Source organism: Genypterus blacodes, unplaced genomic scaffold (assembly GCF_046128005.1).
Source record: "Genypterus blacodes isolate CSIRO-AG114 ecotype Tasmania unplaced genomic scaffold, CSIRO-AGI_Gbla_v1 ptg000032l_1, whole genome shotgun sequence".
In the NCBI taxonomy this organism is placed as follows: Eukaryota; Metazoa; Chordata; class Actinopteri; order Ophidiiformes; family Ophidiidae; genus Genypterus; species Genypterus blacodes.
In genome coordinates this window covers 1,550,899-1,672,794 of record NW_027466845.1, presented here as the reverse complement: position 1 = coordinate 1,672,794, position 121,896 = coordinate 1,550,899, and the positions used below count along the sequence as shown (strand labels likewise).

Genomic DNA, 121,896 nt, shown 5'->3' with positions numbered 1-121,896 from the left:
CAGCTGTGTTGTTTACATTGTCACACACTCATACAGCAGAAAGTCTAACACACACACACAAACTCTGAGGTAAATCAATTAAAGGTCCATGACCACTTGTTGTCGTCTGTTCTTGTGTGTGTGTATGTGTGTGTTGTCCTTATGTGGGACCTCAGCACGCATGTCCCCCCCCCCCCCCCCCCCCCCCCCCTCCCCCGCCCCGGCCCCCCTCGGGACCCCCGGGCCACACCGCCTGTACCTTTAAACACTCTTGTCCCAATTAAAGCCAAGCTCCGCCCCTGGAAGCAGACGGCCCCATGAGTCATAAAGTTTGATGTCCTGCCCAAAGTTTAGACTCGCGGAACGCTCAACTTTTTTTTTTCCTCCTCCAAAGTGAGTTGCGGAGATTTGTGCGCTGCGCGATGAAAGTTCGCGGTGAGCGGATCCGTTAACGGGCCGAACTTTGGCGCTAAAAGCCGAACGGTGGACTTTTCCAGCCGATCGCTTGTGGGCTTTTTAGCGTTTTTTTTGTGGCTGCGTCTGCGTTTTTTTTCTTTTTGGAAAGTTGGGGCCGGACTACAACACAGATTCCAGTGTGGAGTAGATATGCGCTTTGTTACATTCATAAGTATGCCAGCAAGAAACTACAGGAAAACTCCGTCTCCGGCCGCTGATTTCGACAGCTAACACACTTTGGAAGCGACTGAAGTGTCCCGATCTCAAACTTTAGAATGACTCGGGAAAACTTTTACTGATTTGACGTCGAGATATCCAGATTTCCTGCTGCGTAAAAACTTCGGGATCGGGCTTTCAAATCCCAACATTTTTGCGCGTCTCACTTTACGCGACATTTTCGGGTTGAAGTTTGCAAGACTCTGTAACCGGCCCAATGGATCCGAGCCAGCACAACCCTCCTGCCGGACACCAGATCGTCCATGTACGGGGCGACTCGGAGACGGACCTGGAGGCGCTTTTCAACGCCGTGATGAACCCGAAAAACACCATCGTGCCCCCCTGCGTACCCATGAGGATGAGGAAGCTGCCAGACTCCTTCTTCAAACCCCCAGAACCAAAGTCCCACTCCAGACAAGTAAGCCCGTCCTGTCTCCACGAACCTCCGCCGAGCTGAAGGCCCGTTCCTGCTGGGACTCGGGCCTTCTGTGCGTAACTGCACAGGGGGCTTATGGAGACTCTCTCCTACTTTCAAAACAACTACTTACTTCTACGATATAAGTAACGTTCAACACTATTTGGCTCAGTTCTGTCGACCCATAAGCATGTCACTGTTCAGTATCATGTATTTAATAAGAGCTTTCCCAGGAGTTCTAGTGGGAGTAAAGCAGTAAACATGAGCTTGTGCGTAAAAGTAAATAAGAGTCCAAAAAAAAACCACAACCACAATGTTTGTGTTCGGCCCCGGTCGTGCTGCGTTCATGTTCATCACAACAATCACAAAAGATGATGATGATGATTAGAGCGAAGAAGAGTTGTCATAGAAGAAAACAACAACTTCTGACTGAACTCATATCTGTGTGTGTTTGTGTTTAGTTCGACTTAAATTCACTTTTATTCACATTGTAGTCCAACTTAGTGTGTGATCTTTGTTTCATCAGTAAGTTTTGTGTGTCAGAAAGCTTTGAAATCAGAGAATCATATGATGGCTGAATTCATCAACCCCCCCTCCCCTCCCCCCTCCTCGCCCCTCACAACTGTTGCTTGTGGTCTCTCGCTCTCCCTCTCGGGGAGTTTTGCCATTACTGAGCATGCGCAGTGTTGGTCAGCGGCAGAAAGTGACTGAGTCTGCGCCCCGGGACCCCCACACCCCCACCCACCCAAACCACGACTGCATATATACACATAATACGCTTATTATGAGGTCATTGAACTCATAAATAGTATTATAAAATATTCCACATTATGTATTCTTAATTCTTTGAACTAATTAGGCCTTGTGTTGTGTTTTCCATGACATAAACAAAATCCTCTAATAGTACTTTATCCTCTTAGTGTGAGTTCTGTACTGATTTCAATCCTTCAGTGTAACTCATTAGTGTGTTTATTGTGACTTTACTTACTATGTATTGGTGATTAAATCTCCAGTAGTGTTTCTGGTTTTGTTAAAGCTTGTAGTTTTTGACGTTTGTTTGCGTCATTTCAGAGCAAATAAGCGTTCTTGTAGTATAATAACTCAACTGAGTTACAGATTTATGAGGTAAACAATCCAGTACAGCAACACTGAGGTGACTCCTGCCTCAGTGAAGTTCACTCTGTTGTCAGTGAGGAGTTCATTCAGGCTGGGCTCTATGTTGATGTTTTTGAGCTTTGAGCTCTATTAATAATTGTTTTTAATGTTTTATCCACACCTGCTTACACATATCTAGGGGGCATGACAATGAAAAACTAAAGCCTGAGAAATTTCAATAGACTCCAAAGTTTAGCCATGGTGGGACATGATGTATTGTGATGTATTGGAATGCAGTGGATTCCCATGAACACACTGGTGACTCCATTTGTTCACGAGAGACACTTGAACAAATTTAACTCAACTCAGCCGGAGAACAATTTCTATTGTGTCGGCAGGTTCAATTAAAAGACCTCCTTGCTGTTTTTGAATTGCATTCCCGCCGCCAGTCTGACATCTCCTCTCTGTCTTCCGCCCACATCACAGGCCAGCACTGACGCCGGGACCGGCGGAACCCTCACCCCCCATCACGTCCGCGCACACTCGTCCCCGGCCTCCCTGCAGTTGGGAGCCGTGTCCCCGGGCTCCCTGTCTGGCATGGCCTCAGCAGGTGCCTCCCCTCAGCACCTCCGTCAGTCCTCTTATGAGATCCCTGACGACGTGCCCCTGCCCCCCGGGTGGGAAATGGCCAAAACCACCTCCGGTCAGCGATACTTTCTCAAGTAAGTGTCAGCACTGTTTCCATACATCAATGAAAGTTTACCTAAAATGAATTGATGATTGTTTTGAATTTGCGTCCTAAAGACAACCACATTCTACTTTTCAATTCCTTTTCTGACTTTATAAGATCAGAGTAAATGTAAAAAGTTGTTCAAGGATTGTGGTAATGTTTCGTAAGTCCTATTCTTTCACCAAATTTAACCAATTTGAATCTCAGTTACTTTTTGTTATCGCGTAGTTTGTAACCAAGAGAAGATACATTGTATTACCAGTGACAGGAGGTTCACAGGGGTTCATACCTACATGGTTACGACCAGGAACAAGGACAAACCTGGCAACAAACCGCATACAGTGCTCCCAAAAGTCAAACCTCTCACTGTGTGTCTGTGTGTGTGTGCTGTTGTGACAGATCTATTGACAGAACTTTGAGAAGCTCACACACACTTCAATACATGGGGAGTTAATTGAAGTTTGTTGATGGAAAGTGAAATGTTGAGTCAACATCTCATAATGACCAAGACCAGGTCCAGTCCAGTACAGCAGAGAGAGAGAGAGGGGGAGAGAGAGAGAGAGAGAGAGAGGGTGGTGGTCTGGAGGCTGCATGTAAATACTCCGGCCCTGTTCAGTGTGTATCTTTATGCTGACAATCATTATGCATATCTGCTACAGTGCACAATGGCGGCCAGTGTGCTCCAAAACAAGACAATTGCAATACTTAAATTGTAGGTTATTAAATTTGGTGGCCCCTGCAAACAAGAGGACTCTTTTGAGGGACTGCTGCTGTATTTAGTGTTCCTTTTTCTTGGGCTCAGGTTTCAGTAGAGACAATGAAGCTCTGTAGCTGCCCCAGACTGCAAAGGACATACAGCTCTGCAAAACTCATCTCCTGAGCGGCAGATCTCTTCCACGCCACTGATTCACAGTCAACTTTTCAAATAGCAGGTAGCGGGTCCGCCGGAGACCATCTGGGCCGATTACCGGGGGTTGCGCTTGTCTCTGCGGCGAGCAAAAGTTTGGTTTTAATACTTTGTTCTTACGTGTTAGCGGCTTGTTCAATGCTTTCAGTCTCTGCACTTCTGGGAAGAGATGGGCATTTGTTCTCGCAGCTCTTTGAATTATTCATAAAAAGTGACGCGCTCGTCAACAATTTATGTGAAGATAATCCGCTCTTTATGAAACGTTCCAAAGTTTATGAAATGTGCCGGCGGTTCGTTTCCAGCAAAAAACCTTCATTCCTGCGCCTTCACCAAAACAAAACGCAGGCTGAAGTGCGTCTCGCTGACCGCTGCGGGCCGAGCAGACACCATAGCACTCCAACCGGCTGCCATTAAAAGAAAGAGCTTTTCGGCACCAGATGTTTGAAGGTCTCACATCTGGAGAACATCTGGTCCATTTTGAGGAGGTTCTTCTGAAATCGTACAAAGGACAAGAGGAGGGGGGGGGCAGGAGATTGAGAGCAAAGCTATTCTCAAAGGCTCTCTCAGGATCACTGCAATTGTTTAGAAACACACTGATCTCATGTCCTTCCAGACAATGAGGCAATCCTGTCAACAAAATAAAAAGTTTGAAAAAGTTTGGGAAACACGGATCAATCTTGTTGACTGTCAAGTTACTACTCACTTTGCTGTTTGTAGCTATAGTGTGTTTCTGACCAGTTATATATAGATTGAGCAGTTGCCATGAGCTTTTCTCTGTTACAACCAAACAAGACAGCAGGGAGGGAATGACCACACGGATACACACAGATTACACACACATTACACACAGATACACCAGAGCGTTACAGCGGAGGGAAACTTCGAGGAAACATCCGTAGGCCGCAGATCAAAGTTAGGAGTCATTGGATCTGAAATAAAGGCAGCTTCTGCAGAGCTGCTGGAAAAGACACTCCCCTATTTATAAACAGGGGTAGGCTGACACAGAAGTGCTGCACAGGGAGAGAGTGTGTGTGTGTGTGGGTGGGGGTGGGGTGTCAGTCACCGGCCAACAGCGCCGAGACAAAGCTCACATTTCACTCAGGTGACCGCCGTCGTCCTTTCTTAGATATATTAACCCAGGGCGAGCGAGAGCTTTGCACAGTCCCCCTCTCTCTCTCTCTCTCCCCCTCCTCCGCTGTTGCTTAGTACGCGATTATAACATTCGCACGGCGCCGACCAGAACAGCCTGAGTGAGTCACGGCAGCTCCAGCGGATGCCAGCGTCCCTCTCCCTTTAAAGCAAGGCTCCGTTTTTAGGAATGAATGGAGCCGTGGCGCTGGGATGGTGCCTCTTTTGTGTCAATGGAGTTAAATGGCAGCCATGTGGAGATGACTAGAAGAGGGGCCAAAAGAAACTCCGGCCCTCCCTTTGTCCCCGCAGTGAAACAGTGATCTTTATGCAGACCACGGGCCTGTTGAGACTCATGTGAGCCTTCCAAAAATAGACAAATGGCTGAGATGAAGTTTAAAGATGGTGGTCAGCGAGGGCCATGGCTCTCTTTCAAGTATCACCCTGTTCTTTGCACCTTTTTTTTTAAATGTTCAACTTTTGTCTCGGACGTGGGCGCAGATTCTCATTAATCATTGACCCGAGTATCAGCGAGGCAGCGGTGATGGCTGTGAAATGGGAGATAGAAGTCAGATACGAGCCTGATCCTGCCTCCTGCCGCATTTAAAAACAAAAACCTTAAGCCCGGCAGAAGAACCGGGAGAATGTCAACAAAGTCTGTTGATCTTTCCTCCTCTTTCTTCCAGCAGTTTGCCGTGGCCTTTGATTTATGACCAGAGGGGCAGGGAGGTTGGGTCACCTTGCTTGGTGCAGGGATGGGGGGCAGGGCCGGGTCTCTCTCTCTGGGCTGGGTCATAAACTAATGAAGGTTTCTAATTTAGACACACCAGTGAACTAGGAGGGGTAATCACCGTTTCCGGGCGCTTATTAAATGCAGCTTTGAATGAGCTTTTAGTCCGTGGGAAGTCGGGCCTAAGCTGAGAAAGCTTTGGGGGGGGCGGGTGGGGGGCGGCTATTGTCTGCCCCCAGGGCCAGGTAGGGACATTTGATGATGGACACTTTTGTCTTTTCTCGATTGGTTTTTAAACTGTTTGGATGAGTTTGGTTTCCCACAAGCAGAGCGGCACAACGACAGACCGGAATGATTCATCTTTCATGGCGTTTGTATCCGTTGGGACCTAATTTGACTTCCATTCCTCTTGTTTCACACCATGCTATGTATTCCTCCTCTGTTTTCTCTGTGCAGTGATTCCATAAAGTTGCGCCCCCATGGTAACCACCAGCTCTAAACACAGATAACTAGCCTAGCCTGGGTTATACATTATACGCGGCTTCCTGAACATCTGTTGCACCAAATATAAGTGAAAGAGACCCCTTATTAGAACAGAAACCATCCGGGCGGGAGCTTGGATCTCTGCCTGTGTGCAGTCAGACATGTGCACTGTGCTGATTTGGACTCTGATTTTGTTTAGATTGCTGGTATAGGATTGTACCTTAGTAAGATTAGTCCATGTAAACAGACACATCAAGTATCTCTACTGGCTTAAATCCATTGCTGTGATCTTCCGATATATTTACTCAAAGTAGTGTTGCGCCCGTCGTCAATGTTGAATCTTCGGTAAACATTGCATTTGTTAATTCGCTGTAAAAATAAGAGGGAAGCACCGTGCGTCCCCTTTACACCGCAGCAGGTCGGTCACAAATGGTGCTGGGAAGACAGCAGTGCAGTAAGTCTGTGTGAAGCCCTCATTTGGAGCAACTTTGTGTTTGACAAACTTTTGGTTTATTGACCACACACAGACAAGAGCCTTCCTGTTCAACTGGGGCCTGTCAGCTCAGTACACAAATGGGACTGTGAGAAAGTCAGGCTGGTGTTTACCAAAGCCTTGATGTAACACCTCTGTCCCAGACATCAATGCCTCCACTGTCACTGGGGGCATCTCCACAGAGATGTAGTATCTGTCTTCATTCAGTGCCGGACCCTCTCAGGTGGGGTCCAGACTTTCCAGAACTGCTCAACTCCTACGGATCCATGGCAGCTAAACATTGGATTGTCTCTGGCAACTTATTTAAGGGTATTACGACTTAAAACAATGATTATGTTGCTGCAACAGTTCTGCAAATGTCCTCAAATCCGTTTTCACATCTAAGTGGAGGTTATCTCCACCTTAAAGCTTTGGGAGCTGAGTGAGAACAAAGCACTCTCAAAATGGCACCAGCTTTTGAAAAGGAGCGGCGGTCAAGCTAAACCTCGTGAGTAACACCGACGCTTTGTGAATTAGTTGCTTCGTTAGGAAAATGCGGCGATACAAACCCTCCTTCAAAGGGAAACCTAAACCCACAATAGGGTCAGAAGGTTGGCCCGGTAATCTCTCTTGATGATGTCCTGCTGATAGAGGGGCAGCCAGGCATCCCCGGTGGACCAGAGCAGAGGTGGTCACCCTTATCTTGGGAGCCTGATTAGATCTGGCCTCCCTCGGTGCTTGGTGCGTGCACTCTGCAGTCAGCCGCCCTCAGCCACCTCCCATGCGTACACTCCCTGGGTGGAGCCGCTGTGGCCCGAGGATCCCATTTTTAACATTTGACAACTCAGCTGTGAGGCGTGTTTCATCATAGCTGCACTCCGCATACTTCCACTCCTCTTTTTCTTTTTCTTTTTTTTTTACTCCTCAGCTCTTGACATCTGGCTTTGGAGCGAGATCGATAAACGCTCAACCTGGACTCCGATCTCGCTTTGATCCTCCGGGTTTGGCACGGATCGCAGCCGAACTTGGAGACATTGATACCAGAACTGACCTATTTATGGCTGGAACATTCTGCTCAAAGCCAGATGTGAATGCCACAGGTTTCACTAGTGTAAACAGGGCCTGTGTACGTGTGTGTGTACGTGTGTGTGTCGGGAAGTTTGTCATTGTGCTGTAATTTGTGAAACAACAAGTGACTCATTGGGATTTCTTCACTTCGGTCCCTTTCAGTCTTTGCTGAGATGTTCTTTTCTCTCTGTGGCAGGAGTTTCAATGAAACCTGCACCCAGCCGCTGATGGACGACTCCGTTTCCTTAGAATAAAAACAAGGGAGCAGTTCCCATGATCAGCTGTGTGTCTGTGTGCCGGTGTGTGTGTGTGTGTGTGTGTGTGGCGAATCATTTCTGTGAAGTCATAGCCCTTACGCGAAGAGCCTGCCTCCCTCTCCCTCGGTGAGAGACATTATAAATAACACAGACACAATAAACGCCACCTTGATAATTGGGCCATCAGTCAAGGAGATGTTGAAGTGCCTGTGTGGAAAAAGAGTCCCACTCTGTGCTTCGCCTAAGCCACAGGCGGGCCGTAATGACAGCCTGAGCAGAAAACCAGCTCGCCCAGGCCCCGCAGGCGTGACGCTCCGTCCTGGGTCGCGTTTGAGCCGCAGCTTTCCCAACACGGACACTTATCCTATAGGGGGTAATGATGAGGTTGTAGTCTCTCAGGGTGATAACATATCTGCAATCATGGTGCTAAATCTGAAAATGGGGGCTTTTGTTCATACTAAGCTACCAAAATATGTCAGCAGACATTATGAGAGGAAGTCTAACTATGTTTTCATGTTTCATACTTTGCTTCATATTTGTAGAAATGGTAAAAAAGGAGTAAACATGGGAACCGAAGAGTCCTCAACTCTTCCGGCGTGTCACAGCTCAACACAAGAAACGCTCCGAAAAAACCAGCCTGAACACTTTCAGCGCACTAAACCACGTACAAATCTCCAAACTGCATTAGTGCGGCCGCGGGTTGAGCCACAGCCGGTTTTCTGAGCATCCGCTGCTCTGCCCCCGGGGGGAAAAGGGCTTCGGGGGAGGGAGGGAGGGAGGGAGGGCGAGGGGGCGGCGGTGGTTGGGGAGCGGCCGCCCTGCTGAGCTTGCCCTAGTGTGACAGACATGTAAAGACAACACCGAGCAGTTGTGACTGTGGAGGTCGCAGATCATCAGCAATTCCTGACAGCAACTGGTGGCCTCCAGCCGCCCCAACAGTTGCCGTGACATTGTTTTGTTTTATGTCGGGCCCGCAGGAAGCGCTGTATCGCTTTGAGCCATATAGGGCTCAGGGCTCCGGTTTGGTCGGGTTGAATGGATTATCGTTTAGTTTTCAAACGCGGTGATGAGTTACAGCCGCCTGGTGACTCATTTACCCGCTCACATAGAGGCTCTTAATTGTCAACGTTGAAGAATAGTGCAGCTCTGAGTTTGGGCTTTCACAATGTGTGGATCTTATCTGTGTTCTCTCCTCTCAGGCTCTGGTTTTCATTTATCAGGGTCACTAAAGGTAGAAGAAGCCAATAGAGGAATCCAATATTTGTATTTTCATCTGTACTAAAAACAAACTGTGACCTACTGGAACTGCGATCCGCTCGGGCGTGACGTGAATATTAAAGTTCTGCGAGTTCTGTCCTCATAATAAGTCTAATTTGGACATACTTGTACTTCCATTAGGAGTGACTACGCACTTGTGTTCCACTTCTCATCTTCAGTGACTCGTTGCGTTGCAGATAAACAGATCCTAAGATTTTGGCGTTATCAGATAAAAGGCTGGTATCTCTGCGTTGTTTTGGCTTGATGAGACAGTGTGATGCAGTTTGGTTATCTGAGGAGTTTGATGGAAGTAAACCCAAATCACTTCACTCCCAAAAAGACTTTATGGTTTCTACTTCATCCCTAAAGTGGATCAACTAAGTTTCCCCCCATGTTGTTGAGTATAAATCAGTATTTTTTTTACATTGCGGCCGTCCTGGTTGTACTTAAGTCACAGATTTGCAAAGCTCCTCTGCCGCCGTGTAATGGCAGCGTGTCTCTGCTCTGCATTGGTGTACCAGGATGTGCAGGCCTCTCATTTACGATAAGCCCTCCTCCCTGATCCCGGAGCGCTGCCTCCTCCCCTGTTCTTCCTTCCCCTCTATAATAAATGTCATAGTTTCCAGAGTGGGAAAAGAGGCAGCAGAGAGAGGAGGGGGGGGCTTTTTTGGGGGGGGGCAGGGCGCTCGCAGTGTAACAGGACCACAGCAACTCACGCAGCCAATGGAATTCCGAGGAATTGCTTCCGTAGTTGTTTTTTTTCCCCTCTTTCACTCCTCTTTTTTTCTTTTTTTTTCTCTCTCTTTTCTTTTGCTCGTCTCACCCCACTCCCTGTGACCCCTCTTTCTGAAGGGGCCCCTCCAGTCTGAGCAGTTACAGCTATTTTGCTGGGGTTTGTGGTGTGTGTGTGTGTGTGTGTGTGTGTGTGTGTGTGTGTGTGTGTGTGTGTGTGTGTGTGTGTGTGTGTGTGTGTGTGTGTGTGTGAGGGCTGGGGGAGGGTTTGGTTGGGGATTTGGCAGCTCCTTTGATCAGTAAAGCATAAACAAGAGGGGGCTTCAAAATGGGTTGCATTGTGAGGGGGGTGGGGGTGTTGGTGGTGGGGTTGTGTGGGGCGGGGTAGAGGGGGTGGAGGGGGGGACTGCTGAGTCAGGCCCTCTCGCTCTCTGGCCTGGGATAGAGAGCAGAGCAGACAGGCAGGCTGGGATTACCGCAGAGGCCAAGAGAAACGCTCTGTGTCGCTCTCTCTCTCCCTCTCCCTATCTCTCTCTCCTCACCCAGCTGTTCCAAAATCTGAGCTAATGGCGCCCCGGGATCGAATTAACGGCAAATTGTAAAGGATACCAGCGGGCGGAGTGGTCAGGACGTGATTATTATAGGCCAGAGTGGAGAGACGGCTGCCGGCCGCCGCCTGCTCAGGGTCAAAACAAGCTCCACTTCTGATTTGTCAAATTTCATGGCCGTGTGCGAAGGATTGAGATGTAAATGCAAAAGTCGTGTGTTTTCCGTAAACAAGCTGCTGCAGTTTGGTGCTTGTTTGTATGAAGTGAAGGGGGGGGGGGGGGGGGTGTCTCTCTCAAATGGAATGGTTAAAAAAAAAAAGAACAAGTGAATAGTGGGGTTTTAGGTCGTAGCTCAGTCTGTGCCTTTGTCAAGCAGGTGAAAGCTTTGTAAATGTGGCGCCAGATTGTTAAAGCCCCTGACACTCCACAGTGTCCGAGCTGCTTCCAGGAAAAAGGACCCCCTGCGTTGAGCCCTGGGACTGACCCTCCCTCAATAGAGAGGGTCCTGCTCGGGAGAGGAGGGCTTCCTGTATTAGCTTTCCATCTTAATCAAGCAACAAGTACCAACAAAGCACTAATTATCAATGCCTTCACAGAATGCAGCACAATGTCCCCTCCCCTCCCCTCCCCCCACACACACCCCACACACACACACTCACACACACACACACACACACACTCACTCCTGTCCTGGCAGAGACAAGCCATAAAATAGATGGAGCAACATTGTTTGACGTTACAATAGTTGTTTTGCAAGCCAACCACAGGCGGAGTGAGAGCAAGCTGCTGAGCTCTACACCTGAACGCACATGTTGCTTTATTTTCATTACTTTGATTTCATTCAAGCACCAAATCTTTGAAGCTTTGCTGTTTATGTTTCGCTGCGTGCAAAAATATGGCATTTGTTGTCCTGAATCCTGAAATCTTTCCTGGTTCCTAAATCAAAACAAAGAAGAGCCTTTAGTTGAGTTTCACTTTGTTGAAACAGACCACAGAGAACGTTGCAACAGGAATGAAAAGTTGAGTTTTCTTAACAGGAATACAGTGCAGCGGATTGTGATGATGTTTGCAAAGTGAAACATCCTGATTGAGAGGAGCTGCTGGTCCTGCTTAATAACCTGTATGATGTTATTAAAGGAGTGAGAAGCTGCTGGTCCTGCTTTAGATCCTGTATGATGTTATTAAAGGAGTGAGACTGCGATGATTGTGTCCTCATCCGTCCTCCCTTTGATCGGAAACAAGCAGTGGAAAAACACCAACAGTCACGACCCAAAACCAAACGTTACACACTCGCAAATACAGGATTTATTCCATGGCGTGTGTTATATGTTACAGGTGTTTGTGGTCAATGTGTGTATATTGAACTGTGGGTTCAAACCGGCTCCAAATAGACAGAACTGAGCACTGCTTCCGCCGATAGTCATCGTTTACGGAAAGCCGGGCTCAGCTTCAGTGTTTTCACCCAAGAGCTTGTTGAATCTGCTGTGAGTCATCAGCTGGTGCATGTGACCGTCTCTCTCTTTCTCTCTCTCTTTCTCTCTCTCTCTCTTTCTCTCTCTCACACACACACTGACATGGCTCCTCCGCTGTCTTGGAAAGCGTTCTGTGCTGCATTTCCTTCGCATTCATTATGCACTGTCTGCTCTCTCCGCAGCCACCTCGATCAGACCACCACTTGGCAGGATCCTCGCAAGGCTCTGCTCCAGATGAACCAGGCCACCCCGCCCAGTACTGTGCCAGTCCAACAACAGAACCTAATGAACCCATCCAGTGGTGTGTATACAGTGAAAAACAACAACAGATCTGCAGCAGCATTCAAACTCCCCCCCCCCCTCCCCACCCCAACAAACCCCCCCAAAAAATGCACTGAAATTCTTCCCAGTTTGATATTGGATCCTCGATTTCTGACTTTCTCATAAAAGGCAGAAGTCAGGAGCAGCCTAGTCTAGTTCTTACATGTCGCCGATACTCAATGCTCCTCAGCTCTGTCCGCGCTGTTGGAATTCGCCCGAGGTGAAGTAAGAGTGAGGCAGAACGTGACAGGTCCTGTCTGACATGTTTGGGAGCTCCCTGACTCGCAGGTTGTAGAGTTGAGCCAGGAAGCTTTGTCGTATCAGATCAGCTCTGCTCCAGCTGGCAACCAGTCAAAAAAACTAAATCTCAAATTAAAGCCGATTTAATCAAGATTTTAGGGTTTTACTTACTGAAAGATGGCTTCTGTCATTGCTGCGCGTCTATCAGAGGCACTTAAACACTCAGATTGCGTCATTTTCAAAAACCCTAACTACAAATCAAAGCTTTGTTTACTGCTACATAACTCCACAATAAACCTCAATTATAAAAACGAGTCAGTCCCTCTTTACAACCGTATGTCTGTCTGCCTGTCCTCACTCAGGTCCTATCCCTGAGGGCTGGGAACAAGCCATTACAGCAGAAGGGGAAATTTACTACATTAACCACAAAAACAAGACCACCTCCTGGCTGGACCCACGACTTGACCCACGCTATGGTGAGTTTTTGCTTTAAGAAGAGATTTTTACTTACATGACAAAACCTATACTCTAAATTTCTACTTCCTTACAAACTGGGTCTTACGTTCGTGGTTTCCCCTTAATCCTGATTGGTCTCTGTAACATCTTAACTCACCAACCTATTTGCTGCTTTCTGGCCATAACGATGACATCACTAAAACTCAAACTAAACCAGAGTGCAGAATCACAGACAGACAGACAACAAACGCGTCTTAATCGTTCTTCTTTGTTTCTACCTTTTACAAATGTCGATACTAAACGTTTTTAATCCTAAAAACGGGACAAACGGCACAAACTTAAACTTCAGCAGAGTGGAGAGCTTGTTGAGTGGAAATCTGTGTGTTTTGAGTGTGTTTGTGGGGATATTAACAGGTATCACAGTTTCAGTTTCACTTCTCATTTTGTTGTTGATTAACTTGGGTTAATCAGTAAAAGTGTGTGAAGCAGTCCCACTACATTGTTTTGGAGGTAGTGTTCATATTGTCGTTGACCCCCCCTCCCCTCACACACACACACACCCACACACACCCTAGGGTCAGTGGGTGGTGTGGGTGTCGGGGAAAAAAAACAACACCTCATCTTTTGTCAGCCATTTTGGTGTTTTCAACAACAGCTGAGTCGGCCGTTAACTCCAGAGGCCCGAGCCAAAGTCGGAGACAGTTTGGGAGCGAATTGACACATCCAGGTAGACGCGGTGAGACTTTCTCCGGCCACGGGAATGAGCTAATCCTCCCTGGAAGACTTCCAGAGACGGAGGTGCTCGCTTATGTCACTCTGACTCATTTACACTGGAAGTGCCGTCCCCTCCATCACAACACCGCCCTCAGCCCCCCTGAGTTCGCCCGGTTACATGTGTAAACAAGTGCGTGGGTCTTTTATCTTGTTTAATTTTAGTGTTATTGTTATCCAGCCGAGGTACTTATAGGGCAGGTTCTCTGTAGCCGCGGCCAGGAAAGCGCAAAACAGAGTTGTAAGGGGAGCGAGCAGGCAGCTGGGAAGAGACGGCGGCGGCTCTTTGAAGATTTATAAGTCTTGAACACACAGGCCTGCTGGGCCTCTGAGAGCGGGCGATGGAGGGGGAGAGAGAGAGAGAGAGAGAGAACAAGTTAACTCATTACGTCCCCTCACACCATCATTCTGTCATTTTTGGCTCTACTTGTTGCTCACATTTGTAGCCTTTTCTTCTCCCCTCCTCTTCCTCTGCCATGTTTATAAAGGTGTCGGCGCTCTCGTCTTGGAACGGCAGAAAGCGTCACGCGATTCTCCCGAGCCGTTTGGTTAATTTCTCCCACATTTATCGGGATGAACTCATCTGCTTTGGGAACCTTAAACGCCGCTGCTATGTAGGTCTCCAAGCATAAGCCAGCTGCTTTGATAATGGAGGCTAATTTGAGCTTTGAGAAGAAAAGCAGCAGCGCCTTCAGCTGAGGGCTGCTGCCGGCTGCCTCGCCCCCCCTGGCCCCCTCCCTCTCTCTCTCCCTCCCCCCCTGCGTGAGGCCCAGAGCAGGCGCAGCCCCATTCTGCTCCTAGCTCCAGACAGACTTGAATCTCTGCCAGGCCTCTTTATTCTGCGGTCCAACTCTTAATCTGTTCCAGACCTTTTCAGTCAAAGAACTCCAATGTGAGAGAGGGGAAGGTGGAGGGGGGGGGGGGAGAGAGGAGAGGAGAGGAGAGGCGAGAGCAGGGGCGAACGGAGGAACAGAGGGAAAATGCCGACAGGATAAGCATGCGTGCGTTTCCCCCCTTTAAGATCCGAGGAGGTGCTGGGTTCAGAGAGGGGTTGGCCGACGTGGATGTGTTGTTTTCCGTACATGCTGCGGGGGGCGGCGAGGAGGAGGAGGTGGAGGAGGAAACGCACTCTGAGGTGTCTCACAGGCTCCTAAACGCTCCTCCCCGTCCTCTGGTTATGTGACGTCATCCCTATAAAACCTTCATGTAAGGCAATTTGTCACATCATCTGTCAGGTGATGTTTTTCTCCCTCCGTTGTCGTGACGATTCACCAGAAAACGTTGGCGAGTGCTTCTTGTAGTGACTCTGCAGCAGTGTGGCAGCTTCCAAGTGGGTTTCAGAGGAGTTATTGAAATGGAAAACCCATTTCTGTGTCTATATTTGTGCCGCACGAATGGAAAGGGAAATCGGGAATATAGTGCACAGAATTCCCAACTGGGCTCCCGTGCGCTGGTTTTTTCCCACCTCCCTCCCCTGCAGAGCCTGGTCAGCCTGGAGACTTAACCCAAACCTCGCAGGAGTACAACACCACAAAACAATGTTTGTATTGTATCCAGACTCTTTTCTCCAGCAGCTTATCGCCGCGGCACAAACACAACACCTTCTTCTTCTGTCCGACCCGTTTAATGGAGAGCAGGTAAATATTGACTGGGCGAGCCTTCAAAGGTGCTGTGCCCTGGCCACATACAGGACTTCCCACAGCTGGCACGCCCTGGCCTCTAGCTCCGCCCCCTCTACCTGCCCCGGGTCATCTCCTGCTGTAACGCGCCTGCAGCTGATGGACCTGATAAGGTTTTGTGTCGCAGTGTTGCAGGACTGCGTGAAGAAGACAAAAGGCAGACGGCATTAACTTGTCCCTTATCTCCTGGGCCCACCACCTATCAACACCCGTATACGCTGATTTCACCCCCCCATTCCTACACACACACACACACTGAGCCTTCCCCTTCCTGCTGGCTCCTCAGCCTGGTCTCGTCTGGTTTCATGCTATCGCTCTGGCCCTGAACTGAACCTGTCCTTCCCTCCTATCTCCCCCCCACAGATGTAATTCCCGTGTCTCCGATACGCTCGGCTCATTGTTTGTGCATATTTCCCACCCGTAACGCCAGCTTGATTGCTTGCCGTTAGCTGTATGGTCAGCGAGTGAGGCCTTGACTCTGCGGTCCGGTCCGTAACGTGTGGATCTCTGTCCACATGCGTCCTCTTCCTCGCTTTGATTGCGTCAGATGGAGTCGCTGACATGGCCTTAGCGCAGCACCTCTCTGCCTTGGGAACAGCTAATGGTGCTGCTGATCCAGCCACAAAGGCCCAGTATCTCACAGAGATAAGACCCAACACACTCTCCTAAGGCTCCGGCTGATGTGTGTGGGAGAGAAGAGGCGGCTCCCCTGCCTGTGTGTGTGTGTTTGTTTGCGTGTGTGTGTGTGTTGAGTGGGGTAGACTTTAGGCAGGGCAGGGCGGGGCCTGCAGAGCTTCCCAGGGAGAGCCCTGAGCCGCAGCTCATTCAGCTACTGAGATAGTGTAAACAGACAGTGATTGAATGGTGATGAGAAAGGTGCCGGGGTGGGCAGAGAAAAGCACTCCTGCATGAAAATCCCAGCCCTGTCAAGTCTTTGTGTGGGTCGCCGCCTGAATCACATAAGTAAACAAGCTCCACACTGACTCCCTGACTTTTCCGCCTCTTGTGGTCGAGCACATTTGCTTCTCTTTCTGTACAAACGTGTGACCTACTTTGCATGCATACATCGCTACAGTTAGCTGCTGCTGCTGCTTTCAGTTGTGTTTGTTAGATCCTCCCCCACTCCAGGGAAGAGCAGCAGTGATTTCCCCAGGGAGCACACAACACACACACACATGCACACACTAACGCACACATTTGTTTTGATATTGTAAATATGCAGTTAGCTATTGCTCAACACAAACACCGATGTTGTGTGAATGTACTTATAGGTGAAGTTAAAAGAGCCATAATGTTTACACGTTCCCTGCTTTGTTGGACGTAATGGCTTCCACCTATTTGAATCGAGGGCCTGGGAAGTGCACGCAATGTTCATAATGCAAGAACAAAACTGAAGTGGAAACATCAGGCCGGGGTAAGGCAGCCAGTCTGGAGGGATAATCTGTGATTTGTTTAGCAGGAAACAAAATGCACAATGAGGATCAGTCACGACTGATGCAATGTACCAAACTAACAAAGCCTGTCTTAGTCAGAGAGTGGGAGGGGATCAGGTCTTACAGGAATAGTGGTTGTTTCGGCCTTGCTGGAAACCTTGTTTTGGGACTTCCCTTGCCCTACACAACCTGCTGCACTGGCTCCACTCTTACACTCAATAGTTGCCAGTCTTGTTGCACACTCAGAAAAGTGAAATGTGTGTGTGTGTGTGTGTGTGTGTGTGTGTGTACTGGAAATCCAAAGTGCTGCAGCGTTTATACAGATGTTTGTGTAAAAGCACTAAATCTCAGTTTGAAACTAGAAATCAGTCGCTGACTGTGGATGTTTTTCAACCCACAGTCAAGGACACACACTGCAAAACAACACACACACTGTCTTGTAGGAAGCAGCAGGCCGGGGGAAGCCGAGGCCCTGGACCGCGTCTGTGTGTTCGAGAACAACTTTGACATTTAGAGCCGCAGTGTGCAAAGTTTCTCACACGGCTTCAAATGTATTCCCACTTTGTACGGTTGAATTTAAACAGACTTTCCTCTCTCTTCTCTCTCCCTCTTGTAGGCCTGAACCAGCAGAGGATCACCCAGAGCGCCCCGGTGAAGGGGCTCCCTCCCAGCCCCCACGTTGGAGTCCTGGGGGGCAACAACCAGATGAGACTGCAGCAGATAGAGAAGGAACGACTGAGACTGAAGCAACAGGAGCTGCTCCGACAGAGGCCCCAGGTCAGGACTCATCAAGACTTACAGACAGTACAGTAAAAATGATAAAGTGTTGCCAAAGCAAGATACGACAGGTGTAACCTCTCTCGCCGTTTAAATGCCGCGCAGCAAATCGGCCGTGTTGTAAAACGTAATGTCAAACCCTGCACTGGCCCCTGCGTGTGTGAGTCAGGGCTCGTAGGTACAGTGGTGGATCTTAACGGCCCTTTGATGCTGCCTTTATTGTCACCATACCCTGCAATGAAGCCGCGTGAGTCATCTGTGGTCATTTTATCACTTCCTGACGGCTGATGTGTCACGGCGCCGCCCACGCAGGGAGGTGCAGCCAAGTTCAGTAGTTTACTCAAGGCTGTGTCATAACAGTAGAAACTGAGCTTTATGGTTATGAATGAGTGTGCTGGGCTGACTTTTTTTACTGTGCCATTCATGTGCTCATAGTAGAGGAAGTGACCGTGTGTGTGTGTGTACACGTAGGGATGGGATGGGATGTGAACTGTCCTCATGTGGGTTAGGAGACTCTACATTCTAAACACATTCCAGCATGAAGTCAAAGCTCTTGCTGATAGCAGATGTTTGGATTAAAAGGGGCTTCAGTCTATTTACAGAAAATTGGTAAAGCATGAGTGCGAACGTTACGCTCGCAGTGGAAGTTCAACTCGGGGGCAAAAACCCCCGCCACGCCCCAGAGGGGTCCCGCTCGGTGAGGAACGGGTCGCAGCGCGCCCGGTGGCGGTCGGGATCAGTCACGCACAACTAGAGCCGTAAAAAAACCCATCAAAGTTGTTTACAGCGTGGAGCCCTCACAGTCCCTCTTTAATCACAAGCAGCTTGTTTACATACAGCATGTGCACGGGACGCTGGGATCGGCCTTGTTGGAAACACCTCAGAGTACCGCGGCCAATACATCCGAAGCATAAATAAAAGGAAAGGGAAAAATGGCCTAATGAAGTGTTTTATTCCTCTTTTCATCCTGGGAGAACATAGTGTCCATTTCTCCTTCAACCGCAACCAATAAAGGCCAAATACTAACCAGCCAGAGTGTTTTGCAGTCGTTTTCGCATTCCTCCCACAAAACGTCACATCCCATCAGCTTCCTCTCTGGGGCCCTCAAACCAGTGACACCAGTCGAGCCTTTCAGCCCTCGCTCGCTGTTCAAGGACTCGCGAGGAAGGAGGTGAAAAAGACAAACATGACATCACATCCTCCTCGGCCTTATCTGATGCAGCATGTGTAGAAAACAATTGTCTCTGTCGACTGTAGTCCGTCTCTCCTGTAACTTGATACTCCTGGTTTTGGGAGGAGGAGGGGGGGAGAATCGGAGGGGATCCACATTGGGAGCTGCTGTGATTCCCCTGACTGAACACTTTATGCAGTGACCAGGTGTCGGACGCAGAGAAGCGTTCTGACACGTTTATCACGAAGCCTCTGCTGTGTATAATTAGCTTGTGGGGTCAAAGGGGCGTGGTTCATTGTGTTGCTCATGGGTTCTATGCTTTGTCCTCCCCCAGGAGCTCGCTCTGAGGAATCAGCTTCCTATCAGTATGGAGCAGGATGGCGGCGTCCCAAATCCTGTGTCCTCCCCTATGGCCCAGGACGCCCGGACCATGACAGCCAACAGCTCCGACCCATTCCTGAACAGGTCGGTTGAGATCCGTTGCAGCTCAAGTGCAGGAAACGCTGCCGTGCCGTGCGGCGGCGGCGGTTGACGTCAGCGCACGTGCCGAGGGTTCCCAGTCTGGTTCAGCTCGTCAGACAGACATAGTGCTTCCTGTTCCACCAAACCTCTGCTTGTGCTCGGGCGCTGGTACGAGCTCCCTGAGTTACTCAAGTAGTGAAAACAGTAGGCCGCTCTCAGGGCTTAACCCTCTTCACATGGCAGTGACTCATTCTCACCAGCTGCTCTCTGCACAATGTTGACCCCTAGTGGTCAACAGCTGTAATACAGGACATCACAATCCAAATCAAACTTTAAAGTCATGCGTAAAACCACAAACTTCTTTTCTGGGTCATCTACTGAAATCTCACACAACCCGAGTAGATAAAGAGACGAGATGTGACACCCTGATGTTTCCTGTTAAAGGCAGCGGTCGGGGTATTTACACAAAAGCTTGAAGGGAATTCTGGGAAATGATTTGTAGCAGCAGCAGCAGCGAGAACTCCAGTTTTACTGCGAGCGAGCAGAGGAATTGAGGAAAGAGCTGAATAGCAAGCAGGCCATGAGAACATGTGGTCCAGTCAGTAGACAGGCCAACCTAATCTCCCCTCCTCCCCCCCGCTCCCTCCGCTCCACTGCTCTCACAATAGCCTCATTCATCCCGTCTCCACCATACTCTGCCTACATATTTTTCCTCTGCTAATTAGTATAGGCTTGTCAAATGTCTCCTCTCGCCCTCTTTGTCTGTCCGTTGCCCCTTTTCATCGTTGCTCTTTTTTCTTTCTCCTGCTGTATTCCACAAACCCGGAGGCAAAGTTGCAGCGAAGCTCAGTTTCAGTTTGTGTCGCGTTGATTTGTCGTCTCAGTTATTAAAAGTGACACATAAGGGCGGGCGAATGTAGGAATTAACACACAGGAGGAAGTAAAGCCTCAATATTCTTCGGTTCTTGCGCTTCTACTCGTCTACGCTGATTTCATTTGAAGTTTTGACGCTGGAGCTGTTCTGTAATGTCAGCAAACAGCCTAGAACGTGTTTCCATACTGCTGTTCAATGGAAACTCAGACATTTAAATCTGATCCACTGACCAGAACAAGTGGGAACAAATGTGCCGCACGCCTCCTGTAGCTTCTTGTGGATCTGCGGTGACAATCTCCTAACGTGAAGCAGCAGCAGCACATGTGAGGCTACATTTAGAAATGCATGTAATCGCGATTGGGCACAGCGCGGCTTAAACGTGCTATAGGAAGGAAGAAGGCCGCCTGTGTGCTTTGCTGCGTCAGATCGTCCAATTAGATCCTCTGCTTGAAAGGGAAAGTTCCGTGGAGTCGTCTGAAGCTCTGCTGCTGAGACCAAAGGTGGAGATGTTAATCCTGATTTCTGTCTTGTCTCTCGTGTGTCCTCAGCGGGACCTACCACTCCAGGGACGAGAGCACAGACAGCGGCTTGAGTATGAGCAGCTACAGCGTCCCTCGCACTCCAGATGACTTCCTCAACAGCGTGGATGAGATGGACACAGGTGAGACAAGTCAGATCTCAACTGAATTAAAGTTTTTTTGGGTTAAATGTCAAATGTAATGACACTGACTCATGTCTTTTGCTGTTTCCCTCCCAGGCGACTCGCTTCCAACCTCCATGGCAACCCAGCCCAGCCGCTTCCCCGATTACCTGGACGCCATCCCTGGGACGGACGTGGACCTGGGCACCCTGGAGGGCGAGAGCATGGCGGTGGAGGGCGAGGAGCTGATGCCCAGCCTGCAGGAGGCCCTGAGCTCCGACATCCTCAACGACATGGAATCGGTGCTGGCAGCTACCAAGATCGACAAGGAGAGCTTCCTGACATGGTTATAGAGCGGCCAGGGGCCGGGGCGGGGCCGAGCGCCTCACTCCCCTCCCCCTGTCCTCCCCCTCCCCCCTCTGGACTGCTGCCTGCTCCAATCTGTGAAGGATGCGTAGATGCTTTTTTTACAAAGACATTTCAGCGAGGCCTTTCTGGACGTCTGTCTCTGGACGTCGGTCTCTAGACGTCTGTCCCTGTCTCGGCGCACGAGTCCACACGCTCCTGAGGCAGTTACTGTTCTGCTCTGTTCCTTTACCTGGTGTGTTATCTCCTTTTATTTTGTCTGTGTCTTCAAGGCTGGCCCGTGAACAGACAATTACGCAAAGGGTCCCCCCCTCCTGCCCCGCCCCCCCATCTTCCACAGGCCCGTGCCCGTGAATCCAGGGCGTCTTTTAACCTTGGAGAGCGAGGGGTGGGGAGGGGGCCGCTCCTTCTTCTTCTTCCCCTGGTCTCCCCCTCTGAGCTGAGCTTTGAAAAAGGACTCCGCCATCATCAATCATTACCTGGAGTCTCTGGTGCCTCTTTTTTGTTTTTGAATTTGTTGTTTTTGCAACATAGCGTGAAGCGGCAACTTGCTTAACCGCGTTTGTGACTGTTGCTACCAGCTTTGCCTTATACTCGCCTTTTTTTTTTTTTTTGGTATGTTTTTCCATTTTATTTTTGATTTCTTTCTTTGAGCCTGAAAAACCAAAAATGATGTATTTGAAGCGATAAAGAACAATACTGATTTGGAGTAAAGGTGATGTGAGACCCAGTTTGGACATGTTGGCTTTGGTGAGGAGGGGGATGGGGGGTGGGGGGGCGGTTGGAGCCTGGGGACCTACTTCATTGCTGCTTGGCTGTGCCAGCAAGTCTAAGTTAAACCTTTTTGTCAGATCAAGTGCCTTCAGTTGTATTTTTTTTCTTTTTTTTTAAAGAGACGAGCAACGCAAACAATTACCACGTTTCTGTAATGCAGCGCTAAGCAGTACAAAGCTGCATTCATGAACGTCTGCCACATTCTATCTTATGTTCAATAATCAAAAGTGTATTTTCTGTTTTATAAACACGTTATAACGGGATTTAGGGATTTTATTTTGTTTTATTTTTTTTAACCCTAGCATCTTTATATTTCAGTCTTATCAAAGCCTAATTCACAAATGCATTCTTGGTTTTATCTTTTTAGTATTCTTTTATTTTAGAATATTACAAACTGTATGTATTATAGCTTAGATCAAATGGCATTTTCTGCTTTTGTTTGTTTGTTTTTTTGTTTTTTTTTCTTCATCCATGAATTAACACCTTCCTAACAGGGTCGACTGTCAGTACATCACTCAACCAGAACGACACAAACCGTCTCAGTTTTTGGCATTTTAACCATTTATCTGATTTTATCCATGTCTCCAATTTTACATATGAGTGTTATTGTGTGTTTGTTGATCACATGCAGCTTTTTACCGTCTTCCCTCCATGTTCAGATATTCCTAAATATTAACCAAAAAAAAAGGCAAAATCTCGAGGCTATTAAAGAAGCAACTTGCTCTTTGGTGACAAAAACCTCACGAGTTCAGTCTAAACGTAGAAAGGATGTGATGTGTGAAACGGAGGGAGAACCGAGCTCGAGGCCTCGGGTGGGGCGACGCCGCGCTGACACCAGGGGCGTCTACGACTCCAGCTGGGACGTGTTGAAGCAGGTTAAGAGGGGGGAAGAGGGAGGGGGCAGCGTAAGAAGGCCAGGGTTTGACTGATAGCGATGAGTTACGCAGATTGTAGAGTTTCTCGTGGAAAAATAAAGAAAACAATCAGTTATTATCTCAGTCAGGAATTGTCGCGGCAGATTCCAAAGATGTTTTTGTAATGAACACTAACGTGGATTTTTCTCTTTTTTTTTTTTTTTTACTCCAGAAGCGGGATGATGTGTAAATCAGCCTCTGTATGAACAAACTGTATAAGCTAATGAGAAAACGATGTAGGTTTTGTGTGTTAACAGATATAACCCAGAGATTCTTCTTTTCCTTTTTTGTTTGTTTGTTTTTGTTTGTTTTCTAGGCGAGACGGCGAGTTTTGAGTGACTAACCCTGTGATTTAAGGATGAGATTTTTTAGAAAAGAGAAGCAAGTGATTTTCCTTTTTTTTCTTTTTTCTATAGCGCTCACATGTTTACATTCTCTGGAAAGAACAAGAACTGTGGTGGAGACGATACACTGACAATGCTCGCTCACAATCACACGCAGACTTCGACATCTGTACGTTTACATCACGGCCCACACGCTTTTCGCATTACGACAGTGACCTTGGAACACTCGGACCGCCGTGCGCGCCCTTGGCTGAGGAAGCCTGGCAGTATGTCACACTGATTATATATCACCAACCAATGCGCAAAAATTGGTAGTATTAACTTGATGGAACAATATTGCTTAGATCAGAGAATATGAACACATTTTTTTATTGTGTGAGAAACCTTGTGTTTTGATTTTTATTGATCATTAAATGGTGTTTGATGATGGATTTAAGATGGATAAACAGTGTTGGTGAGAACAATGCAACTAAAATGACTTTAAAAGAGAGTGGTACACTACAGTGCTTGTATTGCACGGCTACAGAGTTTTGACGTTATGATGCATTTTGTCACGGAAGCATGATTTGATGCTTACTTAGTGTGTAACTGTCAGAGCGTATTAGCTGTTGACTGTCATTGTAGCAGTAGAACTAATCACACAAGTTAAAGGATTTTTGTATTTAGAGTTTTTCTAAATGCACATGAAATGAGTTTATATTCAATAATGATCTGTTCATTTTTTTTTATAGATATGTGCATGTGTTTTAGAACAATAAATTCTGTTACATTATATCTCTCTTCATATGATACTTTGAAATTGGCCTGAAATAAAGTATATACTTTCTGATACATTTGTTTTGTGTCTGGTCATGATGTCATTTTCATTTATTTCAATGTTTTTGTCTTTTCAAATCTCCTACTAAGAACTGCATGTAACATAGGATTTATATGTTTTTAAATAAAACCCGTGTTTATCCTTTGGATCAGGATCCACATGCAGGCCTTCCTTCACTCCCTGTGTTAGGGGAGTCCAATCCAATCCGGCCAGGTTTTCTATCCCGCCTTGTCTTTAATTGCTTTCACCTGGTGTCCCAAGTTGCTCTTTGGAACCTGAGATCCAAGGTAAAAGCTCCTTATTATACATTATTCTTTCATTATTTTAGGGAAAACTGCGCTTGCAGAATGCTGAATAAGTATTCTTCTTTATTCAGCACTCTGCAAAAGCAAAGAGTGTCTGTGTTCAGTGAAAACCACGCTTAGTTTTCAGATAAGCTGAATATTTACACATTTATTTATAAGATGAATATTTACAAACTCTGATATAGGTTGAAAACAACTGCCACCTCTCCTGTTCGTCGTTCACTGGTGCCTTGCAGTGAGCAGACATGTTTAATGTGGACTGAAAATTTAAAATATCTAAAAGAACGGACTCCCAGCAACCAGAAGGGGGAGACAAACATAAAGAGAGGTGTTTTAGAGACAATACCTCATCTTTACAGCTTCAAAACGCTAAGAAAGCAACACTAGATTACTGGACATCATCGTAAGAGACGGGACACACACATAATGTTTTAAATACAAATGTGTTGATTTTACAGCTAATTTTAGATGAAGAGGCTTCAAACATGGGCGGCCTAGATTTCACAATAAGACAGAAGTGGTGAATAATAAGTGCCTACCTGCTGGCAGCTCCTCCAATCACTTGATTAGACACTTAATAGTTCATACATAAATGCAGCCCACTCGTGATTGTGTTTACATTCACCATAACAAGACGCCATTAGGGATGTACAGGCTTTATTCCTTGATTTGAACCATTATGTCATGCAGTTGCAGAGTGATGTGCTGCCCTCTTGTAGGCTCTTAGAGATGATTGCTGTTGTTGCTTCACATTGCAAACCAATGCGGGTATTATGGATAAGAGAAGAACCAACAAAATCAACAATTTATTCAAATCATGTTTATTAATTACATGTATTATAATGTCTCATTACTATCCCAATATTTATTAAATATCACATGGTAAAATTAAATGATTACATTATTTCAATGGCATCAAATAGCTACCACAGATGGAAAAGCTGGAGGAATAAGTAAGGAAACGTTTTGTCGTGGCCGGTTTGAGTGTGGATGGAGAAAATCTGAAGGTAAATACCAAATCTCATGCTAAATAGTGGATACAGATCTGAGAACTTAACTTGGAATACCATGATGGAGCGATGGCTTCTTTTCAGTGTGGATGTGCGATTGTTTTTATATTGGTCGGCACGGCAACATGAGCAGGACAGACGCACCACAAACACAGTGACTGCAAAGGTTTCTTAGTCAACATAGCAGAAATAGAACAACCGAGGACAGAACATACATTCCTTTCACAGTAAATACAATACAAAACAATACAATATACTTGAATAACAAATAATGAGTTTATAAAATTCATTTTTTAACATTATATACACGTTACCTCTTTTTTTTTTTGCAATCTGTGACCCAAATTCAAGAGTGACTACCCAGAATCTCATCCAAATTAATATCTTTCATCCAGTCGTCATTCCCAGAGCCAGACTTGAGCAGAGAGTCTATGAAATCAGAGTCTGTATTGATCCCCGGAACTGTGTTGTCTCCTTCGGGAAGGAAGTCAAAGGTCACGCGGTTGGCCCGGTTACTCTGGTAGCTGCTCGAGCCGGGGCCAGGATCTGCAAAGTTTCCCGCCGGTACCCTCTGCTCAGGGGACGCTTGGTTCAAGCCGCCCAACCCGGACGGAGACGCCATGATGGGCTGGCCGGGTCTGGGGTTGAGCGGGAGCATCCCCATGTCTGGCGCTACCTGGTTGGGAGGTCCGATGTGCCTCTGCGGGTAGGGATGGTTGGTCATGTCCCTCTGTGCGCCCTGAGACTGAAGCGAGTTGGGTAGCCTCCTAACTCCCAGTCCGGTTGCCACCTGCTTGTTGGCTGAAGCCCACGCCATGTTGACATTACTCATCAGGCCTCCGAGCCCCGGACCTGCGGCCCCCGGGGAGTGCAGGTCCGCTGCTGTTCTCGGGTGCTGGATGCTGGATACATTGTTCATGCCAAATGAATTTCCCTGCGTGTTTGGCCCCAAGAACCTGGGTTTGTTTTGATTTAGTCCGATTCTGTTGGGATTGTTGTGTTGCTGGAATTGGCCGAGACAAGCGGCCGGGTGACAGTCGGTTCTGATACCAAACCTCCGGTCTGATGGTAAAGGATTCATCTTGGATCCCGTGGAGAGCTGACAGGACATGGACTGGAGGTCATTTTCAGGACTGGTGCCTGTAGGCTGGGATGAACTTTGACCTAAAGAGATCACAAAAAGAGGATTAAGGTTTATCGTCGATTCAATCAAATCATAAAAATCACATTCAGGCTGAACAGTTAACGCCAAAAAGCTTCTACTGGGATAGAATCACCACGACCTTCTTTCTGACATGTTTGAATACCTGTGAACAGATTTCCTTGCTGGACTCCCACCATACTTCTGGACTGCTTGTAATCAGGCGGCGGTCTTGTGAGATGGCGACTGAACTGATCGTGTGCGTCTTTGTCCTGCAGAAACAGAGAGCAGAAAAATTAGAATTAGGGATTAACTTTCCAAATACAACACATTCCTCTTTTGTCACATAAGTATCTTTTGCTCACTGCGTTGTTGATGGCGATGGCGTGCGGTTGCTGGTTGAGCCTCTGCATGGCTTGAGCTTTGGCTGAGCCTTTCTGCTGGTTGTTGGGTACCGGCGAAGGTCGCGGCTGTGACTGGGCCGGCATGACTCCCATGTTCCCATTGGTGGGCAACCTTGGACCGGGAGGAATAACCTGAAAAGAAGAGACACGAGGCGGCGTTACAATTTAAAATTCAGCGTTGTGAAGTGAGGATTTAATTACAGACCAAAGCAAAACAAATGCAACAACCAGCATTGGCCACTAGAGGGCAAGACTGCACAAGATATGTTGGGTTTGTGTCAAAGATGCTATTCAACCTCCATAATGTGGTCAAGGCTACTCCCTCTGCAGATGAAAAAGGGAGACTTGGAAAAAAGAGGCTTTTTTTGGAAGGGGGAGTGTGAGTTCTCCTCAAGGCTGCTGCTCCCTTGATAATTGTGTCTAAAGAGAGTGGAAAGAATCCCTGAGACAGCAGGAAATGTGTGCCGATGGGGAGTTAAGTGCAAGTAGCGTGACTACCTCTTTTTAATAAGCTCCTCTTCCCTGATCTATGTGTTGATTAAAATCTTATAGTAGACTGAGACATCCAGACCAGATTCTTCTTTCAAAAAAATCTTGTTATCTCCCTAATTTATTCATGTACAGATGAGTTTTCCCACGATCACCAGAGGGTGAGATGTTACATACATGCATATATACATACATGTGTCAGCTTTGTGTCTGCAGCCACGCTACTCGCCAAAGTGTTCAGAGCTAAACCTGTATTTCTTGTGAACATAAGGACGCCGCTCACTGTGCACACTGTGCCTTTAGCAAGCGCAAGCATTTGTCATCAGGGGGGATAATATGCACCAAATCCAAGTCAACACACAGTGTGTGTTCACTGTCAGTCAATGTGTTGATTTAAAATGTTTCCCAGGGTGAAATGGATTAGAAATCCAGCAGCACATGGAGCAGAAGCTATTACTTAGAGGGCAGATTCTTTATGGAGGATGTGTCTCTAAAGGGTGGCGACTCTGTGGTGCCCAAGAGGGAGAAAAAAAACAGCCAAGAGAGCGCGAGAGAAGTGTGTGTATATGTGTGTGTCTGCATGATAATGAAGTGAAATTCAGAGAATTACTGAGACGGGATTATAGAATGAGTGAAACTGAATCTCGTCAGAAGCCACAAGCCATTTCACATGAGCTAATGTTCGCCTTCCCCGCCTGTGTTCAACCCACACAGCAAACCATGCATGGCAATGAGGTTACACAGGGACTAAAACATCCAAACAGTGGTTTCTCCTGTTACGCTAAGAGGAGTCACCGGCTTTGATTCACTGTATCCAGTGTGTGAGAAATTGTGACGATGGCAGACATTTTCCCTGAAGAAGAAGAAGAAGAAGAAGAAGCGGCGGCGCAGTGCGGAGGGCTCGCTCCACATTGGCTGAGAGAAAAGCAGCCTGATGAGGAGGGTTTTGTTAGCATGTACAACTGAGTAATCCTCTGTCATCCTGACGTGTCATAAAGCTGTTTTCCATGTCCCCCCCCCTCCCCTTCATTCTTCACAAGCTTGTCGTAAATGAATACCACATGTGGCCCGGGCCTTTCGGAGAAGAAGCCCAGTGATTTAGCCTCCCGTCCTGCAGCAGCGGTGCAGGCAGCTGACAGAGATCCAGGCTGCGGGGCTCAGGCCTCCTCGCCCTGCTCTCACACTGCACTTCCTCCTCCAGTCTGGACTCAGGACGCTGTCCCGGGGGAGCGCCTCGGCATCTGGACTTGGCCCAGGCTCCCTTTCCCAGGAAACAAGCACTCCCTTCACAAACTCACCAGAGTGACCCTCGCCCCCCCTCGCCCCCCCTCCCCACCGCGGCCCCCTCATATCCTCACACAGCAATGTGGTGCCACAACGTCAGCAAGGAAAAACTACAAGTCCTGCTGGTTTCTTTGGCTCATTTTATTTGCTTTATGGCGGCTTGTTGCTGTAATCTGCGTCCCTGCATCCTGTCTGCGTCCTCAGTAAGCAGAGGAGACGACTCCGCAGGGACAGAAGTACCAGCAGACTCTGTTGTGCTACTTAAATGGAAACTAGGAAGCTCCCAATGTTGACAAATGTTTGTTTAACGCTGTTGTCTTTATCATGATTGCCGAGCGGCGTCGTTAATCGCTGAATAAGATCGTCTGCCAAGTGTTGTAAGTAAATCTGAAAATGTGTAGAGATAAAAAAACAAACAAACACGGCGGCGACACACAAGACAACACAATGTGATTTGTGCGCTTTAATCAGGAATGAAAGCAAATATGGAAAAGGTAGAAAAAGCTGTTCATGGTCTGCAGACTCCTAATTATCTTCATCTGTGCCGTTTGCAGAGACACGACAGTGAGTAGAGTGTGTTTTAATTGAAGTCTTTAGAAATAGAAAATCACACAGCTCTGATTTCATAGAGCAGCAGTGTCTCCTCTCTCCGCCGCTCTGCGCTCTCTCAGATTGGACGCGTTCATACTTTAAGGCAGGGAGGTATTTTTATTTGACCTCATTGCTTAAGAGTAACAGAACGGTGGCTGCAGATCGGCTGATTATTAAAGGGGGGGGGGGTCGAGGAGCCGGGAGAGCGGTCTGCCAGTCTCTGTCGTTCCAAACGTCTCCAGTTTGGTCCCAAAGCAGGAGGAAGTCCCCTCTGTCCCCAGCGGACGGGGGGGGACACTCTTTCAGGACCTTTTTTTATTTCTAAAGCATTGCTAATTCAAATTCACTGTGGGAAGAGACTCTGCTCCTTTTCTCTCCTCTGTAAGCCGGCCTCTCCTCGGGAGCCACATGTTTAACCCCGTCCCTGCTGGCCACAAACCCCAGGATTATAATGAACTTCACTTTAAAACAACCTGACAAGTCCTAGATCGGTGTCTGCGTCGACATTTTGACACACAAACTATTGCACATTAACGTTTCCTGTATTTCTTATCAAAATGTGTCTTCATAGGACTGAGGCAGAAATCTGTAGGGGTCTGTTTGTCATTGTAGGTTTAGATTTTGGTTTAGTTTTATCCTTGATTGATTGATTGATTGAAGTGCAGGGCTGTGTTGTGGAAGAGCAAATGTAACGTAATGTAACCTAACCTATCTGATGAGCACATGTTGAAATGAAGTGGTTGAATGCTTGGATTCTACATTTTCTAATTGATATTTCAACCAGGAGAGCATAAATGATTGAAAATGCAAATGCAAATACAGCGTTTCTCTTTTAAAATGGATTAAAACTTAGTGAATCCATTTCTATTCTAGTCTCTTAAACATGCATACATGTTTATTTATTTATTCTCTATATTGTAATTATGCAACCTCATGTTAATTTGTTGCTTTATCCGCTCATAAAAAGCAAAGACGCTGCGGTTTGTTGCTTTTTCTCGACGCTCTCTTGGGCCAAAAGTGAAATCGCAATGATTCTTAGTTTCACTTCTCTTTAAAACCAAAGCAACGATTCAATGTTTGTCTTCTTTTCCGTATTAAACGCTGCTAATGCTGATGGCAGGACGTGTGTATCTGTCAATCTGTCAATCAGAGCTCGTTTAGTGGAAGCAGCTGCATCTGTTTTCAAATGGAGGCTTAGTGAGAACCAAACCGGCCAAAAGGTGAAATCTCTGTGGGGTTCTGAGCGAATCTCATATTACACAAGCATTTGATTGAAGATAACATGAGTAATATCACTTCATGCAGGTTTAAGAATATGCTGACGACATGTTCACCAGATTCAAACCTGCTTTCAGTCAGGATTTCCACTTACAACAAACTATTTTTCCGTTTGCAGATCTCCTCTTCTGCTTTTCCCGCCTGTCAGGAATCTAACGGTAAGAAACAACTCACACATCTGGTACTGACATAAATAGAAAGAGAAATCAAAACAATTTCTCCTTTATTCGATGTTACAAATGTGATTTCAATGATTTTTAACATTAAATCCCTTAAAGTTTGTGCACAATTGAGTTTAGGGTCGTGAGCTAAGTTGTAATCAGATTGAAGTCAAATCTACATGGAATGTTTAATGAAATATTGGGGCATGTTAGGTCATTTAGATAGATTACACTTGGACATCTGGAACTGTCTTTATCATCCATCTAAGTTCATATTTGTACTGATCGATTAGAGTCTAAGGCCTTAAAGAGCAGACGGAGAGTTTATAGGGGATTATAAGGGAATAAATTGAGTTTCCTTTGGGTCCCAATGTGACGCCTCTAGATGAAATCAGTGGCTTCAGCTGTGTGCTGTGATGGCTCAGTGGGATCAGCTGTGCTGAGGCTGGGCTGCACTTAGAAATGCTGCCTGAGCCGCCGGCCACTCGCACTAACAGCTCCCATCATGTGTGGGGACGGAACATACAAACTTTGAAGGCCTGAAAAGAATCATGCAAACCCGCAAACTCAAACTAAACCTGTTTTGTGTTTTTGCTGCTTTAAACAAAAGTGACTGGGATTTTGTTTTTACATTTCCCGGTGCTTTGGGAATGTCTGTCAATCATATCCAAGCAAAGATAACTGGGAAAATAGAAAATTCAGTGTTTGTGAAGAATATTTGAAAAGCCAAACTGAGTTATTTGGGGGAAATGAAAAGAATCCAGAAATGTTAGTTTGCTGCACAGAATGTCACGTTTGTGGGGCGGCTCTGTGCAGAGTTTGCACGTTGCACGCGTGTGTGTGTGTGTGTGTGTGTGTGTGTGTGTGTGTGTGTGTGTGTGTGTGTGTGTGTGTGTGTGTGTGTGTGTGTGTGTGTGTGTGTGTGTGTGTGTGTGTGTGTGTGTGTGTGTGTGTGTGTGTGTGTGTGTGTGTGTGTGTGTGGGCGGGTTTCCTCCCACTTCCAAATACATGCAGGTGAAGCAAAATGGAAAACTCTAACTCGCCTGTAGGTGTGTGAGAGTTTGTCTGTGATGGACCGCTGACCTGTCCAGGGTTTTCAGAAATCACTTTATATTTGAAGGATAATAAGTTTTGTTTTCCCCCTTGACTCGCATGTAAAAAAACATTTAGAAAAACAAAATTCACATGCCAAAATGCATTTCACACCTCAGTCCACCTCCTGCTACTAAACTACAAAAATCAAACTTTCTATTTACCAAACCCATTGTCGGAGTCCCAAGTCAGCGTCCTCACAGTAACACTTCACTGATTGATTAATTTCATGAAGCTTTCTAGATCAAAAATAAATTTCCTAACTGCAAAATTGATTTTACAATCCAGAGGGTTGGAGCTCATTTTTTTTAAAAGAGTATAATGGCTCACAAGTGTCTCATAACAAATGGCCTCCTCGTATAGCAGTCAAACAGGTTCTGTCTCACCCATGCGTGGTGAGGATTTGTCATCCTACCTTGTTTACTTCCATGTCTGTAAAACTCCCTCCCTCCCTCCTCCCCTCCTCCTCCCCTCCTCCCTCCCTCTCCAAGCCGTGCAGGCACTTCCCTTCATCTGCAGAGGTTACAAGAGCTCTCTTGTGTGGCTCACATTATAATTTCACACAAAGACGGCGACGGATACTGTTAGCGCAAAAAATGAAAGCGGGGGGGGGGTGGAGGAGGACGGGGAGGGGGACGGCCTAAATCTCCCCAATCATAACAAATCAGTGATTCAACCTCCGGCACCAGGCTAAGCAGATTACTGTCATTTTCCACCACTTGTCCCTTGTAGCTAACAACCTCCAATTAGCAAATCCCGCTGTGCATATCTGCGCCCTGACAGGGAGCCACCATGACAAGCGGAGAAATTAGAAGCCCTGCATGTTAATCTAGCGCGCTCTGGCAATCTGTGTCATCGTCAAAGTACTTTGAGGGGGGGATACATATTCACGAGCGTCACAACAGCCAAGACGCACAGACAGGCGGCGGCGGCTGCGGCGAGAACAATGCCGGTAAAGTCCCCAAAAACCTTACAGGGGTTGCATTGTATCCGGTGGTTCCCAGGGAAAGCAGGTTGACTGCCAGGGAGTGAAGTGAGGAAACGGATTGATGAGTAAGAGGAGAGTGAGCGGATTTGAGTCTGCTGGGCATCACGTTACCGCGCAGGCAGCAAGAAAACACAGACGGCTTATCTTCTTTCTTAATTTCAGTCAAACGCCGTAACAAAATACTCTATCAAGTCATTTAGTGCAGCGAGAAGAAGCCGATACAAAATAAATGTGGGTAATTGGAAGACATCATGAAAACGATTTAGGCCCAAAACAATAAGGAGGGAAGATGGTGTATTTATACAACGGGAACATAATGGATACTAAAGTACAGAAGGTCTGTGTTTGTGTATTTTGCTTTACTATCACACAGAATAGGAAGCTTATGAGGGCGTGTGCAGTATAACACTCATGCCAAAGCCTCCTAACTCCAAATGTGTTCCTTACAAAGCTATAAGATAAAACTCTGGGGGAAATTCTTGGGCTGATAAAAATCGTTGAAAACCTCTTGGAAATACCAATGTTTTCATCTGAGAGTGATTTGCGTGCATGAAGACATTTTGGAGTCTTACCTGTCTTGGTTGAGACATTTTGAAGGGCATCCCTGCTCCGTGTGGAGGGATGGGCTTGGGCTGCAGGCACAGACCTCCTGCCGTGGAGATCTGTTGGTTGGGGAAGTGCAGAGCGGAATGTGGCTGGTTCGGTCCGGCTGAGGGCGCCGGCTGCTGCTGCTGCTGGACTGCGGTCTTGTTGGCTGAGTTTGTCATGATGGGCATCGGCTGGTTAACAGAATGCGGCGCTTTGGGGCTGAAGTGCAACGTGGGCTTTGTGCTGAGAACCTTCATGTCCAGATGATGGGCGCCGTTGTGGCCGTTTGACTTGAACAGGCAGTTGTTGATCCCTTTGTTCTGGGAGCCGATCCTCTGCTGGCCCAACGGCGCCACGCTGGAGACCTTGTCCTGGGCAAAGGAGCTGGTGGAGGTGGAGTGGGCGCTCATGGCGGGAGCCCAGCTGGTCAAACCTGCGGTTGATCCCTGGTGGTGGTGATGGAGCAGAGAGCTGGGCTGCTGCTGGTTCGCTGCCATCTGCTTGAGCTGCTCTGCGTGGGATATCTCTGGCCAGCAGGGGATGTTCCTGGGGTGGCCTGCCTGACCGCTGGTTTTCAGAACGGCGGAGGAAGAGGAGGTGGCCAGCGTGAACGACGGCCCCGCGGAGGCCGGCCGGAGCTGCGGCGAACCGCAGTGAACCTGGCCGAAATCCGGGGAGTGCTCCGTCTTTATGGGCTTGTCCAACGGACAGAGCCCGGCCGCCGCTCCGGCTGAGCTCGGCCGCCCCAGATCCAAACCGAACGTGTCGTCCTGCTTCAGCATCTTTTCCAACTCCAGGTCGTTCAGCGAGGGGACGGTCTTTGTCAGCTCGTCAAACAGATCCTGGAGCTCCGGGTCGATCTGATTGCCACCTTCATCTTTGAAGTCAAAAATGCTCTCTGGGTTGGACTGGCCACAGGACTGGACCTCAATGGGCTCCTTCTTCATCTCCTTCAGGGTCATATTAAAGATGTCCGAGCCCACACCATGGGGCATCATGTAACTCTTCCTCTGCATCCCCATGGCCGAGGACCCTTGCAGAGAATGAGCCTGGGTTAAGTTATGATTACAGGCCCCGTGTCCCAGGCCGCTGTTGTCCACGCGGATTCGCTTGAAGTCCGGTCCAGAGAAACCACAGGAGAGGCCGTTCTGCTTTGGGGCGTGTCCCGGTGTGTGTCCCTCGATCTTCCTCCGCAAAGACCCCTGGAGCTGTGGAAACACAACAACTCGGTTTAGAACAGATCAGTGCATGGATACACACATGTAAGAGGCTGACCTCTGCTTCAATTACTTACGGCGCTTTAAAATTAGTTGGATCGCAAATTTCAATTTGAGAGCGACCCTGAAGAAAAGTGCCGGATGGCGAAGACCCTCCGTGTTTAATTACTGCAGCAGCCTTTCAAGCTGAGAGCCAATTTAAGTTATGATGGTTGAGTATCCGCATGCAAATGACTTCACTCTCTGAATTTGCTCCCAGGCCTGTTAACGTACACTTAACCACAATCTGACGGCTTCTTTCTGAGGACTTACTTTCATTAAAGTGAATATTTAACATGGCTGATGAGGTCAAAAGTATTCAAATACTTTGTTAAGCTTTTTAGATTTGTATTTTGTATCTCCAGTACCTGCACAGAAACACTTGCCATGCAGGGAACCCCTGTAGCAGCATTTGGAAAACATTTGGATGAGCTGAGGAGATGGTGGGGAATCTGATACAAACGGCAGAGAGAAGAATAGAGTCTTTGTCTGTTTCCCTCATTTGCATACATTATATTTCCCTCCATTGTGCTTCCTTTGATGGCAGAGTTTCTCCTTTGTGGCTGAGATTCTGCTTAACACGGCGGTGCAGATATCAGACTTCCCTTTTTGTCCTATCTTGCCGTCTTCATTTAGGGGTAATAAGCCGGTGGCGATGACTCACACCTCTTAACACTACATAAAACTCAAGCATACACTCCATTTTAAAAATCCTCACGCTCCCATAGCGACGCTTTGATTATTTATGTTTTCACCTATAGATATCGTCATCACATTTTCCTCACACGAGGGACGAACGGGCGAGGAAATCCAGCGGCGCTGCAGGAACGGGCGATCGCTGTCTTAAAGATGAGGGATTATCTGATCATGGATTAAAGTGGCTGCAATTGTAAAAAATCCCGAGCATAAGGGGGAAAAGTGTCGTTGCATTGCAGATTTTCACCGTGGGGATATTTTTGAGTCATTTCCACCTGCTGGCACATATTACATTAGATGATTCATAGCCAGAGGGTTTGGACTGATTGCTGCAGTTCAGCACAGTCCTCCGCTCCGATCTGAAGTGCGGCTGCCAGTGCACTTAACAGGAGTTGTCCTCGAATTTAAATCAAGGCACAAATATCTGCGACTCATCAAACGTTTATCAGAGCAAATGGCGGTGTGTGTGTGTGTGAGTGAGTAATGTAGTAGTGCATTAAACTGGAGGGTAGTTAGCACAGCGGCAGTTCTGCATTTTCTTAGACCATTTAACAAGACGGCCATTTCCACAAACACACCAGCGACTCATTCTAGACTGATTTTTCCCAAACCTCTCAGCAGCCATTAGTTACAATGAATCCAACCTGATAATCCATCTCTGAACAACTGAACATGCATATTATCAAAGATGGTCAAAGGTGATTGTGTGTTAAAGGTGAAAAGGTTTAAGTTACAAACCTTTTCATTCAGTTTATTTTTATATTCATAAGAGTTACAAGTGCATCTCAAGTCCCAGGAAGGTCACAAGCCAGAACCTGAGTTGTGTAACTTGCTTTGGCCACAACACGACTTAACTGAAAGTAATGAGAGGATTTCATAAGAAAGCACATTCGGGCTTTGGAGCAAAAACGCTTTGCCACCAAACTCAAATATGGAGGAGAAAACAGCACAACAGTGAACAAGTGCATAAAGAAATCTTAAATGTGGGATGATGTAATGACTGAGACACACGCAGGGACACGTGATTTGGACTTGGACGTGTTCCCTGGGTTCATGCACAATGTCTCCTTCACCATCTTGTCATCTCCGCTAAGAACCAGACTATTAAAAAATGACTCTCCACATATTACTCCACATCTGCTTTCCTCCGTGTGCGGAGGAAAACAAGCCTTCTAGTGTTTTGCGGGCTCATACACACTTTGTCTGGTTCCGCGCGGCTCTTTCTGGAGTGCCAGAAGACAGACAGGAGTGCTTCTCATGGCTCAGGCCACTGTCTGAGAAAACACATCATGAATAATGGAAAGGAGAGTGGATGTGTTGCAAAAAAGCCACTGTGAGACTCTGTTGCCTCACTGCTGCCTTAGAAAGGAGGATTAACAACATTTCTGCTTGAAAGTAGTCAAATCTTTCAGTATTTCTGCTGGAATTCAGACATTATCTCGCTAAATTCATCAGCAAACCCACCAAGATAACTCCTAATCTACATTTGATCCCATAAAGCGTGGTCCTGTCGGGGCTGTGGCCTCCTCGCTGGCCCCAAATCCTCATGACAGATCTCCAAGTGATCTGGAAATAGATTTTTTGATTAACATTTAATGAGCTTAGAAGCTCTGGATCACTTTGAATGTGACTCGGCTCCTGCTGCATGTTGGGCTCAATCACATGTATAATACACCAAAGCTCTCCGGGGGTTAAGTCTTGTTGCTCGTATCGAGACTCAAACAAAACGATTTCAGGTTTGACTGACCGATCACGTAGTCCTCCATTGTAAACATTTATTTTGAAATCTGGAGGTAACAACACGCATCAGTGTCCCTTCCTCATTGGTTCATTGTGGATTAGATCACAAAACCTAAATGTAGCATGATGTAAGTTTTTGATCTGAAATTATTACAATGTTTATAGTTATTTGGATATTCTGTATTTTAATTTGGCGGGTCGGAGAAATTGATTGATTTTAAGCCATAATTTAAGGCTATTTAATGCCTTTTACGTTCTTGAGCTCCTATAACTCTACAGGATCCTGAGCGACCCTCTCCTCTGCATCACCCAGCTCCTAGTTTGTAATGTTGCATCTGAACAAACCACCAGATTTCTAGATCAATGTCCTCTGGACAGACTAGATCAGTAGTGGAGACGTGGGTTTATAATGCATAAAGTCACGTTTGGCGAAGAAGCAAACGCAGCGTATCGCCACAAATCCCTCACACCGCCGCGCTCAGCCGAGTCGTCAGGGATGTGGGCTTTGATTTTCGCAGCCGCAGGAGCCGGACACCTCGCAGCCACCGAACGTCCGTGAGCTCCCGGTCGGATCAAAGCGTCCTTGAGACAGACGGCAAAACGCCAGTCAATGCAAATACCTTCCATGTTGGTTCAAACGTGTTTCAGATGTAAAGGACTCATCAAAACACCACGCAAGGCTCAGTGTGCAGGCAGCACTGCACTGAGATGCTGGTTACCCATGGATACCACAGATTTATTAGATGTATATTATTTTCCAAAGCAACCTGTGCAGCGGTGCTTGTTGACGCTCGCTGACCTCTGTGTGATGTGATGACCCTGACTGTGGCAATGTCAGCAGAGGTGACGTGTTCCTGCGGGGGGCCGAAGGGCCGGTGGAGTGTGTCTGGGCGCGGTGAACACTTGTGTGTCAAGCTGCACAGTCGTGGTGACGCTGAGCGTAGTGGATGGGGGCTCCGAGTGAGCCATCACAGGGACACAACACCAGACCTTCTGGTACCATCTGTCAGTCCAGTGGCACTGTCCTCTGAGGCACGCACGCTTCAAGGGTCTGGGCCTGACAGCGTTCCAAGGGTTTGTGTGCGTGCGTGCGTGTGCGTGTGTGTGAATAGGAGAGCGTGGCTAAACAAAAGAGCAAGCTCACAAGCCTTTAATCTATTCAGCAGAGCCCTGAAACATGTTGCAATCCGCTCCTGCGAGAGTCAGAAACCTTCCTCACGGCATTCTACATGGAAAAAAAACCCGTCCCAAAATAAAGGAATAAATACGACTATTGTGTTCCCAGGGAGACATAATATTTATGCGGTTCTGCAGGTTGCATACTATTGCAAGAGGGGGATTTCAGCTCATTTTTTGCCAGATAAGAAACAAGAGCCCTCAGACCAATGCCAACGATCAGCTGCCATACAAAATGCAGCTCTCTGTTTACTGAGAGACTGTGGAAGATTCGATTTAATTACAGGGTTTCCACTCGCTGCAGAGAGCTGCGAGGCTTGGCACTGCATCCACTCGAATTAAATAAACATAAAGGATAAGTTAACATGACAGTTTTAATTATTTAAGGGGAAGATAAAGAAGCCGAGGCTGAAACTGCTACCATACAACGTCTACTTTCACACGATCATCTATACGTCTCAGCGTTTTTTGGTGAAACCGGGCCGGCGCTGCTTTGGTGGTCGTTTTTAAAAAATGACTTCTTTAATCCCGTTGACGCCTAATTTTGCTCCAGCGTGCTGCGGAAACATTTGGTGTGTTTTGCCACCATAACACAAGCAGACGCTGCCGTGTTACAGCCTGGTGGGATCCAAACATGATCTGAGCCTCCGCACAAGAGAAAGTACTGATGCTGTTATATTTTTAGGTCCAATTCAAGCAAACAGTGGTTCTGGATCAAAGCCACGCATTGATTTTAATTTCAAAAAGAATGTTTGCATAGCATTTAGGGAGGGAAGCTCAAGGAAACGCTACACCTATGAAGGGTCTGTGGAAAGATTTCAACCAGGCGGCAAAACAAAACGTTACACTGAAGGCGACACAGATCCGCTGCAGTGTGTGTGTGTGTGTGTGTGTGTGTGTGTGTGTGTGTGTGTGTGCGTGTGTGCACGCGCGCTCAGATCGAACAGGAAATGCTGCGCTGCCATTCCATTGAAGTGATGTTCAATCCGAAGCGTGGGGTCTGAGCCAGCTGCTCGCACAAATATTAATATGAGACTATTTGGTGGATAAACACCTTTTTATAAAACCCAGATTTGCAGATGCATGTAAGGACACACACACACACACACACACACGCACACACGCCACCACCCAGGAACAGCTATTTCTATACGGCTTGTGCCATACGGTTGCACGGGGATGTGAGTGCGGGTTCACGGCGCGCTTCCCTAATCAGGCTTGTGCGTGTTGGGACGTAGCAGCACACTGCAGAGGTGGGCTACTTTTGGCTCATCAGCACTTTGCATCCCCACACTTCCTGACACAGTTGTATTAGATTGAGGCTGCCCTCCAGAGAGCAGGCGGGAGAGGAGGATGAGCAGCAGCAGGAAGAAAGGGAGAGAGAGAGAGAGAGGGAGAGAGAGAGGCAGCGCTGTGGCAGCCTCTGGGAAATGGGAAGAGATAAGAGCTCCTTTGAAGAGAAATCATCCATTATGTTTACTGAAGGCAGATTTTTTAAGTTACTCCAGCTCAGCCTCCACGTTCTGTAGAGAAACTAAAGCTATTTTAATAAAAGGTAGTGTGTGTGTGTGTGTGTGTCTGCGAGCTAAACATCTTGTCGGATCGCTGTGCAGATTAGAACTTTGCATGACTCCAAACAAAAGGCCTCGGCATAACAAGGCCTGATTGGAATGCTGACGCGTTTAAAGCGATATCCGTGAGGCTGAGGGAAGCGAGTATGGACCCCAGATGGAAACACGTGGGGCCCCGGAGAAGGAAGAGGAGAAGGAGAACAAAGTGACGCTAATGAATCCTTCCTCCAAACAAATGACAAAATCGACCCATCAATCTCTCTGCAGCGACTCGGTTTTGATCCCGGTGTCGACCTGAGCTGTCTCGTCTGGTCGGTCTATCTGGTTGGAGGACAATCTGGCTCGGCCTCAGCAGCAGCCAGGCCACGCCGCTGCAGACGTACCACAGGTCGCCGTCATCGCAGTGACAAGCCGTCACATCACATCACCCATGGTCATGTGGCTCACTGAGCTCCTGACGCCGCTGTCGCCTCACATCTCCACGTCACTCCCGACCGGGGAGACGGTGACCGAGGACGACTGGTGACATCCTGGACTCGGAAGTCCTCCGACGCAGCAAAACACTGAAGCTTTGTGCTCACTTTGCTTTGTGCGTTAAAGGGGCCGGATTGTGGCTTATTGCTTTATAGAACTGTAGCTCACTGTGACGTGTCTGTTTTCACTCAGTGTGAAGAGGTGCTGCTGCAAGGGAAAGAAGAAGCGGATTGTTGTTTTCTTTGCACACTCATGTATGTGTGTGTGACCTTTCTAATGCTGATGGGAGTGAATATTTAGATATGGAAACTAAACCTTGTTCTTGATATTCAGCTGTTTTGGTGCTGAATGTCACAACGTAACCTTCCTTTGTCATCACATTGAAAGAGAGAGAGGAGAAGAAGAAGAAGAAGAAGTGACGGACAGGATGACATCCCGCTGTTTGGACGAGCTCCGCGTCTTATTTACTCGCCTCCCCACAGCTTATAGCTTCACCGGTGCGTCGCTTCTTAAAGATCTCACCGACCCCACGCTCAGGAACGCCCTCCATCATCCTCATCCTCATCTAACGCGCTCAGAGCTGTGTACCAAAAAATGACGGCTTTGAATTGGCGCGCGTGTGTGTGTGCACCGTCTGCTTAATGGCAGGAGACAGGAGGGGAGAAACAACTTTCAGGCTGGGAAAGTGCTCCAGGGTGTGGGGGGGCCCGACATAAATTAAATCTTTTGAAGGCTTCTTTAAAAAGTAGATGGTTAGGAGTAAGAAATGAAAACGCCCGCAGACAGCAGAGGTCACTGCAAGCACCCAAAGCCTCCAGTTAAACAATTATGTGCACTGGTTATTTATTCTACTGGAGAGCAGTGCATTAGCTTAGAGTTCTGGTGTTTGTTAGCGTGTTTGATTGGTGGCAGATGAGCCGTAGGAAAGTCAATGAAACAACCGACACCATGCAACTCTAGGTGCTGTACAAATGTGTTCAGTTCAACCATGACTGACCACATCACCACACCTGTGATTTGATCCAATACTGAACAGGGACAAAGGTTCAACAACACTGAGCACATTTACACAAGGAAACACAAATCTGAGTGACTTAGGGTCCAGGATTTTCCATTTCCCTCTTTTTATTCCCTCCAATGTATCTGGAAGTTGTAATTCCCTTCACAAATTCCCATTTTCAGATGAACACAACTTCCATAATAGTGTTAAACTTGTAGTACACAACATTCCATCTTGGTATCGGTGCTTGAGTCCAACATCTGAGCACTTCCTCCCCTGGTCAGCGTGTCTAAAGCTCTCCTCCTGTGTGTGTGTGTGTGTTTATACCCTTACATGGCCGTTGCTATACACCCACAAGTACCTTTTTCCAGGCAACCGCCAAACACAAGGCCTACCTCCGGTCATGCCACAGGAAAAGGCCCATAAGCGGGGAACAAGTTCCCTTCCTGTTTTCAAAGACGATTCCTATGGCATGCGGAGTCGTTTCCTGCTCGCTGGGCTCATTTCACCATGTCAAACATCTGGCTGCTCTTCAGCATGCAGCTGCAGCTCTGTGAGAGCCAACAGTGCCACTGCAGAGTTGAGCAACACGGCCCTGAGCGTTCCTGTCGACTCTCTGGCCACCGTCTGCACAAATCCCCTCCTCTAGATTCATCTTATCAACACTTAGAAGCTGAATGATGCTCTTATATAACATTACAGTAACCATTCCCAATTACTCAACTATTTGCTTCCTGATTTCCTTCGTGCACGTCGTGTTTTCATCCAAGCACAGTGACTGCAGGTCCAAATCAGGAGACGATATTCATCAATATCTGATGGGATTGCAGCAGAGTGCTCTTTAACAGCACGACTGTGGCGATTTCCCACTGAAACAAGGATCCATTTTCTATCCCGTGGGAAACCTGGGCTGAGTGGTTAATGCTGTGCTAATGCTGCTTCACTCAGCCAGGGCCTGATAAGCCTCATGCTTTTATAGAGAGGAAACACATTTAGTGTTTTAAACCGCTCCAGTAGAGAAAGCTTGGAAAGATCCACAAGTTGAAAAGCAGTCGTGTACTTGTTGAGTTTTGTCGTCTCTCTCCCTCTGCCTTCAGGGACAACAGGAGGGGGGGGGGTGGGCGGGGGAGAGGGAGAGGGGCAAGGGATCAGTCGCGCTCGCATTCTGAGACCAAACCTCGGCTCGTCGGGGTTTTTTCGCTGCAGCTAGAGAGTAAGGAGAGAAAATAAACTAGTGGGAAGCTTTGTTTGACTCCCACTCCTATCGGCTCTGACATTCCAAATAAGGTCTGTGCGGTCCAGCGCTGGCAGAGATGGACACGCGGAAAACACTGCAGAGATCTACACGACTCCAGCCCGGGGGTTGGGGCAAGCGGGGGTAGAGTGAGTGAGTGAGTGAGTGAGGGGAGGGGGCGATCACGGGTCCGAAAATAATACGTGACCTCTGAAAATGTAGCAGCCTGACATTTCCCAGGATGACAAAATCGAAACACGACATGATGTATTCCTCCGACACTGTACCATCATCCACCAAGATAAACTACTCGTTAAATTTCCAAAGTGCTCGCCTCGATCCCGCCGGGTTTGTCGCTCTTCAGACTGGTGTCGTGTCTTTCTGGATGCAGAGAGAATGGAATTTATAAAACCCGTGGGAATCATCTGGTGGAGCAGTAAATTTTGCCAAAGCTCCACTAGACAACTTTGCACTCTGCTGGCTCCCCATGGCAACATGAGGTAAACGGTTTCGAGTGATCCGGACGCCAACGCCAAAGAAAGATGAGAGGTTCCGTCGGGTATCTGCACGCCGCGTATTTATTTTTACCGGCCTGGGGTCGAGTCTGACTTTGCCGCCGCTACGTTTCAAGAGACGAGAACCGGATAAGCAGTCGCCGTCGCCGTTTGGCTCTCTGCTCCTGCCCCCTTTTAACATTCAGGCCGATAAAACATGTTTCTGCATCCTCCTGCATGTGTAGGGGGGAAATATAAGCATTTCAGTGTCTGGTTGAGCTTTTCCACAGTTCCCTGGCTCGTAGCCTTTGAGCTCACTACTGTCTGGGTGAGCACAGTGGCTTTCACAGTTGCAGGGAGAGTTCAAGGTTGCTGCCGAGCCTCTGAGCAAGTCGCTGCATGCAGGCAGCTCCTCTGTGTGTGTGTGTGTGTGTGTGTGTGTATCACCGGGGCCTCCTCAACCAGCGCTTTAGGTCCTTCTCTTTACATGTCACAACTAGTGAGAAAGACACCGAGCTCTCAGGTAATCTGTCCAAAGTGGAACAAAGCAAACTTTCCCATGATGAGATCACCGGCAACAATTCAAAGCTTAAGGGAGGGACTGGAGCTCTGAGGTTTCAAAATGATTAAGTGGATTTGAACTGATCGGGACAAGGATGAAAAAAAGAATTCCTTTCTTAGCATCACATCAGATCCCAAAATAGCCCATATGATTGAAAAGCAAAGGCCGTCTGTATCCACAATGACATCTGCTCAAATAAATACTCTGTTGCTTAGGAATAGGAATTGCGTAGTTTTATCAGCAATCCAAATCCAGTTTCTAGTACCGTTCACTCTAACCCGACTCTGCAGCCGGTTACATTCCACACATTTCCACTTCAAAATGAATTAGTGGATATCTAATGAAATCAAATAGCTTTGTGTTATGCGAGTGAGCAAACAGCACCCACAAGAAAAAAACACCAAACAGCTCAAACAAGTCATCCGAAGCCATGTGGCTATTATCGCAGCATCTGCTAAAGGAGGAAGCGCAGGATCTAGCCAAGCTCCATGTGTGTGTGTGTGTGTGGAATGAGCTGCAGAACAACAATAAGCCAACAGGGCAGAGTCTGTCAGACGGCAGATAAACTGGCAGATTCACCGGCGATAGCACAAAGTTGGAGCAATGGGAGTCGGAAGTGAAAAATATAAGATCATCAATCTCTCACTTCCCAGTCTACGGTGCCAAGATAAGGAGGCCGGACAAATGTTGAACAGTTTGTTTCGCTGAGAGGTGTCCGACTCCACATCCGCCGCGGGAAGAATGTGAACCGTTTCGCTGTCGGATTTCTCGTCTGACATTTACAGGAATCTGCAGCGAGAAAGCTGGTTTGAAATGTTTGAAATCGCACCTGCTGGAGAGAGGAGAGAGGCTCTTAAAAACAAAAGGCGACATCTGGCTCCAGTGCCTATAACCTGACATTTGAGATATGAAAAACTAAACATTTGTCCCATTAAAGCTCCCCCCTGTTAGGTGGAGACTGTGCAGAGATGTGTGTGTGTGCCTTTGGGTGCTGCCATGTGATCTACGGTCTGAGTGAAACACGTTATCCTGCTTACTTGTGTAGATTTCACAGCTTAACTAAACAGGCTGACTTAACAGCCTTCCCTGACGAGGCAGCTGTTTTCCCCCCTCACTTTGACTACTGCAGGGCAAAACAGATGAGCCTGACGATTCAAACTGAGCCGAAGCAGCACAAGAGAATGAAGGCGCTGGGGGGGGAATAACCCTCTTACGTGGGAATGGGTTCACTGAAGAAGACGTTGAGGGGAAAGTACAGAGACCGGATTCAGATATTTAAGGACAGAAAGTTCACTGGTTGATCCTTACATGGTGTGTGAACGCACCAGATCCATCCCAGGTTAGAATGTCTTATTAAAGGAGACGCAGTGCCGGTGTAGTGTAACACAGTGAGACGTGTGTGTTGAGGAACGTAGTCAAAGTTGCAAAACATGACAGGGAAAAAGTAGAAGTACACTCTAAACACCTGGTTGCACACACACACACACACACACACACACACATGGCACAAGGCTGTACAGAGAGACGCCAACATCATGTTTAGCAACTCAGACACGATGCAGCTGGCCAATTAAAACAGAGTGGGCTTTAAAATGAGGCCCTAACATTGTCAGCATATACAACTGCCTGCTTTCACTCAGTGTGCACAGCAGCGCTACGGCAAGGGACAGTCGGTACGTCTACCAAGGAACAGACCTAGATTATGTTTTACATCTTAACCAGGATGTGACGCCTCAGACCTGCCTCATACTGAGACTACGCAACACCTCACATGTGCTCACAGATTGATTCCATTCACACTCACCGGCATGTAAACCTACCGACTGAAAGTGGAACAACGCAAAGCCCAGTGAGCAGAAAGCTAATTTACTCAACATAAACTGTGGAAACATCTCGTCTCTGGCTGATACTGAAACAGTGTCCTGTTGTGTAACACACCGCACACACACACACACACACACACACACACACACACACACACACACACGCACACCAACCTCATCTGGTGAATGCATCTGACATACTTTACTCTACACATTCTTTACATAGATGTGACATAAGATCACACACACACACACACACAGTTCATCTGAGTAAAACTACACACAGGCACACATGTTTAAAGACTAATCTATATTCATCTAAGGTGTGATTTATACAGATGTGTTTACCATGGATGGGCTACATATCAACAACAGGCTCTATAAATATCCTGATGTATCCCCAGATGTAGCATATTAGCCTCTCTGGTGTAACAGCTCACATATTCATGCCCAAATCGGATCTAAATTAGCCGATTAAGGAGGGAAAGTGAATAAACAAACCGAGGGGTCTCTCACTCGTCCGTACATCGCCTGCATCTGGTGTGTTAGAGAATATGATATTATATAAATACAGTATATTTATATCAGAATAGCAAATTCTACACGTGTCAAGTGCTGCGTAAACAACTGCTTCTGCCTTTCAAAGACGACACTCCAACCGACTATTAGACCGGAGCTACATAAAGCCGTAATGAAGGGATGACGGAAAAAGTGGCCCTCAATTAATTTCTGACATCATATGACCGTGCCGACAGCTCGCACCACAGAAGAGCGCGCTGTCGCATTATGGCATAAAAAGGGAGGCTTTGTTGCCGGATGTGGGAAAAACATCCAATAGACTCTAAAAAAAGCACAGGAAGGAAACTGGGGGTGGGGTGGCAGTGAGTAGCAATGGGGGTGTGGTGGTGAGAGAGTGGGAGTGAGAAAGGAATGTTCTCTTCACTCTCTCTTTCTCCTTCGTCTTCGTCTTATCGCGCACGCACGCACGCATAATAGCCCCACTTTTTTTGCGTTGGGAGCTATGAAAAGAATGCAGCATCACGCTTTTTTAAACGTAAGCAGGTGGGCAAGGATGCCAGCTCGATGATCAGCTGCCAGCCCTCACGTTGGAAGAAACCAAGCCAAAACATCTATTTACTCTCCTATTGTTGGAGAATCGTTTCCTATAACACAAAGAAATGATTTTGGTTTATTTACATTGGTCCATAACACACTGCTGTTCGTATCCTCATCCCAAACATCTGTGCTCACTCCTCCTCAGATCACCGACCTTGGAGAGGAATCGACTTATGAATTGAAAAAAGGATCAATAGGAGACGGCGCTTGACTGAAAATGCACTTCCTCTTAACGTTCCAAATATGGTCAAGCTGGCTAAATGTAACTAAACGCTTCAATGAAAATATTTCCCAAGATCTCGCTCTCTCACATCCTCATTTGTGTGTCTGTGTTTGGACTCGCTCCAGTCACCGGCTCCATTAAAGGCAGTTTGTGTAGGATTTGTCTCCCCTAATTGCTCAAAGACTTATTCTCATCTCCTGCAGGCAACTATGGCTTATTTGCTTTACTAGAGGGGTTGATGATGAATGAACAACAGTTGAAGAGAAATTATCTTTTTCTACAATCAGTAGGAGTCAGCAGCCTCCATACAACGGACAGATGAGGGGAGATTGGCTCTTCCTCATTTTTACTTCCTCCTTTCTTTCTTCTTTAAGCAAAATAAACAACTCTGGATGTTTCTGCCACATTAGTGTTTAAACAAAGCAGTTCTAACACCGTTGTTGCGTCGGGGTGAAGGTTGTGTTTAAGGAACTACCGCATTCTGGTTTCCGTGGCGTCCCCGCAGCACATGAGCGAGACGTGCTGGTTGGGTTCGTTGGTGCGTGTCGGGGCTGCTTTCACATGATAAGCTCTTTTTCTTGCGCCACGGAGAGCAATCTGCTCATCAATCACCTCGTTGCCTACACTTGTGACGCCCTGCACCTTGGTCAGTGCGCGGAACAAAGTGCCGACATTGCAACATGCATCATCAAGAAGCGCCCGGCGTAGATGCAGTCACATGTTGCGGTGATGGATTTGAGGCATGAGGCACTTCATCATATTCTACTCTGGAGACAAAAAAAAGCTAAAAATTGCACCATTGACTCGCCTCTGCTTGTGTCGCACGCCTCTATTGTCATTGGTTGCACGTTTTGCAAGGTCAAAGTTGAATGCGGTTGATCTTTAGAGTGCAGCGGCGGAGCAGAGGTACGCATCACTCAATGTGGCGTGCGGCGGCGGCGGGGTTGGGCAATCGCTACTCGGCTGCCGATGAACAATAGTGGTAGGCCCGGCTCAGCGCAGCGCTTACTGCTTAGCATGTGAAAGCAGCGTCAGCCCTGTGACGCACTCCACACCGCCTCTCTCCGGCTGAACACTGGGGGTCGGCTCACGACCCCTGTGACCCTGTATGGGTGGGATAAGCACGTATAGAGGGTCGGACAACAAGCTGACTGACACACGGTCCTGACTGTTATATTATGAGGTTTAATGTGTTGGCTAATAATTGGCTACCTGTCCATTTAGCAGACACAGAGCAACATTAACAATCCACTGTAGTTATGACAAGCCTGTTATTTACTCTTCTATTTGCTGAGGAATATATCTGGGCTTCCTGGTAGATGAGCCTTTTCTCAGCAGCTTGTCATTCATTTAGTCTGTTTCTGGTCCTGGACAGGTCGTGAACAGACCAGCTGCCGTCTGCTCCACAGATCAAGATTAAGACATTTCATGGTACAGTCTGAAATTTGACAGCAAACCCTCACTGCTTCCTGTTACAGCCAGATCCTGGATGATCTATCAGAGCAGTAAAAAGAGACCAGAGATCCTCTCCTGGTTTCACCTCCTGAGTGCTACAGATGCAACAGCAGTGTCTGTGTGCCTGTAGGCAAGGTAGAGAGCAAGCGAGCGAGCGAGCAGGCGCCAGAGCGTAGCTCGGCACTGTGACACCTCACCACAGCATAACACTAACACAAACATTCCAGCTGCCACTTCTTAGCCCTTTTGGCAGAGCTGAAGCAAGAAACAAGACCATCTATGTTCCTCTTCTAAACCCATATCTGATGCTGTAGACGGGCAAAATCCTACTGCCCCCCCCCCCCCCCCCCTCCCCTCTGCCCTTCCCCCTCCCCCGGAACAAAGTTTCAAGACTGAAATTTAAACCCTCACAGGCCTGTTGAACTCTACATTAAAACATACAGGATAGAGGCAAACAGGGAGACGTCCACAAAGAGCAGGGATGAAATCTTGAAGCCATGATGTCGCCAATAAAAGCAACGCACTCATCTTTAATATAGCACAGACAGCATTGACAGATGAGCCATACTTAGTGTAAAGACCAATATTGGCTCAGTGTTTCAGCAGTAATTCAGACGTGTTTAACACTGAGCAGCCTTCAGCTTGTGTTTTCATTTTCACAGCGGAGACAGAAACCAGGATATGAATATTGATCACCTTTTGTTTTCAGGAGGAAGAGGAGGATGTCAAGGACTCAAATAAATAGAGACATACACAGTAGTAACGTCTACTTGAGTTGCATTTTCCATTTGCTCCTGACATTCATTTCTAAAACGACGTCGCGGTCATCATTTCAGATGTGCGAGCGTTAACTGTGTCAACCGCTCGCTTTGTAACTTTAACCTTCAATATATATTTTCACATCTATAGTACTCCCAAAGGACAACTGTAGCAAAGAACAGAACATTACCATGATGCAAATGGGGTTGAACTCTGACTCAGACCCCAGAGCGGAGGAGCGGGAGGGAGAAAGGAGGAGAGAAAAAGTGAATGCTTGTGCCTCTTTTCAGCACTCTGCAACTCTGGAGCCTGGGAACCTCGGCAGCTTGGCCAGGCTCTGAGAAATATCCCGAGCTGTAATGTAAACATGACTGAACTCTGATCTAGCTCGGCCCTCCTCCTCCTCCTCCTCCCCCCCCCCCCCCCCCCCCTCAGTTTAACCCGGCATTCTGGTGAGGGGTTTGCCAGTGACATCAGGAGCCCACTTTCTCATTTCCTGAGCAGGGTAATGACCCTGGGGAGAATGGAGCGTTTGAAGTCCTGCAAATAAAGCTGCTTTGCTCTGAAACCCATTGTTCCTCCATAGCAGTGAGCGATGGCTGATTGCGTTTGGCCTTCGGATGGTTTTGTCTGGTAAATCTTGTTTTTGAGGCTGCAGCCATGTAGGTCTATAAAGATTGTGTAGTAAAGTGAAGGCAGAGACATTGTGTTGACACGGACACGAGCAGAGCTACGGCACAACTGGACATCCACACCCAGGTCTCCAGTGGCAACTGTGACGTTATATAATCAGATCTGTTTACAACAGCTACAACAGCAGCTCAGACATGTTCAGGAAACACTGACATATCAGGTGGCTGATTGTCAGATAAGTCTGAGAACAGCTATAGATAAGTTCCTGTTTATCTGTGCATCTCACAACTGTCGGCTCCACAACAGATCCTTCACAGCTGTCAACCTGCCGTGCCACACAGATGACAGAAATGACAGAGAGAGTCTCTTACTGGGCTCCACTTGTGTGCATCTCTCAGGGACTGCGGTAAACAAGGCAGTAGAGCAAATGTGTGTGAGTGTGTGTTTCAGTTCGTGTGCAATTTGTCTCCTCAAATCACCTTTCATGCTCTGCACATAAAATGCACCTGAACGCCGCTCGTTCCCACAAGGTTCCAGTTTCAGCAGTGGGTAGCAGAGCACTTGTGGAAAGACACTCCGAGGCACTACCACCCCCGCACCCACCCCTCTGCCTCCACCCCCCCTCTCCCCCCACCCCTTTTTTCCCTCGCACACAATCCCTCTCTTCAATTAAGTCAAGCAGGAAAAACCTGACAAACCTCAAAGAGCTCTCTCAGCAGAAGAAATCGCATCAGGCATGAACGGATAACTCCACCAGACCCTTCTTGAAGATATGTGAACATGTATATAAATACGGCCTGTTCTTGCTAAGTGGTCGCCCCGAGCTTCACTTACATTTTTTTTTATAGATGATGAAAAACCATGAAAACCACATTTCCTCCGTCAAAAGGATTTAATAAGTAAGATGCCGCTCTAATATATTAGTCCTTCTAAAAGACTCCGACGGCGACTGGAGCTCAAGATGAGATTTTCACTGTCTTTGGTCCACATAAAGCTGGAAATTCAAACAGTGTTGGCAACAATATGAAGCACGCTGAAAGCACAAATCAACAACAAAGGGATACAATGAGGACGCTAATCCAAACCTCTGGGGAACGGAGGTATTCCAACCAGGCAAAATGTTCACTTGGATGAAAACACACGCTGGATACTGGGGTGATTCATATTCACAACATGAAACGAGTATCCTGCATATTCCCAAATACTTTGCGGGGCCCTAATTTGCAGTTGGAGGCTCAACAAAAGAAATTTGAGTAATTATGCATAATATCTGGCGCTCACTCTGGCAGGCGTTAAGGTTTAGATGAACCTCTCAGATTGGAGATTTTGATGTCGAGATAAACAAAGCCTCCTGTAAGTGTACATACACACATCAGTGTTTGCTTGTTTAATGAACAATGCAAAATACATAAACATGAAGCGGTTATCCATTACCACCCTGAGTATAAATTAGCATACAGATTTGACACCAAAAAGCCCTGCAAAACAAAAGAGGGGATGTTGCAAGGTTGATGCTGATTGCGTGTTTTCCGCCCAATGTTAAGAAGGGACGCTGAAGGTAACTCGGTTACCTTGCGAGCTCCGCTAGAGGCCCTCGGACGGCAGCCAAGGACGGCAACCGGACTCTACGGAGGAAGGGGTGGGAGGTTTTTATTCTCTCCTGACAGAAGTGCAAGCTAAATACCCCACAGGCCAGCGTACACCCCGTCTACACCGGCCCACCTGGACCAGCACAGCCTGCGAGCGTGTACCCACTTAGGTTGTAGCATTCCTTGAAAAGCGAGGATGAGACGGCTCGACGACATAGTTTCAGCAGCACTCTTCAAAGACGGATACAGCCTTCCCATAGGCTGCTGAATAAAACATGAGGCGTGTGCAGCAGGGAAGCTTCTCTCCCTCTCTCTCTCTCTTTGTGTGTGAAGGGGGGTGGATTTCTTAAAACACCACTACTACAGATACAACAGATGATCCACAAATGCCTTTGACTTGACACACATCCACACTGCCCTGCCGGCTGTCTGGAAACTTCCCTCTTCGCTGATTAATATGCACTTTTGTCGTTTTTTTCCTCTTCCCTCTCCTCTCTCTGTGGTTTTTTTGGCAGCGTGGAACGTGTTAACCAAATCCAAATTAGTTCAGAAAAGAATGAAAGTGTGCTCATTTCAAGAGGAGACGGCGATGCGGCGCTCGCCAGGTACAGAGATGTCCCAGATTCGCTGAGCACTATTTCCAACACGCCGCCGCCGCCGCTGCTGCTGCTGTGTGTGACACCACATTTGCTGAGCCTCCTCTTTCTCAAGACAAATTATACTGGATTTGTCTTTTTTTCTTATTTATATATATAACGGAGATAATCTTAAAGGTGTCACCCAATCAAACTGAAACTATTCAGCCTGATGCAGTGACCTATAAAACGTCAAATGTGGTTTATTAGTTATCTAGCGTGGATTTGTCCCACTATGACCAGAAATCTTCCTACCTGTCAGTGATTAGAAGCCGTTTCTAAGGCGGGAGAATAAATGGAACACAACAAGTTTCACTGGGATGAAAAACGCTGACGGCGTCCAGCAGAGAGGGCGGCAGGAAGCAGATTCAGTACAAAGTGCTGCCTTTAATCTGCTTACAGGCCAGTTCACCTGTGACTCACATGATTCACAGTGAGACGTTTGTAAAAAAAAAAAAGCTCCTCAGGTCTTTGTCACGTCTTCAACTTCTGCTGTATAGATTTAAACTTTGTACTATGCAGCAAAAGAAAAAGCCCCTAAGTAAAAAAACAAAGACAAAGACATTTTCTTCTCCACCTGTTATTGACATAAGCTGCACCCAGGACCATTAAAGCCTTTAGACCAGTTTGGTTTGTGTTCTGGGAGGTACACAGGAAGTGATGCATGTTTCTGGCCTGGACTCATTCTGTTGAGACAAACGGCGAGCATGAGTATGACCGCTGTGCTAACCAGGACAGGACACTGTATCATAGCAACAGAGCCACAGATTGACCACCAAGTCCACATATAAACGACATAAATGCCTTTATAGTTACAATTCTTGATGGTACTTAATAATGTTTTGCCTCTCAGTTTCATCCATTGCCTCACATTGTTCGGCTCCAACTCTTTTCTTTCCATCTTAAAGGCCTGCACTGAATTCCTTAGTTGCATTAGCAGATATTAGAGACATATCAGACACAAAACTCTTGGAATTTGAGATTGAAATGCAGAAATACAGAACAGAATGTATTGTGTCACATGCTCACTATTCACATGGTCAGGATGTCCAAAGTGCCACACGTAAGCAAACAATTGGACTGTGGTTAAATGAATCTCATCCACTCTTCAGCCCGACCCTGACACAGCAGCTACTAACGAGGTCCAAACCAACACACTATCAAAACAAACGTCCTGCAGAGACAGAGGTTTCCTGGAAGCTGACAGGCCGCAGCTTAAGCGTTGCGTGTGACATGAAGCTCCCTCTTCCTTTTAAAGAGAAGCTGTGGAATGTCCAGAATATACCGAGCACAGTCAGAGCCAGGGGCGGCTCCAGCTCAATCTGTTACCAAACTAACTTCCATATCCTCAGAGTCAATGAATCTGATTTATGTGCGTCGGTAAAAAGCTGCGGGTACGATTTATCAGAATGATCAGAATGTAATGTTGATCACCTCTGTGGATGTTGTTTCAAGCGGAACACAAAACAGAAACGGATGTCTCTACAAATCCACTTTGAGAGGAAATCAGCCTGAAATTGCCATAAAAACTAAATTTATATGATCTATTAAATAAGCACATATCGTAAAATCTCACTTATTACATTAAGGTGCTTTGTGTTTATGTCAGAGCAGGTATCCTCCCTTTTTTTCACTCTGACGGATCCCAAATATCTGTGTGTGGACCCAAACTCTGCAGATTACCAAGACTTTCCACCCCCGTTTAGCCTTTGTGCTGAAGAAAAGAAGGAAAAAAAAGACGTGAAAAATGGAAAACTGAGTATTTGCAGCCAATCGGGGTCCAGTATTACGTCACGTGGACACAAACAAACCCTGTGTGTGCTTTTAAAACGACATATCTTCCCCTCTTCTCGCTGTTTTAAAAGCCAAAGGAGGAAACGGAGCCAGAATCCCAGGGAGCCGCTCCTCTGCGAACACTAAATGGTTTAAATCTTGTCTTGCAAAACCTCATTGTTCCTCTGAATAATATCTGATATCATGAAAGTGTCATAACATGAGAGCCTTTATTCCAAAACTCTCGGTGAATTTATTGAGGACACTTCCGTCCGCACAGATATGAGTAATTGGATTGACGTCTCTTAGTGTTGTTTGCCCTGCAGCTGTGGTTCAATCCCCAATAGGAGATTAACTGCAGTAAATGGCTTTACTATACGGAGGCATATTTCACTGTCTTTACATCTGAGCACTGTGCGATGGCTCTGTGTGTGTGTGTGTGTGTGTGTGTGTGTGTGTGTGTGTGAGGAGTCTGTCTACACACAATGGGACGCATGTAATCAAATCAGGCTTACAACGCGCATCCACTTCCTCCCTTTAAGAGACGAGCAGTGATGTGGTATCCAGTCTCACCACCGGTCTGCAACACTGAAGGGAAAACTTAAAGCTTTCATATGACAAGGTGGAGGCGAACGCTGCCTGTCTGTCTGCCTGTCTGCCTGCCTGCTGCATCCCCGAGCCGGGCCGGGGCGGCGCTGTGGGCCTCACTGTGGGTGGCCCCCGTGGACCCGGGCTAATTGTTTCACATCAGAACGGAGCAAAGCTGAGATCAGACCACTGGCAGGCTCTGATTCAGGCGGTTCAGGGTTTGCCAGGAAACACTTACACTGCACACACACACACACCCCCCACCCAGAACACACTCACTCACACATACATGCCCACACACACACACACCTCATCAGTCATACATGACCACCAGAAATTACAGGCATATCTTTCTTCTTTTCTCCACGGTGTTGGAGCTGGCTGTCATTCTCCCGCTTGGTGGGCATTAGCATTAGCATTCCTCTGATAATGTGGACGCTGTGGCGGCTCTACGGGTGAAAGTGTTCACACAGTTCGCTCATGAGAAAGGTATTCGGGCTCTTCAAGAATTTCGGGAACTTTTTCAGCAACCTCAACAAAATCCAGAGCAGTTGCCAAAGATGAAATGAGGAATTACTGCTTATTAATGAGTTCTTAACAAGTCAATGCCTGTTTATTAGATGATAAGTTGCATAAAAACAGACAGTTAGCTACTTAATGAGCCAGTGTGACACGAGATGCCAGATGGCTCATAACAACACGACAACAGTTACGTCTTATTCCTTATTCCTTTTTATGGACATATTACTTTAATCTGCTACTTTACTTAAGGGGACGCAACATAGTCACTTGGATGTTACTAGCAGTTAACCTTATCTGGTAATCCGGCGCCATTACTACTATGAACTACTGTACTTAAGCAAACACAACAGAGTGAGTAATGGTGTGTTGGAATAACAAATGATGATTAGTCATCAAATATCTGCTATTTGACACCTGATGCTGAATTAATGTGGAATGACTCATTAATCATCCCTAATTACTCCATACTGGGTCATTATGTTCCTCACTGACTGAACATTATCCTTCATTCTGCATTCACATTTGTTCAGTAACTCCATTTGTTTGTCACATTCTGGTCAAACTTCTTAGAAAGCCTTCATTTCTTTGTGAGGTCGTTTTGGAAAGTGACAGAGCGCGAGGGAGACGGAACACCGCAAAGGTCTCCGGCTCCGTCCCGACCTGTAATGTTTCCATTATGAGGCGTGCGTCTCAGACCGCGAGGCCGCCGGGACACCCCACACTTATGTCTCTTTAAAAAAACCTGCTGCTGCACGGCGGACTAGAGTGCAACACAGTGAGCAGTGAGTGGGCAAACACAGCAGGCAAACACGCCAGCACAAACACACATATACACACACTCTCCTGCTCCGGGGCCTGTGTAGTTCCCATATCTGTCACTGGAGCACGATTGGGGAAACAACAAAGTCCTCCCAGCGCACACAGGACTGCTAATCACCGGGCCGCTCTCCCCTACTGCATTTTCAAGGCCTGTTTAACTTAAAGTAAACACATCCAGGAAATGTATTCAGTGGCTCTAAACATTTATATGGAGGCCTTGTGCTTTAAACATTTCATGGCCAGGACATCTTTCAAGAAGGTGCTTAGTGAGTCATTTGTTAAAGCCACAATAATGTAGCGTGACAGTGCATGACATGCAGCGCACAGCCAGGCAATATCCCTGTCTGTTACACTCTTATTCTCTACACACAGCCACTATGTTGTGATCGTCATTTTCAGGGGGATCAGGCGTCTAACATTGTCTGTCGAGTATTTCCTAAGCTCCACTCTGACCTATTTCTCTGTTTTTTGAATGCAGGTACAAAGAGAGAGGGTGGAAAACGGATGAGAAAGAAGAATACACACACATCTAAAATGTAAGAAATCCAAAAGCTTCCAAATGGTTCCCGCAAGTATTATGGAAAAATAATTTCCTCTATGGTTGGGATAAGTAACGCTCTCATCTCTCCTCCTTTCCCCATTTCTCCAATTTCATCTAAAAGAATATCCTTTGTTAATCTGCTCTCAATGAGCACCGTTGTTAAGTGCTGCTCGGCTCTGCACTCCCAGCCGCTCATAATCCATTGTGTTGTTTGCCCCTCGCTTGGTGTACATTTCCATCGCAAATTCCAATGTGAACAGTCAATAACGCGCACAGATGTGGCCATTGTAGGAGCCCCTGTTTTTAACGCCAAAGAATGCAATATGGTGAACTACTGTTGCACTTCTCTCACTCCCGACCAAACGCTTGAAACACACAACTTTTTTTTAAGCGAGAGATTACGAGGGAAAAGAAGCTTTTTTAACTAACACGAGTTGTTTTACAGTGCCGGCAGAATTGCCCTGCGCTATTTCTGCAGGATAGGAGCGAGATAGGGATAAATGCATTAACAGAGATTTTATTTTTGTGTTCCAATGGCTTCTGTTGTGTTTCACCCACTCATCTCATTGTGACTGGAGAAACACATATTAACCTCAGGGTTGATACAAACATGTGTGCCAGGACTTAATTTCCTCCACGCTGTCTTCTTGCTGCACTCATCACTTTTATGTAGAACACACCACTCCAGAGTCAACATGAGTAAAAAAATGAAACAGTACATGATAATGATGTTCCCTGACCTGTTTTAGACAGTCAATATAACACCGTGTTGTTGTACTTCACTTCCAATCATGTTCCGCAGGCTGAACTCTACGTAACGGCGAACAAAACAACTACATCAAAGGGCTAAATCGCAAATTAAATGAGCGCCGTTAAGTATTTACCTTGTCTGCGATCAATCGAGGCACAATTATATGCAATTATAGGACACAAAGCCGCTCTATATCCTGTGCCCGCTCCTCCTAACGACAACAAATGAACCGAAATAACAATCATCCCTGACCTTTGGAGACTTTGACTGGAAAACTAAATATTGCACTGTTTATTTTTCCATTTAGTATCTCAAGCAAATATGAAGCTGAAACATCTCCAAGCTTTCACCCCTTTGACTCTCTGCTGAAACACTTCTTGGGAAATATTTCATAGCCTGTAGTCTAAATGTTGAACTCCCAATTGCCCAATGAGGGAAAACAACTAAATAAATCTGGCATCTCGCAGGCTTGTGCCCTTAACAGATGCCGTGCAGGAAGTCGCTCCTATCGGCGCTAGCAGGCACAGAGAGCTCTCCTGTGCTGCTCGGTGTAAGTTCGCAATGCTCAGCTTTAGAAAGAGCACACACACACACACACACACACTGTAACATCTCTCATCGTGGAACGGAAAAAGGCATTCATATTGTTCGAGAATGTAAGAAACCAGGCCTGGAACTATACCAGTTAAGCTCAATGTAACACCATGAATGTCTAGCACAAGACAAAAAGAAGACCTTCAGCTTGCTTCAGTATTAAAACTCATTTCGCCAACAAGTGGAGTTTAATTCAAGTGACACGTAAAGATAGCAGAAACATCTGCAGTGTGAAATGAAACGTCTGTGCATAGTAAATGGGTTAAACAAACCACAGAGTGCATCTGCATCCCTCAGCCTGGATCATCTGCACAGTAGAGATGTTGACACCACTTGCAGTAAATGTGAAACATCCCCGTGACCCAATGACCCCGAAACTATTTCCTCTGAATAGATTGCTTTGCAAACAAGCTTTGTGATCTTGTATCAGCTCATCTTCTTCCAGGCCCCCTTTTTAATCAGGGTAATAAACCCGAGGCTCCTGATTGCACTGTTTTTTGAAACGTTTCCGGTAAGTTGTACCATTTGGTCTGGATTTTGTTGTCCTAACCAACGGCCTGAGCCTTAACGTCTTTGTTCATCAGGAGTAGAGGCAGCCACATCATTACCATCACCACTTCCACGGTCATCATTATCATTATCATCATCATTATCATCACCATCGCAAAGAACAACAAATACAAAACCCCTGCTAAGTATGCCCTCGTCCAGCTCAGGTTACAACAGCAGAGTTTAGGGTCAGAGGCTCTGTGTTGCTCCCATACTAGAGGTGCACACATTGATTTGAGGGTTTACACCAAACTCTTTAATTCCTAAATCTAGAAGCTGTTGACCTTTTTAAAAGCTAATCAGCAAAAATTCAGAGTACTGAGTTTTTGAAAACAACACTTTAAGCTCCTTCAGTATTGTATTGTCACGAGACGCTGCTAAATGCTGCCCCTTGTGTCCAGTCGGAGGAAAACATGGCTTTAAACAGGTCTGACAGCTCATTTATTTAGTTCACAAAGAAAGTCTTAAATTTTGTCGGACCCTCACCCGAACCAGTCGGTGTAAAGTGGGTCTGCACCTCATTCCACCTCACCAACTGGTGTGTCAGAGGAAGCATAATGGGGCCTTGATTCTGTCACGGCTGACCATTAAGAAAAAGGGTGTCATTTCCCCATTGGACACAGGGGGCAGTAATGAGGCCAATGTACAATAGTACTAATAATTCATAACATGTCATTATCTCATTTGTCTCAAAAGCGAGGATCATATGACGTCACATCCCTAAACCCTGCTTCAGTGAGCACATGGGCCCGGCTCAGGTTAAGTTTGGTTAGGCGCGGGTTAGGTTAGGTTAACTTTCCCCCTTCCAACCCCAAAACTCACCGCAATTCTCGTGGAGATCTTCTGCTCGCCCTCTGGTCCCTGCGGCTTCTGTTCCCCATTGGTTCTGCTGTACTCTGGAGGTTGTTGGTTCGAGCCCCGGCTACCTTTGGCCTTCCGGTTCCCCGGTCCTTGGTGGACTATGTTGAGGAGGTGCAGCGTGCTCTCGTGCTCCCGGTCCGAGCTCTCGGCCTGGCCCCTCTGGTAGCGGTTCTCGCAGGTGGAGTGGTGCCTCCTGCACAACTCTATGCGGGCGCGCAGACGCTCCACAATGGCGCTGTGCAGCTGCGGCACCGCGGAGCCCCGGGAGGAGACACCGGACACCGGCCCGTTGCCGACCCCGTTGGGCATTGATCCCATGCCGACACCCAACATGGGTACGAATCCCCCTGCAGCGGACTGAGCGGGGGTGGCTTCTCCCATGCCCGCAGGTCCCCGACAAGTTTACCGAGATTGAGGTCCACTGAGCTGCGGGACCACAGGACGGGCATGGAAGAGAAGCAGATGGAAGGACTCGGCTATGAACCCATGGGAGAAGGAAACACTAGACTGCACGCACAAAGTCACTTCAGGAAAATGGACTGTGACTAATGTTCCGTATCCAGTCTCTCTCTGTACGGGTTAAACAAGGAATATTAGAGCGATACAATAAGACCCAAACACCGGAGCTCTAATATGGAGCCTATAAAGTCATGCTGAGTCTCTATAGGAATGTCACAGGAATATATTAGAGTGATTTCTTCCTCCGGGGGTCACTATGTCGGCTTATAATTAAAATTCAAATGATTTACAAATACCAAAGTCTTATAGATTCACAGCTGGGACAAATCCTCTCTTGCTTAACCGCTCGGAAATTAAATAAAAACAACAAATCTAATCTATCAAGAATCCGGATGATTAAAAACCCGCAGCACGCACAACTTGAGTTTTTTTTTTTTTTTTTCTACCGTGGGGTTCGGTACATGCCTGGTACCGCTCGGCTCTCCGGGTCCAAAACACACAAAAGCAGTGCAGAAGAGTCAAACTACCAAGTAGAAATTTCAAAGTGGACGTCTCGCTCGGCAGAATAGCAGAAAATCTACGAGACAAACCCGCTAAACTTCAAGACTCACGGCATTTTTCTTTTTGTTTGGAAATCGAGTCCCTTCTTTATCCGCTTTTCTCTTCCCCCATCCGGGAAAAAATGGGAACTGGATGGCGAATGACAAGTAAAACAAGCGCCGAACGCGAGGAGTCGTTGCGTAAAGCCGATTGGGTTCCGTCTCAAATAGTCCATTGACAATCGTTTGTCCGTGTGGTGCACCGAGGCAATTGCGGAGCTCCTACACACACACACAGACCCTCATTGTATGAACATTCCTGCTATGATGCACGCACAAAAAGGCCAGTGTTGAGTCCAAACGCGACCCCTGGTGGTTAGAAGCGTGAACTGCAACACCAGATCTGCCTGTGGAGCAAATGAAAAGGGAAGAAAAGGAACTAATATGGATGACAAAGATGTTACTCAATTTAGTTTTGGTATATGAATACATTTTATTGCTTAAATGTACTTGTATTGAAGTCCTGAATCATATATAAGATCTGAATTTGTGTAATAGCAGCAACAGAAGTATCAATCCCAGAGTATTTAAAGTATTTATTATATACTGAGGTCGTGTCAACAAGGCATTGGGTTAACTCAAGTACGACTGCCTCAAATCTGTACTTGCACTAAGTAATAAACTGATAATGTGGAATTGCATATCAGAATAGGTGAATAACTAGTTTATACAAAGAAAATATCTGCAGAGGCACTGAAGTCTCTTTGTCAGAGTTGTATTGGAAGCAAACTCACTTGCACATGTACTGCAACTCATTTATTTCATTTATTCACACATTCTAACATTATTACTCCTGCATGCCTTCACAGCTACAGTAACTGTCGCCACACAAAAGAAAGACGAGTTCTTGGCATGTTGGTGTGGTTTTCCCTCAGTGAAGCCCCGAGCTGCCATGCTGACCTTTTCATAAAGTGATGGAAGAAGTGAAAGCATTCCTGGAGTCATTGGGGGTTCAGCATCATTCCCTTTTTTAATGCTCCTTTGGAGGGAATGAACACAGCAGCAGCGGTGGTCATCACGAACCACAGGACTCTCCAGTTACCATGTCTGACCTGGAAGTGTAACTTGAACTTCACTACTAAGCTTCCTGACTGCTGAGTCTTGAAGCAACATGGCATCCCCGGCTTTAATTTTATTGATGGCTGAGGTAACAAAACAAGACAGCTCATCTTGTTCACCCCCTGCTTTGTCCAGAAGAATCACAAACTTCTCATTATGGCGATGACACAGGAGATGACAATGATTCTCCAAAGGCAGCCTGCAGGAATCCTTAAAACGCACTGAATCATTAAATACAGGACATTAATAATTTACAGCAGGGGTGCGGTGAAACACCCTGTCTGGAACAGAGATGTGCAGAGGAATCATGTTTGGGGCTTTTCAGTTACCAGCTCTTTTGCAGGATCTCGCTGTATCCCAACTGGAATTTTTAAGGAATCAGACTGTTGACATTTTCTGCAAGATCTTACAAAATTAGGCATTGAAAATGACAGAATGACATCTGGGCAGATTCTGCGCAAATATTCAGCAGAATCTCCAAATTGCAGCTGATGTTATTTTATGTGTTAATACATGAGGAGAGACGGATCACACTACAACTTAGAGTGACACACATTCCTTTGGATGTGTAGACATTTTTGTAAGGATGCAATCATGAATTTTAAGAGTTGAGAAAGAGAAACTCTCTTATTATGCAGAAGGGGTCGGTCTTCTTCTCCTTGTGCCCACAGAGCTGCAGAACAATGAGACTTCATGTTTTAAAGCTGCCCGCTAAAGCTGACTCATCTCTTCACCAGGGCCTCAAGCTGACCATGAAATTTGTAGCCGATTAGTCGTTTTTATGGAAAAACAGATGACTAATGGTCATAACTGGAAATTGAACATCACATCTCCAGCTCCACAACAACATTCCCAAACTGGGCTTTGTACTTGAACAACACTACTAGATCGTAAGAGATCCTTTTATGGAGATGCAATGTCATTTTCTTCACATTAAATCATTACAAACAAACAAACTTTACATCACAGTGTTGTTGGATGGCGACTGAATATTTCTGGAAACTCTACATTTGCAAATTTTATTTTTCATTAGGGACAACTATGCTGTTTTGTATGGTTTTCTTCGTCTGTTTCGAATAAAACTCTGACGGAAATCAAATAAATGTGTAACTACAACAACAGAGGAGTGAAATCTCAAGCACACTGTCATTAGTTATGGATTAGTTTTTTCTAACTGGCACGCATCCGCCTTCACAAAGTGTAAACCAAAGGCACAATAATCCCTTAATAATCAATGTGTGACACTTTAATCATTCATCTGTGGCAAAGGTTACGTGTGCCCCTCTTTGAACAACAGAGGGCAGCAGACATTCAGCCAGTGTAACGCATTACAGCATGCATTAGAAATGTGTGGGCGAGCCCGGATGAGTAATGGTGTCACAGTGTTTTGGTTTATATTTAAAGAGGAACTTTAACACCAGACTTTCACTTCTTGATTTATTCTATGTCCACAGTTTAAACCTACCATAATACAGGAATAACAAAGTCTGTCGTCGTTGTGTATCCCAAACGTACTGTACCACATTACCATCACACTGGCATTGTTTGTCATAATTCTTCACAAAAAATCAAGACAGTTTGCATACATCAATGTTAGTAGAGAAGAAGGCGTCTTTGTTTATGTTTTTTTTTCCTTTTTACAATTATCAACTGCAAAACGCACAATAAATTAATAAATTAACACACGAGCAATCTGCAAATGCTTTGACAGTAGTAGCAGTAACAGTGGTTAAAAAAAAAAAAAAGGATCTCTACTAGTACAGTACGTCAACCCAGTGACGGTGTGAGACAGCAGACCTGAGCGCGCCGCCGCCGTCGCTTCACATACTACAACTCACAATCTACCACAACACATACACAGCTCTTCTGTTGTCTTTTCTAGATAATAAATTACACATCCACGTTGCTTCAGAGAGCGACAGAGACACTGGCTTTGCTTCAGTCTTTTCTTTCCTCTCTTGCTCTCTTTCTCTCTCTCTGTTTTCTCCTTTTTTTTTGAATCACAGTTCGCCCAGTGAGACGGGGCTCTGACTCTGACCAGTGCAACTCAACCACCAGCATCCTGCCATTTCATGTTATGGATCACACACACGCGCACGCACACACACACACGCACGCACGCACGCACACACACGCACAACCTCAATTCAGGAATTCCAAACAAATCAAATGCACAATTAATAACAGATTTAGCTTCATTTAGCCTGTTACCGTCCACATGAATATTACTTGCACTTGTAAAAATAATGATAAAAAGAATACAAAAAGCAGTAAAAATGGTAGAAAAACATTAAGAAGTAAATCCTAATGAAATCATCAATAATACCATCTAGCACTGCATGGCCACACTAGTTTATTAAGTTCAAATGGGGATTAACCCTCAAGTGGTTCCAGCCCACAGTGAAATACTGGACTCAATTTGGACTACACAATGATAATTCAGTTGTCCTGAATACAATATGGCTCTTCTTTTAATAAGATTTTTGAATAATTAAATTTATGCAAGGCAAACGTTACACTTGAAATGAAAATATAAGGCAATTTCAGGAAGTTTTGGAAATCGGAAAAAACATTCTTTTGACAATTTCTAAATGTCTATGATCACTGGCAAATCCAACAGGACAACACTGTGTGTGTGTGTGTGTGTTACTGCAGTTCAACTCTTTGTCTCAGACAAGAACGTGGAAATTCCAACAGTAAACACCCGACAAAATGTGCTGCAAATACGTCATTGGATGAATAATTTACGTACTTGGAAGAAGGACTGATGAAAGAAAAGGCTGTGGCGTGAGGAAATACCAAAGGCTGTCGACGTTAATCAGTGAACACATGACTGGCATGTACTGTAACGGTGAATTAAAATGAACTGAATTCAGCAAAACATAAATATGGCTGTCGTCACCGTTACGAGAGAAAGCACAACCTCCTCCGCTTTGACTTTCTGTTCCTCACAAACGTTCATTTCCTCGCACATTTACATTGAAATGCATGAAAAGCAGTGGTTCTCAAGCTGTGCAGCACCGGTGGACTGGAGGGGGGACGGAGAATCAAAACAACTGAAATCTGTGGAAATTCTGTTAATGTGGCAAATTATTCACAAACACAATGAGTTTCACCAAGAAACACTTTCAAGCTTCATTGTTATTCTCCATTAATCTAATTTATATTTGCTTTAGTTGGGAAATAGTCCAACTGGTCCTGTGCACGCCCTATACTTCCATTCATGTCAGTACATTTTTCAAGCTCACATTCAGTACAACACAAACACGCACACATGAGGGTTTCTGTGATTCTTTCCCCGTCATTAAGAGTTGGTGCCTAATTTGGTTTTAAATGTTTTGGTTTGCTTAGAAGTGGTCCGTCCGTCTAAAGGGCTGAGAACCACTGCATTAGAACACGACCTGAAGTGACCTCGATGACCTCTGCCATCAAAACTACAAAGACACAATATGTTTCTTCCTCCTAATCCGCCTGGTTTTCTTCATACTGTACACGTGGATCTTGCGTTTGAATAATTGGCTCCTGGTCCAAAGTGGCAGCTGGTACGTAATGGCTTGAGTTCATATTTACTTGAAACTGAGGCAGTTATCATTGGAGCTTTCTGGCACAGGTCTTTATTTGTAAGGCTCTATTCTTTTGTTTCTCCTCTTGCCAGACATGCACCGCTAAGCTGAAATGATTGCCTGCAGTGCAAAGAATCTCCTCGCTGATTCTGCAAGACTCAGCACAAATGACAGATTGAAGTGAAAGAGAGGGAGGGAGGGAGGGAAAAGGGAAGGAGGGAGGGAGGGAGAGAGGCGGGGAAGAGGGAGAGGGAGGGAGTGAGGGAAAAGGAAAAGAGGGAGTGAGAGAGGGAGGGAGGGAAAAGGGAAAGAGGGAGGGAGAGAGGGGGGAGGTAGAGGATTCGGCCTTCTTGCTCGAATTAAGAGTCTTAAAATGAACTGGGCAAATTACTGGCTTGATGCGAAGATATCGTGCAATTGTTGCAGCATGGCGCTCCCTGCAGTGGGGGGGCTCCCTGCAGTGTGGGGTCCCTGCAGTGGGGGGGCTCCCTGCAGTGTGGGGCCCCTGCAGTGTGGGCGTCCCTGCAGCGGGGGGGCAGGGGGGACACAGCTTTGGAGGAACTTGCACTTCACAAAAGGAAGATGGATTGGATGTAAATGTGTTGGGTGACATTTTTTCTTCACGTATGCAATCTGAAATTGTCCCTACGGCGTAATAACAGTCTCTCCACACAGAGCTTTGGCAGGGCGCTTCACCTGTAGGGGCCTGACATCCTGGTATGTTAGCAGTGCGCTGCAGCAGTAATGGCCACAGAGAACAGGCATAGGATAGGTTATGGCTTTACGTCCACTTAGTTCAGTTTCTAAAACGAGCCTAACAAATATTGAAGACGATGAGAGAACCCCCCGGAGGACTGATTTGATGTCGGTTGAGGGTCTGTGGCGTGGATCAGTGTCAGGACTTGACCCCCTTGGTGGGTTCAGTAGACTGCCGCACGTCGGTCCACTCCTGCATGGTGTTCTGCAGAGCCTGGGTCTTCTCCTTGTCCACCTGCACGTAGTCCACCTTCTCGTCAGAGGTGACGGAGGAAGTCGAAGGCTGAGGAGGTGGAAGATAAAACAATTAATACAAAAATAATCATGGAGGTTTCTACAGCTTAGGAGTCAAATTGCCTCTTTCCATTCCTAAAACCCTCTCATTCATTTCTATCAAGTTCAAACAAGCCTGAGCTACATTGTCTTTGTATTAATCTGACTACAGAAACGTCTTGATGAGTGGAATTTAAAGTCTTTCCTGCAAAGTAATTAGTAGCCAGAGGAATGCAGCGCAGTCAAATGTACAACTTCCCTCTGAAATGTTGTGGAGCACAAATGGAAATCGAATACCAAAACCCCGCACGTAAGCAGAACGCTTTAATGATGCATTTAGTTACTCTGCGTCCGTGGCAATGATGCTCTGGCCCGAGGGCGGACAGCACTATGGCAGAAATAAAGGCAGACATGTTGTGAATAAGGTCTGCTTACTTTTCTGTGCGGGCTGGGTGACCCGGGCTGGAAGTCCAGCGCCAGATAGTCCACGTTACCGCACTTCCTGGGGGCCGGGCTGCTGGTGCCACTCACGGCGGGAGAGGTAGACGCTGGGTTCTGCTAATGGGCGACAGGAGGGAAGGATTCACTCACACAGGACTGCGAGCGAGCGCCGGTGCAGCACGCAAAACAAGTGGATCATTAAAACAAAGGACACAATGTGCTCTCCTGACCCGCCCGCAGCTATTAGGACTCACCATAGCTACATAATTCTCCTCACTGTCTGCAGAGTCGGTGCTGGTGATGCTTTGCGTCGAGATGGGCCGACAGTGCTGGGAGGACATGGAGTTCATGGCGGCCCTGGAGCAAAACAGACAGTTTGATGGTACAGATTGTTGCTGGATTCTGTTTCTGCCTCAGGTCATAAGGTAGAAGCACTAACTGTGTGTGCGTGTGGGCGTGTGTGTGTGTGAGAATGTCCTGGGGTAAACCCAGCTTGAATAACTGATATGAGACTCACATGGGTCGTGTCCAGGACATGGTGACTGGGCTCTTAAACGGCAGCTCATCAATGATGCCATTGTTCCTCAAATCAAGAGGTGTTGGTTTCGCTGTCAAAAACAAGAGCAGACGCAGTGTCAACACAAGTCATTGTCTTGTTTAACACAATACACAATGCAGCCCAAAAAGTTGAAACGAGGCAAACAAAGGGGGACCAAATATTAAAATCTATAATATGCGGTTAGGTTCATTGTTTTCCCTGAAGCAGAAGCCTTTAAACGGTTAAATTCTGAACCGATGCAGCCAGGAGATTGTTAAAATACTGAAGTAGAAATACGACCATTTCACATTTAATGGTTGAAATAAGCAGAAAATGTGTCCTTGCTCCTGCCAAACTCACATTTCCTGTTGGGTTTCAGGTTGCGGTTGATAGGCGGCGGTGTGACATCACTGAGGCGTCCCGGCCGGTGACACAGGGAGGCGCTGCTCCCCTTGCGGGCTGGAAGCGTGGCGGAGAATCCTGGGAAATCAAAGTGATGTGGCCCGGGGCTCATGGGAATGTAGATATTCTTAGGACTGTCGGCCTGGGCGGCGCTGAGCGGCGACGAGCCCGGGTTCATGGGCACGTAGTTGTCATCCGAGTTGCCGCTATCCGAGCGAGTCAAAGGAGCTTTGGTTCTCTGGGTGGACACGGAGGGCAAGATGAGGGCAAACTCACAACACTCACATTGAAGTAAATATAGTAGAAATACACTTTCTGTCGGCCTCTGCCTTTAGATTTGGCTCAGACAGGATGTGAGCGAGCAGGAAGGGGGCAGAGCCACTCACCAAGTACGAGCTGAACCCATCATTGACCGACTCCACCGACTGGCCCGAGTTATTGAAATAGACGGGACGGTGATGGCTGTTGGTTTCAAAGGACGAGCCTGTGGAGGGAAGGAGAGAAATCAATGCTGCGCTGACGCCTTCCACTCTAAAAATACAGAAAAGAGAAGAAGAACCTGGACCTCACTAAGCTAACATGAGTCACAAACCTGAGGTGTTTAGAGGACGACGCAGAGAGAAACACCTGATATCTCAATTTCTACTTGTTTAATAAAACCAAACAGGATGTGAGTGACGTTTCATTAAACGCTCCGCTGGGCTATAATTAGTGTTTGTTCGTTAAGGCAGAGCAGGTGTGTGTGGGTGTGTGTGTGTGTGTGAGCAGCCTGTGGTGTGGCTAACAAGGGCCACAGGTCACACAGCGTCTCTGGCGGCGTGCAGGCCCGGGCGCAGTATAGTGAGAGCCCATACATTGTGTCTATGAATTGCTTATCAGTCTGGAACGAAGCATTCGGGAGCCGGCTCCACGGTTTGAATTTCATTAGAGTCTCAGCTGAGCGGTGTCTGCTAGACTGGCCTCTTTGTTTCATGCTCAGCTGCTGGAGTTAGATCAGTGCAACGCCAGATAGAGGAAGAGGGGAAAGAGAGAGCGAGCGAGAGAGAGAGAGAGGGAGAGACAGCGAGGAAGAGGAAACTCACTCACTGCAGCGCCGCATGAGAAAGAGCTCTTAAAGTTGTGCGAGCATTAGAGAACAGGAAACGAGGGTGAAATATGTGCTGGGGTTTGTAGAGACGCACTCATAAACACTGCAGTGTAGCAGGGAAACGCTCCAAACAATGGCTACCTCTGTGCAGCCTGATGTTCTCCACGGCCGGGAGAGTGTTCCTGCGTGGGATGACCGACACCGCCGATGTCACCTCTCCGTTCTGGCTCCCCACAGACTGCGGACTCCCCCACTGGCCCTCGGACCCCTGGCTGGGCTTGGGGGGCCTGGGGGGAGGGGCGCAGGAGGACTCTGAGCTGGAGGGCGTCAGGGCGTTGTGATTCTTATCAAACGTCCTGGGGATCTGGTAGAAGGAGCCGGGCGTGGTGGGGAGGTCGTAATTGTCAGTGGTGCGCTCGTTGCCGTGCACGGTGGCCAGCGCGTTGCAGGGCGTTTTGAAGGTGTAGACCTCCTCGTTCTCCAGGTCCAGCTCTCCCAGCCCGCTGTGCGCCGGCGCCTCGGTGCTGTAGCCGCGCGGCAGCACGTAGCAGGCCTCCTGAGGGGAGTCGTCGTGCGCCGGGAGCTGCTGTTTCCCGTGCTTGGGCAGGCTGTAGAAGCCGTGCAGCTGGGCGCCCATGCCGTTCAGACAGTGCGAGAAGCCGTGGGAGAGCTTCTGCACCGCCGAGTCGCTGCCCACAAACAGATTGCTTCGCGTAGCCTGAGAGAAACTGGCACTCCTGCAGCAAAGACGAGAGACATAAACACACACACACACACACACACACATCAGAGACATACAACAGTGGCACACCAGAAACTGCCGTTGCCAGTGGCGTTGCTATGAAAAGTACCATTTGTATGAAAAGTGCCATTTGTTGTGCTTTGGGCCTGTTTGTTTCTTTATGTTTATGCTATTTATGTAATGTGAATGTTAACACTGCCTCAGTGTGACAATAAAGGCTCTTTCTCTCCTTGATCTTGAGTGGCACGTCTAATAATACCTCCAGTCACCACTAGATGGCACTGTAGCACTTTAGCAGAACCGGTAGAGTTTTCCAGTCTCCTATTTAAAAACACCCCACCTCTACATCATCGCTACAACATCTTTATGTACAGTAAGCACAATGAATACATGCTATGAGATATCTGTGTATTCATATATACACACATTTGTTTAAAAAGGTCAGTTTGTTCACTTTTCCCTCCGTGGCGAAGGAGAGGTGGCATCCATGTTGCGCCGGAGTGAATGCTATGACTTTCCCACAGTTTCCTTTGGCCTCGGTTAGGCACCCTAGGGACATGGCTCATTTATTCTGGCTCCTTTGTCAGACTTGACCTTGAGTGCCAAGTGGAGCGACCCCACAGCTTAGACATTTCTACCCAGTTAGCTGAGCAATGGTCAGGACAGAGATTAGATGTCCTCAATCACTCAAGTCACTACTGATCTCTGGAGGAGATTCTGCTCCTTTTGGTGAACTAATGGACAATTACTTCAGTCTGGATCATGCTGGTTTTGTGTCCTAAAGAATAAAGCATGGGTTTAATGCATTTAAGTCAAATACTTTGCTCTTTCCGACTCTTTTCCATGTCGGCTGGTTCTCTGTATCGCATCAGTTCTCTAAATACTGACTAAAGGCTTTGGCGTCTCCTCAGCATTTAAGTCATCAATCAACGACTTTGTTCATCACTACGTCTTCCATCACTGTGTGTGTGTGTGTGTGGGCTTTTTACATAGATTAATTCAGACCAATGGAGTCTCCTGATTTGAATCATAACCCATCACTCCACGCCCGTCTTAATTAGCAGATCCGTGGAGCAGATGCTGGGGAGGGAGTGACAGAAATATCTGCATAAAGCTGATGAGATGGATTGTGTGGTTTGATTTCCTGGGTTTCTCAGCGGCCCGACACAGCAGATTTATGTGCGAATGGCGCGGCTGAGAGGGCATTTCTACCCTGGGCCGGTCTAAACCTATAGGAGTGATGAATTGCAGTCTCAACCTCATTGATCATCTAGCGTGCTGCCTATTCGCTGAATGCTATCATTATCAAAGCTGCCTTTTGCTTCTTGGAAGTGGGCATGATGGCGGCAGGAGCTGAGAGGAATCCTAATGGAAAACACAGGAGGTGCAACAAACGCTCGGTGTGTTTGTGCTCACGCCGTGCAGATACATAGCTTCAGATGCACGCCCACACACACACGCACACCAACAAGAACTCACACTGCTCCACCTTTTGCATATTTTCGTGGTAGATGATGTCTTTAGACTAAACTGCCAGACTGGGAAACATTTCTTCTTTTGCCTGAAATAAGTGGTATCTTACATATGACATCATCAGTCCCTGCGCTTGTACATAATAATCCCCTGGCTTGAAGGTCTGAGGTTGGGTAATTTTCCCCCTCTAACAGTAGTTGTAACCCTGAGAGGCTTCTAAGTCGAGGAAGCGCTGTAAACCTGTACGTTGACCTCCATTATGGGATAACAGGAAACTGACACAGGACGCCCGAGGGTCACGACCCTTACCGCGCACTCTCCGTCTTCCTGCTCATGCATTGGTGGAGGAGGAGGTAGTCCTGGGGCGCGCTGTTGGACAGGGAGCCGTGGTGCGAGTGGCGCACGGGCACATCAAAGGTGAAGAGGACCGGCTGGCTGGAGTGGATGGGGGCAGAGGACTTGCGTTCTCCTGTCAAAGGAGCCGCCGAGCCGCTGAGGTCTGTCGCCATGGAGCGCGGCATGTGCTGTAACCTGCCATCTGTAGGGACAAGACAGTGGAGGGGGGGGGGGAGAGAGAGAGACGGCCATCAGTGACAGATTGGTTAACCTGCGAAAACACATCGAGACCCTCCTTGGGCTCCTTCACAGACTTTTCTATGAAACCCTTTATGTTTAAATAAGTAGAAACTTTAAAGCACTTGATCATTCCGAGGTGTCAGTGACAGTTTAATTTCAACAACTTCAGTGTTTCTGCTCATCACTGACACCAACAGCTTCACCGGCACATTCAGGACTGTCAAACAACCACAACTGACTGATGAAACCAAAGATATCTGCAGAAAAATATACACAAATGTAACAATTCTGATCAGTTTTATTAAAATAACAAATAAATGAAAACGTAGACAGGATGTGTCAGGTTATAACTTTGGGACTGATGTTCTCAGACAATGACAGAACTTCACCAGAGAGACCAATAAGCTTTCTGCCTGTTTTCACCATCCTTGACGTCAAAGGGCAGCACAGCTCAATAGAGAGGTTGAAGCCTTTACATGGCCTTTCCTCCTATGGAATCTTGTATTCAGTAGCTTTCAGTTGTGCCCTGCAATCAATACAGAAGAAGCATCTGCCTCTGGGGAACAGAGAAGAAAGAATCCTGATTTTTTTTTTTCTTTCTGAGGCTAAAAGGAAAGATTGCTCCGGCACCACATGGTCCATGGTATCCTGTTTGGCCCAGGGTCAATGTGCTTTGATTTTATTGAGTTGACCATTGTTTAGCACACTGGGACTGTGGACAGAATGGCCTCAGAGTTTTGTTTGTTTCTGTCTGGCTTTCCTGATATCTGCATTGAAGAGAAAGACACACAGAAAGACAAATCTGTGATGGCGACGCTGAAAATAGACCGAGTAGGAGGCCGGGGTAAGGAGGCGCACACCGAGCTGTAGGAGTGACGAGTGGGCGGCCCAGTGATCCATCGACCCGCGGTGCCGTGTGCAGCGATGGCTGATGAACAAAAAACTCCAACACCAATCATCTTTTGCTGAAAGTGATATGTCTCTGGGTACACTGAGTACGGGCCAAAGGGTTAGCATGAGCACATTTATGGAAGAAAACAGCTTTCAAAGCCTCACAAAAACATCACGCTTCAGTTGAACAGAAGCGTGTGCATCTGAACCATCACGTGTCTCTGACTGGACTTTATAACAAAGCGTCCCGGTGGTCAGATTTCCATTTAATCAGAGGGGCCAGTGTGAGTCATGAGGCCGGAGGATGGGCCAGAGCCACTGTGAGAAGTGGACAACACAACACAAATGTGGTGTGTGAAACGCATGTGTGGTGGTAGGAGGGGTGTGTGTGTGTAATGTGTGTGTGTGTGTGCTGGGAGTGGTGATATACTGGAGCAGAGTTTAGCTGAATGAGGTCAGATCCATGCCTGAGGGGAGAGCCCTGTGTTATGGGGTCTCCAGGCTAGTGGACATCAGGAGATGGCCAGCCACACATGCAGGGACTCCCCCCCCCCCCACACACACACACACACACACACACACCCAAATGAACCTCAATTACCCCATTGTTCCTAGCGCCTCCACTCTCCATAGGCTGGGTTAGGCATCGTCTCCTTTCTTACACAAAAAGCTTTGTAAAAGCTTTCATCCAGTGCGGTGAGTAGCAGGCCCACTAACATGGGTAGATATATTGATTTGTTGTCAAAAGAGTGTTCCTCTCCTCCTCGCCCCCCCCCCCACTGCCCACCCCTGCCCCCGCGAAAGTGAGCTGAATGGAAACACATACTGTATGCAGCATGAACAACAAGCAGGACAACAAAGTGAAACTCCTTCTTACAAGAAAACCTAAATGAAACCTAGGGTGCGTGTGTGTGTACGGGGGCGCCTTTCTGTGGGCGAGCAAGAGAGCGAGTGTGCGAGTGTGCGTGTGCCCTAAATGACTGTTGATTAACTACCAAGCAGGGCTGTCAGAATCAGAGCAAGATGAAAGACGACTGGTCTGGTCGGCTGATGGAATAGCCTACATGGCTCATCACTGACACTAATGGCTCCGGTGATGTATGTTACCACTGGGGAAGCAATTCCATCAAGGCGGCAGAGCCACAACAATGGGAGTGCAGAAAAGAGCAGAAAATAAAAACACTGAACCCTCTCCACATTTTCCCTCTGGGTGCTTCGAGTAAAATCCCCTGCAGCTGCCGGCGCTCTGTGGCGAGGACGGGGCGGTAAAATGCTTATTAACCAAAACGAGCGGTTGTATAACTGATCCTACCTATTAGAAAGAAATGTAATGAATAGACAGCTGCATGTTTTGGAGCCTGGTTTGATCCATCTCATTCGGGTCACTACCCCTACACTGGATTCGGCCCAAAACGCACCTGTGAGTGGAATCATGGTGGGAAAACGTGCCTGAGTTCTGCAGAAACAGACAAAAATGTGGAAAAAAAGAGCAACGGAGTACACCATGAAACAAGTCAAAAGGTTAAGAGAGAGAGAGCTCTTCCCACTGCATTCCTCAGCCTGAAACAAACATCAGAACTATCAACAGCAGTGCATTAGAAAGACCTCTTTTGGTTGGTGAGCGACATGGATATTCTGGGTCAAAGAGCTGCTCAGTTCATAAGCAATTTTCCAATTACGTTCTATAATACATCACCTACTGTCTCATCTGCTCCGTGGTCCTAATCTAATAGAGGCCGGCTGCTTGGGCCTCAGGAGGCCAAAATTAGAACCCTGCTGGATGGCTGAGGACAAGAGCGTCTTTGTAGGACTCTCATTTCCTCCCAGTCTGACCAGAATCAGACAAGGGCACACGATAACCTAATCTAAGAGGAGATATAAAAATAGAAAAAAGGGCCACTGACCTACTGAAAACAACAGAAGAAAAAGAGGAAACACGGGGATCTGTCAATACGGCAGCGGCGTGTTGCTGTAAGCCGTCGGCCCCTTAAATATCCTCAACCTGCACTCAGGCTCCGGCTCCACTTTGCTGGAGAAATGCAATTCCCTTAATGGTTTCATAAGAGATTGCACTTAAAAATATGGCCCCGAATGAATACGTCAAAGCTGCAGGGTGGTCCGCTGGTGAGGGGGACGCCATCTTGTGACATAAAGGTCAGAGGAAAGGTTTGATCCTCGGGGAGGGGAGGGGAGCGGCGGGGGCATTGGCGCTGTGACCTTCAAGATGACAGTAAAGCCTCCACCTGCTCACTCTGAGGAGATGGACCGGCAAGAGACGGACCAAGGAGGCCACAGTGGAGTGAGGGTGGGGGGGCAATTTGCATGCGATTGCCACAACTGGATACCAGAGACGTGGCTGCAGCAGAGAGTGAGACAGGAAAAAGGGCGTAATGGCGTCCGCCCGCCGCTTTGCTGGACACAGTGATGCTTACAAAGTGACATGGCTGTTTCCTTCTCCCCTGAAAGCAAAACCAGGGAAGAATTAAGCCAGGCAGACACACACACACACACACACACACACACACACACACACACACACACACACACACACACAGGAGCATTCCCTGATCACATTACTCCCCTGTGCCTGCCCGCTGCACAGCATCATGTGAGCGCCGCCCACTCGACCACACTGCGACATCAATTTGCCTTTGAAACGCTGATTGATCAATAACCTTAAAGGGCTCAGGCTTGTCAGGGCCAATGAATTACAGAGTTTGGCCCAAGTCTGAAACAGCAATTTGTTTTCAACACTCGATTTTTGTGAAAGCTTGGCCCCGGGTAAAGAGCCGTGCCGTCAGCGTTCCGGGCTGCGTCGCATCTTTAAAGCCCGCCTCACGTTTTTGCGGCGGTGGGGTTGAGTTCATGTTGAAGCATTTGGTTTTCACTCTCTCCTCGAAGGGAGTGAAAGATGCACAGTACCTGGAAAAAGGCTCAGCCGTCGCCTGCAGCCGGCTAAGACCAGAACAAAAGGATCATTTGCTCTGACAACACAGTGGATTAAAGAATGAGAACGAGCTTTGTGTGGAAACTCACGAGTCATGATGTATGAAGAATGTAACGCTTGCGTAGAAGCCTCCCTCTCCTGGGTGCTGAGGAGACACGCAGAGACTGCAGGGTGGAAAAATCAAAGATGCAGACGGGATAGAGAGTGCATTTATGCTGAGTTTCTTCTCTCTGCCTGCATTTAAATGTTAAATTTAATCAGTACTCCTCGTCCCACATCCTGGTTCTATTTTGGTCAGCATCTGATTGTGTGGTTATTTTCTTTTAAAAGATGACAACAGATTTCACTGAAATGATGCAGATACACTAAGCAGGAACCGGGTGGAGGGAGAGTCGATCAGATGAGGTTTCACTTCAACGTTGCAACACTTTTGGTCTATCGCTTGAAAACTGAAAACTAAAGCTCGAAACGCACAACAGCCATAGTGACACACAACTACCACGGTTACCACAAAGTGCCACAAACACTTCAAATCCTCTGTGATATTTTGAAGTGACATATATTCAAGCATTAAAGGCTGTAGCCACATGCAGAGCCGCACCGCAGGTCTGTAAACGGCTGCCCACACACACACACCTTTGCATCCAAACAGCTACATGGATTAGCTGTGACCTCTGGCACACGGGTGGCAGCGCGGCGATCACACCTTCATCTGTGCCAACACAGCCGGCCTGCTAATCGCTGCGTAACAGAGGAAAGTCTGCACGTCTGGATGCAAACTCTACTGCAAAATTGATGATTGTACGATGAGGAATTGCAAACATCGGCCTACAGCGGCGCTGCTGCACATAAACAATTCAGCAACACAAATATTCAGACTGCAGCTACCCAGGCTGAGTGGCACCGCAATGATTGGACTAAAACCATCATTAGAACCGCTAAGCTGATGCCAACACGTATTCTAGATGGATAACAGAAGCTTTTCGTGCTTAAGCTGTAAAACAATGGACTTTGTTTCTGTGATTGTCTTTTTAAAGAGTTGGAAGCTTTTTGGTGCTGCTGAGATATTTGTGGGATTTGGTTCAAAATGTTCTGTAGTTCCCGATTTAGCTCAGAGCTTAAGGTCTGGGTGCTTTGTGCTGGTGCAGTGTGCAGTGTGCTCTGCAGTGTGTTACTCCACACTGTGTGTACCAACATCCAAACTGAGCTGAATGACTGACAGTGCTGTCACATCCTGATACACACACATCGAATGACCACAAGGTTCCACACCAAAGAGGAACCTCCGTGTTAGGAATAGCCGTCAGTCTGAATGTCTCATCCAGCTCAATCTCTGCTGCTGAATGGGGAAGCTTTGAGTTGATTACAACATCTCAACAGATTCCCACGAAATGCTTTTGAAAAGGAAACACTGTGGTCAATATCATGATGATGATGATGATGATGATGGTGATGATGTGTTTACAGGATTTAACTTAAGGAAATATACATCAGTACTCAACACATCTGAAAGGCTCCATGGTTTCATAACCGAGGCTTAATGCACTTTAAGAGATTTTATTTGTTTGAATAAATCAAATCTATTTTCTCAGAAATACTGCTGAGGCTGCTGTTTGAGTTGCTGATTTTGTGGGAATTTGTTCCTCCATTACTCGCCCTCTTCTGGGCAACAGAGCAACTGGAAAACAACACAGAGGTTGTTGTTTTTTTCCAGGGGAAGGGCAGCGGAACGCACAAACGCACCAGAGGGAGAGCCGTCATCCCAAAGACAAGAGCAACAAAAGCACAAGAGAGGAGTGCTGACGAGCAAAACCTCATCCCGTAGTTCGGATGATCCTCGTCTGGGAGTTCTAACAGCTGTGGGGAGAGCAGAACAAAGCCGGTGATTGACCAGATGATGTCCCATTCATTAGACAGTGCTCGGGGGGGAGGGTCTCGCCGGGTGCAGGCACACGCCGCACACCAAGCCGTCGCTATCTGATAGCAACAGCGCTTAGTCCCATCAACACAGTGCAAGGACTCCAAAAAACAAAACGTGCACACATCAGTGCACAAGTAACCAATCTCAGTTAACACACAATTAAAGAACACGCACTATGCACACACTGTAACACTATGCAAATCCTGTTCCTCTTCTTTGATTCTTTGGGGGTTTGATGATGATGATGATGATGGCCGTGTTCAATATGTCCACCTGCCTTTGAGGAAGAAGTGGTGCGAGGGGATGAAGGGCAGAGGCAGAGGCAGAGGCAGAGGCAGAGGCAGAGGCAGAGGCAGAGGCAGCGGCAGCGGCAGCGGCAGAAGCTGCCCTCAGACTGCTGCTCTGTGGCAGCAGAAACCCGACCTTCCAGTACCAAACAGTCTCATTATTGCAACAAAAATCAATGGCTATGAAGGGCACTTTGGGAGGGGAAGAGAGAGGGAGCGAGAGAGAGAGAGAGAGAGGCAGAGAGAGAGTGTGTACAGTATGCACGTGTATGCATAATTGACGAGGATGTGGTTTTGTTTCTGAAGATGATAAACCAAAAATAGAGCAAAAATTAGATTTCAGTAATGAGTATAATGTCTCTCAACCAAATCTTTGATAAAGGAATCCAATTTGACTTTATGTTGGTGTTGTGCTGAGAATGACACACTCAGAGAGCGCACACACCTCTGCCAGGGCAGACGTTTACAATCTCCATCTTGAAACCAGACTCTCCAAGAGGTTGAGCAGGCAAATGCACAGCCCGGCGGTGTTGTTGACATCATCCTCTTCTGCATCTATGGAGCCGTGATTCATGCTGAATCACAGCCGGGGTGGCAGCTGCAGCCTCATTTGTTAATGTACAGTGGCTCCGTGAATGTGACCCCTAACTGAGCATATGGGCTAACCTGCCAGACCTGGATCAATACGGGACACATCTGGGATGAATGGCATCTGTTCACCGTCCCCTATAGGAAGATTGATGTCTTAGCAAAAGCGTCCTAATGTCGCAATGGTTTACAAAATTCTTCCTTTTTGATAAACCCTGCTGACCAATAAGCTCCCTGTTAACCGTGGATTAACTTGAATTCTCGGCATCCAGATATGATTGTTTCCATAGCCAGATATAGATAATGGGGACACATGCGAGGTGGAACTGGGGGAGAAGATAAGAAAATGCAGACGAAAAGTTCCACTGATGCACCAACCGAAGGCGCTGGCATCAGAAAAAGTCATGTGAGTCGTCTGTTTTCTTTCTTCTCGTTTCCCTCTTTCTCACAAAGTGTGACAGAGAGTGAGAGAGAGAGAGAGAGAGGGAGAGAGAGAGGGTTCCTTTCATGAGTTGTGTAACAATAAGCTGCTGTGATGTTCTCCCCTTGACCGACCTTTACCTTGCTCTCCACAGAGCTCCTCCACTCCTCCGACTGACAAAAAGGTGAATTCTGATCATCGCACCGATACGTGACCACAAATGTCACGGAAATGCGACGGGACTTTATAATAACACTTCGGGGTCTATTTGAAATCACTTTGTGCTGCACTGGAATACGAAATAAACTCGCTAGCACAAACCGGCTTTATCCACACACACACACACACACACACACACACACACACACACACACACCTTGGCATCGTGCTTCTTGTGTTTGTATAAGAGGAACTTCTCAGGTTTTCATACTCGGACTTGTTTTTTTTTCATCAGACAGGGTATTCCCAGTGTGTTTGACACACATCAGCACCTGCTTACCAGTAAGCCACAGAATATCTTAACTGCTCAAAGATGTGTGTGTGTGTGTGTGTGTGTGTTACCTTTTCTTAGCTCTAAAAAAAAAGCTCTGATTACCACCAATCAAACTCAAAAAAAGTTGAAGGGTGGACGTGTGATGAAGAGAGCACACACACACACACACACACACACACACACACACACACACACACACACACACACACACACACACACACACAAAGTGTTATTATTAAACAGGTACTTTCTGCCACTCTGAAAAAAGCATACAAACGGGAATTTGTTGCCATGTGACCGTAACCAGGGAGCTGTTAGTTCTTTCACGTTCGCACACAGAAGCCTCTGGATTTTGCGCATTTACCAGCGTGAGCGTGTCACACCAGACTGCTTACATACTTTAAAGGGGGACATGAAGTACTACATAAACACTATATACTGACATACAGCATGCTTTACTCTCAATTTGATTTGTATTTGATTTAACAGGGACCACACATGGAGACATAGAGTCACATGGAAGTTGTGAGTGTGTGTGTTCTTAGTCCAGCTTACACCAAGTTTATGAAATGTGTCAACACATTTGATTTCGGGGTCTGAGCTTGCTGCTGCATCGCTCTGCACCCTGGGTGAAAACACTGGGAATGTGGATTCAGATCTGTTTAAATGAGATTAAATACAATGTAGTTTCTGCACGCATGACACTTTTTTTTATCTTCCTTATAAAGCAAAGTTCTCCATGAAAACACAAGGATAAGACCAATAGAAGTGGCTTCAGAGGAATTTAACTGTAGTTACAGGTTTACCTCTGGCATCCTCTCATAAACATGACCAACAACAACACCATCACCCTACAATGGCCCATAAAAGGCCCCATAGCAGGTCAGTGTTGATGCAAACTACCCAGTATTCATTTCCTCAGTCTCGTATGAAAGCATCATTGATAACAGCTCAATATTTGGCCTGTGAGCAGGCAGCAGTTATTACACGGAAGAGATCGCTGATTTGCATCGCAGACAATAATATTTTCCTCAGAGAAGGTGGCGGCGGCGGCGGCGCTGTGGCAAAGTTGTTTTGAAGGACGGTTTGCATGTGAGATCAGACAGCAAACATCAGTGCAGCTGTAAAGGCCACTGACTTCATCTGTGCGTATTCAAATGTTCCAGTAGTCCTGATCGTGATATTCTGTTACTTTATTTCCTTATTCACCCATTTCCATACGAACCACTACATATTATCATTATTGACTTTCCCTCTCTATGAATAAAAGATAGTCTCATTAATGTTCCATATAATAAAGTCTCTAGATGCCATCTGCAATAAAAATATCTAGCAAAAATACATACATATATAAAATGGTTGGGCTCTGCTCAGGATGTAATTGATGACAGAAGAGGGAACCAGGAGGCAAATCAAGCAGCTGTGCCTGGGAAGAGGATACTCTGCCAGCATGAATAGCTTTAAACTATATCACTGAGAGCTGAACATCCTGGGTAAAGTGTAAAATGTGAAGTGCAGGTAGGAGCTGAGCTTTATGAGAAGAGAGAGGTGCAAATCTTTGATGTAAACTCAAGTGAGAGTTGCATAAAAGCATAAAAGCAGTGAAACATGGAGAAAGCCTTCACTTGAAATTGCAGCTTCCTGGCATAAGGAGGAGGCTTTGAGCTCCTTCATAAAAAAACTCCTCTCTAACTACTGCTCGTAAGTTCTCACCTTCTAAAACGCAGGATGAAAAATGCATTTGGAAGGACTGAGGAAACTGTTTCTCATTAAAGTTTGCCAGAAAGAGGAACCACCCAGTGAAAAGGGTTTTACGGGACCAAATATGATAAAGCCTGATATGATGTTTACACCAGCAGGAGCGTAATCACTGAAGCAGCTGTCATGACATCAACCCTCACACTCCCTGCAACCTATTTCCACAGCCACACCCTGCTGGCTGACACACACACATACACACACACACACTGATGCAGTCTGAGATTCATAGCAAGACCCTGCTAATGACTTAAGTTGGAGCAGGGAGATCCCCTCATGATGCGAGCAGCATTACAGACTCTGCAGATGTTTTTCATTCAACACCTGGATGTGTTGCATGTTACAGATGAGCAGCCATGTGCGCAAACACTAACGTCCACCAGCTGCCAGATGGGAGGGTAAACAATGGCATGAATGCAGCCTGGATGGGGAAGCATAAAGAATATCACGGGAGCTTTCTCACTAACTATTAAACGTTAGTACCGATTTGTGGCTCGCTTCTCCAATATTAACACTTACAATCGTCTATTTATATTCTCCTCATTGCAAATTCTACATCACACATGCGTCTTTAGCCGGGGAAGTAGCTGTGAGAGCCCTCTTGCAGAAAAGTGGCGCCACGTCCATCCCGTAAATAATATTATAGCATTGAGGACCACAGATGGATTAAGTTATTCTCATCCATGCAAAAACATAAAAACTGCAGGTGTGGCAAGCAAACAAAGGCTCACGTCCACTATAAGAATTCCCATCATCACACACACAATAGGCAGACATCAGGCCCTTTCTTAACAAAACAAACCAGGAGAAAAATCAATAGCTCCCTCAGACACTGTGTCTATTTATTTGGCAGGGATGTTCCTATTCAACTCTCTCGAATAACAAAGATGGAACAAACACAATCGCCAGTGATATCATGTAGCTGGGACGTCTGCTGTTGGATTTTGTCCCAGCCAGCAAGACAGTAAAGACAAAAGAGGAGACAGCCAAGAGACAGCACCGTGATGCTTTGCACTTGGATTCCAAACTGAAGGGAGGGGCCAGTCGGGTCACTCTGGGCCAGAATTCCAACAAAACGACCTCATAAAACATCTCCACTGGACTCATTATCTGTAAAGCATTACTAAAAAGGTAAAAGGCAATAAAAACCAATGAAGGAGATAAACGGAGGAGGGGCCATGGTCAGGATCTCCTTACCCTGGTTGTCGTCCGACTGGTTGAATCCGCACAGCTGGCAGATGGAGCGGACCCACTTGTTCATCTCATCCTCGGTCTCAGCCACCAGGTAGAAGGTTCGGTCCGAGGTCTTGATGTCGAACACGAAGCTGTCCTGGAACTCCTTCCTCTTGAACGTCAGGCCGGCGTCCACCTGCTCGCAGCAGTGCAGGTCGATGACCCGGATGGGCTTCTTGGAGTGGTCGTTCTTGTAGTACTCCAGCACGTCGGGGTCACCACTCATGCGCCCGCTGCGGAGTATGAACCAGCGCTTCTTCCATGCCTGGGAAAAGATGTAGAACATCAACAACCATCAAATAGCTGATTGAGTTCAGAGGAGGCCTTACTTGAGCATGTTCCTCTGTTTTAGCACGCATGTGGTTGTGTGGTCTGTGTGTGTGTGTGTTTGTGTTGGAGGTTGGTGGCATGATCTGTTGAGGCAGCAGGTGTTACTCCATCTCAACGTATTTCCTGTGTTTTTATTCCTCCTTGAGCTAAACACAACTCCTCCACGACAACTTCTCTGTAAGCCTGCGAGCCCCGCCTGCTTTTGAGAGTGAACGACAGGGCTTCCGTCCAATTAAAATCCAGCTGAATGTAAATATGAACGTGACACAGGAGCTGGAGTTTCCTCATGGAGTGCAAACAACAATGTCAAACCGCCTTGAAGGACGTCACGAGTCAACACGGTTAAGACACGAGCGAGACAGGGAAGTCTACAAATCCTGTTTAAAGGTCCATTCGAGTAAATAAACATTTGCATTAAGGTGCACTAGAGTGTAAGAGCACATGGCCTGTCAGTGTGTGTCTGTGTGTGTGTGTGTGTGTGTGGGTTATCGACGCATTAACATGTACCCTGCACACACTCTATAATGCAAATCCCCCAAAGTGGAGATAAAAGGTTAAATATTGGACAGTGTATCTCCTCTCTAACCTTTCATCACCTGACTGAACTATTCAATCTCACATGAACAGAACAGACATCAGTATTTATTTTCCCCTTATGTCTTCATTTTCCAAAGTAACTGGTGACCACATCTGTATTTTCCCCTGAAGTGTGGTGGAAAAGATGTATAAAGCAGCAGACAATGGACATATGAGGACAAGTTCCTCAAAATGTCCTTTAACTGCATGTGAGCATATGAGCATGTGAGCATGTGAGCATGTGGGCATGTGCACGGATACGAGGGCTGGAACTCAGAACCAGCTCGGCTTCCTTGTTTGTGACCGAAGCTCCGCATGTTTTCACAGTGGCTGTCTTGAAGGGACTCTGTGTTCTGCAGAGACAAAAGAGGAAGATAGACCAGGAAGAGGAGGGAAGAGGAGGGTGGGCGGGTGGTGGCGGTGGTGGAGGGGGGGGGGGGGGGGTGGACAGGCTTCTGGCCATCTGCCAGTGATGCACTTCCGCCAGGCAATGTCTCTCACATGCAGGCTGCTGACACACAGGATCCTGCAGACCCCCTTTTCCCTCCATCAACACAGACACTGCCGCAAGGCTAACCGCCCCAACCCCCCCCATCCCAACCCCAGCTAACACCACACGTACACACACACACATGCACACACACACCAGGAGGAAGTGGAAACGTGGATTGCTCTGCATCTGCTTTGCTTTTCTCACACACCACGCGTTCCTAATCTCCCCCGTAGACGTGCGTACTACATGTGCTTATAGTTCTTAGCGCCGACATCTACGCTGACCTCAGATAATGTTGTAAACCGCATTCTTAACATGCTCGGGGCTCAGCGATGACTTGCCGCAGTGCGCTGCACTCACACTAGATTTCTGAGGCAGATACTGCAAAAGAGCCCTCAAATTTGATGGTTAAAGCCGTGTGATGAAGTGTGTTAATAAGCCTAATATCTGAAATGAAGGCAATAATACAAAGGGCCTCCGTCTATGTGAGCGCAGTCAATGAATTGTTTTGTATTTTTCGATACACTAGAAACCTGCTACCTGATGAGAGCTCAAAGAGTTTTCCTAGAATATGGCAGAAGAGTCGACCGCCCAGCTATTATACAAGTAAAGTTCGCACACAAATTGCATGCTAGGCTTTTGGAGGCTTCTGGAGTAGGCCCTGCCCCACCCAAGCCCCGCCTTCATTTAATCAATCCCATCCAAGAAAAATGAGACCTGATTGACAGCTGAGGCCGCGACCCTTCTTGTGTTGACGTTTTTCCGCCATGTCCGACTCCATCAGTAGGGGGCGCTGCAGAGACGTGACGAGTTTCGCAGAGCACTAAACTTACGGCTTGATGCCTACAGTAGATTTGTCATTTTATCGACTGAATGAAATGAGTCTCTTCAGTCACTCTGCACGTCTCAGCTGTTAATAACGATTCCAGCTCTTCTGTCTGTTTACGACACTCCAAACACACAGCTGTACCCACTGGGCTCTGGAAGACGTTTCTCATGAAAGCGCCGATTACTTTGTGTTTAGGACAGGAAACGCAACGTCAATTTAATGGTACAAGCAGCTCCGAAGAAACGAATAGATTTCCGTGAGAAGCCGGCCAGATGTAAGAATCTTCAGCAGACACATTGTGTTTCATTACACCATGAGATTCGCCGTGTCCTTGTGCAAATGTTCCTCTGATATATCGGCAGTCTTGTGTTTGTTTTCTCTCAGCGAAGTTCACAAAAAGCGGCGGTAGTGTGTTTGAGGAAGTGTAGATTGTGTGACGGTATCTTCAGTGTGAGGCTGATGCTTTCCGAAGATACTGCGAGAATACTTTTTATATTTCATTTTCTGTGAGGCAGATGAAACGATACAAGCTGGAGGCGGTACGAGCTTAATGGGGCTGCTGGTCGGAGAAACAGCAATATCGGTGTAAGAAAGCGGCTTTAAGGTTTTGTAGAGTCACTGCTTCAGTTTGTTTGGTTGTCTGGAGTCGTGCGCCGGCTTGAGGTCAGGGTTGGTTCTCACCGTGGGAGGAGAGAAAGAGAGGGCGCGGAAAAAAACGATTCCAAAGAATTTAAGTTTCATTTCTGAAGGGTTTCAGTTCTGATGAACTTCCTTATTTCCGTGACAACGCGACAAAAAGACTAATGAGGGCCCTGCATACATTTCTGAGATTCTTTTCCCAGATCCAAAACGCTCCTTGGTTCAGTGCCATCACACCATTCAGAGGGAAATTGCTACAACTCCTGCGACAGCATTTAAATATTATGGCCTTTTCTGGAAGGAGAGAGCATCACTTAATTGAGACCTGGAGCCGAGCCCAGATCTCAGAGGTCACAGCGACCCAGCTGGGTTATTCCTGGCATCGTTCAGCTGATGGCAGGCATCTTAACCCAGGACAGCAACAGCTCTCAAACACAGAGCGAACGCGAGTCGTTTACGGACGCTTCGTCGCGCTAAAAATAGAACACACGTTTTCCACAGGAAAAGCTTTTCTCTCTGTAGAATGAAATATTTTGCAGCCTCTTGTGTGAAGGTTGAATGTTTCCCTGCCACACGCTTTCTGTCAAACACTTCACAGAAATCTTGACTGGAAAATGATAAACAAAAAAAACCCCAATAATAAATTCAGTTTCATCTCGACCTTTCCAACAGAACAACAGTGCGGTGCAGCCTTTCCTCCCTCGCTCTGTTCAAATTTGGGCAGACCTCCCCAGCGAAGTAAATCAAGGGGGAGGAGGACTCGGCTAAGTGAGCTATCCCGCCCACCGCCTGTCCCACGGAGCATGCATGAGCCCATCCATCACTGTCTGCGCGCTGGGAAGTGAGGGCCCAGGCTGATGTAACCGGGCTAAACTACCCCGGATCTCCCAGCCTCCCCTCCCCCTCATGGCTTTGCCTCAAACTGCACGGGTGGAGGGGGTGGAGGGGGGGTGGAAAGGGGCTCAGGCGAGACATGCTGCTCTTGTTAACAACTGAATTAGACTGTCCACTGGACCACCAACAGCCAGGCCACCAATCACACCCAAATATAGGCATTATTGTTCTATTAAAACATGTAGGATCAGAGATAAATAGCCCAGATTATGTTTTGTGCTGCTCACATATTGTGCTTTTTTCTCACTCAGTGTGCACAGTGGTGTAGTAGACGTGGATATATGCGTTTGTTTGCAGATCACCGCATTGCAAAGCTTTAAAAAAAAAATCCAAACCCATGATTGAATAAGAACGTTGCAATCTTAAAAACAATGCAGCTTTTCCAGTCTTACTTTTATTTGTAAGGAAATGATTTCATTACGTCTTCCACCAGTGAAGACAGTGTTTGGATTCTAGGACACTTGGCTCTAGATTGTAAGAATGGATGGCGTGCCGGCACTCGGACGTCTCCAAGTGAGAACGCAGCCATCCATGTCTACAAGCGTGCAGCATTCAGCCTCAGCCTCCGTCTTATTCCATCATCTTAAAGGCTCCAAACATTTTCATTTGTTCCATCCCGCACCACATCCAGAGGCAGGACAGAGCAGCACAAAGGAGAACACGTCTGTATCTATGTCAGATTGCTGAAAAGGGAAAACTAATGACAAAAACCCACATAACAATCTTTTGATCTGAAATCTAAAAATAGGACCGAAACTGTATGTCTCTCTCAAATTCAAACTACTTAACATTTGCATGATAGTAGTCATGCGCTGAAGTAGTTTTGTTTTGATCTTTATTTGGCGAAGAACAAAACAATGACATAGCGGGAAAACAAACTCCTTCATACAAATGGAGGGAGACTCAAATATCTAGCAGGGGTAAATAGTGCGTCCGTAGAAAGAAGACAACACTTGCGGACAAATTCACAATGAGTAACACACGATGAGTAACAGCAATTATTGACCCATTAACTCGTCAAAACAAGACATGTTTGATGCGAGTGAACGCCGCTCGTCGGCCAAATGTCCTCAGCTGACAATTGAACTCTGAGATGACTGCAATGACTCGCTTGTGACCTAAACAATTATCCAAGGCGTGGCTTTAATCAGCAATGCAGCAATATGTATACTGCTGCGTCTGTGTGTGTGTGTGTGTGTGTGTGTGCGTAGTAGTACGCTGTGTCAACACGCAGGGCTGATAATCATCAGTCAACATGTTTTTTAATGTGCATGAGCAAACACCCAAACTAAACACGTACGTTGTCCAAGTTGGAGGTTAGAATAGTCTTGTTTACTTCTCCTCCTCTATTATATAGCAGAGAAGGAGACAGCAGGCAGCCTTTGCCTCCTCCCTCGCCTCTACCTGCTGCTGCACCACATACACTACACAGCTGCACAAATACTGCCACTATGGAGCGGCTGCAGAGGCTTGTAACCACCGCGCTTGTGTGTGTTTTCTGATCTATTACCTGCTTTTGTGTACAAAAAAAAAACGGTGGCGTCGTGCAGGAGGGCGATTTACCTCCTGTGACTCGAAGTCGCTCGGCTACGCAGCGACTGGACGCCTCAGGCAACGTGTCATTGCAGGTGGCTGGGTTAAGCTCCTGTTTGATCTGAGTGACAAGCGTGTTGGTGTGGCACACTAACAGCACGGTGATGTTTAGTTTGCGGCCCCGTGCTGGTGCTGCTTTATTATCGCCGTGATGAGCGGGAGAGGGATCCTATTCCGGCTCGGAGAACTCCCATCGGCGGGATGCTGAGAGAGATGGGACAGAGCTGCAGATAGGAGCGGGAGGAAAGTGGTCAGGGGGTTCTTTAGTTTCCGATTTCAGTCAATAATGTCCCAGCAGCCCCAGTGAATATGAGCTTTCACATCTCTGGGAGCTCTATGGAAAATGGCCAATAAGGACTGCAGCCAAGCGCTCAGATGTTACCATGATGCAGCTTTTCACTCACTTCAGCTGGAGGGTGACTGATTCTAAATAAGGAGGATTCAGGCTGATCATTTTAGTTATTCTGATTCAGAATTCTACAAATGTGGTGTGAATTGGAGGAATAATGAGATCAACAATAAGAATTACACTATTTAATTTGCATGGAGATCAGATTCTAAAATGCATCTGCAGTGCAAACAGCCTGTGTCTTTCCATTTCCTTTCCATTTTTTCAATTGCTTTCTGTTAAAGCCAGCGTATTCTGAGAAAGCCAGAGATTCACCACGAGATAACAACACTATGCTGAAAGTGTCTGTCAGTGGCAAAGCACCACTTTTGCAGTGGCAAGATATATTTCATTATCAGTTTTAACAGCTTTTCCTTTAAAAATATCTTGAAAAAATGGAAATAAAAACTGATGGTTCATATTGAACCTTTTGCTCATATTACCAAAGTTCTGCAGTGTAATGTTGGAGCAGGTTTATGTTGAGATGCAAAACTTGAGGTTCACTCTTATAGAAACGCATCCAGTAATGCAAATCCACTCGCCCTGAGGCTGTTTCAATCAGTCCTTTACTTCCATAAGACGTTTGCATTAGAATCCAACACATTTGAATGAACCTAGCTACACGCCTGGTTTGACACGGCCACATCTCAAGGCTTTACAAGTCAGAGGTGTAGCTAGAATTCGCTAAGCTTCTCGTATTCTCAGTGAGAAAACAAAACCAGGCATATTTAGCACAGTGACACCAAGTCCTGCGCCTTCTGGTGCATGGAAACAAATAGCACTCGACTTTGGCAGAAAAGTCCTTCACAAAAAGAACAGCAGTGAAAATCACTTTCGCTTCAAGATGCTGCACACGGATGGAGGGGTGGCAGCACTCCGATACGACAGCCATGACTGTACTGAAAAACAAACCAGTCCGTCGTAGTGAATGTGTTGACAGGGGAGAGAAGCTGGCAGGATTCAGACAGTGACAGCAGAACCTCCATTATCTCGTCCTAATCAATAGCGGGTCACACGTCGGCCCACATTCCAGGAACAGATGGGAGTTTCAGCCGGTGAGGGAATGCAATCCAGTTACATATCACAAATCGCCTGGGCATTCGCACAACAACAAAACAACCTTTCAGAATCGCACAGTAACGCTTTCCAATCCTGCAAACATTCCTCACGAAAAAAAGTGAAACTGCTGGTGCCTTTTTGTTGGAAAGAGACTAAAACAATGTGAAACTTCCCAGCCTGAGTGGAGGTAAACACGCCACCAACACGGCGGAAAAGTAGATCCAGATAAGTGCACATAAATGGACACGCACATAAATCTACACAGCGGCTGGAGTGTCGGCCTGAAAATATTTGTCTTTGACTGTTTTGTCCCAGACAGATGTCATTTATCTGTTTACTTATGTAATGTCGGTTTACGTGACAGCGAGCTGAAATAAACCACAAATGGACAAAAGCGAGGGCGAGGAAGTTCCTCGGCCCTCGCACAGTTTACACAGGGCTCCCCGTCTTGGCTGGGCCGTGTGATGTTAAGCAGACAGCCGCCCCAGACAGAGTTTATGACACACATTTCTGGAGCGTTTCCAATAAATTCACGTCTTCATTTCAACCCCTGCAGGCACCTCGGCGCGTACGTGTTCCTCCTCCTCTCCAGGATGTGCTCCGCTCGCTCTCTGCACCAGAGATTTTGTTTTTGCACGCTTCCAACCGTCTTTAAGGCCATAAATTCACGTCTTACAAACATAACTGAAGCCCGAGCCTGTGCCAACAATGCGCCGCCATTTTGCATTTTCAGCAGCTCCAATCCATTATCTGACGTTAGTGCTGAAGAGATCCAGATGCTCCTGGGCTGGACGTGGCCCTGTCCTCGTGTACCCAGAGAAGTAAACATGAAAAGATGTTAAACAGAATTGCAGAGAGGATAAAACTGCAGGAGTTGAAGTCCAGCGGATGCATTAGAGCGCTGTGGCAATTTAAATCAAACTGCTCAGGTTTCCCAATAGTCAAAACACTGACCTTGAAAAGCCAGCAGCTGCGAGACATAACACGTGCACATAAGACCCAAATAGACCCACAAATTCTTGCGTGTTAATGAAGAAGGTGGGAGGTTTGTTACAGAGAGCCAAGTCAGGCAGGGTCCACCAAAGGGTAGGAACACATTTCCTGATGCTTCCCTCATGTTCGGAGCTCGCGACTGTAAGTTCAAATGCTTGTTTTCGGCAGCACATCACAGCTTTCAGACCCGTTTAGTACAAACGGAGCCTGATGTCGTTTGGCTTGCATGACATTAGGAGGAAATACGAGTCCGCCTCCAATGTCATCACAGCACACACAGTGTAAGAAAGCTCCATCTCACAGGGGCATTCATGGGTGAACAAGGATACAGTGCGTCTCGTACTTCGCTCGTTCGCTCGCTCACTTCCTTCACGAGGGCAATGATCTGCAAAATTTTCTAGCGCCCTCCTATGAAAAACAACCTCTCCAAAGCTCTCACTAGATATAATGGGCCTCAATTTGCAGTTGAACACTTCCATCATTACCAAAATGAGTAATCTCTCGTCCTGTCTCCGCATCAGCAAAAGGCCCGGGCTTATTTAGCGTGAGCCCGCCCCGACAGATTGATTAACGGGGGAACATTATCTTTAATCAAAACTCTTTGTGTCACTTCCCCTGCCTCTGCCATCTGCTGCGGCTCATATGCGGACCCTGCAACTGCGTGCGGAGGGGCGGGCGTGGCGTGTGCATCTTCTCCTGCCCTCCCTGACTCTTTCCAAGGTGCTTTTTAGATGTTGAACAGAAAATAAATTGCACGATAATTCAATCACAAGCCCCCGTTTAGAACATTAGCGGGATTCTTCTGCGTCAAGCATCTCCTTATGTCAGCGCCCTAATTGATTCCCCCGCAGCTCAAACGTCATGGCAGCCAAAAGGTTACCCCCTCCCCCACCCACACCCAACAGGCAGGCATCATTACAGCCATGCGCTGATTGGATGATCTTACATGTATGACATCAGTAAATGCACGAGGAGGGGTGATATCATGTAGCCGGGGCAGCAAAAATGATTCACACCACCCTCATTCCAACCGGTACAATGCCGATCAATAACGTCTGGGTACACACAGTAATCTGGTGACTGCACAGAGGGCTGAGGAGAGAACAGAGAGGAGAGAGAAGAGAGAACTCCAGCCGTGTTACTGTAAAGCTGAGAGGGTGGATGTCTCTCAATATGACGTGCAGGAAGAAGGGATCACAAGTCAGAGTGTTATTATCATTATGCCTCCACAACCTAAAGATAACAGCTGATGTTCATCAAGAGCCTCTGACGTTGAAGATGTTGCCAAGTGGCTAGATGAGATCTCCTGAAAATGTTATTGATCTAGGTCACATGATCAGAACATTGTGTTGATTAATCAGCATTTTGTTCCAGTTGAGTCTATATTAATACAGATGATACAGAAATCTATGGCTCAGGCTTCATTTATATTATTTAGAACTGAGAAACAAAGTATTTTGGGTTTTTTTAATCTTTTTAGGTTTCCGCCTTGGGATTAGGTGCATGGAACTAATGAGTCCAAGCATTGTGATTTTTGGATCCAAACCCACACACACACACACACACACACACACACACACACACAGTGCAAGATGTGCAGTGTTTTGCTCAGTATTTGCACACACACATGATGGATTAACTGACGAATGAAACTTCAATTTATTGCCGACAATGCAAATGCAAATGCAATGCAAAATTGAATTTTCATTTTGCATCACTGTAAAGTAACAGACACATTGTTCAAGTAGCTTTACATACCTGTTAAATATGATTGAATCTACACTTGACCTTTTTTGGTGCATCCGTCCACTTTCACATTGTGTTCTCAAAGACCAGTAGTCTCTTTGTTCTGGTCCCTTAAATGCCCCCAAACCTTTGCATGGTGTTATTTCACACATGAGAGAACAAGTTATGTTACACAAAAATGTCAGGGCAAGGGCGGCGTGTGAAAAATGTGGATATGTCGGTGTTTCAAGCCGACTCCACATCCTTCAATACTACCATGAACATTATCAGCTGCTGCAACAAGCCACATTCAAGTCAAGCAAGTTAAATCCCTCCAGGCTCCAATAAGTGGCATAATTATAATAATTTAGTATGTTTGCAAATGTCAAACACTTTTTCCTTAGTAGTAATGGTTTTTATCCAGGAACACCGTCAGTCTTGCTTTCTCGCAGCTTATCAGTGGAGAATCTAACACAAACCATTTCTTCCAGTCATTCACGCTTCATTCTGTTATATTGACAACATCAAACATCCTGTTCACAACACTTCCAAACTACTGAAGTGGGATCAAATATGGAAACACCATCTTTTAACAGTGACTGTTGACAGTTTAACAGGCTGTTTCACCAGCTCATTGATTCACTATTAGGGGAACAATTGGGTTTGATCTGGAACTTCCAAGCTTCTCGGCGTGTTTCTCCCTAAGCTGCTCCACATAAAGAGTAAAGTGAGTCCATGTATAAGGATGAAGAAACGTGTTGTCAGAGAGGAAACATGACTGCCTACAAACACGCTGGTATTCACACTAATTTATCATTTTATTGCAACTTGTGTGGAATCTTCATAGATGCCCAGTGTTGCATTCAACCAATCACATCATGGCTCTTTAAGTGTGGGCGTCGAGACTACAGTTCACACTCAAATCTTTGGAATGCCACAGCTAACCAAGCTGATCGTGTGGTAAAAGAAAGTTTAGCGGTAAAAGGTCACCGGTTTGAATCACTACCAAATGCACAGTGAGTCAGAAACCATCTCCTGCCTGTTACCAGCCACTGTTACAATGGAGCTGCAGTCTGGGGAGTGTTTGGCAACTGTGTGTGACACCAGGCTGAGTAAGTGCTGTGCCCAGTTAGCCAAACACCCCTGGGTAAGCCAATGGAAAAAATGAAAATCATTAGAATTAGAGATATATTTCCACAGTTAACTACCAAAAAGGTGTCGCTAGTGAAAGCAGACAGTTGTTTTAACTGGTAGACAAGTGGATCTCTTCTTCTAAATGGACAAGACAGAAGCAGCAACAGATTGAGTCAGAGTGAAGCATTTTCACTGACTCAGAGCATGACAGCATGGCCTACATGTTTACTTCACAGGGCCAAACTAATGAAGTCATATGACACGAAGAGTCAGCCCCAGAGAGAAGCACGACCCATATTCAGTATATGTGTGTTTGTATGTAGGTTTATCACTCTTATTGTATCTTAACACTGTTCTATATAAGTAGAAACGGGACACAGGCCTGCAGCGGTGCTATTCTACAGTACTCCAGTTATACAATGTCATACTACAAATACAACCTAATAACACAAACCATATACCTTGGAAGTAGTAATTTACTTCCCGGGTCGTGGACATTATATTGTCAAACAAGAGCTTGCAGATAATGACGCCAGAGTCTGTTTATGGTCTCACTATTTATATCCATTTCCTGTATTTTCAACTCTAGATCAGCACAGAGCTGCGCTGTCACAATGAATAATCGCATTATGTATACATTCCACGCTGTTGTGGTCTGATTTAATCACTAAACAAAATCTTTATCCCTGTGCTTGCCAAGTGAAGCAAGTTTCCCTAAATAAGTCCAAATGTTCTTCTTCTTTGTCCAAATCACGAGTGAGAAATCAATGAGATCTAATTTCCCTCAGAGCAGCACTATTTTAAGCAAAGCCGATGGAGAAGTCTTGATACTTTAATATACTTCCAGACCCGTTTTAGTTCCGTTACCCGTCATGGGACCTCTATCATAACACATCCTGTAGGTAACATCCAAAGGAAGTCTGGCATCTGCTATTGGTGCAATAATTAAGTTTTGGACAGAATACACACAGCCCAAAGCAGAGTTCATGGCAAAGGACAGGATATTATAACAACGGTTCAAACAAGGCCGCCATGGGATTTTCACACTGCATGACAAAGGATGTGAGTGAGTAGATGCACTCACACACTGCACTCATAACTTCACATTCAACCTAAACTTCAATCTGGCTCCAAATCACAGCCCCATCTGTTTGGAGCCGCGAAAGTCAATCACAAAGTTTCCCCTTTAAGTGAACATTTCCACTGAAAACAAACTAATCAGTGATCTGACACTGCTGTCACATAAAGCCACCCCAGTTTCTGCGACTTTGGAATGGCCATATGGGGGCTTGCAGATAAAGTGGAACAAGGAAAATGTCTGTATGAGCGCTGGGTGTCTGTCAAAGCAGGAACTGGGAGGCATTGCGAGTTGACCTCGGAGGGCAAGGACTTCCCAAAGCCCCTCTGCAAAACAACAGCAGACCCCGCAGCTGACAGTGGGACACAGGCCGGCGCGCTGACTGCCTTGGAAACACACACAGGCTGCCCCCGCCTCTCTTCCTCTGGCGCTGTGGAGAGGGGTAAGGAGCCAGGCCTTTGAAAGTGGCAGCGGGAGAGCGCAGGGGCAGCGGCTATCACCTTGCCGATATGATCTGTCTGGAATGTGGCAAAGCTTCACTGTATGTGACCAGACACGTTTGTGATGTCAGACGCAACAACGGTCACAGGTGGGCGGCTTTTACAAATAGCAGTTTGATCCCGACCTGAAGGAATTAAATTGTTGACAGTACAACACGTCGCCTGTGACCGTATGATTCACTTTGTACACAAGCCATCGTATATGATTCATCCAGGTTGCGTATGAATCATGCAGGTGACTTACTAAGCGTATGTCAACAATGGAAGTCACAGAGGTGTAACTGCCTGAGACACAATTTAAATAAGGATAGAAGAGGATCGCATGGATCATTTGATTCATTGTGAGTTTACGAGGAAACTCAATATTAAACAGAACTGCTTCACATGGGCGTATTGATTTAAGAGCTTTGTTTTTCCAAGCACTGAGCGGCAACCACAACTTTAAAATAAGCTTTGTTGATCAACCAAGACACGTTTTTCCGTACAACTCTAGTAGTGCGTTTCAATTTGTAAAGATTGGATTGTATGGAATTTTACAAAAAGAACACTTGATGGCTTGTGGGAAGCCATTTTCTTCCTTTTTCTGATTTATTTATCATTTATTTATTCATTTTCAAGTCTTTCACACTTAATCTTTGAACAACAAACCATCAAATGAGCGTAACAGTGTGGTGTAACTGAGAAAGCTTCATTTCTTGTTTTGGTTTTCACAAGTGGAGATTTGTCACTAAGACTTTTCCTTTGGTTTTATCCAAATTCAACAAAAGGTCAAATGACAACAAAACTGTCTTTAGAGTCCAGGAGGTTATTGGAGCAGAGCTGATAAAGGAAATCTGAGCACAGAGTTATGAGTAAAACAGCCTCCACACAACGGTGCAAAAGGCTTTGGATGTGTGCAGGATTAGTCAGTTGTTTTCATGTTCCTTCTGCTTATTCTGGACATTGTTCAACAAAAGCAGCCAGGCTCCTCCCACCTGCCCTTACAGCCAGTGCCCACCTCCATCTGCCCCCAGACAAGATAATCAAACTCCAACCCTGTGATTCATTTAGCAGCTCTGCAACAATAAACAACTGCTTTCCTTGTCGAGATGCGATGTGTGTGTGCGTGTACGTGTGTGTGGAATACAACCACACATCTCTGTGAGTGCCGTTGTCACGTGGTTATGGAGGGGGGGGGGAGGGGGGGGGGCGGGGGGGGGGGGGGGGCAGGGGGCGACACACAAAGTTTATCATGTGTTTGTGCAGCACACAAGGTTTAAGTACAACAAATGCGTCACTGCACTGTGACGACCCGCATTTGTAAACAATTCAGGACTATTTAACCAGGACTAGTCTCGTTGGTTACTCATCATAATAAACGTGTTGACGCCTGTTCTCTCCAGTTGCTTCAACTGCCACGTGTGTTTTGCTCCCCCGACTTTGCATATGATTTGCATGCCTGGTTGTAGTACCAGTTTTTACTCTGCCTGATTTCATAACCCTGCAGTGAGATTGGACGGCACATTAGGAATGCATTGCTGCGTGACACGTTCTCACAAAATGTCCACGGAGGCCTGGGCTGGAATACAATGACCAATCATCCCTACAGGCTTCGTACTACTGATTAACAAACACAGCCCTTGTCTGGCTTTGGGGAGGAATTTTGCAGGGGGGGGCGGGGGTTGCAATATTGACGTAAAAGGTGTTGTTCAGGATTAAAACGGCATTTCATTGTTCCACATAATCTCCTTAAAGACAACAGTGGTGATAGTTGTGGCGTTTAACTCGTCAAGTTACGGCTCCGAGACAATACATTCCTTTAACAATACACCACCCCCACATCTCATTCCAAAATAATAACCGATGAAACTCGCCTCTATGTTCCTTCAGTATGACAACACACCTTCACGCTGGAATGTCTGAGAGCCAGTAGTATCTGAAAATATCTCTCTACATTAGGATGTCAACTATGTCAGATGACAGCAATACTGGCGAGTAAATGGCCTCGATTGTCTGCGGCCTGCCTTTAAGTGGAAGGAATTTCAGATGGACAGATTATCGCATTCACAAGTCTGCCATGTTCTGACCACTCTATCTCATGACACTGTTTTCTGGTAAAAGTGTGTGTGTGTGTGTGTGTGTGTGTGTGTGTGGTGGTTGTTGTTTATAGGTTATTGGTCAGGGTGAGAAAGGCTGAGAGAGCGATTCCCTGCTCCATAGCCGAGGGAAAGGCCATTACGTTAGCTCCATTATGCCTTGTGAGGTTTGTTCTTGTTTATACAGTAGAGCTATGAACCAAGCAAAGGTCCAATCCCCCCCCTCCACGCCCCCCCGCCCCCTCTGTACCGTCACAGCTGCTGCCCCATACTGACTAGGGTTGGTCTCTGTGTAAACATTAGCCATCTTTAAGTGGAAGACAATGAGGAAATGACAGGAGGTGGCGGTGGCGGCGGTGGTGGCGAGGCGTGCGGTGGGGGCATTTGATGACATTCAAGGATGAATTTCCAGATGAAACAGAGGGATGACATCACGGCAAAGTCAGCTAGTAGGACATGGAGAGGCCCGGTAATGCAACACCATACATAAACACTGGACAGCTGTATTTATAGGAGGATTGTCTCATGGTTCTATCGGCCTCCATGAATCCTATTATCTGATTTAGTAAACGCTCCTTCCCTCTGCGAGAGACTGGCAGCTTTAGTACATAAACCCTCATCTGGGCACTTATTAAGGGCCGCGTTGTTAGGCCGATCACTATTGTTGTGGCATTACAAACTGGTAATATCACTACTGGATGGGACATTACCTCATCACCTCCTCTGATAAGCCTAATGGCAATATTTGTATACGTCTGTGAGCTATTTGGTGGGGAATTATACACAGCTGTCAAGAGTTGGAGGGGTTCAGCTCCATGCAGTCACAGGGACCCCACAGTGGGTGGCCACAGGGTGTACCGTCGATATGAGAGTAAGACATAACATGTGGTGCCTCCTATGGGAGACAGGAGAGGAGAGAAGGAGAGGAGAGGTCCAGATGGCAGAGTGATGCACCTGCTGGAAGAGAGTTTCACAACAATCCTCCAGGAAGCTGATGGACAGAAACACAGACAGAGGGAGAGGAAGAGAGGGAGAGAGAGCGAGAGAAAGAGAGATACACCGAGCAAAGTAACCCCAAAGTGTCATCCACTTACATATCTCCTCAGCTTCTTCTCCGGCGGAGACTTCCTCAGCCAGCCTTGGAAGACGATCTCTCCCCCGCTCATGTTTGTGTCTGTGTGTCCTCTGCGTCTTGTTGCTCTGTCACTGGAACATGACGGGAGCTGTGAAGGCTTCGCTGCTCAAAGTGCTGTCGGCGTTTGGCACTCACTGGTGCAGTCTGCTCCCCCCATTTGATTACACCAAAGTAGTGTTAATCGGAGATGTTGCCAGTCGCTCCTAGTGGATCCGTGCGTAAACCGGCGCGTAAAAGGAGGAGAAAAATAGGACCCGAATGGGGAAAGAAAAAGGCGCAACTTGGCTGTGAAGGGGTTCTGACGCGCGTCCACAGCTGACGAGGAGCCGCGGCGGGGGAAACTCAACTGATGTGGGCTGAGGAAGTATCGTCGGGTGTCTGCAGTTTGTTTTCCCAACTCACACCCCGCCCACCGAGCGCAGAGAGGGTGGGCAGCGCGGAGAGAGGGGTGGGCAGCGCCGGGGATGGACAGGATGGGAGAGCCGCGCGCCGCCAAGTGTCCCCCCCGACAGGCCAGCGACAAAAAGTTCCAATCCCGTCAGAAACCTTCGGGATTCCACCGTGTGTGCGTTCGAATCTCGGTCGCGTTCGAAAAGAGCAACGTGGAAACGAGGCTTTGTTCCAAATGCGGAAACGGATCCTGGTTATCAATGTATTCGATCAAATCCCGTCAAATGCCTCGCCAAACAGCTCAAACCGCCATTCAGACCAGAAAGAGTTTTAATGGCGGTTTGTGAGTTTTTAAAAGAGGATAAAGGAAATAAACGCGTCAAATGTTGCGTTTACTGCCTGAGTAACAAGCATTGAGTCAATTAATAGAAATGGGAAAACGCACCATCTTGTGGAAAACTGTGGCAGATTACGGAGGACGAACAGGTTGAAGAGACAATTTGGGAATATCAGCAATAATTAGTGGGTGACGTAATTATCAGATATCTATACAGCTGTTATGTCAAGTTTATGCACAATCCGTACACGTACTGTGCTATATTCAAGGTTTATATACAAAATACAAACTAGTAAATGTGTTCCTAAACTCTTATTATTATTATTACTCTATATTGCTTGACTTATATTTCTTGATTTATACTATTATATTGTCTGTGAAGAATGTCTTTGCTCAGTTTGAACTTGAGTTTGAGCACTAAACACAATCAAACCTTGATTCATGGTTGTAAACAACTCAATCAATCAATTAACAAAATGTGTGCATTTGATTTGGAACACCAATAAATCATCAATCGTAAATGAAAAACTTATTATTATATTTATTTGATGTTTACAAGTTCCCCCAAAAGCTGGTAGATTAGGATCCCAGTGCATTTGTTTTTTCGTTTACAAGTTCATGACACACAGCTCCGGCTTCTGCTTCATAGTAGACACGTTCCAGAAACCCTGGGAAAAGGAATCACATCTTTTATGTTGTCCACCCCGAGGATGCACTGCAAATATCGCTCAAACCCCAGACCGAAGCCTCCGTGAGGGACGGAGCCAAAGCGCCTCAAATCCAAATACCTGTGAATGAAAGGTTTTCATTAAATCTCTGATGAAGTGGCCTTTCTATGAATCTGTTAAATGACTATCATGTTGTTAAGAAGTTTGTGTTTACCAGCTGTAGGTGTCCTCCAATCCGGCCCTGGAAAAGCAGAAGGGTTGACGTCAGAGAGTGTGAGTATCAAACTTTCCCTAAACTCCTCCAGCGCTAAACTCATTCTCAGTTATTGTGCAAATCATCTGTAGATTCTGCAATCAGATAACAGATTTAGTTGGAAGTTACAACCTCTACAAAAGCTGCTAGACAAGGTTCGACTAAAAGTTTACAGATAAATGAGATAAGATATGTTAATGCTGTCACAAAGGACTAATATTACCACTTTAATGAAACGGAAGAGAGTTGTGTTTGAAAGAGGCGAGATGTTTACAGCGAGGATGACTAAGATATGGAAGGTGTAATGATTTCCGTTTATCTGCATAAGCCACAAGAAAAGTCAGAAAATGAGTCAGATAGTTAAGTGTGTAACCACAAGGCGTAAAGTGGATTTAAATGTTTTATAACCCAAGCACGGTATCGAAATGAATCACGCCATGGAATCCTTATCCACTCTCCCTTTTCTATTTGAAGCAGTTGAGAAAAAAATTGTGGTTGTGTTAAGTAGAAACTTTGACACTCAAACGCTAAATGAGTGAAATCTTGGAATTCTGAATGCAATTTTGAAATGAATCCATCACTTTGTGGAAAGTTTCAGTTATGTTCTTCTTATCTGGAATTCTATATGGAATGAAGGCATAAATACAAAGAAGTGATTTGGGTGTTGGCTCTATGGAACACAGAGGGCCTCCAGTTTGTTTGGTTTGTGATACAGATGGTTAACAGATGAAATTTTAATTAAAAACATTACGTTAACCCCGTCCCTCCTATTTGTTCCTTCACGGCTGCTAATCTATGGATTTTATTTTTCACTCAAAAGGGGGGAACAGAACAGAACAGCTTTAGGATGAACACGCCACCATCTGACCGTCCAATACTCCCTGTTCTTACTGTTGTAACCGAGCACTGAGCAAATCCAGCCTCTCCTCTCTCAGCGTGCCCCCACAGAGCTCTCCAACTCCTGGCACCAGAAGGTCCACTGCAGCTGTCTGCAGACAAACGACAGTCAGAGTCAGCTTGGATATGCTAATCATTGCGATAAACCAACTGGTGCTGCTCAAAGGGAATTGAGTGGTTAAATCATTGATCGGGCGGTGCCTGTGTGTCTTACTGTATGCTTAGGATGGTCCAGGTTGTCTCTTGCATAAAAAGGCTTCAGATTGTAAGGATAATCAGTGACAAAGACTGGAATGTTGCCACAATGTTTCACCAGGTGCTTCTCGTGTTCAGTCTGAAGGTCACAGCCCCACTGCAGAGAAGAAGAGCTAAGGTCAGACCAATCTAAGACCGGGATTATCTCCGATGGGCTACACAGTAACCGGAGCGCTGTAGAGTGAAGGTGTTAATGCCAAACAGTTGCAGGTAGATATCGGGTCAGATCCATCAAGCAGAGAAGAAACCAAATGGGACTTACGTCTACGGGGAAGACAAATGTCTGAGAGCTGCGCTTTAGGACGTCTATAGCCTCAGTGTAGGTCATCCTAAAAGCAGAATAAGGTGATGTCGTTCATTCACCGCCTTCAGACATTTGGCTTCATTTTGACCTTTACTGTGCTGGAAACTTACACACTGAATTTCCTCTTCAGCATGGCGTCCACGTCGTTCTGAGGAGTGTAAATAATAATAGACTCAAGTCAGGTGCAGTCATGGCTGGTAGGAAAAAGTGGGCAGTTGAAGCAGTCAAGTGAAATGAGTGTCCTTCACGACAACTCACCCTGTGTCCAGGAGTCACATGCTTATGAAATAAATCCACATCCGCCGCACAGCGAGCCAAGACGTGCTCTGTAGCGGACCTGAACACGTCCTCCATGACCTGGAGTGGGTCCAGTTTAATAATTAAAGCTGTGCAGGCCACTAAATACAAGGGCAGCATCACAAGTCAGCTAAGGGAACTCTAACATCAATTCACTCATTACAGGTGCTCTGCTCTGCAAAATCAGCTCCTATACGATGACTGTCGGTACTTGTGTTTCTTACAGTATAACAAAGGATTCAAAGTAGACCTCTAAATAAGCACAAGAACATGTAAATCTGTTTAATATGTCACATTTAAAGCAACGATATTGTATTCAACATCTGCCAAACCACTGATGTGATCCTCTCTGTCCTAGAAACTGAAGTGACTCAGGGAGAAAAACAGAAGTGGTTTGTTGGACTCTGATATCGCAGAGTCACATTGAGCTGGAGGACAAAGTCACAGCGTTACCTTCATGAGATCCTCTAAGGAGTGTGTGAAGGAGACCTCAGCCTCCACCATGTAGAACTCAGCCAGGTGCCGTCTGCTCTGGGAGTTCTCTGCACGGAAAGTCGGCCCAAATGTGTAGACTCTGGAAAAAGCCCTGCAAGAGATTGAGAAGCGAGACACACTTAGTACCGCGCGTGTGTGTGTGTGTGTGTGTGTAAGATGGATGGTGCCGTGTAGATGAATTCATTCAGCTTGTCGCACCCTGACATCACCTCCAGGTGAAGTTGACCAGACACGGTGAGGAAGGTTGGGACTGAGAAGAAATAGTCATCCTCTTCCGTCTTCTCTGGGCCAGATGGCTGAAGGCAGAAGTAATTTGTTAACAGTGTAAACAAAGTAAACAGTATTGTATTTTTAAGACATATTGCAGACGTTCAACTCTGATTGTGCTGCTGGAACAAAAACATCTTAGCAGTGATACAAATTCCTTAAAATGAAAAAGTCCAATGTCCACTCTTGATGGACGTGTGTGTGGTTTCTGTTCACACCAGAGCTTTAATCAACAACCTGAGAGCCGATCACACACACACACACACCACAGAAGATGGACTGCTGGACTTTATGAACCAGGACTTTAACTTTGAGGACAAATACAAACACATGAGTAGACCCTTACCTCAACCTGAAAGAGCTCTCCTGCCCCCTCACAGTCATTGGAGGTGATCACTGGAGTGTGAATCTGAACAAAGCCATTTTCCTAAAAAAGAAGAAACGGTAAATAAAAGTACCATGGAGGGAAAACTCCTCCACCGCCGGTCTCACCTTGAAATACGAGTGGATGGCGGCAGCAGCCTCACTTCGTATCCTCAACAGGGAGCTGAAGGCGTTGGTTCGACACCTCAGATGAGGGAAGTGGCGGATGTACTCCAGGCCGTGTCTCTCTTTGATCTTAAAGGGAAAATCCTGAAATAAGAGGACAAATTTAGATGACACCTTGACAAGTATGTCATAATAAAGTTCAATCACACAGAGACGGTGCAATGTGAACCTCTACAGTGTGTGGGAAGGAGACAGGTTCACTTACCACAGGGTTACATTCTCCAACCACCAGAATCTGTTCCGCTTCGAGTTCAACCGGCTGCTTTTGGTGAGGACTTTTCTTCAAGCGGCCCGTGACTTCGACAGCACTGCCAAATGTGAGCGACCTTGATTTTAATGGAACAGAAAAAGGAACCCGTGCTCACTTCATACCTTAAACAGCACATTAAGGATTAACACCGAGGGGGGAAATGTCAACGTTTAAGGCCTCACGGATCATTCAGCTCCGAAGTGGCGACGATCTGTAAGGACTGTAAGGAGCTGCCATCGTTCACGTGGAGAAAGAGGTTTGCCCTCTGCGCTCTGACAGAGCGAACCCAACCCTAAGAGAGTCACCAGATCATCAATCAAACTGCACTTAAAGGCTCATTTTAGGAACACAGAAATCTCAGCGCTCTCTGTTATCACAACTCTTTGATTATAACACGTTCACGTCACAAAGAGCAACTTGGTACAGTTCAGTTGTTGGAATTTCCTTGATAACAAATGTTGGGAATTAGGTCAAATCTATTGCATTAAGGATGTATAGAATAATAGATATAATAGTATAGAATAATAGAGAATAGCAAAAACGTGGTAAGATTAAAAAGGAAGTCTTGTTCAACAAAACAGCCAAAAGCAAAAGCACAAAGCTGATAAAATACAACATTATATATATAAGAAATATAGTATAGTACAGTCTAAATATAATGATCGCTCATGTTACCTCTACTTTGACATTTTCTCCCAATTCTGCACCTGAAAGCGCTTCAGATATCCTGAGTTTTATTGGCGTCTCCTTGCAATAACGACGAATATTTACTAATATTCCCCGTGATATTGGTGTGTTTAGAGCAAAAACTAACGACTTAGCTGCAGCCTGAAACATCGTGGAAAAACACCGCAGAGACCGAGACAAAAACACTACAAGCACCGCATGTTGAATCGGTGTATAGACAGATAATTAGACATATTCAATCTAATTGTTACGATCTCTAAAGTCTCTTCCTTGCATTGACTTTCACGTTGTATCATTTGGCTGCAAGAAACTCTTCCTGTTTCGGTCTTTCACCATTCGTCCAATCCTGTCACGCGGTTTACGATCAACCAATCAGAGTCCGGCTGCGTATATCCGGCTTCTAAAGGATCTTGGGGCTTGTAGTTTTACAAATGGTGTCACAGTTTAAGGGTCTAGAGCAGGGTGAGACAACCTGCGGCTCTTTTGCCATATTCACTGGCTCCTGTGGCTTTGGAAACAAATTTTTAATGGAAAATTATATCTTTACATTTGATCTTCATGTATTATTGTGAGATTTACGTTCTCATATTGTAAAAATGTGTAGTTTATACACCGAACTAAGACTAATGTTTACAAATTTCGGCAACTAAATTGTGCGTCATAGCGTCACGTGAACCGCCCGGCGCCTTTTCCTCTGGAGGTGAGAGAGAAACAGAAGCAGAACAGAGCAAATGTACTTTTAAGAATCGGGTCAAATCTCCCAAACTCCACTGCTGCTGCTGCTGCTCGATGCTCAGATTATTCAGAAAGTTAAAGATACGTCACTGCCTGCAAAGACCGACAGAGACAAGAAACTGTCAACCAACATCACCAGTCTGCAGATGGAGGACATCAGTTCAGAGCAGGTATATGAACTGGGCCAAACGGTACACAACTTCTCCACTATTGTCCAATTTTGTTGGTAATAACACCCCCCAACAAATATAAGACAATTATTTTGAAAACTTCCCTTTGTTGTAGTTCTATAATTAGCTCATTAAATTATTGTAATGGGAATGCAGAGTATGAAGCCCGCTGTAACTCTAACCCGCTGCAGAGACATCCCATGTGGTTAAATATATTATTGAATGCTCATTTACAATGAAAAGTAATGTTTATTGGCTAATTTAGACTTAATAAGCTGTGTCCTTCATTATGAGACTGGTCTAGAGTTAAATATAATACAAATGATTATGTTTATTGTTTACGACATTTACTTTAACAGCCTTTAGTTAAACAAGTAAACACAATCTTGTATTGGAGAGTGTGTGTAGATGTTTGCAATTGAAATACTGGATGATTCAGACAAACAAAAACTAATAATCAGGACCAAAAAAAAGGAGAAAACTCTTCTGCTCTCTGCTTTATTCTCTGTAGTAAATCTTTCATATTTCACTGTCAGTCACTGTCCATCAGCCAGGCAGACAAGCAGCCAAGTTGTATTTGTAGGCAGTGAAATTAATTTGATTTTGTCTGTGGAACAATGTGACACATTTCCCCGATGCCTTGCCGGGAAATCTCATCCCTAACCACACAGTCGGACCAAGATTTGATGGAAAATGCTGTTATACAAGGACGGTGCTAAATGTTTTTAACAGCACATCTGTGGAGGGGATTGGCCAGTGAGTGCCGTGAAGCAAACAGAATAGAAACCTCTTTAATCTTGCCATTAAACAGTATCTTTCTCCAATTTGAGGTCCGCTCGTGCATAAACTTTATTAATTCAATGCCCCAAAACGACTCTGGGTCTATTCCCAGCGTTTCCCTGCTGAAGTAAATCAGTTCATGGCACAAATGTAATAAGATGCCACAGACAATTATTCACCCGGCCCCTCCTGTCACCTCTGGAGCCCCTGGTCTGGGCCTGCCAGCACCCACAGAGCTCGGCGTCTCCACCTCCGGCTACTTATGACACATCATCATTAAAACATACATGATGCATTTGAAAAGTCAGCCGGGTCACTGATATTAATTATCCCCAGCATGCGTGGAGCAATTATGCTGCTGGTCTCACGTTAATGAGGAGCAGAACAATTATAGATTCTCACTCGGTGACGGAGACGGAGACGGTGCAATATGCTACAAAAGTCCGATTTGGCAAGGTCACGCACGTGTTTCTGTGCCTGCAGAAGAAGAATCTGAAGTACCTGAGCAAGATCTCTCTCGCTGTGTGTCTCTCTCTCTTCTCTCTTCTCTCTTCTCTCTCTCTCTCTCTCTCGTGGCATCAAGAGGAATCAAGTACCTGAGCAAGATCTGTCTCTGTCTGTCTGTCTGTCTGTCTGTCTGTCTGTCTGTCTGTCTGTCTGTCTGTCTGTCTGTCTGTGTCTCTCTCTCTCTCTCTCTCTCTCTCTCTCTCTCTCTCTCTCTCTCTCTCTCTCTCTCTCTCTCTCTCTCCCCTCTTGGCATCATCAAGAATCAAGTACCTGAGCAAGACCTTTCTGTCTGTCTGTCTGTCTGTCTGTCTGACTTTCTCTCTCTCTCCCACATCTCTATCTCTCTCTCTCCCACGTCTCTCTCTCTCTACCTCTAGGGGCATCAAGAAGAATCAAGAATCTGGTACCTGAGCAAAATCTCTCTCTCTCTCTCTCTCTCTCTCTCTGCCCCCCTCTCTCTGTCTGTCTCTCTCTCTCTCTCTCTCTCTCTCTCTCTCTCTCTCTCTCTCTCTCTCTCTTTCTCTCTGTCTGCCCCCCCCCCCTCTGTCTCTGTCTCTCTCTCTCTGTCTGCCCCCCTCTATCTCTTTCTCTGCCTCTCTCTCACTCTCTTTCCTTCTCTCTCATCCCATGCCATATCTCTTTCCCCCACTAGGTAGTGCTCTAACTCTATGCGAGTTTCCAATGCTCCTCAGATCCCCACCCTACTGAAGATTTCTCCATTTCCCCCTGAGTTGCCTCCAGTATATTATTAATTTACAGCTCGGAGGTCTGCTGATATGGAAAGAAGCTGATATAGTTATGTTCTCTCCGCACCTCTATCAAGAATAATCTAAAAGACTGCCGGCTTTCATCGGTAGCAGATAGTCCACGGTAACAGTGCATTCAGGTTGGATCCTGGAGCTTCTCAACGCATCAATAGGAACGGCAAAGCTGACGTTCACCTGGCATTTATAGCTCTGACAATGTTTTGTAACGTCCCCTCTCTTGCCAGCGTGACACATTCCCTGACAACTTGCAAACGGATGATTCGCTTGATAGCATGTCACACATTTATATTTTTCTACAGGCGTCCGCCCCCACACTAACCACATGGAAGATAGAGGCAGGAAACAATGCAGCACAGCACAGCGGGCTTGTGCCTGTGTGATATTCCTACATGCCTCGCTAAAGAATGTAAAGTATAAAGCCAACAAGAGAAAGCAAACGTCTCTTAGAGTGAGAGGTATGCAGCTCTGTTGATGGCGCCTCCACAGGTAGCCGAGTTGTTTTGGCTGTGGCCTGACATCCTTATTTGGGCTTAACAACTTGATAAAATCAATACGCGATTAGTCAGCAAAACAAAGGATTTCGCTGTAAAAGCTAGGATCTCTGGAGGATCACTGAACTTAGAGGGCAAGCACATCCTGGGCTCATAGCAGAGAGCGGGCCACAGTATTGACAGCATCTGCGGCCCCTTCCACCAGGCTTCATCAACTCCAAATATTCTGCATTCAGAAATGGGAGGGCGCATTGATTTTATGTAACATGGCTCGTTAAGTGCTGATTAGACCATTATAGTGATGTGATTTCATGGAATGGGTTTGGGTGACAGGCAGCCAATCACAAATCTGAGCGAACTAACAACCCCTACTGAAAGAGATTTGGGCTGCCGCATTGCTTTACCTATGACTCGCCAAGATAAGTGTGACAATTACTGGCAGAATATTGCATTTGCGTCAGCATAAATGTAATGGAGCGGCTTTGAAAGTCTCCCAACTTGGAGAAAATATCCGTGAACCATGTCCAAGACGTTCTCTCTTTGGGAATAATGATGTTGAGCTATCGCAGGGTGACCAGAATCGCATTTTTGTGAAATCAAATGAGTATATTTGTGAAATGAGCACTTGCAGAGAGCCTGCTGAAACCCACGTAATGAGAACTGCCATCAAATGGGAATTAGATGTCCAGTGTCTGAGACGTGGACATGGCCTCCTTTCTTAGGCAGGAAAGGTTTGAAGCACAAGTTATTCTTAACCAAAAAAAGTTTGCCAGAAGTAACTTGGATAGTTTCAAAGACAGACAATTTCTACAAAATGCCACTTTTTTTGTGTGGAGTGAACACAAAGCTCTGTGAGGCGAACATATAAAGTCTCCTCTGAAGGAACACCAAGTACTTGCACTTTTAAAATTGTCACAGCTCATTCTGAGTGGAGCTCTGGTGGAGCTGCGTAGGGATCTTCATCCTGCACTCCAACATCCACATAACTCTCTCTCCCTGTGAGTGCTGGTGAGGAAAAACAATAATGTTAAATCATTGATTACACCATGGTTCTCCTGCTATAATGTGTCACTGTCTTCAAGATTTGTTGTGATGATCATAGGAAAACCTGAAATCAGCACCCAGGCAGAGTCTTCCAGTTTTTACGTGAGCGACTCCATGGTAGAAGGTCAAATTGTGATGAAAACAAAAACCAACAGAATGGAAGTATTTGTGATCGGCAGTAGAAGAAAATTCACCCAACATTCACACATTTACATCTTGTCTAAAACCTTAAAGATTCCACCTCCGATTACCAATTTTCACCTTTTTCTTGTTCTTGTCAAACACCTACCTGAAACAAACTGAAAATAAAAGGAATAAATAGAAAAATAGAGAAGCAGAGACATAATGTAGCTGTTGTACCCCATGCACACACGTCAGAGGCGAATGAGGCCATTCTTTCTCGTCTTCACTTTTCTTGTCACTTGTCAAAGCCATCATTAGGAGGACGCACGATGGGCTCTGCGTTGGTTTCCAGCTCCATTTATTGGGTAATTTACGCAAATGGTTTGAAATTTACATTCTCAGTTTTGACATCAGGATTAAATGGGTCAACCTAGATAAAAATTTCATTTCTTCTCTCACCTATGAACCTATGAGTATGACAGTGAAGTGTTACTAATAAATGTTATCTTGTGGTTTTGAGTCAATTGGCCTCTGGATTCTCACTGAGATGTTTTGACAATTTTGGTTTGGGAAATGTGTAGATTCTTCCCTCAAAACATTCCTGTGTTGGGTGTTTCCAGACAGGCTTTGAAAAGGAGAACATCTGCAAAAGGACTTTTTCTGATCCGTAGCTCCACCTGAAGGTTTAGCATTCATTTTTCGCAGCGAAAAACGACTGTAAACTGCAGCAAAGTACGAAATCCAGTACACATGCACCACACGCATATTTATCACTCTATTCAGCGATGTGATGTACTGTCTTTCCATCTGTCTGGTTCTTTGTCCGTGACCTATATATGTCAAACAATAGTGGCCAGATTGGCAGGATGTTTGGCTGTGCACAATTATAATCCCAAAAGAGAAAGAAATCTGTTTACGCTGGTGACCCCATGACCTTGCCAGGTCAGACTTTGCTGATGTAAGTCATGAATTAACTGCATCATAACAGTGATATGAAGATATTAAGATATTCATGTAAGGTGTACAGACATTCAAATAGATGTAGATGAGTCTGACACTTGACCCACACTACACATGATTATGACTTTCTCTAGTTTCTCTAGTTGACTTTTCTGAACCAGGTTTTCTTCACCTCCATTTTCTCAGTTTTTCTATTCTCTCGTTCATTTTCTTCACCTCCTTGTTCTTGTTTTTCTATTCTCTCGTTCTTTTTCTTCACCTCCATTTTCCCAGTTTTCTATTCTCTCGTTCTTTTTCTTCACCTCCATTTTCTCAGTTTTCTATTCTCTCGTTCTTTTTCTTCACCTCCATTTTCCCAGTTTTCTATTCTCTTGTTCTTTTTCTTCACCTCCATTTTCTCAGTTTTCTATTCTCTGGTTCAATTTCTTCACCTCCATTTTCTCAGTTTTCTATTCCCTCGTTCTTTTTCTTCACCTCTTTACTCAGTTTTGTATTCTCGTTCTTTTTCTTCAACTCCCTTTCCTCAGTTTTGTATTCCCTCATTCTTCTTCTTAACCTCCATTTTCTCAGTTTTCTATTCCCTAGTTCTTTATCTTCACCTCAATTTTCTCAGTTTTCTATTCCATCCTTTTTTTCTTCACAAGAAGCCATTTGTTTTTTGTGTGTTTTATAAATATACATTTATTTATCATGCAAATTTGTTGCTTGGTATCTTTTTATTATTTGAGTAGCAAAAGACAGAATAAAAAGATGAAAAACATGAAAGAATGAGAGAATAGAAAACTGGGAAAATGAAGGTGAAGAAAAAGAATGAGAGAATAGAAAACTGAGAAAGGAAAAGAGGATAACAATATGTAACAATGAGAAAAAAGGTGAAGAAAAAGAATGATAGAAAATCAAGGAATAGGAGGTGAGGAAAAATAATGAGAATAGGAAAAGGAGTAAAAGAGGTAAAGAAAATAAACGAGAGAAAAGAAAATTGAGAATGAAGGAGGTGAAGAAAAAGAACGATAGAATGGGAAAGAAAAAAAGAGGTCAAGAAAAATAGCGAGAGAATGGAATAATGAAAAAAATATAAAAAGGTGATTAAAAAAAACGAGAATAGAAAGAAGTGACAGAACGAGAAAAAAGGAGTGCAATAAAACGATGGAGCCAACAAAGAGTGAAGAAAGAACAACACAATGAGAAAATTTGAAAAAAAGAACAGAACGAAAACAATGCTGGAGAAAGAACGACAGAACGAAAAAAGTACTTTGAAGAACAATGGAATGAGAAAAAAAGGGGGCACTAAAGAAAGACAGAAAATTCAAGTGGGCGTGGCTTATTCTTCAAAAGACATACTGCATCTCATCAATGAAGTAAATTTCAGTTTGGTGTTGGGATGTTTGAGGCCACGGCTGAGGGATCTGTTCCATTTTGCTTTGGTCACCTCACCTCTATATTAGGTTTTCCATGATCTTCCTTTCCTCCATTACCAAGGCGATAACTCCCTCCAGTAGATGTTTAGCAACTGCTGCTTCAGCAAACACCCGACCATAAATCTGTGACTAATGACTTAAGATTATCAAGACACACCAACTACCCACTAATTAGCCAAACAATGAATTGCAGCGTCTTTGGTGTCCATGTGGGCTTTTGCAGTTACACTCACTCACTTACACGTCTGCTATTTTTCAAACATAGTTAAGGGAAGTCAGTGTCCATCTACTGTTGTTTCCTCTCAGTATAAATTATAGATCAGTACAAGCCTACCTACGGGGCCATTTCTTCATCTTCTTCAGCAGCACAAGCGCACATCTGTTGAAGATAATAACACAGAGTTTGACAAGGAAAGGAGACGATTAAAAATACAATATGAAAAATACAATATTTGGTTGAAACTCTCCTTGTTGTTTAAGTCTGACGCTGTCCTCCAGTCGCCTCTGATTTATGCCTGTGATTTATTCATGCAGTCAACTCAAACCCCTTTGTTGTACAGCGACAGAGACTGAAATATCATTGTTTGATTTGATAAAACACATGCGATGTAGCCCGGGAGTTGATAGCAGCACCACTCCTGAAATGTTGTGTCGTGATGAAAAGGCGGGGCAGTGCCGCGCGCTCAGCAAACACTGTTCTCCGGACGACTGCTTTTGAGAGCAAATTATAGCTTTGAAATTAATATTTTGTGATTATCTGTTGATCCATTCCACTCTACGATTTGTTTAGAATCTCTCGTTTTAGTCCGCTCTCCGAATAGCTGTCTTTGGGATTTCTTTAGCGGAATTATTTCTGACAGGATCCTCTGTCCTGCTAAAAGCTGTTCTTTTGCTGCACCAGTACATCACTTCTCAAATCAGAGCGGTATTACTGATTTTCTCTACCAAGGATTAACTGGAACCGGAAATTAGCGGCGTGCTGTAGCTTCTTGGAAAGATAAAAGCTTTTCATGTTTCTAAGTATAGGGTAAGAGCTACAGTGAGGAGCATGATTAGGAATTGTAATCGACTTTTGCTTCACTGGACAGAAATGCACGGGTCCAAGGTTTCCTGCCTGAAACAATAGTGTTACACATAACAAAATCAAGTAAGGAAATCATCACATAACCCTGAGACATCTAAAGGGGTTGTGTGAGTATTTTCTCTCTCCATGTAACACATCCAAGTGGTATATGATGGTCATTTGGGTAGCTAGTGAGTAATTATTGATGGTTTTCAATGAAACCACCATTCTGCCTGTTGGTGGCGCTGTAATAGTAATTTACATTTATATTTTAGCCTGTAACTTTTGAACCACGAATCATAATAATAATAATATATGAAAATAAAAATGGAATCATTTCTAGATTCCCTGGATGTGGTTGCAACACATCCAGATAGGCCACGCCCATTTGCACCTAAATCAAAGTGGCCGTGGCTTAGTCTTCAATAACGTGCTGCATCTCATTAATAAATTCATTTACTATAACCAAACTCACTACTTTTGCGAGGAAATTAAACTTCAATGGACCCGAATACAACAGTCACATTTAGTCAATGACTTTGGAACCTGACAGTCATAACTGGAGGACGATGCTGCTCTCTGGGTGCCTTCTAGTTTTATCTGTGCTGAGGGAATAATATTGTAAATATTGTAAAGTACAGTTGTGTTGTCGTGCCTTACTTGGGCTTGTGTGTGTGTGTGTTTGTGTGTGACAGTGTGTGCAGGTGGGGGTCTTAGGGGAGTCATCTATTCTAGCTTTCCCATGTTGCAGAAAATACAGCTAGAAAAAAAAAAAGTATGGTGGGAAAGAGCGTTGTAACATAAATATACATCTGTGGAGCCCAGAGACTGGCAGGCTTATTTGTATGGTTAAATGAATGAGAGGCCAGGCGTGTCATAATCCAAATGCATGATGTGGAAATAAACTCCCCGAGGCTGATCTACATAATAGTATTCGTAATGGGCCCAAAAGTTCTGTAACCCAAATAATTCTGTCAGTGTGACTTCATATTTACATTTTGTGAGAGTCACAGTGAGTCAGCTGTGGTCTTTATGAGGAATATATTATTCCCACTGACTCTTGTAAACATTATGTAAGTCTGCAACGTTGGCATGCAAAACCCTCTAGACCACAGCCGCTGTCAGTACAGATCCTCTCCATATCTGCCGTACATATTTCCTGAATCTGGAATATGAAGGACTTAGGTTCACCAAAGGTACACCGTTTTTTAATTCCTGACATTAATAAACGCGTCATGTTTCAATAATGACTTTATACAACATGTCCTTGGGTCTTTGTACTGCCGGCCATGCAGTTCATAAATGACTCTCAGGTTAGTGAGGCTGCTGTTAAACAGCTGTCACGTCCTGGATAGTAGTTGTGCGGAGGCCTTGCCAATCGCAATAAAAAGATGCCCACGGCTATGAGATCATTTGCGATGGGAGATGTGTGTGTGGGGGGGTAGGTGTTTCCTAAAATCCTGCAGGCTGAGGCTGATGTGCTGGGGAAGACGGTCACATTTAGTTTGTTTGCACTGCAGTTTAGCAAAATTACTAATAATTTTCCACACATCGTAGGAAAAATAAGAGCTAGAGCTCCAGAATTTCAAACATGTCATCTAGATGGCACTAGGATCATTTGCTGCTAGTTTGGGGTAAAGTAACCATGGACCAACACACACACACACACACACACATTTACACATTACACACACACAACATAGGCCTACTTTTTTTTAGAGATAGTTTAGATGTTTTAGATAGATAGATAGATAGATAGATAGATAGATAGATAGATAGATAGATAGATAGATAGATAGATAGGTAGACACACAGATTATCAGTGAATCTGCTTGCATGGGGATGATGGGGAAAAGTTAGGGGGACTGAGTTTTGTCAATACCCAGGAGAGAAAGTCACAAACTAAACTTCTTTTCATCGGTTTAACCTTTCGACCTGGAAAAAGCCCACCAATTTGAAGAAAACACAGCCGATTCCAACGCTTTATATATTTTTAATATGGCCTGGTGCTAAATACCTCGCAGCAGCTCAAAGCCATTAAATATGCATATGATTTGTTTCAACCCTGACAACTGAGTATCTCCTCTGAGGACAATCCTTACCTACTGGGTGGAATATTTAAAGAAAGGCCTCCCTCTCTACCTCTCTCTCTCTCTCCCCCTCTCCCTCTTTCTCCTGTCACAGATCCGCATGATTGAGAGACGAGGCTACCTAGATGTTTTTAATTTGGGTTTGTTCGACGGCGAGGTGATTTTCAATTTAATCAAGCAATTTCAATGAAGAACCATGTAAATCTTCCCTGTCCTTTTCTGTCCTTTTCTGTCCTTTTCTGTCCACGGGTGGCTTGAAAGTATAGGACGCGTCTGACTGGCTTGACTGGTCCAACTGGTGCTCACGTCACACTCAGCAATCAATAACACCTCTTGTTTTCATGGTTATAAAGTGCAACACGATAAGCTCTCCCAAGACGCTGAGCATTAGGTAACCTTTCAGTCAAAGCAAATGCGGCGACTTTGGTTTGATCCTTTGTTACGGACACATTTGACCTTAGGCATAATTAGCCTCATAAAAGCATTAGATATGCTGTCAATATGATTTGCATAATGTGCATCCAAACGTCTTAAAAATGCTGCAGTGACATTTCTCTGGGTCCTTTGTTCACACCTGTCAGGGGGGGAAATGTGACGAGAGGCAGCGGCTGCAGCTGTGGCTTCTGCACCTCTGGTGAGTCCAGGCAAGACCACGAAGTCACACTGCGTCACGTCGAAACACACACACGGGAGAAAAGAGTGTGAGAGAGAGAGAGAGAGAGATTTCTGCAGTGGGTGGAAAAAATGTCACCTTGTCCTGACAGGATTAATTTCTTACAGCATCAATTCCAACATAATCCACTGATCTCATAGTTGGAATAGAAAGTAAATTGTCACATTTCTCACTTGCAAGCTGCGAGGTAACCAAGAAGAAAATGATAGAAAATTAAATATTAATAGAAATTAATCGCTATCTCACAAAGTTCCCTTTTTCTCTCACACACAAAAAGCCAAGACACAAGCCGGCCTTCTCCATTTCTGTTCTTGTAATATCTCTCAAAACCAAACAAAGCAGCGATCCCACGGCGGAGTCTGCACTGGCAAAAAGGATTACCGCCAGTAATAACGTACAGAATGTGGGATTTGTGAGGCCGGCTTTGATGTGGCTCCACTTCACAGATTCCCCACTATCTCTGCCGATGTGTATCTCGGTGAAAATAACTTCAAAAGTGGAAAACATCTCACGGGTTCAGCCCGAGTTACTCATCTTTGAAGTGAGGAGGTCAGGACTGCCAGGTTACGCTGCTCGACAACGGGAGAGCACAGGTCCTAGTCTTATTTTCTCTTTTTTAAATAATGCATGGGCCGCAGCGCCATGCTTTGCTGCCTTATGGCTCCGCCGCGCTTATTCCATTTTCCCTTTGCAGGTCAGTTGTAAGAGAGGCAGCGCTGACCTCTTTACGACCCATGAAAATATGATGCTTTACCTCAGTTTCATTTCCAAAGCCTGGACTTCACTGAGTGCCAGTGCTGCTGTTGTGTTTTGTCATCAGGGGGGGACATCCAAACAAGACCCAAACCTTGAGGAATACTCGCCCCCTCGCCCCTCTTCACCACGGCCAGTTGGTTTACGATTCTCTGCCCCATTAACTTTAATGCCAGGCCAAACCATTTGCATAACAGCTAGAGAGGGAATGTAGACCTGAATGATTAAAGGCAGTGTGTGAGCCTTCCCTGTCTCCTCAGCCATATGGTGCCATCAGGCAGGTGTGGATGTTGAAAACAACCTCATATATTATCGCTGTTGGGAAAACTTGAACACGTGTCGCCAATTTGAGATGCGGAGAGAGTGTTTGGCAACTGCTGAACGTCCGTACAAGAGTTTTGCTGTTATCACAATCATTGCTTCTGTCCAGAGATAGACGCGCGGCGTAATCACACGGGGCTGAAACTGAGTGACAGACGACACAAAGAGAGCAGGTGTTTCATTTCAGAATATACACACACCGGTCGCCGAGGGAACGGATGGTCGGGCCTCAGCGGGAATCAACCTTTGCTGATTGTAACAGCAAGTACCCCCGCCAGTGTTTATCCAACTCTTTGGACGGAGAGTGTTTAAATTATCAGTGAGAGCGAACGCAGCCAGTGTGAAAGCAATGTGAAGATGGCTGGGTATCAGAGTCAGCACAGGTAATGGGAAATAGTTCATGCATGGTTTTCAGTCTGAGGAGGGGGAAAAGGCTTTTTTTTGGCATTATTTCAGGACTTTGATATGCAATGGACCAAGATTTTCCTCTCTGCTCGCACATAAATATCTGGAAGGGGTGAGTCAAATTTCACACAAGAGGGTTAAGTGGATGTGCGATAAAAAAGTTGTGCTGTGGGAAAACTGTCTCACCAAATTCTCAAGTTCTTCCTCTATTGTGTATCTATTCTAAAGTATCTACAGATGTGGACAGTGGACACAACTTGCATCATTTTGTGTGTGAAAGCGTACATGATTAGAAGAATGTTTGCATTCAGTTTTGGTGTCAGTGGTTAGAAAGCAGCAATTAGAAAGACTGATCAGTGATGAAGACTCTGATTATGATGTTTGCTCCCTTCTTCTGTGTCTGATTTCCTTATCTGAGCTTTCTTTCTTTATTTCTCTCTCGTCAAGCATTCACATTTAAATGCAATCCATAATGTATGCATACATCTGCATATCATGTATGTCAGAGTACAAACAGAATATTTACACTCATGACATGTTTACAGAGGAAATCAACACAGAAAATGATGCTGTGATTGTTTTGAACGCCCCGAGAATTAATTACATTAAAATCTAATAAAGGGTTCAGATAGAACGTCTCTCCCTGTTACATTGTAGCAAAGCTATGTTTGTCTTCTCTCTCTCTGTCTTGTGCAGGGATGTGCAGTGTGTGGTGTTACAGCTGTTAGGATTCTACCAGGACATAAGGCCAGGGGACATTTTGTTTCTCTTCAGCAGACTGCACCTTGAATAGGCAATCTGCAAAGAAAATGCAAAAATTACATGTCGAACTTTCTGATTGCACTTGTCAGTCACACAGAGAGCTTGAGCAAAAAGAACAAGTGTGTGCGTGCGTGTGTGTGTGTGTTGAGGTAAAACAGACCATGACGCGTCTGCTGGGGCCCCATGCTCGGCTCAACCTGCAGTGAGTGTAAACGTTCCAGGCTCCCGCGCCGGCGCCACACGCTAGCAGCAAACCTCCCCGCATGCTAACAGGATTAGCCCCTGAGCTCGGCTGGATTCAGCAAAGTTATCACATTTGAAAGAAATAAAAAAACTCCCCCGGTGGGATTTGTGGCATCAAAACACTCCAAACTCAACATTGACGGGTTAATGAATAGTCAAATCTCCCCTTGAGGCTTGCTTGTCTTGTGACAATTAAAGGCATTGAGTGTAAATAAGTGTTTAATAATGGTGTGTATTGTGCTCAGACGGCCACATGCTCCCTCTATGTGAGCAGGTAGAAAGCAGGTGGTCATGCAGACTAACTAAATAACCACACATGGTGCATTATTACATTATCATATTTCATGAAATTAACCTCAGAAAAATGTGCTGCGGGGTGAATTAAAGCGCCCATAATGTAACGGTAATGCAGACGAACGATAAAACAGGTTGACTGTAATTTGTAAACAAAGTCATATACACTTTAATAACAACACAGTCAAGTGTGAAGTTGAGGCAAAGAGTGTCAAAGGAATTAGAAGTTTGCGCTCCGGCTGTGGCAGATGTTGAGACGAAGGAGGAGGAGGAGGAGAAGGAGGAGGAGGAGGAGGAGGAGGAGGAGAGAGTCTACAAAAGAAACAAACTCCAAAAGTAAACACAAAATATTCCCTTTATTTTTTTCTACCTTAAGACTACACAGGGTCACTGATGTAGCTCTAAGAGGTATCTACATTTGCATTTTTATGTACAGCTTACTTTGATGTCGTCATATTTACACGGTCAAAGAGAAGCGCTAGAAACACAGTGTTGAGAACAAACCAAAACTCAAAATGAGTCCAAAACCTTAGAAAAAGATACAGTCTCATGACGCAACAGTTCTCAGTGCAATATTCCACAATGCAAATATGCTTCATTCATATTAATGCTGAAACATACATTTTTTTTAAAATTTTCTTTTCTTTTTTTCCGGAAAACAAAAGCGTCACTGAATTTTTACCGACAGCAGGAAAAGAACTGTACTTGTTTGCTTGACCTTTGTACAGATTGAGACACTCATCAATCATGCTCCCATTACCCACCCCGACCCCCACCCGCCCCACCCCACCCACACACACACACATACACAAGTTCATGTCTGTGATGGAAAAACGTTGATAAGAAAGTCAAGAGTGAGCAGAAGGATTGGCATAGTTCAAAAAAAGTAGCAGAAGTCTACTCGCTGAAGGGATTTTTCCAAAATAGTCTCGACTCCTCTTGAGTGGTGTCTCCCCGTTTTCCTATCGGCAGATGCAAAGTCGTCCTTTACAGTCCCCTGCTGAGGAGGAGGACGCGGACGTGCGGGAGCCTGAATGTGTCCACGCTGGGTTTTTTTTTTTCTCTCTCTCCAAGGTTGCCATGTATGGACGACCTTTAGTCTGTAAATTGGAACAAGTACACCTGCAGGTCTAATGCATTTCAGCCAGCCATGGGACCAAGTGGAGCCCGATGCTGGAGAATGAAAGCACTTTAGACGCTGACCTGCGGGCAGCCCGTAGGGCAAAGGCAATTTGTATCTTTCAACTCAGCCACAATCCATCGCTAAACCTGTCCCTCTGAGCGGCCGCCATGTTAATATATTGTGTGTTTCAGTAATGAGATGAGTTTGTTTCTCTCCCTTTAGAACCATCTTTGAAGTATCCCTTTTTAAAATAGTTTCATCCCGATCCTTATTTGTTGGAAAATTGTCGTGAGGAATACTGAGGAAAAGTACATCGATAAACAAATACTGCCTTTCGGATGCGGATCGTGATTTTTCCGTAGATCAGCACGACGTAGCCGGTCTAATAAAAACACAGTAATTGATTTAACTAAACCACCTTTCATAGTTTATTCCATGTGTTGAAACACCCTTAAGTATTGTTCAAGTACAACAATTAACAATAAAAGGGACAATAGTTCACATTTTTTTAAATTCACATTTGTTATACTGTTAATTCATATAGCTATTTATAAAACAAAACTAAAGGTAATTCAAAATCATTCCTGTAAAATACCTTTTTGTTGTTTAATACAGACATTAATTCCACAGTATTTTCTTACAGGGTTGTCTCTTCACTATTTTCATAATCGAGTTGTTTGACCACGAGTCAAATAAAAGAGGAGCAGAGAACAATTTAAGCTATGTTTTCTTTTTCTCCTCGGGAAGAAATCCTAGTTAAAAATCAAAAAAGCACACCAAATAAAAACCAAAAAATAAAACCTCATATCCCTTTGTTGGCTTTATGATATAATTTAAGCTTGACCAGGCAATTGTGTTGATTTTGTAGTTCACAAAAGGAAAAGGCCGTCGACATGCAAGGTCAGGGTGCACAGGAGCCTCCATCTAGCTAAGACCACAGATGAGTATCCAGCCTCCTCTTCCTCTTCTTCTTCTTCTTCTTCAAAAAGAAATTAAAAAATTACAAGACGCCACACAAACGAAGGTGCTTTGACAAGTTCAGCTGGGGTTTTTTGATGAAGGGGGCTCTACCGCCGAAAGAAAGCTCTCTCATTATTTATGGATGACTGGGACTATGAGGTTTTCAAGTATAAAAAAGAAGTGATTAAAAGAGAAGGAATCTCCTTGGCTGAGGCGCAGAAAAAAGCCAGAATGGAGCGAGCTCGTGAATAACAATCTGCAAGTCTGGCAGCAGAGTGAACCGGTGAATGTAATGCATTACCAATACTCCTCTCGGATTCCTTTGAACAGAATCACCAACAGGGACGAGGAAATGGAGTCACAAAAGTAAGTCACAGACATCGAAAATGTTTCATCCTCTAGCAGTCGCACTTGAAGGGCAAAGACTGTTAAAGAATCTTCAGAAGGAGAAGGGCACTCTCTATTAATACAGTGCAACTGATTGCAACCATGATTTTTTTTTTTTACAGTATATTAAAAACCAAGTTGAGCACAGTCAAAGCAAAAAAGTGGTCATGTACGCAACTGTCTTTGGCAACAAGTCCCGTGTCCTACATGTGAGTCCGTCTTACTGCGTCGCCCCGTGTTCATGTCACCTTCGGCCCATTTCGCTCTGTCTCATGAAGTGAACGTTGTTGACACTGTCCGCCAGCTCGGGGTACTGGTCCACCGAGACCACGTAGTATCCGTCGTAGCCCTGCACCTTCCCCGAGCCCAGGAGCTGCTGCTTCTCTCCCTCAGTCCAGGTCCGCGAGCCCTCCTCTCCGTCCCTCAGTCTCTGGCGCTCCCGGGACCACGCCTGGGCCACGGCTCTCTGCCGGGCCAGCTCCAGCACGCGAACCTTCTCCTCATCCACGCTGCTGCCGTAACGAGTATTCAGACACAGAGCGTTATACTGCAGCTGAATGTCAGTAATGCGCCTAGTCCTGCCGTTGAGAACCGTGTTGATCTGGGAAACGGTCACGTTGACGCCGGTCTCCAGCGTGCGGCGGCCCACCGTCATGCCAATGAGGGACAGGTCTGCTTCTACTGAGCCCAGTTTGACAAAATAGTGGGTGTCCATCCCAGCGATAGTGAAGTGGAGGGCTTGAAGGTAGAAAGCATCGTTGAGCACCGCTGCCATGCGCCGCCCGTCCTCATTGGCTAAGCTGATGATGTCAGTGCTGATGCGGCCATCTCGGATCGCAAACTTCACTCCCTTCCCAAAGATGGAGCCGCCGGAAGCGAATATCTTCTTGTCCTCAGTCTGAGGACAGCCGGCACTTTTGGCTCTGTAGATCTGTCCGAAACGCTCCAGCTTCACAAAGGCCTTCAGCTGCCTCTGAACTTCACACTGAACACCCAGCACAGACTGCAACACAGAGACAACTGGGGTTAGTCACACAGGCCCAACACACACACATACCTGGGTTTCATACACCTTCATTTACACAAACTTCATTTCAAATTCAGTGTGGTGGCTGAGATTAAGACTTGAACTTGTACAACTGACTGAGAATGTTAAAATGTGTCGTTTGATCACAGAATGATAAAAATAGCTTAAGAGCACAGACGAATTTCAACATTTTCATACTAGTTTCCTCATAAGTTCTTTCCTGGAGGACTGTTTTAAACAGTTTGTATAATAACCAAGAAGAAAGCTTTTATCACAGACAGATGACACATGCTTATTTGATTAAACACCTCCAGTACGTTACAGATATAAATAATGACGTAATCCCCTCGTTACTTGCTGTAAATGGCAAACAACTAACACATGAGATTTTGGGAGCTGTGACTGTGGCACATAGTCAAGGTAGGGCAGAGGTGTTCGTCAGCCAATACAAATCTCTCTAATGGTTTATGACAGGCATGATATTTTGAAAAAGGGTAAAGTTAGTGTCTTCTGACAGCCATGCTGAGCCCAATCTGAAACAGAAGTCAGTCAGCGAGGTCTTTTTATATCCTCTTCCTTTAGGGGCCAGAGCTTTGTATAGATACCACGTTCCCTTCAACCAAAATTATTACTTTGCACTAATACCACTTGACAAGATATACTCCTCAGGAAGAAAGAGAGACATTAGAAAGAGGCCAGTGATATGAAATGGAAGCTGACTAATACACAAGGAGACCGTTGCTCATATGCATGTGAGTGGCAACAAAAAGGCTCTCAAACGTCGTGTGTTTGTGTTCCTGCCCAGGACGAGGGGCTGAGAGCATCATGAGTAGAATCTCTGCCGTCTAACGTCATCTAATATCCTCCTGACAGTTTCTAATTTGGTCTTTCGGTGCCTCCATTAGAGACTGTCTGTGTGCTGGGAGACTGGGTGGGGTTGACATGTGGCGCAGCCTGCAGTGACCAGTGAGGGCTGTCTCTGCTGCGACACCGCATTGAATCCTGCATCCCCGCTGTCAACAGACGAAGGGGGGGGGAGGAGGAGGAGGAGGAGGAGGAGGAGGAGGGGGGCATCAGCTGTGCTGGCGGGGCCCCGGTGGGAGCCATGGCCAGGGGGTCTTTTCACACCATGCCACTCCATGTTTGTTTACCTTGCCAACACTGTGACCCGGTCAGCCGTCCCAGGGGTGGCAGGGGAAGGGGGCGTCTTCCTCGACTTTACTGAAACACCCTCCAGAGACACTCTCGGAGAGGCATCATTCACAAAGCACGGGGAGCAATCAGCCTCAAGCGCGGCCCAGAATGAGAGCTCCAGCCTCGCATGGCACAAACCTCATCTGTCTGGCCCCTCACTGCATTTTTCAATCTGTGTGTCACTTCTGCAGCACAGCGAAATAGGGGCTTAAATGAAAGGAGAAGAGCAGCCATACATTCCTGCTGAATAAAAAGAAGCCAAAATGCAGGAGGTGCCCTTGTGCAGTTTAAAAGCTTTAATCACGCTTCAAAGATCCCTGCATTTAATGAGGTCACTTTGGCCATCTGCAGTCGGGATTAACACGTGTTGTTCGCTCATTCGCGCTCGTCTAAAAATCATGTTTTCAGGTGAGAATATCAAGCCTTGAACAGAGGCTACAGACTCATTATCTCAATCTCTCCCTCACATATCAGCCACTGTAAATACTCCAGAGGTGTGCAGGCAGGACAGCTCCTGACCAAATATGAATAAAAACTCGAAATCTAGGGTAGCCTGGCTATTTAAAGCCTCTACTTCAGCACTCAGAGAGCAGGAATGCCTGTTGTGGATATTCTTAAGTATGCTGGTCGCTTTAAAGGCCAGATTTGTTAAAGGAAAATTAGCTTTGGATGATGTCAATAGTCAAAAAGCCCTACTTTTATCCAGTATCTTCACACCTAGTGCAAACCAACCTGTCTGATAGGTTAGGTTGAGGTTGTTATGACCGCCTGCTTGGAATCAGGTGAATAACAAAACCCAATGGAAGTTCTATGGCAAAAACTATAATCATGATTTCGGTTTTGGGGAAAAAGGCAAAATTGCAAGGCAAAAGATGATAATGTGTTGCTGAATTGCTTCTGCAGGTCTGAGGTGAAAACTGATTTAGTCAGCTGCACTACACACCCGAGGAAGAGCGTTGCATTCATTCCATCTAATCTACGAACCTATTCCATCACATCCCGTCCCGTAGATTTGAATTCAAAGGCATCTTTTTCAATTTCCATTTCAATTAGATCTTTCCACTGTTGCAGCTCCTTTGCAGACTGCATTTTGGTGGCGAGCTCAAAGAGATCCTCTGCGGACTGAAAGCCACAAGCAGCGTGCACGACTCGGTCCCCGGAGGGCTTAAGAGACGGCGCCTCCCACAGCGGTCCCTGCTGGAGGACGACATCACTGGAATCTCTGCTTCAGCACTTCATATGTGACACGCAACATACGGA

The 121,896-nt window shown here is 46.0% G+C and overlaps 5 protein-coding genes across 11 annotated transcripts in view; 1 reads left to right on the top strand and 4 right to left on the bottom strand.

Annotated features, from left to right (window-relative positions):
* Nucleotides 1-333: 333 nt before the first annotated feature.
* On the top strand, nt 334-24,000 carry yap1 (Yes1 associated transcriptional regulator). Of its 2 annotated transcripts, XM_076146122.1 has the most exons (8): nt 334-1,069; nt 2,648-2,883; nt 12,128-12,246; nt 12,869-12,982; nt 17,462-17,622; nt 19,128-19,258; nt 20,678-20,790; nt 20,887-24,000. In XM_076146122.1, exons 1-8 carry the CDS (start codon nt 869-871, stop codon nt 21,120-21,122), a joined length of 1,311 nt encoding a protein of 436 aa, XP_076002237.1. In that variant the 5' UTR covers nt 334-868; the 3' UTR covers nt 21,123-24,000. The 2 variants fall into 2 exon arrangements, with proteins under 2 accessions (XP_076002237.1, XP_076002238.1); XM_076146123.1 differs by lacking the exon at nt 12,869-12,982.
* A 1,094-nt stretch (nt 24,001-25,094) lies between these two features.
* Nucleotides 25,095-60,036, bottom strand: maml2 (mastermind like transcriptional coactivator 2). Its single transcript, XM_076146381.1, has 5 exons — nt 58,711-60,036; nt 33,300-34,523; nt 26,806-26,976; nt 26,607-26,712; nt 25,095-26,463 (listed from the first exon to the last, which is right to left on the bottom strand). Exons 1-5 carry the CDS (start codon nt 59,128-59,130, stop codon nt 25,646-25,648), a joined length of 2,739 nt encoding a protein of 912 aa, XP_076002496.1. The 5' UTR covers nt 59,131-60,036; the 3' UTR covers nt 25,095-25,645.
* A 2,792-nt stretch (nt 60,037-62,828) lies between these two features.
* Nucleotides 62,829-97,631, bottom strand: gab2 (GRB2-associated binding protein 2). Of its 2 annotated transcripts, none has more exons than XM_076146334.1 (10): nt 96,657-97,631; nt 81,221-81,521; nt 70,451-70,679; nt 68,068-68,663; nt 67,226-67,323; nt 66,798-67,077; nt 66,417-66,507; nt 66,154-66,256; nt 65,894-66,016; nt 62,829-65,468 (listed from the first exon to the last, which is right to left on the bottom strand). In XM_076146334.1, the coding sequence occupies exons 1-10, from the start codon at nt 96,726-96,728 to the stop codon at nt 65,325-65,327; spliced, it is 2,037 nt and encodes a 678-aa protein (XP_076002449.1). In that variant the 5' UTR covers nt 96,729-97,631; the 3' UTR covers nt 62,829-65,324. The 2 variants fall into 2 exon arrangements, with proteins under 2 accessions (XP_076002449.1, XP_076002450.1); XM_076146335.1 differs by having other exon boundaries at nt 65,894-66,013.
* A 310-nt stretch (nt 97,632-97,941) lies between these two features.
* nars2 (asparaginyl-tRNA synthetase 2, mitochondrial) lies at nt 97,942-102,651 on the bottom strand. Its single transcript, XM_076146524.1, has 14 exons — nt 102,335-102,651; nt 101,842-101,951; nt 101,615-101,735; nt 101,353-101,493; nt 101,207-101,287; nt 100,792-100,889; nt 100,552-100,684; nt 100,060-100,158; nt 99,912-99,949; nt 99,760-99,826; nt 99,457-99,594; nt 99,237-99,334; nt 98,307-98,333; nt 97,942-98,212 (listed from the first exon to the last, which is right to left on the bottom strand). The coding sequence occupies exons 1-14, from the start codon at nt 102,494-102,496 to the stop codon at nt 98,068-98,070; spliced, it is 1,458 nt and encodes a 485-aa protein (XP_076002639.1). The 5' UTR covers nt 102,497-102,651; the 3' UTR covers nt 97,942-98,067.
* A 15,902-nt stretch (nt 102,652-118,553) lies between these two features.
* Nucleotides 118,554-121,896, bottom strand: part of tenm4 (teneurin transmembrane protein 4) — a 111,086-nt gene continuing 107,743 nt past the window's right edge. For all 5 annotated transcript variants that reach the window (XM_076146140.1, XM_076146141.1, XM_076146137.1 and 2 more), the window contains one exon: nt 118,554-119,418. In XM_076146140.1, coding sequence (XP_076002255.1) covers nt 118,660-119,418 — 759 coding nt within the window. In that variant the 3' untranslated portion in view covers nt 118,554-118,659. The remainder of the gene's footprint in view (nt 119,419-121,896) is intronic.

Excerpts from the sequence above, each read along its gene's own strand:
- nars2 (XM_076146524.1), bottom strand. The coding sequence starts at position 102,496 with ATGTTTCAGGCTGCAGCTAAGTCGTTAGTTTTTGCTCTAAACACACCA. Across the intron at positions 100,890-101,206 it reads GAGAGCTCTTTCAGGTTGAG|CCATCTGGCCCAGAGAAGAC; the intron begins GTAAGGGTCTAC and ends TTCTGCCTTCAG. Across the intron at positions 100,685-100,791 it reads CACCTGGAGGTGATGTCAGG|GGCTTTTTCCAGAGTCTACA; the intron begins GTGCGACAAGCT and ends AATCTCTTGCAG.
- maml2 (XM_076146381.1), bottom strand. The coding sequence starts at position 59,130 with ATGGGAGAAGCCACCCCCGCTCAGTCCGCTGCAGGGGGATTCGTACCC. Across the intron at positions 26,977-33,299 it reads AAATGTCTCAACCAAGACAG|GTTATTCCTCCCGGTCCAAG; the intron begins GTAAGACTCCAA and ends TCTTCTTTTCAG. Across the intron at positions 26,713-26,805 it reads CCATCGCCATCAACAACGCA|GACAAAGACGCACACGATCA; the intron begins GTGAGCAAAAGA and ends CTGTTTCTGCAG.
- gab2 (XM_076146334.1), bottom strand. The coding sequence starts at position 96,728 with ATGAGCGGGGGAGAGATCGTCTTCCAAGGCTGGCTGAGGAAGTCTCCG. Across the intron at positions 81,522-96,656 it reads AGAAGAAGCTGAGGAGATAT|GCATGGAAGAAGCGCTGGTT; the intron begins GTAAGTGGATGA and ends ATCTTTTCCCAG. Across the intron at positions 65,469-65,893 it reads CACCCAGCCCGCACAGAAAA|CCTTCGACTTCCTCCGTCAC; the intron begins GTAAGCAGACCT and ends CCACCTCCTCAG.
- yap1 (XM_076146122.1), top strand. The coding sequence starts at position 869 with ATGGATCCGAGCCAGCACAACCCTCCTGCCGGACACCAGATCGTCCAT. Across the intron at positions 12,247-12,868 it reads CCTAATGAACCCATCCAGTG|GTCCTATCCCTGAGGGCTGG; the intron begins GTGTGTATACAG and ends GTCCTCACTCAG. Across the intron at positions 19,259-20,677 it reads TCCGACCCATTCCTGAACAG|CGGGACCTACCACTCCAGGG; the intron begins GTCGGTTGAGAT and ends GTGTGTCCTCAG.